General features: G+C 31.4%; 14 protein-coding genes and 1 non-coding gene across 29 annotated transcripts in view; 9 read left to right on the forward strand and 6 right to left on the reverse strand.

Moving 5' to 3' along the window:
* Window positions 1-6,491, reverse strand: part of LOC137814477 (phosphoadenosine phosphosulfate (PAPS) reductase family protein) — an 8,937-nt gene extending 2,446 nt beyond the window's left edge. Inside the window, exons 1-11 of one of the 4 annotated variants that reach the window (XR_016522922.1) lie at window positions 6,068-6,491; window positions 5,853-5,963; window positions 5,058-5,103; window positions 4,823-4,980; window positions 4,549-4,666; window positions 3,346-3,428; window positions 1,699-1,758; window positions 1,154-1,396; window positions 594-695; window positions 363-413; window positions 192-272 (exon numbers count right to left, since the gene is read on the reverse strand). Coding sequence is in view for 1 of the 4 variants with exons in the window: in XM_068617247.1 (XP_068473348.1) it covers window positions 192-272; window positions 363-413; window positions 594-690; window positions 1,154-1,396; window positions 1,699-1,758; window positions 3,346-3,428; window positions 4,549-4,666; window positions 4,823-4,980; window positions 5,058-5,103; window positions 5,853-5,953 (1,038 nt within the window). In the remaining 3 variants the exon portion in view is untranslated. The remainder of the gene's footprint in view (window positions 1-191; window positions 273-362; window positions 414-593; window positions 696-1,153; window positions 1,397-1,698; window positions 1,759-3,345; window positions 3,429-4,548; window positions 4,667-4,822; window positions 4,981-5,057; window positions 5,104-5,852; window positions 5,964-6,067) is intronic. The other 3 variants (XR_016522923.1, XR_016522921.1, XM_068617247.1) reach the window with 3 other exon arrangements.
* A 1,250-nt stretch (window positions 6,492-7,741) lies between these two features.
* On the reverse strand, window positions 7,742-12,982 carry LOC137814478 (Pentatricopeptide repeat (PPR-like) superfamily protein). Of its 5 annotated transcripts, XM_068617251.2 has the most exons (4): window positions 10,951-12,905; window positions 9,901-10,064; window positions 8,921-8,987; window positions 7,742-8,557 (listed from the first exon to the last, which is right to left on the reverse strand). In XM_068617251.2, exon 1 carries the CDS (start codon window positions 12,835-12,837, stop codon window positions 11,179-11,181), a length of 1,659 nt encoding a protein of 552 aa, XP_068473352.1. In that variant the 5' UTR covers window positions 12,838-12,905; the 3' UTR covers window positions 7,742-8,557; window positions 8,921-8,987; window positions 9,901-10,064; window positions 10,951-11,178. The 5 variants fall into 5 exon arrangements, with proteins under 5 accessions (XP_068473352.1, XP_068473353.1, XP_068473349.1 ...); XM_068617252.2 differs by lacking the exon at window positions 9,901-10,064; XM_068617248.2 differs by having other exon boundaries at window positions 7,742-8,987.
* Window positions 12,983-24,185: 11,203 nt separating this feature from the next.
* LOC137814479 (putative xyloglucan endotransglucosylase/hydrolase protein 32) lies at window positions 24,186-26,589 on the forward strand. The gene is made up of 4 exons (XM_068617253.2): window positions 24,186-24,478; window positions 24,573-24,673; window positions 24,814-25,031; window positions 25,732-26,589. Exons 1-4 carry the CDS (start codon window positions 24,283-24,285, stop codon window positions 26,096-26,098), a joined length of 882 nt encoding a protein of 293 aa, XP_068473354.1. The 5' UTR covers window positions 24,186-24,282; the 3' UTR covers window positions 26,099-26,589.
* A 3,931-nt stretch (window positions 26,590-30,520) lies between these two features.
* LOC137814480 (Transducin/WD40 repeat-like superfamily protein) lies at window positions 30,521-36,059 on the reverse strand. 6 transcript variants are annotated; one of them, XR_016522930.1, is made up of 14 exons: window positions 35,553-36,036; window positions 35,324-35,399; window positions 35,131-35,220; window positions 34,998-35,042; window positions 34,780-34,860; window positions 33,984-34,080; window positions 33,711-33,769; window positions 33,210-33,320; window positions 32,967-33,106; window positions 32,848-32,887; window positions 32,659-32,755; window positions 32,169-32,231; window positions 31,906-32,096; window positions 30,521-31,307 (listed from the first exon to the last, which is right to left on the reverse strand). XR_016522930.1 is itself a non-coding variant. In XM_068617254.2 (13 exons), exons 1-13 carry the CDS (start codon window positions 35,969-35,971, stop codon window positions 30,821-30,823), a joined length of 1,899 nt encoding a protein of 632 aa, XP_068473355.1. In that variant the 5' UTR covers window positions 35,972-36,059; the 3' UTR covers window positions 30,521-30,820. The 6 variants fall into 6 exon arrangements, 5 of the variants coding, with proteins under 5 accessions (XP_068473355.1, XP_090160450.1, XP_090160457.1 ...); XM_068617254.2 differs by lacking the exon at window positions 32,659-32,755 and having other exon boundaries at window positions 35,553-36,059; XM_090304324.1 differs by lacking the exon at window positions 32,659-32,755 and having other exon boundaries at window positions 35,003-35,042; window positions 35,553-36,032.
* A 2,515-nt stretch (window positions 36,060-38,574) lies between these two features.
* On the forward strand, window positions 38,575-41,092 carry CDC25 (Rhodanese/Cell cycle control phosphatase superfamily protein). The gene is made up of 3 exons (XM_068617255.1): window positions 38,575-38,796; window positions 38,893-39,031; window positions 40,670-41,092. Exons 1-3 carry the CDS (start codon window positions 38,684-38,686, stop codon window positions 40,832-40,834), a joined length of 417 nt encoding a protein of 138 aa, XP_068473356.1. The 5' UTR covers window positions 38,575-38,683; the 3' UTR covers window positions 40,835-41,092.
* A 1,155-nt stretch (window positions 41,093-42,247) lies between these two features.
* On the forward strand, window positions 42,248-42,321 carry TRNAI-AAU (transfer RNA isoleucine (anticodon AAU)). Its single transcript has one exon. It is a non-coding gene; the product is annotated as a tRNA-Ile (tRNA).
* An 8,040-nt stretch (window positions 42,322-50,361) lies between these two features.
* Window positions 50,362-53,617, forward strand: LOC137814482 (ACT domain-containing protein ACR10). Its single transcript, XM_068617256.2, has 6 exons — window positions 50,362-50,787; window positions 50,872-51,090; window positions 51,517-51,622; window positions 52,032-52,368; window positions 52,622-52,906; window positions 53,110-53,617. Exons 1-6 carry the CDS (start codon window positions 50,634-50,636, stop codon window positions 53,245-53,247), a joined length of 1,239 nt encoding a protein of 412 aa, XP_068473357.2. The 5' UTR covers window positions 50,362-50,633; the 3' UTR covers window positions 53,248-53,617.
* Window positions 53,618-55,621: 2,004 nt separating this feature from the next.
* LOC137815388 (uncharacterized) lies at window positions 55,622-59,138 on the reverse strand. Its single transcript, XM_068618530.2, has 13 exons — window positions 58,846-59,138; window positions 58,529-58,666; window positions 58,132-58,213; window positions 57,904-57,980; window positions 57,711-57,826; window positions 57,454-57,565; window positions 57,262-57,378; window positions 57,002-57,093; window positions 56,648-56,714; window positions 56,488-56,569; window positions 56,324-56,415; window positions 56,049-56,192; window positions 55,622-55,883 (listed from the first exon to the last, which is right to left on the reverse strand). The coding sequence occupies exons 1-13, from the start codon at window positions 59,089-59,091 to the stop codon at window positions 55,737-55,739; spliced, it is 1,512 nt and encodes a 503-aa protein (XP_068474631.2). The 5' UTR covers window positions 59,092-59,138; the 3' UTR covers window positions 55,622-55,736.
* Window positions 59,139-67,185: 8,047 nt separating this feature from the next.
* LOC137815390 (protein NUCLEAR FUSION DEFECTIVE 4-like) lies at window positions 67,186-69,375 on the forward strand. Its single transcript, XM_068618532.2, has one exon. It carries the CDS (start codon window positions 67,421-67,423, stop codon window positions 69,176-69,178), a length of 1,758 nt encoding a protein of 585 aa, XP_068474633.2. The 5' UTR covers window positions 67,186-67,420; the 3' UTR covers window positions 69,179-69,375.
* A 3,444-nt stretch (window positions 69,376-72,819) lies between these two features.
* LOC137815389 (protein NUCLEAR FUSION DEFECTIVE 4) lies at window positions 72,820-75,896 on the forward strand. The gene has a single exon (XM_068618531.2). The coding sequence runs from the start codon at window positions 73,887-73,889 to the stop codon at window positions 75,606-75,608; it is 1,722 nt and encodes a 573-aa protein (XP_068474632.1). The 5' UTR covers window positions 72,820-73,886; the 3' UTR covers window positions 75,609-75,896.
* Window positions 75,897-84,286: 8,390 nt separating this feature from the next.
* On the forward strand, window positions 84,287-91,005 carry LOC137814483 (serine/threonine protein phosphatase 2A 57 kDa regulatory subunit B' beta isoform). Its single transcript, XM_068617257.2, has 2 exons — window positions 84,287-85,884; window positions 90,370-91,005. The coding sequence occupies exons 1-2, from the start codon at window positions 84,799-84,801 to the stop codon at window positions 90,688-90,690; spliced, it is 1,407 nt and encodes a 468-aa protein (XP_068473358.1). The 5' UTR covers window positions 84,287-84,798; the 3' UTR covers window positions 90,691-91,005.
* A 1,308-nt stretch (window positions 91,006-92,313) lies between these two features.
* On the forward strand, window positions 92,314-95,534 carry LOC137814485 (uncharacterized). Of its 3 annotated transcripts, XM_090304367.1 has the most exons (5): window positions 92,351-92,627; window positions 92,725-92,835; window positions 93,860-93,931; window positions 94,344-94,412; window positions 95,281-95,534. In XM_090304367.1, exons 1-5 carry the CDS (start codon window positions 92,472-92,474, stop codon window positions 95,329-95,331), a joined length of 459 nt encoding a protein of 152 aa, XP_090160493.1. In that variant the 5' UTR covers window positions 92,351-92,471; the 3' UTR covers window positions 95,332-95,534. The 3 variants fall into 3 exon arrangements, 2 of the variants coding, with proteins under 2 accessions (XP_068473360.1, XP_090160493.1); XM_068617259.2 differs by lacking the exon at window positions 93,860-93,931 and having other exon boundaries at window positions 92,314-92,627; XR_016522980.1 differs by lacking the exons at window positions 93,860-93,931; window positions 95,281-95,534 and adding an exon at window positions 94,092-94,225 and having other exon boundaries at window positions 92,356-92,627; window positions 94,344-94,411.
* A 112-nt stretch (window positions 95,535-95,646) lies between these two features.
* LOC137814484 (putative pectate lyase 12) lies at window positions 95,647-98,186 on the reverse strand. Its single transcript, XM_068617258.2, has 4 exons — window positions 97,822-98,186; window positions 97,168-97,628; window positions 96,017-96,665; window positions 95,647-95,914 (listed from the first exon to the last, which is right to left on the reverse strand). The coding sequence occupies exons 1-4, from the start codon at window positions 97,950-97,952 to the stop codon at window positions 95,755-95,757; spliced, it is 1,401 nt and encodes a 466-aa protein (XP_068473359.1). The 5' UTR covers window positions 97,953-98,186; the 3' UTR covers window positions 95,647-95,754.
* Window positions 98,187-105,184: 6,998 nt separating this feature from the next.
* On the reverse strand, window positions 105,185-107,385 carry LOC137815391 (alpha carbonic anhydrase 7). The gene is made up of 7 exons (XM_068618533.2): window positions 107,241-107,385; window positions 106,838-107,046; window positions 106,503-106,609; window positions 106,063-106,177; window positions 105,815-105,979; window positions 105,532-105,588; window positions 105,185-105,412 (listed from the first exon to the last, which is right to left on the reverse strand). The coding sequence occupies exons 1-7, from the start codon at window positions 107,317-107,319 to the stop codon at window positions 105,338-105,340; spliced, it is 807 nt and encodes a 268-aa protein (XP_068474634.2). The 5' UTR covers window positions 107,320-107,385; the 3' UTR covers window positions 105,185-105,337.
* Window positions 107,386-114,522: 7,137 nt separating this feature from the next.
* TIM (triosephosphate isomerase) lies at window positions 114,523-118,652 on the forward strand. The gene is made up of 9 exons (XM_068617260.2): window positions 114,523-114,925; window positions 115,242-115,268; window positions 116,067-116,136; window positions 116,786-116,909; window positions 117,146-117,230; window positions 117,343-117,475; window positions 117,585-117,758; window positions 118,197-118,279; window positions 118,376-118,652. Exons 1-9 carry the CDS (start codon window positions 114,749-114,751, stop codon window positions 118,430-118,432), a joined length of 930 nt encoding a protein of 309 aa, XP_068473361.2. The 5' UTR covers window positions 114,523-114,748; the 3' UTR covers window positions 118,433-118,652.
* The last annotated feature ends 6,626 nt before the right edge of the window (window positions 118,653-125,278 follow it).

Genomic DNA, 125,278 nt, shown 5'->3' on the forward strand with positions numbered 1-125,278 from the left:
TACAACGACAGTTACAATATAACAGAACCCATAACCAAATCCTGTTTACAGCAATATGATGGGCAGTTTCTACTACTTCTAGCAAAAGAAGTATTAACAACTCTAATAGATATTGATGCACATGGCATATTTAGGGAATGATTATAGTTGCCTCAAATTTAAAAGTACAGCAATTGCAGGAAGTAACGCACCAAACGAACACCAAAAGCTTTTGCAATGCCTGCTATGGTAACATCAGAATGCAGTGGACCTACACCTCCATATATAAATACCTACAACAAGTAGGACAGATAAATATGCTGCATCATCATTTATCATCAAGAAATTTCACGCATATAACTTTCTAAGTGTGCGTATTGTACCATATCACTTTTAGATTTTTGTCGCTCAACTTCTTCAGCTACAGAATCTATCTGGTACAGAAGACACAAGTCAAACACCATGAAATTATAATATTAGGTGAAGAATGCCGACTTAGAGTTTGCATGTGGGTCATCATTATCAACAGACTCATAATAACACCTTTAAGTGCTGATGTCTGCAAAGAAAAATTCATACAAACATGTGTAGGACTTCTGCAGAAATGAACTCACATTGTTGTGCACGACAGAAAGTTTAAACACAGACCAACCAATTGAATGCAGCTTCCTACACAAATAGGGGCCCAACTGATCCTCAACAATGCCAAACCTGAGCTATGGAACAGAGTAAAGAAAAAGAGAACATCACCAATACAGTTAAAGGATCTTAAAAAAATTCACTACACAGCATGACATGATATATATTAAAAATTTAAATATATTTAATCCTTTCTTTCCCCAAATGATCATTGAAATTTTGAAATTAACTTTCTTCACATAAAGAGAAAGAATACTGTTTGTCCAAGTTTAAAAGAAAAGCTAATATTTCAGGATATAGAAAGCTCAGCAAGACGACAACAAATCATCCAGCACACAATCAACAGATTCAATAGTAGGTTAAACGCTTGCAAATCCATTCACCAAAGCTTGAAAACAGGCTAAATAGTCTGATAGAATTAAGAAATCTCCCAGTCAAAATTGTAAAGCAGGGCATACAAACTCATACAATACAAGACAGAGTTTCCAATATATTCCACAAAATCCAATTATCCAAGTGATATCGAGGTACTTACAGAATCTCATCTCCCACAACAATTATTGATGCTGTGAGCATGCTATTTTTATGTGAATCCAGGCTAGTCAAACCATTGCTATCCACAGGAAGTTGTCCACCAGTAGATGGCCTTTTAGCCCTCCCAGCCCTCTCTAATCTTCCATCAGCAAGTAAATATGCAGGTTTGAATTTGTAGGAAGAATTGCTAACGCACAGTAATGAGTTGGGAACTGTGTCGTGTATACTCCCAATTGAAGTATAACTGCACAAATAATAAAGAAAAAACTGCACACCTAAATTCTCTGAATAATCACAAACAACTACAACTTAATGTCAACCATGACGGACCAATTATTGAATTCAACAATAGAATGTCTCTGTCAGGTTAATTAGTGAAGCCTTTTAAATAGTTGGCAAATGATGAAAAAAAAAATTGATCAGATATTCATCAAATTATTTCCCATTCTCCCCTATTTTGAGGGAAATGTTAAAACACAAGAAAAATATAGCAGTGAGACATAATAAAATCCAACAATAAGGTTCATGATATTTATTGAGTATTACCCTTGATCATAAAGGCTGCAATAGTTCACCTTGCAAGTTAAAAGGAAGGCCCACACATCTCTGTATAGAAATATAGCCACCATAAGTAAATGAAGCAATTAACATTATCACATTCCAAAAGCACCAACATGTTAAACATGGAAAAAAAACAAACAATACATTTTCCAAGCAATATGGCTATTAAATTAATATGTCAATAGAGGGAAGGAAACCAAATAATGTCCAAGTTATTTAGCTACTTGCCAAGAAAATTACCCTTAGAAAAAGTCAGATTACAGCAAAATGAAAATTATATTTCAAGTTACAAAGTATAAAAACAACAAATTATTGTCCCATTAGATGGGATTGATTACAAGGATCAAACAATGTCCTTGAGCTATATCAAGAAAATAAGGGTTCGTTTACTTGGGTTTTTGTTTCATGTTTTCTTCTTCTGTTTTGCCTTTTCAAGTACAAAATTGTCATCTTGTTTTCAATTTATTACCTATTTTTACACACGAAACATTGACAAAAATTATTTTTGTCTTGTTAGCTTCTACAAATACATGAAAATAGACAACAAATTGAAAAAAGGCGGTAGTTTTGCTATTAAAAAGTGAAAACAGAAAAGAAAACAAAAGTAAAAGGGTACTAAATTTTCAAAAAAAATCTATTTAGAGTGAAGTTTTTTTTTTTGTTTTTAACAAGCTACCCTCAGGTTTTACAAAAGGCTTTCTAGTTTTCTCTAACTATTCATCTACATGGCTAATAACCAAATATGTGTATTTCCAAAAGGTTATAAATCTAAGAGATGTTGTACTAAGGACAATACTGATATGGATGTATTCAGAAGGGGTGAGTTTAGATATATAAGCGAGGAAAAAATGTGCCAAAAGAATAAATAAATATGGTAACGAGGCAGTGCATCTATTAGTGCTACTGCTCACACAACTAATAAACACTATTTTTTGTTCTCTAAATGTTTAAGGGAAAATAAACATTACATCCAACACTAACAAATTTGTGACAGCAGACCTTGTGAACATGAATGGAGATAAAAAAAAAAAACAATAACACATCATTCGGAGGAGGATAACTAGGAGCGTGACAAGGGAAGATATTCTTGCTCTAAAAATATTTTATTAGTTTCTTTATTTTGTATTTCTTGGACTCATTAATGGTATGACTTTTCCTTTATTTTTCTTTATAAAACAGATGCAAATAGTAATTTTAGCCCAGGTTGTACTTGAGCCTATCAAGCCCAATGGATCGAGGAGGTGCAACCAATGAATTGAAATGAAGCAAGGAGCATGAGGCAACCATTAGAGCCCAACAAAAGCCCGTGCTAAGTTCAGCCATATGAAAGACAAGGCAAGATCAATGTGAGCCAAGCATGGGAAGTGTGACAGAAGCATGGATAACATGGAGATGATCTTGATCCTAGATCTAGTCACCTTGTGAGTGTGAAATTTATCACAAAATGAAATAATTTATAACGAAGTTGGCTCCAACCAATAATGTCTTTACAAGAGAATTCTATTCTTCAGATCGTTATATTGCTTCAACATTCAGGTAAGAGTATAGAAAAGCACCAAGCATAAGCACTGCTTTTAATTTTACTTCATTAAAAACATGAAGAAGAAACTGCAAAAGAAAAAAGAATCAAACCTGTATGACCAATCTAAAATGGGATTCACCCTCATGAAAGGTGGCCACCCAGGTGAACTTGGTGAGAATTGTTCTTGACCAACCTGTAAGGACACATGTAAGAATAGAATTGTTCCCGTTTTTGTAAAACCATGGTAATAAAAAATTGGTTTAAATCAAGCATACATATTAAGCTTTTACTTTTTACTAAGCCATACACTTGATATTTTGTTCAAAATAGTTTCTGAATGGACGTGTTTAAGAATAGCCTTGAGGAAGTAAAAGTGGTAAATCAAGATTCTGGTAAGTAATTTGACGCATATTTATATATTGTATTGAATAGAAATTTGAGTAATTTTTACAGAAATGTGTTTGTGTTAGGCTTTTGAAAACATCTTCAGGTTTGGGCCAATATGTGAAAAGAAATATTTTGAAAGAACTAATAATACAAAACAATGTATACTGCCGAACTTCTTGATTAATTTCAATATTCACATGCATTAGACGATCTTCAAAACGAGATGATTTTGCACATGTGCCCAATTATCCTCTCCTCAACAGCTTAGAGTGATCTTTTTATCCATATTCTGATTACTATTAGGTAGAATTCTGGTGATTTTCAAACTAAAAGCAAGATTATACAGAAATTGAGGAACCTAAATTTAGGTTGAATTTGCTCTATGAGCAATTCCAGTGATTCTGAGCTCACTATAGCATAGAAAATTGAAGGTTTATATTTAAGATATTTAATGCATGCTAAAATTGTTCCATGATTGCAGTATTGGCACATCATAAAGTAAACGTAATATGTATGATGCTCATTTATAATGAGATTAATGACAATGCTGAGGTATTCTTGGAACATTCGAAGTTATGAGCTATGCATTTGCCACTTCATGGTATAATAAGTATTGTTCTTGTGATGGTTTAAGCCATTTTAACTTTATTAGATAGCAACTGATTGAGTAATGAGTATGTAGCTTAGCTTTTTCCTTTATAACATCTATATAATAATAATTATATACATGTGCAGTTTTACGAAAGATGTTCATATATTGTGTAATGCTTTTAAATGTGGATTCTAACACAGCCTCAAGCACATTCAAATAAAATCTCTCCTCAAACAAGTTTGCAGAAAACAACATTTAGGTTTGGACAAATAGGAGATCAGAGCATATGTAATTTAAAACAAAAAATTGTCTCATGGATAAGAAATAAGGATACCGCTGTAGGGTCTCCAATTCGAACTCCAAGGAAGATAGCACGAATAGGCTTTTCCTTTAGCAAAGCCTCCAAACCAGATTTGAAATCTAAGCTAATGGTGTCAATTTGCAATCCATATCTGCTCAAGAAAAAAACCATTAATTGTTCCACCTTTAAAGGACTACAAGTCTCCAAGTTAGAAAATTACAAACATAGGATAATATCACTTCAGCATATTATCTAAACTGCAGTGACAAATTAAAAAAACTAGTTTTTAAAAAGAAGTTTCACTCACGTAGCGGCAGTATCATAGGTAAATGAGTTTATTTCTGGGAATGCACAAGGGCTCTCAAAATATATTGTTCGAATTGGAAAATCTTTTAAGTCCCCATTGACACTATTTTGCCCCTTTTTATGCAAGAAATAGCCAGCCCTGAGTATGTGCAACAAAACCTGCATGCCAAAACTCATTGTCAACATTAATTAGCCCATAGCATGGGTAATAAAAGATAACAAATATTAAAACATACTGTTGAATCCTTTCCTCCATTGAAGCTGAATGCAACCTCCTCAATACTGTAGGAAGAAATAGATTACATGCACAGACATCAGACTATCAGCATGTAAAAGATAGATAGTCATCAACATCTTTTTTTTTTACATTCATAATTTAAAACAGGTATGACTTAAAGCAAATGAAGTAGCAAAAAGACCAAAATGTAGGGGGCATCACTCTATGATGTGTGCACTCATCCTTAAAAATCAAATTTCAAATCCCAAATTCTGACATCATCCAATGCAATGTTCTTCCTATAAAGCTACAAGAGTCATTAGGTTGTTTAGAATATCAGCGACCGTCCTTTTTTCATAATCTTATATACAGTTACAAATATAAAAAAATATATATATTTCTAGTTTTCTATCCTCAGTATTCACAGGTAACTTAGACCAAATCGGCATGACTGTCACTCGTTACACCATTCTTTCCAGATAACACATTTCGAGCAACATTTTCAGGTTAACAGACTTATAAACCTTTTTCAAAACAGTTTTCCCCTAAGACAATAATAATCAAGGAAGGAAATTCAATACACCCATACTCCTTAAATAGATCAAACATGAATCAACAATCCAGCAATGAGCACCTAACAACAAAAATCAAGTCAACAGCACATAACACTCTTCTCCTCTTCTGATTTATACTAACCAACAGAAAGGGGGCAAAGGAATCCAATCCCTCACACATGAAATCCAAACCCATCTCAAGCAAAGGTTTAAGATACCAACCCCAGAAATTGAATGTCCCTTTTCAGAGGAGAACTTACGAATATAAAGTCAAAGCTCTCTGAACAACATAGGTGGCGTTCTTGTACTTGGTCTGAAGTCTTCGATCGTCACACTCTCTGATTGCTCTATCGATCTCCATATTGAAAAAACTGAGAATAAGAAAAGGCAGAATCAGAGGAAAAGGGGTTCGAAAAAATAGGAAAATAGACATGTCTTCCAAGAAGCAAACGTGGGGTTGTTGTCAAAACTATACCTTGAAGCGAATTGGAGAAGGGGTGGAGCGAGAATGAAGAAAGTTGAAAAGGGTGAGAAGTGATTGAAGGAATGATTGTGGCGTTCTCAAAGGGGATTGGATTGGAGTGAAAGATTAGATATTTGGGAGGAATTGAACATGCAGAACAGAATGCGGTTAGTTGGTTGGTTATGTGATATGTGGGAATGAGATAACAGGCTGCACAATCCGAACAAAACAAGACAACAAAACAGAAACAATGATGGATGGAGTCTTTCTTATCTACGTTGTGTGTTGTCGGAGCGCAGCGCAGGGAAAAGTTTGTGGCTGCTCCAATAGAAATTTAAGAACTGGATCCAGAGTCACACTCTTTAGCCAAAAGGAAAAAAAACGCACAAGATATTACCCAACTATACCCCAAGGTAATTGTTTCATTTTTTTTTTCAAATGAAAAAATTATTTTAGAAGTGAATCAACTATACATTAATTTGTAATTAAATATTAATATAAAAAATATATTATTGATGGAGATTGTTTCCTCTTATATTACTTTATACTTTACATGTGTTTCACCTACTTAAAATTAATTAATTATAAGTACTAATTTAACAAGTATTTAATGCCTTTGTGTAGAAAAGACGTGTCTATGGATAATATCTTACTATACCACTAAGATTTGCAAATATTTTTTTGTCAACCCATTTAAGTAAGCGAGTCTGAAATATAGAAAGAGATTTGTTAGGATTAGCCAAAAATTGGAAATATTTTCTTTATTTATTTTTCTTTCTATTCTCATACTGATTCCTTTTTATAAAATATTGTTTTGGTATTTATACGGACTGTTGTTGTTTCTTCTTCGTTTATATTGATACAAATATTCGCAATTAATAATGAAGTAAATAAAATATCAACATATATATGTATGGAAGGAAGATAAGATAACACCAGGTAAAATATTTGATACATTAAAGTGAATCTTTGAAGTAAAAAAATATCAAATGAATCAATTATTTTAGCTCAGATATATGTCGTTTTATCTTATAATTTTTATATCTTTCAATTAATTGTCTTATTAATTTATTATTGTGTTTTTAACTTCTGAAATACATTGTTGAACAAACTTTTTGAGAGCAAATTTTTTAAAACAAATTTTCCTAAACGTATATAATACTTTCCGAAATATTTTTCCATAATGATTTTTTTTTAATAAGCTTTCTAAAACAAAATTTTATTTCTTCTAACTATAACGTTCTCCCTCTCTTCTTCTTATGCAATGATGGTGCAGCGAGAAAGAAGTAGTCAGGACAATTCATCATTTCACCCAATTGTAGGGGTGCACGTGCAGGTTAAAAAATAGGCAGTGCAGAAAGTAAAAGCCTAGTTATTATTCCATATATTAGTGTTTTTCTTCCTGCACCCGTGGTTTAATCTTGCACCCATGGGGTGCTGAAATTACCAATTTATTCTTAATAAATAAATAAACTCGACAAACACCCTATTTCTCGTCAAATTGAATCTCTCAATAACTTCCTCTCATCCAAGAAAAAATCAATGTGTCACAGCCAGTACCAATATTATTATATTTTAAATTATATAATTCAAAATACAATATAAAATTTATATGTCAATTTGTACAATCCCAAACGTATTTCTAAATTTATACAAAATTTATATTTCGAATTACACAATCCCAAATGCATAAAATCCAAATTTTTGTATTCCAAATTCCACAATCTGGAATTGAAAAAAAAGCATGGACTATTGGGACTTACATAATTATGGAGGTGTAGGAAGAAATTTTCATTAGATTAAAGACATTTTGGTATTTCTAAAGCCCAAAATTGCCGTTTCTAAAGCCCAAAATTGCAGATGGTCAGACAATTGTACAGGATCCTATAACACTACACGGTCAAGACTGTTTCTTACTGCACCTCCTCCACATGTTCTTCTGCCACCCCATATTAGTGAAAATGCATTTCTATCTTTCTTGTGTCACCCAATACAGTAACTTTCGGATTATGTAATCCGAACATGTATTTTTGAAAAAAAAATTACAGATTACATAATCCGAAAGCTAAAAAAGACTTCCAGATTACATAATCCAAAAACTAATTATGTATATGAAAAAAAACTTCCAAATTATGTAATTCAGAAGCTAATTACGAATTTGAAAAAAAAACTTCCGAATTACGTAATCTGAAATATTACAGAAGAATATTTTTAGAAATACAAAAATTTATGAGGTAAGAGAATACGGTGTTGCAGGAAGAAACAGTCCACGTCCAAGTGTTGGTATCAACTACTAGTAAGTATATTACACAGAATTAACCACCCAAAGTCTTGAGACAAATTCTCCCTGCACCCCCATGGTTTCATCCTGCACCCCTATGCGGTAGTGAAATTACCATTTACCTTTAATAAAACAAAATAAATAAATCCTACAACACTCCGTCTACTTCTTCTTCATCTTCTCAGCTGCACCGCACACCTTATGAAAACACTGCCGTACACCTTATGAGCCAGAAGATTTTGGTAGTACAAGTATAATGCTTAGATCTAATAAGACTTGCCTTTCGTTTTCTAAAACGAAGAATAAATTAGGTGTTCAATAAATTTGTCCAAAGCAATGGTGATTGTGCTTATACTTATTTGGCTCCTATTTATGTTAGTTTCATAAACAACTTACATGATTCAGTCACTTTTCATAATGTAGTTGTATAGCAAATTTGGAGTCTAAGCTGATTAAATAATATGAGAAATTTTCTTTTCTAAACGAAGGAAAAAGTATAACTACAACATTGACTGAGCATGCCCCACTTCTTTTTAAATCATAATAGCAAGAATGTGAGAATATTGGTATTATGTATATATTACCTTATAGCTGAAACTGTAGGTGGCCTCTCCAACCCATTCTATCTTCATTTGATACCAGCTAACTCAGCTACACGAGAAAATTAATATACGTGAATTATTGCAAAAAGAGGCACACAAGTAGACTGCATTTGATACTGGAAAATCGATCATTAAAAGAGTATCATGGCAGTCAATATTAAAGGATAAAATTGTATTAATATATTTTGTATTTTCTGAGAGGCTTCAAGGAACTGAAAGGGATTAACATCAGATTTTTTTCTATAATAGATGCTTACATGCATGTATTTGTAAATTTGCAATTGTGTTTGTCTGTCATATTGACTAAAGTGTAACAAAACAACTAATATAACCATACACCAAACCATGTAACTCCATTTTTAAATTCTTTACCTTTTCCTACACGAATACCACAGGGCATGAACTATATGCAAGTTGTCTCATAACTTACCTAGGAAACAAAGAAACAAAATAATAACGGATTCTAACATATTAGTGAAGAAATTTACAACTTTGGGAGGAAATCAAAACCACTCAAAGTTTAAAACAAATACATTAATCTTGTTGCACAACCTATTAATTTGATGTTTAATCTGCTGAGTAATACAGACATATATAGGAGTATTACTCAGCACACCTACTTAGCCACATGCTTACTGGATACGTGAGAAGCGTAAAACCATTCCCAGGCCACCACCAAATATATTGAGCTAGAGTTTTTGTACCCATGCCCAATGGCCTCTAATTAAGCAATTGAAAATGCAGATTTAGGCCTTAAAAACTAATATGTGCACTAACTGGAGGCCAAATGAAATCAAACTTTTTTTTAAATTTGAAGTTTATTACCAAACCTTTTCAGGAATAAACAAGGTATCATCGAGTGACAACCATAGGTTACTTATATTAGGAAATTGCACTAGTCAACCAACAAAGCAAAGTTCCAATGTACCAACTGTTTGTGCTTCATGCAAAGCATCCCTTACCTCTTGGGGAAAAATGATAACTATGAATGAAATCAGAACTCAAATGTTGGGTCACAAATTTTGCCCGATTTATGACATTACAAAACACATGCTCCTGCCAACAATACATTGCTGATGAAGTGCTGTGTCTAAAGCTCCTTTAAGTTACCCCATATCAACTTTCCCTAATTTACAAGAACAACACAACACGTCAAACCAAACCCACTAAATCAGAAAAGAATAAATGAATTAATAAACCCTTCCCTCTGTTCTTCCATTTCAATTGTGTTTTTGATAGAAACAATTCCTCCCAGTGGAATAAGCCCATTTTTCTGTTTGAGTTTGATTAGTAAAGAACGGGTGTTTGGGGAATGGCTGATTCTTTTATAGGGAAGTGGGGTTGGCTATATTTTCCCTTTGTAACTGATTCTGTTAGAAGGGAGTGAGGTTGGTTACATATTTTCCATTTGTAAGAATGTGGGGATCATCCTGTGAATCACTGGAGTGGATATTTGGGGTAGAGAGATTCCTCTCTTGTTTGGAGAGCTCTGCTCTCTGGAAACTTACCCTCTTGTCTTTAAATTCTGTTATTTTGGTTATCTGATTGGAGGCACACACTGTATTAGTTTTCCAGTTTTCATTTGACTGTTGTATTACTGTCAACAACACCAACTCGCATTTAGCACAGAACCTTGCCATCAAGATCAAACAACACAGCAACACTAATTTGATCACACTAAATTAGCACTCCAATAAATCACTTTGGCTTCTCAATTCACAAGAATATTTTAGTTTTTAGTACACTTAAGACAAAGTAAGTTTCTACACAGAGCACCATTCCAATGAAGCAGTAACAGTGAGAAATATTTACTTTAATCACGACAAAATAAAGAACCTTAAATATTGATAATCAACTAAATTAAACAACAAAAACTGCATCAAGAAAATAACTGATTACCAAAGGAATTCAGGATTTACAGTGAAGACAAAACTTATCTATGAAAATAATCGTGTTATTTACAGCAAAAAAAAAATCAAAGGGAAAATGCACAGCACAGAAAGAAGGAAAACCTTTAGAATGCAGGGAAGTGCAGGGAGGAGAGAAAGTAGTATATGGTTTGGTGCTTAGCGTGTGAAGAAAGAAGGATAAATTCATATTTCTCCATTGACTGTTTAACAACCATGGAGCAACTGCTAAAGCTTCCAGACCAGCTGAAAATTAATTCATATTGGCTTCCATGTTCTGCAACCAAATTTCCCAATTCAGAACTTCATATACCAGAACAACTCGGCCCTGGACTAAATTTTACTGTAACCAGGTATCTTCCGCACTCTCCTTTCTCTCATCTTACTTCTCACAAGGGAAACATCAATCCATCGCTCTGCTGCTGCATAGATGTCAGACAACAACACATAGTTAGCTGCATTTAGAGGCTCAAACTGAAAAAGTCGACTAGCAACAATCTCTCCCAGCTCTGAATCACCATATAGTTTACATGCCCCAAGAAGTGCACCCCAGGCACCAGCATGAGGCTCAGGCATTAATTTTATAAGTTCATAAGCATCCCTTGTGTGTCCTGACCGGCTTAGAAGATCAACCATACACGCATAGTGATCAGGCGAAGGACTAACGTAGTATTTTTGCTTCATGGATTGGAAGTATTTCCAGCCCTCATCAACAAGCCCAGCATGACTACAGGCTGTGAGGATGACTGTGAAGGCCACCTCATCCGGAGATAGCCCTTCAATCAGCATTCTGTTAAACAGATTCACGGCCTCTTCCCCACGCCCATGGATTGACAACCCTTGTATCATCGAACAATACAAGACTAGATCTCGTTTAGGTCTTTCCTCAAACAATTTCGATGCTCTCTCCATGTTTCCACACTTTGCATTCATATCCAGAAGCGCTGCAAGTACATGGTCCTGCTGAACATCGATACAGCTCTTCATTACATAAGAATCAACCCATTGAGCGAGTTCTAAATGCCCCAACTGCGCTGACGCCGACATCAAGCTAACCAGTATGAACTCATCAGGCTTCACATTCATCGATTCCATCTCATGAAACACTTTCAACGCCTGGTTAGGCTGCCCATTCTGAACATAACCCGATATCAAAGCAGACCAAGCAACAACATCCTTTCCTGGAGCACGATCAAACAAGAACCTCGCGGCCACCATGTCACCCACCTTGGCATACCCATCAATCATGGTGGTGAAAGAAATAGCATTCTTCTCCGGCATAGCGTCAAACACATCCCTAGCACTACCCAAATCCCCCACCTTGACAAAACCCTGCAACATCGCATTCCAAGAAGCCACATTTCTCTGCGGCATCTCATCAAACAGCTTCTCGGCCTCCACAACATCCCTAACAGCAACATACCCAACAAGCATAGCAGTCCAGGAAACGACACTCCTATTAGACATTCCATCAAACAGCCTGCGAGCATCAGCAATCTGCCCGCATTTGCCATACATGTCGATCAAACTGGTGGCCACGTAGAGATCCCGGTGGAGTCCACACCTGAACGCGGACCCATGAAGCGATTTTCCTTCCCGCGGTTTGCACGTGGTGGAACAGGCCTTAATGACAGGAGGGTAGGTGAAGGTGTCGGGAAGGGCGCCGTGCGCCTTCATGCGAGCGAAGGCCGAGAAGGTGTGGGAGAAGAAGCTGTTTTGGCAATGGGATTTGATGAGAGTGTTCCAGAGGAAGGTGGAAGGGGTGAGGACACGGAGGAAGACTGAGGAGGAGTAGGAGAGAGTGGAGAGGGTGTGGGATAGGGGAATGAAAAGGGAGATGAGGAAGTGGTCTTGCTCGAGGCCTCGGTAGATGATGGAAGCGTGCACTTGCTCCAGCTGTTCACTGCTCTTGCACGCCTGCAGAAGGGTGGTGATGCTCGCGCCTGAACCAAGACCACCAGAAGAAGACCAGTTATGAGAGATTGAACGCATGGAACTGCAATTAGGATTATGTAATAATTTCTTGAATGAATAAGAACTTTCTTTACTTTTATCTTGATATGATAAGTAATTTGTTGCTTAAACATGTTTATATATTTCTTGTGTAACCAGTTATGATAAGTGATTTCGTTAAAGTAATAATTCTGATGCCGAACAAGGCATATATAAATCCGATAAATTCTGATGCCGAACGAGGCATAAATAATACCGATTACGTTAAAGTAATAAGTCTGATGCCGAACGAGGCATATATAATTCTGACTACGTTAAAAGTAATAATTCTGATGCCGAACGAGGCATATATACTTCTGACTACGTTAAAAGTAATAATTCTGATGCCGAGCGAGGCATATATAATTCTGACTACGTTAAAAGTAATAATTCTGATGCCGAACGAAATAAGTCTGATGCCGAACGAGGCATATATAAATCCGATAAATTCTGATGCCGAGCGAGGCATATATAATTCTGACTACGTTAAAAGTAATAATTCTGATGCCGAACGAGGCATAAATACTTCTGACTACGTTAAAAGTAATAATTCTGATGCCTTGCGAGGCATATATAATTCTGACTACGTTAAAAGTAATAATTCTGATGCCGAACGAGGCATAAATAATTCCGATTACGTTAAAGTAATAATTCTGATGCCGAACGAGGCATCTATAAATCCGATAAATTCTGATGCCGAACGAGGCATAAATAATACCGATTACGTTAAAAGTAATAATTCTGATGCCGAGCGAGGCATATATAATTCTGACTACGTTAAAAGTAATAATTCTGATGCCGAACGAGGCATATATACTTCTGACTAAGTTAAAAGTAATAATTCTGATGCCAAGCGAGGCATATATAATTCTGACTACGTTAAAAGTAATAATTCTGATGCCGAACGAAATAAGTCTGATGCCGGACGAGGCATATATAAATCCGATAAATTCTTATGCCGAACGAGGCATAAATAATTCCGATTACGTTAAAAGTAATAATTCTGATGCCGAGCGAAGCATATATAATTCTGACTACGTTAAAAGTAATAATTCTGATGCCGAACGAGGCATAAATAATTCCGATTACGTTAAAGTAATAATTCTGATGCCGAACGAGGCATATTTAAATCCGATAAATTCTGATGCCGAACGAGGCATAAATAATTCCGATTACGTTCAAGTAATAAGTCTGATGCCGAACGAGGCATATATAATTCTGACTACGTTAAAATTAATAATTCTGATGCCGAACGAGGAATATATACTTCTGACTACGTTAAAAGTAATAATTCTGATGCCGAACGAGGCATATATACTTCTGACTACGTTAAAAGTAATAATTCTGATGCCGAGCGAGGCATATTTAATTCTGACTACGTTAAAAGTAATAATTCTGATGCCGAACGAGGCATAAATACTTCTGACTACGTTAAAAGTAATAATTCTGATGCAAAGCGAGGTATATATAATTCTGACTACGTTAAAAGTAATAATTCTGATGCCGAACGAGGCATAAATAATTCCGATTTCGTTAAAGTAATAAGTCTGATGCCGAACGAGGCATATATAATTCTGACTACGTTAAAATTAATAATTCTGATGCCGAACGAGGCATATATAATTCTGACTACGTTAAAAGTAATAATTCTGATGCCGAACGAGGCATATATACTTCTGACTACGTTAAAAGTAATAATTCTGATGCCGAGCGAGGCATATATAATTCTGACTACGTTAAAAGTAATAATTCTGATGCCGAACGAAATAAGTCTGATGCCGAACGAGGCATATATAAATCCGATAAATTCTTATGCCGAACGAGGCATAAATAATTCCGATTACGTTAAAAGTAATAATTCTGATGCCGAGCGAGGCATATATAATTCTGACTACGTTAAAAGTAATAATTCTGATGCCGAACGAGGCATAAATACTTCTGACTACGTTAAAAGTAATAATTCTGATGCCTTGCGAGGCATATATAATTCTGACTACGTTAAAAGTAATAATTCTGATGCCGAACGAGGCATAAATAATTCCGATTACGTTAAAGTAATAATTCTGATGCCGAACGAGGCATCTATAAATCCGATAAATTCTGATGCCGAACGAGGCATAAATAATACCGATTACGTTAAAAGTAATAATTCTGATGCCGAGCGAGGCATATATAATTCTGACTACGTTAAAAGTAATAATTCTGATGCCGAACGAGGCATATATACTTCTGACTAAGTTAAAAGTAATAATTCTGATGCCAAGCGAGGCATATATAATTCTGACTACGTTAAAAGTAATAATTCTGATGCCGAACGAAATAAGTCTGATGCCGAACGAGGCATATATAAATCCGATAAATTCTTATGCCGAACGAGGCATAAATAATTCCGATTACGTTAAAAGTAATAATTCTGATGCCGAGCGAAGCATATATAATTCTGACTACGTTAAAAGTAATAATTCGGATGCCGAACGAGGCATAAATAATTCCGATTACGTTAAAGTAATAATTCTGATGCCGAACGAGGCATATTTAAATCCGATAAATTCTGATGCCGAACGAGGCATAAATAATTCCGATTACGTTCAAGTAATAAGTCTGATGCCGAACGAGGCATAAATAATTCCGATTACGTTAAAGTAATAATTCTGATGCCGAACGAGGCATCTATAAATCCGATAAATTCTGATGCCGAACGAGGCATAAATAATACCGATTACGTTAAAAGTAATAATTCTGATGCCGAGCGAGGCATATATAATTCTGACTACGTTAAAAGTAATAATTCTGATGCCGAACGAGGCATATATACTTCTGACTAAGTTAAAAGTAATAATTCTGATGCCAAGCGAGGCATATATAATTCTGACTACGTTAAAAGTAATAATTCTGATGCCGAACGAAATAAGTCTGATGCCGAACGAGGCATATATAAATCCGATAAATTCTTATGCCGAAAAAGTTTTAAAAATGTGCCACCCACACTCATTTAGGTTTTGAACATTTGTATTTAACAGCTGAATCATTTAACAATTACAATTTTTTTTATAGTGGAAATGTATAATAACGAGTTTATAATAATTTTTTAATTAAAAAATTCAATTATAAAGTGATTTTAAATATTATCATTACTCTTAACCTTTTGCATAAATTTATAACACAAACCCTTCACAATGCATTAACCTATAGGTTCTAGATTTCATGTAATGGTTCATGCTAGATACAGGCCCAATAACTGACAACGGCTATCAAATGAATGCCATTTGGAAGATGAAATATATTTATTTTGGATAAAATTTTAAAACAAACCAGAAAGATATTTCCAATTTTATTTACCTTCTAAAATAAAAATTAAATCGAATACATACTGTTCAAAATTAGTAACTTGTAATAATCAAATTTAGTGATTTGTGACACTAATTAAAGTTCATAGAAAAGTATAAAATATTATTGGAATACACATTTGTTTATATTGAAAAGAAGCAATGTGTGGATTAACTCTATTTACCATGATAGAATACATATGTTTATGTACACAAGAAGGCACAAAACTAACTTGAAAAAAAATTATAATTAAACTTATTTTATTAAAATTTTTGATCAAATAGTTTTATTTTATTTATTGTTAGAAATTTAAAGACGATTTATTATTGTGAATTTGATGGTCAAGATGAATGATGAAGTTAAATTTTTAAAAATTAAAATAAAGAAAAAAATATATTTATAAAAAAACATGATTATTTTAAAATAAAACTTAAATAATTGAATTTTTATTTATATAAAATTTTCATTTTAATAAAATATTCATATACTTTTAATTATATGAGTACAACTCTAAATTTATTTTCTAGGTTAACTTATATTCATAATATTTTAAAATAATTTCTCGTACTCAATACTTGTTTAACAAATAAAAATCTTATTTTAAATTGTTTTTACGAATACTTTAAAATGAGCAGATATACTGGAGGCTTTCGCGTTGGTCCAATTAAAGATTTGAGTTTCATCCAAGTCGCAGTCTGCGTTTTTTTTTCTTTTCTAATTGGTTCATAGACCTAATGGTTTGTATTGGAATGATCTTATGAGTTTTTTACTTAGTATGTCATGTAGTTTTCTCTGGATTAAGTTAGAATGTCTTGTTTAGCAATTGGATACCTAATTGGAATGGTGGATATGCATGAAGACATCATAGTACCTATGAGAAAAATTAATATATTTCATAAATGATGTTTTGCTTAGCATAAAACTAAATTATTTATGACCCCTCCTTGTGTTTTTCAAGAACGTTAGATTTTTTTAGGGTTTGGTCAGAAATGTATAAGCATAATTTGACACAGCAATTGGTTTACGCAAGACCCGTTTTCGCATGAGGAAGGCATTTGATGGTCTGTCTTTTACGATGAATGTGAGATCAACTCATAAAGTAACAACAACCACATCTCAGGGTATTAATAGTTAGGTGGCCTGTCTTGGGCCAAAACAAAAAATCAAAACTGCCAATGTTTTCTCATAACCTAATTTCGATATCAATTTTGGTTGTTATGAAAAAGTAGGTTTCTTTTCTTAAATATTGTAATTTTATTTGATATTTTCTAAATTAATAAAAAAATTATTTTAAAATTAGACAATTCATACAAACATTTCAGTCAAATTTGATATAAGTCTTAAGAACTTCAGTTTAATATAAAGATTGAAATCTTAGATTACAGGTACAACTTGTACAATTTTAAAATAATTTTTTTCCATTTCAAAAAATATCAAATAAAATTATACTATTTAGAAAAAATACAGAAATAAATAAATTATAAGGAAATACCATTCTTTTAATACACAATTATATTAAAAAAATTATACTTTAAATTTAACTTAAAATTATAAAACTGATTTATAAGATAAGTTTTACACTTATTTATCTTTAGTCTGTAGTATGTGGGAAAAGGTTAAAAATAAAGTTAAAAATAGTTTATTAATTATTTTTACTTTTTAATATAATGCAGTTAAAAAATAATCAATGTGTACAATCAAAATATTATATTCCAGTGACTTTTAAATAATAATATTTTTTTCTGCTAATAAATTTATTTTAAATTAACAGAATGACTATTTTGACTTCTTTTAGAAAAACGTAAATAATGAAATTAAACTTTAAAAAAATCATATCGATCTAACCCGTATAATAAAGGACAATTTAATAATTTAGCCTTCTAAAAAACTCAAAACTACAAGTCTAACACCTCAAAATAATGTACTCCACACATCAACACATTTAAAAAAAATCTGTTTCAATATTTAAATTAAAAAAGTTAAAGTGTAATTATTCAACAACATATTTACAATATAGATATTTATAAGAAAAGAAAAAAACTAATATAACAAACTAAACTTCTATACTTACTTTAGTTTATTTTCTCGAGCTAACATACTTTTTTTTTTTATCATATACTAATTACAATAACAAAAGAAATTAAACAATAACACAAAAACCCTAAACTACTATAATACAATATAGTCATATTCATAATAAGATTAGACAAAGTTTGATTGTACTAATCATAAATGAATACAATAGAGGTAATATAATATTTTTACTAAAGATTAATATCCAAAGCACATTTGGTATATAATTATTGATTTGGTAGATTATGATGAATTTATTACATCAAATTATACATTGATGTTTGTTTTAGTATGTGCAAAAATCCTTTCTCACTACACATATATAGAAGATATTAGGTAATATTTTAAATAAATCATCATGTAATTGGAGACTATTAGAAATGACATATCTATTATTTCAAGTATAATTATCATATCAGATAATATTATTTATAATCAACAAGCATAATCATGATAAATTTAAAACTAGGTAAATAAATTAAATTAAATGTGTATTTACAATCAGATCATATACTAATATTACAATTATAATATAAAATTAAACAATAACATTAAAAGGTGAGCTATTATAATATAATAAAAACATATTTATAATAAAATTAAACAAATTCCATGATGAATTATAAATAGATATAAAATAGAAAACACACAAACAGTTTTTTGAAAGACTTCTATTAAATATGTCTAACCATATAGTAATTCAATCTACAATTCTTCATTCCACAAATTCATATATCGATGTTGTCCCGGTATATACAAGATCATTTTCCTCAAATTCTCAACATATCTTAATCTATATGGCTTACCATAGTTAAAATAAAATATATAATTTTTTCAAAATTAATATTTTAAATAAAATATTATTATCATTCAAATTAAACACATTACATAGTAGAACCAACAAATACTAATATGTCACAATATCATTATTATACATAAATTATACAACCATTTCTAATTCACTTAACAAGTCTTGCTCAATCCAAATTTATTTTACTCCAACCTACATCTATCTCAACTCAACTAAAATACGACTTCCCATTCTCAAATTCCAATTAAAACTTAATATCCAATTTTTATTCAAAACGAATTAAAAACTCAATTAGCTAACTCTTAACTTTTATTTTTATTAAACGATTTATTTTTTATAATTTTATAATTACATTAGACGCAGGACCACGTGTATTTTTATTAGTATTAATAATACGATTAATTTTATTGAGTTATTACTTTCTTTCGTTTATTTATCATTTTCCTTTTCTTCGTAAAAGAAACTTCACAGGTATTATGACGTCCAATGAAAAAATCATTAAAAATATTGATTGTAAGAGTATTATTCAATATTTTTTTTCAAACAACTAAAAACTTTAATAGAATATCTTAATCGTTCAAACATTATTTATGAGTGTGAATGTGTTATTCTTATGGAATTATTGAATCTAAAATATTAATATTTTTCGGTTTGCCCATTCGGAATGGTTGTTGATTGGCTGCATGGAGAAAATATTCGCTTTGTGAATTACTTTGAGATGCGTGTTTTTTTTATTTGAGACTATATATATATATATATATATAAATTCATATTCCACTAAGTTTCACTTAAAAGTATTTTTAATATTTTATTAATCTTTTGTGTAAAATTTATTTAATTAAGAATGAAAACGAGAACTTACAATATTATCAAGTTAAATAAATTATATTATTTCAAAAGGTTAATCTCATATCAAATACTTCCAAGCATCTATATATTTTTAATATGTAGATACAACAGCATAAACGTATCTACACATATAATATCATATACATCATATAATACACTTATACAATTTACAACATACTTAATAATGATGGATACATGGTTTGTATATGCATTTGATTATAAAAATGCCACTTGAGCAAATCATTTTTATTTTGAACGAAATTATAATAATTTTTGTTGAATTTATGATTTAGGATTTAAACGAAAAGAATTTTTTTTTAACTCATTCTAGTTTTTACTTGAATAATCAAGTTATCATTTAAGTCAAAATACCATAATACAAAATAATTATGCAGCAATATAAATAGGTATCAAACATGCACAAACCATACAAACCTTTATATTGCCTCCAAATACTTTAAATAAAACATTTTTTTAATACTAACATGAAAATCAGCTCATTTAAAATCAAATCACAAACTCTCAATTTCAACTTAACACTAGTAAAAATCAAATATCAATTATCATTTTCATATGCTTCTAATATATAGGAATTTACTTCAATTTATTACAATACAATTCTTCCATCTTAATCCATACACATGAATAAATGTAATCAACTCAACTAATCAAACCTAAGAGACAATTTAAAAAAATAAACCAAATTATTTATTCATCATATTCTAATTAATTCAAACTTTATTTCCAATTCTCACCATCAAACTAATTCACAGATCTAAGTCACCCTAATTGACTGGTTACAGTTAATTAATTCTCATGGTCTCTATTTTGTGCAAAAAGAGTCGTCTTTTCTGTTGTTAACTTCGTTTAACACCATATAATTTTGTGTGTTCGTGCAACAATTTTTTTTTTTTATCTAACTTTAGTTTACTTTTATATTGTACAATAAATCCATTATCTTTTTAGTCTGTGTTAGGTAAAGTAATTAAAAGGATAAACTTATTGTGTTTTACAAGGTAAACTGACCTAAATAAAAATAAAAATACAGAATTTATACGCTTATAAAATTATTAAATTAAAATCAATTTTATAGATAATAAATAATTAATAATTATATTGATTAAATTAAATATTATTTTAAAAATTAAAAAAAAAAATTATTATTATAATTAATTTATAAATATCTAATTAATCGTTGATAAAGAATATTGATAATTAATTAAATAGTCATTTAAATATTATTTATCAATAATAAAAATTAATTTAAATATTATTTATCAGTAATAAAAATTAATTTAAATATTATTAATTTTTGTTTAAATTTTAAAATAATATTTAATTTAATTAATTGTAAATAATTAATTTTAGTTTTAAAATTAATTTTTATTTCAAATAATAAATGTACAGAAAGAAATTAATCTTGCCAAATAATTTCACTAGTGTATTACATAATTATTACTGGAAGTTTATCATGGTGTTCCTTATAAAATAAGAGTGTTCAATGTTTAGCTTGAATATTCCATATCTTAGCTTGAATATTCAGTAGTACTGTAATCAATCAATGTCCCACCTAGATCAACTACAATTTACCATTTTAAAGTTAAATTAACAAAATAATTGTGAGTTCAGTGCATCAATTATCTGTAAATCCAATTAACATTTCGATTTTTCAAGAAGAATATTTTATTGTAATGTAAAAGCCTGAAGATGATGCATTAAAATTGAAAAAAAAAAGATTATGTATTAAAACCCACTTGAAAAGAACTTTGAGGATACCAAGTGTAAAGTAGGCATTGTTACAGTTATTGTTCAGAATATATAGTTTTAAAAACTCAGGTGATTATGCTATTCATGTGAGCCTATATATACAAGCACAAAATTCATACAAATTGATCATTCGGGAAGTGTAACAAAATGAAAGGTTAAACTACAAGAATGTGTGTGACACGAGAATTAGAAGGGTTTCGTCTTCTTTCTTTCTCCCTTCAGTCAGGTTGTTAGAGTTTCATCGTGATTCTTCTCGTTTCGATGCTATTCCTTCGGGTATCGATTTCTCAAGGTCAGGTAGATGCCGAATGGGGTACCTGCAGAAGGCATTCCGACACTTAAGTGTAAAAAATGTATTCGGAACTCAGGGGTGTACAACGGTAACAATGTACCTTTCTTCTTGAAATGTGTGCTATTTATATTATTTTAATGAGTTTAGGACCGGATTAGTGAAATGGATCACGTTTAGGAGCGTACTATCTAATTCTTAATGGCGGTTTAGCTTTACTGACCTTGATTTGAGTTAATGAATTAAGTGTGTCGGTCGGCCTACACGTCCGTACAGGTCTCGATCAGGGAGACCAAGTCGTGATAATGACCGTCGGTCCATACGGTACAAAATCTATCTTAACGTCTTTTCTTTTTACATTTATTTATATACTATAAGATGTTTTTGAAGAGAATGCAAAATATGATTAAACCCAAAGCATCCACATTGAGCCTACAATGACTAGCACAAGTGATTCATCCCTAACATGTGTAATGCAAGATGAAGGCATAGAAATAGAAGGTTAATTTGATATGACAGAGGTTTTACAGGAAGTGAAGTATTGAAGCCTTTTGTGAGGTCTTTTACTTGTAGGCCAAAGTGACCCTACTGGCCACCATCTTGCAACCTTTCTCCATTCCTCTTCCTCCGTGTGTGACCGACAAAATAGTGCTTGCCTCAATCTTGTAAAATTTGTTTACACATACAGATCAAGAAAGAAGCTCTTGCAAGTTGTAATTGAAAATTGAGGGTGCACAAGTCCCCATTAAGCAGCACATTAATTATTTGCTTCACTTGAGGCTACACTACGTGTGTTACTTTCGAATCTGTTTTGTGGGGTTATTATTTCTACGAATTGCTGAAGCCGTGTGTGTAGCAAGACTTGAGCTCAATAATAGTGCCTCCGTGTCTTGTGATTTTGTGGTTTGCTTCCAGGGAACCATGCCTCAAGTTCATGTACTTCGACACCTCATACTTAAATTGTAGTTGGATTCATGGGGCACTGATCCACAAGATCAATTTGAAAAGAGGTTCGAACCTTCTGCTTCCATTAGCAGACAAAATTGAACATCAAATTATTGGCTCAGCACAAAGTTCTTTAATATGCATTTTGTTTTGATTATCCAAATTCACTCATAAATCATAATCTTCCTCTCAGACCAGTTATCTGCATATTTGGGGTTATAATGGCACAGTTAACAAATTCTGAGTTATTAGCAGAACAGTGAGTGTACCTGCTTTTTTTTTTTTGTTTATCAAAGAGAGAAAACAAACATTGAGGGGAATTGAAGTTAGATTCACAATGGTTAGTATTTGTCCCTATTCAACGTTTTATTCTGAAGGTTTGTTTATACTAAAAGTGTGCATTGTTAGCAATCTATATGTACTCATTTTCTTGATTGATCAACATATTGAAATATAAGCTATAGTATTCTACCATCACTAAGAAGGATTACTATACGTGTCAATCAATCATTCATGTGCCCCCATTTTCAATCAAATAAAGCTTTGGGGTCCATTAATGGATAGCTACTGACCCACCACTCCATTGATGAAATTCACAGGCTATAACACACCGTTACTCACTTTGATTCATGAGAATTGACTAAATCAGAATCTGCCCCACATTGCCTTTCGTTTTAACTTTTATCTGTTTTATCATTTATTCATTGGCTCATTTTGGCCCTTATATAGACATTTTATGCTTGACTGAATGGTAAGTGACACAACGGGAAGGGAAATTGTGTGGTGAAAAGCACCTAACGATGGGGTTAATCCAGCTATTGCTTTCACAGCTCAGACAAAAATACCTGTAGCCTTCAATGAAAAGGGAAAAGCCTACAGACACAAGCCTAGGTTCTAGTTTGAATGTGAAAGCCATGCAACACAAAATAAAGAGCCACATTTAAGGCACATCCATCTACCCCTTCTGGATCCCATCATCTGTTTTAAGCTTTCCAACCTAGCTTACAGATTTTGTGTCATAAATAGAGGAGGGGGGAAAAAGTAGTTCCTATGGGAAAACAAAAAAGTTACACTAACCTAAGTGCCTAAAGCTATAAAAATGCAAGGCATTATTGAATCAATGATATCCAACTATTAAAGACCTCCATTTTGTCTGTAATGATGTATGAATAATTATTACTGATATGCTTAATTCATCCAGTCCCTCCATAATCCCATCATGTAATCTCAAATGGGACCCACTAGTTTTCTTATTTATATCAAACTGACTACCACACTATTCTTCCATATGCACCTTACCTTGAGCAGTTTCTCTCTCACACCCTTCATTTATACAAAACAGCATCATTCTCCTTTCTGCTAACACTTTAACTAGCTTTTCTTCATGGCTCTCTTTCTCTTTGCTATTTTAATCTTCATGGTCCCTTCAAGCAATGCCTATTGGCCACCTTCACCTGGCTACTGGCCAAGTTCCAAATTCAGGTCTATGAGTTTTTACGAAGGGTTTCGAAACCTCTGGGGCCCTCAGCACCAAAGTCTAGACCAAAATGCATTAACAATCTGGCTTGATAGAACCTCAGGTCTGAATCTCATCACTTTCGATGCTCTCTCTTTCTGTTGCATGATATCATTGAAATTTTAATCCACCTTCACTTCTTTGTTTCTGGTAAACAGGAAGTGGCTTCAAGTCTGTAAAGCCATTTCGATCCGGGTACTTTGGGGCTTCCATTAAGGTCCAACCTGGCTATACTGCAGGAGTTATAACAGCTTTCTATGTAAGATATGGCCTCAAGAGATTATATAGTAAAGTGTTATTGGTCGAAACTAACTTGAAGGCTTACACAGTTTGCGTGGTGTAGCTAGTTAATTAATTACTAATATTAGTGAAATATAATGAATATTTGATTAATGGCAGCTCTCAAACAACGAAGCACATCCTGGTTTCCATGATGAAGTGGACATCGAGTTTCTTGGGACTACATTTGGAAAGCCTTACACATTGCAGACCAATGTTTATATAAGAGGGAGTGGAGATGGGAGAATTATAGGCAGAGAGATGAAGTTCCATCTCTGGTTTGATCCTACCCAAGATTTTCATCACTATGCTATATTGTGGAGTCCCAAGGAAATAATGTAAGTCACTGTATACATAATACACTGTAACTGTATTTCTGAATGTATGCCTCTATGTGAAATTAAATGCATAGATTTTCAGTCCTAATCCAAAAGAAAAGGATAGATAAGGTAGGAACCACTTCGTTTTCTCCTGAAGTAGATAGGTAGGAGTGAAGATTAAAGGAACTTAATAAGCTTGGATTCGGTGTATGTGGCATGAGATGGACTGGTTCTTATCATCAGGTGTCACACTCTTAGCCAAAACTGATTGGCTTGGCATTTTCTATTCCGAATACTTTTTTCTTATAATTATTTCTGCACCTAGAAAAGGACTAAAAATAAGTGAGATTAGATAAGTGATATGTAATCGAAAATCTGTATAACTGGAGTGATATTTTGTAAGATGGAAGGGCAAGTAGGGATTTGACAGGAATAGTGAATCATGTAGAAAAATTGTAAAATCAAGGTCACATGAGTGGCACAAAAACCCCAAGCATCAAAGTGTGGGGTAAGCAAAATCTCCTGACTCCCAACTAATGAAAAGCTAAAAGTAAGATTTAATTAATTGATCTACTAGTTCCTTAGAGGCCACTTACACAATTGTAATTATAAAATGAGTTCAAGTGTTCAATGATGTATACTGTAAATCTTAGAAAATGGTGTTTAATTTGTATTACCTGGTTAACATTGCTTTCACTGACATTGAATTGCGTGTCAGATTCCTAGTGGATGATGTGCCAATAAGAAGGTACCCGAGGAAGAGTAGTGCAACATTTCCTCTGAGGCCAATGTGGCTTTATGGTTCAATATGGGATGCATCATCATGGGCAACTGAAGATGGAAAGTACAAAGCTGATTACAAATACCAACCATTCGTGGCAAAGTATTCGAGGTTCAAAGCTAGTGGTTGCTCAGCCTATGCACCACGTTGGTGCCATCCAGTTTCAGCCTCACCATATAGGTCTGGTGGGTTGACTAGACAACAATACAGGACCATGAGATGGGTGCAGAGATATCTCATGGTTTATAACTATTGTCAAGACCCCAAGAGAGATCACAGTCTAACACCTGAGTGTTGGGGTTGAACTTTGAAGTATTCAAGAATTGCACACTTGGTTGGTTGATTACTTGGGGGGGGTGAAAATAATGTTACTTTTTGGTCCCCAAAACTAAAATACTGTTCTCTTGTGATTTGTTTTGTTTTTTGTTTGAGAAAGTTGCTTTTTACTCGATGTGGGTCTCTTGTGATGGGGCCCCCAGCTTGGCAGCTGCATAATGCAAGTGTACGGGGTTGTGCGTCCAAGGCTCTCAAGACACGAGAATATTTGGAAGATTGTGTGTTTGTTTTTGTTTTAGACAAAGAAAAAAAGAAAAGAAAGTAAGAGAAAAGGAATAATAATATGAATGTCCAAGTCCAATGGCTAATGTGTATGGGTCAGTGATTGTGGCACCATTGAGTGCGAATACTAAAAAACCACACACTTCATTTAATAATGTTATTGTCATTTCAATGATGAAAACCAGAACCTCTCTCTCTGGGTTATGGGGAGAGGGGTAAGTGTGTTTTGTTCCATGACTTTTTGGTGCATCTGAAACTTTATTACTACCATGGAAAAGTTTGTTGCATGAAAAAATATAGCATGATTGTGGACCTTTGGTTTCATTGGAAAGCAATTGAAAAGGAAATGGGAATATTTAAAAGAGCATGTAAATCATATGGAAAACTTTTTTATTAATAAACAATTGCATTATAAGTGTTGGGTATTAATAATTGGTTTTAAAATTTCTTAAACAAGCAATGTTTATAGATATTTATATTCAATAATAAGATACTTAAGAGAACATAAAAACCATGCTAAAAATATATTTCATTTTAAAAGTTATTAACATGTCCTTCCGATTTTTAGAATATGTTGTCTCTTTCAACATGTACTTTCTTCACTCTTTTATCTATTGCAATGTATGTTTAGCTTCCCTCTGGTCTTTGCTGAATATGGTAAAATGGACTAAAATTATACCAACTCGTGCTTGCTATATAGAATATAAGACTTAATTCTAAATTTTGAGGACTAATTAAATTTGTATCGTTTTAATAGGTAGAATTCAACCTTATTCCAATTCTAATTAAGTTTGAGTCCTATTTTAGAAGTATAGATTAAATATAAACTTTCATTGAATCTATTATTGTATGCAACAGTAGGTTATAGCAAAGATTAAACTAAACCAAATTGGTCCTGAATTGAACTATACATTACAAACTTAAATTATTTGAAAAAAAAAAACTAAACTGAAATGTTATTTTAAATTATTTTTTTTAAAATAAATTATTCTTAAATTTAACCGATTATTAAGCTGAACTTTCATTTATTATATGGGAAAAATATGTTTTAAAATAGGATATGAAGTAATAATAGTTTAAATAATTCAGATAGTTCTAACACTTCAATAGTAATTCAAAATAGTTTATCTTAATTCCGTTTACTTAAACTGGAATATAATTCAGTTTATTTAAATAAATCATTATAAAATTCAGTTCTCTTAACCTGTTTTTTAAATTTAATTCAATTCACTTTTATAATAATTCAGTTTTATTTAGATATTTTGTCATTCTCTAATTACTTATTCATCTCAAAATAAACCTAACCTAAAATTACTTAATGGATTGTAAAATTTACCTTTAAACTTTAGTATACATTAAATTTGTATAATCTCAAATTATGATTAGTTAGTAAAACCATACAAATTGAGCTTGGAAGTCTAAATTAATTGGGCAGTATTATAGTTTTATTTCAGCTCATCTTAAACCTAGGCAATGAAATTTTAGGTGATTTAGGCAATGGAAGAAGTTTAGGTTGGAAGTGTAGGTGATGAAATTATGGACACAAATTAAATCTAGACAAGGTTCACAACAAACAACAATCAAGTAAGAAAACACAATAACAAGATTAATATGAAATAATTTTTTTTATTAATACTTGTTAACTTTGTTGAAATGTAGGGCTTAATATTTTCACTAGACCTACATCTCATTTCAGAAGCTCAAATGGGATAAGTTTTTTCTCAAATGAATGTGAGAGAACTTATCTTCTTTTTTCTTTCACTTCAAATCTTCTCATCACACCCTCATATGAAAAATCCTACATAATTTTAATGAACTTTGTATTATAAAAAAAGAGTTAGAAAAATACAACTTACTAAAGTTTTAAGTAAAATTAATTTCACAAATGAAGATAATCGAATATAATATTTACAAATGTTCTTACAAAATATAACACTCGCTTCTTTTTTATACAACTAAAAGAATAAGAAAAAAATTTCATGTTTTTCCATCTGTTAAAGTTATAAACATAATTAGTTGGCAAACTTGGATGGTACTAATTGATTTATTCGATAGGATTCAATGAATGAAACAAATACACCAGTTACTGATTCATGAACATAAATCCCAGATTCAGCAAATTCTCTTAAAAAGGTTCTGTTTTGCTCTGATGTCTGCAATTATTAACAATTACTAATTCTATCCATGTGTTGTACGGTGCTTTATACCGTGTGTAGATGTCAGATGAATATTATTATAATAGAATCTGAAACTCGTTTAATTTAAAATATAACCATTATGCGACTTGATTTTGTTGTTTATGGTAATGACATGATCTTGATTTTTTCTACAAAGACAGACATCACGTACTGTGCAATATCTTTATTTACTATCTAATCTTTATAAATATTAGTCTCTGTAAATTAAAATATAATCGTAAATATCTTAATGAGAAATTGCAAGACAATAAAAGTCATAAATTTACAAAAGAGTAGTAATTACAGAGTATTTTTGCTAATGTATGTTTTTTTTTGTTTTTCTGTATTTAAAATTAATGTATGCAATAAATATGTATTTTTCTTTACAGACTACTGATATTGTTCCTATCATGCTTGTGTGATGTGGTTGTCAAAGCAATTCAAGCCATAAACCAATAAATAAAGAATGAAAGAAAAGCAAACATAGAAAATGGTAATCTACATGACAACCTAAAAATTATGAAAATAGAACTCTTCGCCTGAACAACCTAGAATGATTGATGGTTGAAGGTGGTCGAAGTCGATAATAATGCATAAAGCAGAGGGCCATAATGCCAGGATCAAACAAAAAATGGTCGTTGGTGGATAGCTTTTAAACCATTAATGGAGTGACAATGATTGAATGTTTTCCAAAAGCGATATATGGTTAAGCATTGCTTAATGATTGAATCTCTTCTACAGTTCTGTCCTACTAACCCCACCCCATTTCTCTTCATTTGGCATATTTTAAGGATTAGTTATTTGACCGATATGAGATGTTTTATTTGAAAATTTACGTTGATGATATTGGCCAATGCATGCCCACCTACTTGGCAAGAAATTGGAAATAGTAAATTCTTTCATTCTTAACACATTTTAATGTAAAAACTATAATTGAAATTAATTATTTAATCATGCATTCCAATTACATTTAACAATTCAAAATTAATACCTTCCATTTGAGTTAACTTTAATGTAATTAAGTACGGACCTATAATTAGATAAGGACAAGAAAGAAAACCACTTTCTTGGCATCGTGTAGGCTAGGGCATTATGTCCGTTTTTTATCACTTGAGAACATTTAAGGAAAATGTTATTCATTTTTTTGTGGAAAATGGATGTTACTGTGATTTCTACCTTCAATCAAACGTCTTACCAAAACTTCGAAGGTATTATTCATGCATGATTTGAAGAACCAAACGATATTATCAAACATTTCATTATTTCTTCAACGCAAAAAAAAAAAAAAAAAAAAAAAAAAACTTGCAGGAGGAATAGCCCAAGAAAATACTCACAGTATTAGGACATCATAGAAATTACTTTTTTTTATTTGGATTATGCAAACCATTTATCTAAAAACATTGAGTAAATGTATTAAATAGAATAAGGACAATTCTAAATTTTAAATGTAATTTAGTTATGTGAACAACTAATTTAATGTGAAGGCCACATGATGAAATTTTGAATCACAAGTTAGCAAGCAACTAAACAATGATACAAAATACAATCAGAAACTCACAATTAACATAATCACAATTCACAACTTACACATCAAAATTCCAAGCATCAAAATAAGAAAATCTTAATCTTCAAACTCTTTCAAAACTCTTACCTTTCAATCTCACGACAAACCGTGTATACAATAAAGACGCGTGGCAACAACGACAAATTTCGATCTTAAAAAGTTTTCAAGTGAATTGTAGTTTTATATATAAAAAAAAATCAAACTTATTTTCTTTAATTTTCTCTATTTTTATAAAAAAAAAAAAAAACTTATTTTCTAACTAGTTTATACCACCAAAAAACTTATAGCACCCTATAGCTGCAACAAAATATCTCAAACCAATATTTTACAATGTTGCAACAGAAAGTAATCCATATTGCAAACCGCATAACTAATTTTACTCAGAAACTAAAAGTAAAATTTGTAAAATATATGGAGATGAAAAACATAATTAACACAATATTTTTTATTACATCGAAGACCAGTAACTTTTAGTAATCATAGTTAGTAATCATAGTCACAGAATAGCAATATCAACATTAGTACATTACTGCTCTAATACAGAAATTGTTACCAAAAAAAACCTACAGAAAAATGAAGGCTCAGGGCAGAGAAATAACTATTCCAACTACTTAAGGACAGCTAAATTCTAATATAGAATAATTTAGAACAAAAAGATATCAAAGCCAATATCCTTTTTTTTTTCTTGAAAGGATTGTAGTGATAAGAGCAATTGCGAAACATAAAATTACCTTACCGACGAGTGTTTGGAATAGAAAAGCTGCAACGTGTTCTCACTTAAACAACCAAGTATACCGTGGCTAGGTGAGTACCTAAGATCACGGGCCTGAGCGGGCATTTTGAATTGCTGAAGAACTCTAAAAGATGGCAACTCATGCAAGAGCAAATCACATGTAACTTCATCCCAAGATGCAAACAATCTGCTCTGATTCTCTATGTCCATAATTACACATTTTGGTAGTCGAATTTTACTCACATTGGCATATGAGGAACCCACCTTTTGGAAATGATGACCACCCATTCTATTGAACAAGACATGAGTGCCCTGTACTCCTTGTCCAGCACTAAGAGGAGTGGCCAATGGTTGAGATAGAGGCACATCCATGGACATACTGAATATCGGTCTGTAAGAAGCAACAATGTCATCACTGCTAGGGCAATAGGCAAGGGATATGCAGACTCCTTGATTGTCAGTTTCAGGAACCACAAGCGGCCTTCATATTTAAAAAAGGTGAAGTATTAGGAGAGCTATTTACAGCAATAAAAAATAGAGGATGATGACACTCTGTAAATGATTGCTTGTGGAACCAAGTTGAAATTATGCACAAGAAAATAGGAAGATCCATCATATACTATCTTATAAATGCAGGAAAGTATTCCAAAGTCGAGAGCTGATTTAATCAAATTTATAAAAATAATGTAAATTTCCAAAATGCAAAAGAAATACGACTATAACACAAGAAAATAATGTAAAATAATTGACAATACAAGCTAGGGACATAGCATGTATATCAAACAAACTGAAAGATAATAGGAGCAAAAGGAGTAAAGGGAAAGGTACAAAGTTGGACCAAACATTGGAAATGTACAATTCGTAATGTTCGCATACTTTGGAAAACACAACCAATTATACCCAATAGCCCCACATAAATCCAAAAAGAAAATGGGTAAAGCAAGGCGTTTGTCTGTCATGATTGAATGATTGTAGAGTTAACTGGATAGTGCCAACATATCAAAGTTTAGTATAATATTTATAAGGCGATGATAATAAATATACATAAAGCAGCTATCCATAAAATGCAAGCAGCCTACCGTTCTTCAGAATCAATGTTCCACTGACAAAGGCCAAAGGCAGATGCCGATAGGATGGTTTTAACACCAGAAGAAAGACTTGAAGTTTGTGCAAGAGAATTGACGGTATGCACAGGGTTGTTAGTCAAACCAACTAAAGATTTCACGGGGCCTACAGTTTGACGCATGTCAAACACTAAGACAGAACCATTCTGCAGGAAATTAATCTGAAGATTAGAATTTGAAGCTCCCACATCCAATAAATATAAAACCAAATTGCTGACCTGTAGCCCAGCATATATGTTATGCGAATTGTTGAGATCCCACGAACAAGACCATGCAGGATCCTGTACCAGAATTCAAGGTTAAAAAAAACAAAGAGTGACTACTAAACTCTGATGTGAGATAAATTGCAATCTCTGAGCAACAAATTAGTAAATTAGTACACAACACGAAGGTGCATGAAAAACTATTTTAAAAATCTATTTCTATAAGTAGTTGTAGTTTGGAGAATTCCCTCATATATACGTCATTTCCAAGGATTTAGAATCACGGGAACTAAAAAGGGTTGCCTTGCCCTTGTTCTTAGAATCACTGATAATTATTATTTGGTGCCTGAGGTTGGAGAAAAAAAGCTAGACTTTCTGGGATAGCTACTTACAACACTGCATCCTTTATGGGATTCAGTAAATTTTTTTTATCTTCAATATGATGTTCGGTTGATGGTTACTATAAAAGAGTATCTATAGAAAACTTTCAAAAGTGATTGGAAACCTTTAAATAGATAGCTTGCTGTCTTTTCGGGCTCCTTATGGTTCTCGGTTACTTAATTCAAGGAGGATAACAAGTTAACTATTCAAGCAATACCAATCTGAAAAACCACAAAGCATAGCAATTATACACTATTGCCAACAGCTTTATTGCTACTAGTTTACCAAATGAAAATATTGAATCACACTTCACCTGTAGATCATAATTGATAACAAGATTGCCACTGTCCAAGCTGTAGCACAGGAAAATACACCAATTAACCAAAGTTTACTATGTCAGATACAATGAATTAGTATTTAATGCAACTATACCTGAGCACTGATAGTTTCTTTCCTAATGAAGAAAAGAGAGCCAGACTACTATTAGAAGGAGAAATATGCAGGTCTTTAACACCAAATGTATCAGAAGGCAGCAAGATATCTTGCGTCTCAAATGGAGACAACAAGCTCATCTACAAAGCCAAGTTTCCATGAAGGTTAAATCGAAATCCTTCTTTGCATAAGAGAAACGAAAGCCACACACAATACACAAATACTCAAATTGAAGAATCTTACTTTAGTTAGCAAGTGCATTCCACCTACTTCCTTTGGCTTTTGTGCGATTAATAAAATTTGATTAGAGATGTCCATATCAAAAACGCGCCCACCATCCAGATGAAACTCTTTCTAAAACAGGTAAACACTAGGTAAATAAAATTCAAGTCATCAACACAAGATAAAAAAATTCTAACAAAATAAGCCTATTATGAGAGGAAATGTGATTAACACGTAACCTCTTTATGGTTCCACATACTCCCAGCCTACCATCCTAAACTTTTTCTTTTAAATCACTTAACCTCCTTGATGTTTGGTTTAAAGGGAACTGCCAATTGAAAAAATTCCATTGAAGTTCTAGGTTTCATAGCCACAGCTTTAACCATGCATATAGTATTTTTCACTTTAAAACAAACTTTGGGGGCTAATACGAAAAAGTTTAGGAGGTAAATTGAGAAAGGGTGAGACTAAAAGAGAATAAAGTGTAATATTCCAAAGTGGCGAAATGATAAAATGGCATACCTGCAATTCAAAATTACAAATGGATCCCTTTCCACAGTACTTTGGGCCGATGTTGTGCTCTACAAGTTACATTCAGTTAAAGTTGATATGACCAAGACCACAAATTAGCAGGGAAAAAAACTTGAGCTATCAGTGAAACCAGCAGCAACTTTTTCTTGAAAAGAGTTTGTTGTTTTAGAAAGGAAGTGGGAGTGGGTGCTGGGTGAGCAAAAGGAGACAACTTTTATTAGGCAAAGATCAGTCATCTCATCTGAACGCTGAAAGAATTATTACCAGATTCACTTCTCCACTGAGAGTTTCCATTGCCACTTATCGATGCAGATTGCCTGCTCTGCATACCTAGTAGCAGCTGCTCCAAATAAGTGTTTCTCTACACGCCAAATGTACATAATAGTTTAAACCATGCATACAAAGATCCAAAAGGATCGAAAAGGGTTTTATGATTCGGACCAAATCTTTAAACCAGTTCACACTGCATAAATTTATGTCCCCTATGCTCCAATTTTCAACATCATATTGTTGAAACTAAGAAAATGGTTTTTAATGCAACAAGGTTCCTGTTACAAACTAAAAATTGAAATGAGAAGATAGAATTTAATGGAATAGGGTGAGAAGAACAATGAATAGGAGAGCAAATTACCCTCCAAGGTTTCCCCTTCACTAAGAGAAATTAATGATCAATACAATGACAACAAAGCTCCCTCTCTCCTATTCCCTCTTCCCCTATTAATATCCTAACTATTAACTAACTCCCCCGTTTCCTTATATCCTAATAGGCTCAGACAAAGTAACCAAAAAGTGAAAGATGTTAAATTACTGGTTATAAAGGAAGAAAATAGGAAAACCAAAACAGCAGGAGTGTTAATGGTCTAATAAAGTGGGGGACTACGGGTAGATGATGCAACCGTGTGGCAAACATGACATGACATCCACATATATTTCATATAAATAAAATATTCAGGTAATAAGAGTGTCTCCAACCATAGTCTGTAAAAGATTTTCAAATTTGGAAAACTGCAGATTTACCGACAAATTGATTGTATATTCTATAGTAATGCATAAGAGATACCTCTGTAAGACTCTGAACTTCAACATGCAAGGCGGCTTCTCGATACTTCCATCCATCTTCTTTCTTGCACCAATCACTGGCCTACGAACATATTTGATAGATATATTGTTTTAACCAAGAATATAGCTTCATATTCCAGCATAATAAAAGTTCATAAACCACACAAAGCCAGGAAGTAAAAATAGCATGTAAAAAAATATTGCATAGCATCCTACTACCTTACTTTCAAGGGCAGCACATTTGGCCTCAAGTGACTGAATTCTCTGCCAACAGAGAAAAAGTAATCAATCAGGTAAACCATCTTAAAAGTTTTTTTTTTCACATAGAATACGCACAAAAACATGGCCCAACCTTCTGAGACTCTTCCTCGACGGCAACTACTCGGGAAGCAAAGAGTTTCCTCACGTCCTTCAACTTACATTTCCTATTACATTGTGGACACTGGGACGAAAAAACACACAAAAGATAAATGTCAAGCAACTTTTGGTTGCACAAATTTCAGAAAGCACCTCTCAAGTCTCAACCAAACACAGTGAGTATTTACCTTGCTGGAATTTTTGCGCTGTTGAAACCATTTTTTGATGCAAGACATGCCATATATGTGTCCACAAGGAAGACAACTGAACTCATGCCCCCAAAAATTCAAAAAAATCACCACAATGTTCGCAAATATTCAACAATTTCACCACGACAAACACGTCGAATTAAGAAACAGTCATTGTGAGTGCATGTGTGTGAGAGTATAATTTAGGGCAAAGGAAATGCGGTTGCACCAGATATGATGTTCGCCGTTATTGGTCCAAACATCCATGCAAATAGGGCAAAAGAGACCATCAATGTCGGTGTGGACGTTTCCTTGGCTACCGTTGCTGCTCCCAATCGCGAAGGAACAGGAAGTCTCGCCTCCTTCGTACCTGCGGCGTTTATTTCCTTCCTCTTCAACGCAATCCTGTGATTCGTCGGGGATAACGATTAAGTTATTGGATGAAACGATACGAGGAGTGTCGTGCGAAGCCCTAGGGGAGGCCACACCGGGAACGTACTCTTCGTCTTCTTCGTCTTCGTCTTCGTCTTCGCCTGCGTCGTCGGTGTCTTCATCGTCGGTGAATACGTAATGTGCGGGTCCTCGTATGAGTGGTCGCGTTGCGATTAGGTTTTCGTCGTGGTCCGTGAATTCAAACGGAGACGCCATTACGAGAGAAGAGAGGCTAAGCGAGTTCGGAGAGTGGCTTCAAACCATCAACGTTTACTTCTCTAAATAAACCATTTCTTTAAGTCTTGAATGTAATTTTTGTTTCTTTATTTTCTTTAACATATCATTTTGGATTTTCTATTTAAAAATTAAATTTATTAAAATATATACAAATTTAATATTTTTACAATTTTATTATTTTTATGAATAATTAACTTAAAAATGATGCATATATAAAAATATATAATTTTGTAGAAATATATTAAAAAATTATATATTTCTTATTTAAAATGAAAAAAAAATTATTAAATAAATAAATAAGATATGACTCACCAGATCTTAACATGAATAGTGATTTACACATTATTTAGATAAAAAAAAGTTAATATACTGCAAAAAAGATGTCTCTTCCATGGCTACTAACAGTTTATAAGCAGTTTTATATTAGTTTATTGGAATATACATTTATTCCCCACAGAAAGAGATGCCTCTTCCATGGCTACTAACAATTTATAAGCAGTTTTATATTAATTTATTGGAATATACATTTATTCCCCACAGAAAGAGATGCCTCTTCATGGCTACTAACAATTTATAAGCAGTTTTATATTAATTTATTGGAATATACATTTATTCCCCACAAGTTATCTTGAATATGACTCACCAGATCTTAACATGAATAATAATTTACACATTATTTAGATTAAAAAAAGTTAATATACTGCAAAAGAGATGCCTCTTCCATGGTTACTAACAATTTATAAGCAGTTTTATATTAATTTATTGGAATATACATTTATTCCCCACAAGTTGTAGAGTGACATTATTAAATTGATTCCAGCGCAAAAAAAAAAAAAACGCCACTCAGCAGTAATTTTGTACCTTGCATTTCAATAAGTTACTTTTTAATTTCCTAATAAATTGTAGATTTTATTTTTAAATTATTACTGAGAACTTTAAACGCGAGTTAAAACTGCTATGTGATAAAAATGGATAAAATGAATAATATATATATATATATATATAAAAATATAGGTAATATTTTTACTTTCTATATGAATTCTTTAGATCTTCTTTAAATAATACAACACTTCCATTTTTAAATATAACCACGTGGAATCTTGTTCTTGTTAGGGAGATGGGACCTAGAAAACTATTGAAGTCTTTTTCTCCTTCCTGTCAGGTTGATCAGGCCCCGGTCAGGTTGATTAGGTCTCAGCCTCGCCCATACCGGTACAAATCTATTCCACATTTATTTTTTAATGTGCTAATGCTTTACGTATTTGGAGTTGGGTTCGACACATTTTTCTCACTTATCATTTCTCTAATAAGGATGATCTTCTTTCTTTTATTAAGAGTGATGGTAGTTCATTGGTTAAATTGGTTAAGCTAGCTGTGATAACTTTTTCTATTTGGATAATATGGTGTATGAGGAATTATGCTAGTTTTTAGGATAAGATTGAGGTTTCTATAGCTATTTTGATTATTAAATATTTGACTTATATATTGGGTAATTTGTCTAAAGTTTCAATGAAGAATGATATGTTCGATTTTTCAATGTGATCAAGTTTTTTTGTATTAACCCTTGTATTGATAAAGTTCTACGTCCTTTTCTTGTTAGGTGGAAGTTTCCTTCACCAGGATCGGTTAAAATTAACACTGATGGGGCTGCTAGGGGTTATTCAGGTCTTGCTGCTTGTGGAAGTATTTTTCGTGGGAGTATTGGGGAGTTTATTGGAGTTTTCTCTGCGTTTTTTGACGTTAAAACTGCTTTAGTTGCTAAATTTTATGGAGTTATACATGCTTTGGAGGAAGCTCAAAAATTGAGACTTACTAATGTCTGGCTGGAATGTGACTCTGTCTTGGTTTGTGTTGCGTTTACTATTAGGACAAATGTTTCTTGGATGCTTCGATGAAATATTTGTCTTAATTATTATGGAAAAATCAGGTTTAGGGTTACTCATATTTTTTGTGAAGGGAATGCGTGTGCTGATAAATTGACTAATTTATGATTTATTCATAGAGAATCCTTTCATTGGTATAATAGACTTCCATGTAGTTTGTTTTTAGAATTCTTTATTAATAGGTATAGTCTACCTATATATCGTTTTTGTTAATATATGGATTTTGATCTAGTCTCCCATATTTTTGTATTTTTTTTAATAATATTTTTTTTCATGTGATGACAAATGATTTATGTTACTTGAAGTGTCAGATGTCAAGTAGCATAGTAATACATAACATGAAATTTTTTTATAAAAAAAATAGTAACTAAAAAATAACATCATAACTAATTTTTTAGATGTAATAAATTATGCTAAATATTAAAAAAAACATAAATTAATGTCTCAGTATAAGAACTTAAAAATTTTAAAAAATAAAACTATACCAACTTAAAATCCAAGCGAAAATATTTATATAATTTTATTACTTGAAAGATTATTTCACGGAGAAGGTAATATTGAGATTAACCACTTTTTTTTTTTTTTTTGCGCTTGTTAATTTGAGAAGAGGTAAAAGATTAAACCATTAATAACTGTGTTGGGTTGTTTGTTATTTTTTTTCATTCAATTCAACTTTAACATTAATTTAACTCTTTTACTATCTTCTTGGAAAGTAATACAGAATTAGTTTTTCAGACAAACCCTAAAAAAATGAAAGATGTGGAAATTGAATTGGTTGGTGCGTGTCGAAATTTGAGTTAAATTAGAAATGAGAAGAGTGGGGAGTCGATACGAGATAATGGCTCGCGGTATATCGTACATTACGGGCACACAGCTTCTCTCTCTCAGAAGCCATCCAAGCATCGCCATCGTCGATGTCAGGTACCATTGTCACTGCTTTACTCTCTGCTAATTGCTTCATCTTCTCTGCAATTGATGACTCTGTTGAAAACTCATTATTTACTCGTTATTGTGAAGGGACGATGAGAGGGGTTACGACGGACACATATCAGGCTCTCTTCATTACGCAAGCGATACTTTCTCAGATAACGTATCAAACCTCGTTCAGGCTGTTAAAGGCAAAGACACCGTCGTCTTCCACTGCGCTCTAAGCCAGGTTCTTTTTTCTTAAAATATTTATTATACATGTGTTTTCTGCCTTTTCGATCTGTGTTATTCCAATTCCGATCCTTGTGTCCATTGAGTGTATTAGTGTGATGACGTGACTGTGAAATTTTTAGGAGTCTGATTTTTTTTTTCTTTTTGATTTAGCATAGGAGTTGAATTTTGCTCAAGTTAGGTAGGGCAATTAACTGTAGATGCGTCAAACCCAAAGGGCTCTTTCTTGTGCGAGGAGTGTGTAAAGCCTTAATGGATCGTGCGTCTAACAATCTTAAACTTCTGGGAAAGTTGGTTTTGTGAGACGTTTTATTGCATTGATCATGTGCTGAACATTGTCATCTGTCATAATTTAGCCCAAACCTGATGTTTTGACAGTCATGATGTGAGGGAAATTTTTTCTCAGTGGGAAGTTCGGAGGTGGTGGAATATGGCTGTCATTATCTCATGGCAGTGTTTTTCCCTGCTTTTCACTGGTTCTCTCTACACACAAATCATGACGATATGAATTTCTGTAGTGTGCATCTCCGATCAGTGGGAGGCATTGTTCTTCATTTTGGAGTTTGTTTTGTCAGGTTTGTAACTGCTGTGTCCTTAAATGTCAACTTGTATTTTAGATGGCTTTGCAATCCTTAGTTTATAAGTGAATGCTCTTATTATATGGTCAATAAACGCGGTCAAATATATGTTAGGGACCAAGGTCCGTGCATGGATCAGTTGATAGATGACATGAAGGATTTGGCCCAGAGTACGGAAAGTGTATTCCAAGAAAAAGAAGAAATATTAGAAATTTGGTTAGTTAGTCATTTATAATAGTAGATAGTAGTTGTTAGTAGTTAGTGGAAATTGTTGAGGGATCTCTGAGCAAATAAAAATAGCTGTAAACAGAAGAGGGGGAGAAAAACTTTTGCAAGGCAGAGAGACCATCTCCAAAGGACCTCTTGGCTCTGATTCTTTGTAATGGTTGTTGATAGGGTTAGTGAATGATACTCCTCTCTTCTTTCAATTCTTTTGGGTTTGTGTCAATATTCTGTTCTTTTCGTTTTGTTGGTTGGTTCCTGTTTCCTAACAAAGTAGTTTGATGCAAAATAAGTGTTTAAAATAGGAAAGGGAGTTGGCTAAAAGAAATCCAATATCGAGTAAGGCAACAGTTTGAGATGAAAAACCTGCAGCTATTTGAGGGGATAAAATCCCCTTTCTTAGAAAGAAAAATAAGGAATCGAATTTGACAATATTGTCTTTTGACTCCATGCCAAAGTGTGACATTGAATATTCTGTAACTGAATCATTCTCTCAGGATGATCTTTTCATTTAGAATTGCAATCCACATGATTGATTGATCAGCTTCTTATAAGCATATGCTGATTTACTCGGATATTTAACTTTTGTTTCAAAGCAAATTCTTCATTTCAGTAGGTTCCGAGTTACAATAGATAAGCCAGGCATTACCTTTTTATATATAACTTTGTAGTTACATCGTAAAAACTAAAAATGAAACTTGACATATCAGAAACAAGTTTCTTCAGATCATAGAATTTGACAATTTTTTTTGCAAGGGGACGTTCTTCCTATACCCTTTTTATATAATACTAGAATGTTTCTCTCTAGACTGAAAGTGTCGCAAGCTATTTTGCAGGTTCGTGGCCCAACTTGTGCTAGGAGGCTTGTCAATTATCTTGAGGAGAACAAGGAAGAAACTGGGATAAAGAACATTATGGTGTTGGAACGTGGCTTCAATGGGTGGGAAGCTTCTGGTAGACCAGTTTGCCGCTGCACTAATATTCCTTGCAAAGGAGAGTGAGAGCCTTAATCAAAGACGTTTTTGCGTGGAATCAAGGAGGCATATGATATTTCTTGTGATATATGTGCACGCATTTGTATACAAAATGTCAAAAATAGTCGGATGACCACTATGATTACATCATTATATCTTTGGAAAACCCTATAAATCATAGGTAAACTGAATACCATGTTTCTGTTTTGTCCACTAGTTAATGTGTAACTAAATCCTTCGATGGAAATTGTTAAGAATAACAAAGGTACTCCTTTTCTTTCTGAACTTCCTTAATGCATTGCATAACATAATTTGATCAATGACTGAGGGATTCTGCTTTGGCAAGTTTCATGAACTAGTCGTAGGGAAGACTCTGGAGTTCCGTGAAACTCAATTAAAGTTGTCCGTAACAACTTCGCTAAAAATCCCAAGGTTGTGGCGTTGTGGCACAACAAATTTAACCTTCGACATGATTCATAATTTTGCTTGTGTTCCACGTGACTGAAGAAAAAGGAATTCTCAGAACTACCTATAATCCTAAGCTACTTTTGTTACCTCTTGAAATACCTCTCACTATCGTCAAGATTAAGTTTGCAAAACGATATTATTAGTTATGCTATAAATTGCATAAGTTTTGTTTTTTGGAACGATATCGATAGGAACGAATCCGATATTGTTTGTTTTTTGGAATGAAAGCCATCAAAATCCTTAACATCCTCATCCTCCTTTGATGGTCCTTGTCTCATGCTATCTTGGAGGTGCTAATGAAATTATTGTCTGTAATGCTGATACACAAAACGAAAATCCAAGCGACCTAAACAAGCTGTAAAACATATTCCAAGAGTCATTATGGTCATATATGATTTATCATAGCTTATATCTGATCTTTATCGTGATCGAAATAAATTTTCATAGATGTTGCAGCGGCAGAAATAACAAGTTGAACGTGTTTGCTGTTGGGGCGCATAAAAGCCGTAATATGTAAGAACAAACAAAACTGTTTTTACATTGGAAGCTCGAATCTTAGGACCCATTTTTTGATCTTCTTCTCAGTATTTCACGCAATGATTTAATGCAATTGTTTCCTCCCTGTTTTTTTTACTGATTTTTTTTTTTAGAATTAGATATGTCATACAAGATTGTTTGGTATGCAACACTTACTCTAGAAATTTTAAAGTTTTTCCATCCGAAAATGTCCAGGAACATCTTGCAGTATCCCTTGCGTTATGGCTGACAATACGTGTTTGGCTTTTGAACCAAGTTAATTTATAAATGGGGTATTTCATCATCAAAGATATTTTAATGTTTGGTTCTATACTTTTTAATTAATATGGTGATCGATTGAGTTTTGTATGCCGCAAATACGTTTGCCCCTCCATGAATTTGTTCAGATTACAATGTAAACAGATTTATAAAAACAAGTTTCTGATAATATCACATGGCCTATTAGCTCAGCTGGTTAGAGCGTCGTGCTAATAACGCGAAGGTCGCAGGTTCGAGACCTGCATGGGCCAAATTTTTTTAAGTTCAGAGCCCTTATCTGATTTTCCACACCATAAATTTTATATTTTTTAACTTTTTTACAGAAAAATATTTTTAGAATATAAGAACTTACGAGGGTGGCACCATAATATATGGAGGTGCAGGAAGAAGCGGCAACTTCTTGAAGGCCTAAAGGTGCTAACAAATAAATAAAGTAATATAGGGTCAAATGATGAGGTTACTATACTCACCACAAACACTATGAGTGCACTGCATAACTTTATAAATTAACATTAGATTAAGTTTTTGTTCTTGATTGCTTTACTTGGCTACTAAGGAACATTGAGATTCTAGAAACATTGAAGTTAGTAGCGGCGCAAATTATCAGATTTCATATTTGATTGTTTATTTAGTATCTGACATCTTATCTGCATGAAGTCAATATTATATACAATTATTTATTCTGTATCCTACATTCTGCACCAACTCAGGCTTTGTTTAATACATGTTTGATTTTTATTTTGAATTATTCATTATCTCCACCAGCTTCAACATTTATAAAGTCACCATTGTTATTACAAGTCAAACAAAAATTGTTGAAATGTATCACATACATGTGCTACAAACACAGCTAACAATGCTGTAAATTAATTACTTTACTTTAATAAAATAATAAATAACACATGCATAGATTACATAAGAATCTATTAGAATATTATTGAACCATAAACTATCTTATTTTACGTTAACAATGTATACACGTTTAAATTTATCCTTTTTTATACTGTTATTAAGATTCCACACATGAATAGGATTCAACCTTTTGATTATATGTTTTCCACTTTCCAGAAAGAAAGGTTTTGAAAATTGTCAAATTTCGGGGCTGGTGCTTATGTTTGTCCTAAAGTTTGAATATGGAAATATCATAATAATAGGGTGCAAGAAACATAAAACAGACACTAAGAAAATGAATTGAAAAAAGTGATATCCTTGGTTCTTCCCAGAAAATAATTTACTCAGACCGAACAATTTGACTGAAACAGCTTGAAAGAAGAGACAACCAACCGTAAAGATCACGTTACATTAGATACTAGATACTGTCTGTCACTGAATTTGGCAGCAAAAAGAAACGAGGGAAAATAAAATATGTAGAATAATGGGAAAGTTCTGGCATATACCATAGAACATGTTTTAAGAGAGACACTCACCATCACATATGAGAATATATTGAAAAAAACTCAGTATTTTTAAATAATATAAAAATAAGTTAAATATATTTTTCATTATAAAATTAGTTTTTTTTCTAATATAAATTTTAAACTTTCTAAATATTTGTAATAAATAAACTATTAAAAGGAATTGTTATAAGCATTTATTTAACATAAAAAACTAATTTTCAACATAAATTAAATTATAATTTTATAAAATGAATCACATGAAACAGCATCAAGTATTTTTTTTTTTATCTATTTACACTGAAAATTCATTTATTATTTAAAAAGTTAACAAAAAAATCATTTTAATAATTTTTTTATTAAAAAATTTAAAATATTAATATTAATTTCACATTAAATTACACACGAAACATATTTAATCATATAAAATTTAAGTATATAAGTTGGGATGATTTTCATGTTAAAAGTTTTATATTATATATGCTTTTATCTCATATAATTTGTATATCTTTAAGTATTCATATTTCCTACGTTCATTCACACTGATTGAAATCCTTGCCTTATTTTATTTTATTCATATGTATAGTTTAGGGATGCTACTTTTCCTTAGGAGAAAATCTATTTATATAAATTATATATTACTGTTATATAAATATAATTTCTCTCTACATATAGTATAATTAATGCAATCAATATAGATAGAGTTTCTTTAGAGTTAAAATTATTTATTGTAAGTGGACTAAAATGGAGCATGAAGACGACAAAGCATGTTATTTCTGGTAAGTTTCTTTTGAAAGAGAAAGTGGACAGATACTTTGTGCCCTTATCCACAGTAGATACATACGACATTGATCACACAGAAGAATCTATTCTTTTTTTTTTGGTACCTAATAGAATCTACTATTAATAATTATTTAATTTATTGTATACTTTTCCTACTTCAATAATATCATATTTTATTATTCATATGGTACACTAGTTAATAGTGGTTCAAATAGTTGGACTTTATGTTAAATTTTATTTAAAGTTGATGTTGATGGAATGGTAGCACAAAATTGTCTACATACAATGGTGGAGGGACTAAAGTTAAAAAAAAAAAGCTAAATACAATGTTTTTTAAAGTACTATTTTTGTAAGTCATTTTAGTAATACTATTTAAATATAAAACATTATTGAGTGATTTCTTCTAATTTATTAGTTTCTTTTCATTTTGATTGCGACGGTAAAAATCAAATATAAGAAGATGTTTATCATTCACTACTTTTTCTATATTTTAACCCCGTTCTCTCTATATAAAAAAACAATTAAGTGCATTAAATCATACGAACATTTTAATGTTTTTTTCTTATAAAACAATAAATACATGTTATAAAAATGAAAAAAATTAATTAAAGTTAAATATCTAGAAAAAAATATATTTAAATAAAGTAAAAGTAATTAAATTTGTTTAGATTTTAAAATAATAAAAGATATTTTATTTATTTATAGATGAGAATGGAAATAATAGATACTTAGAATCTTAATAAGGTTGAACTCTAACCCCATTAACTCCATATTATATACTTTCATTGCACTTTATTGCTTTTCTCCAATTATTTTTCCACTAAGCAACCACTTGAGTGAGAGTTTTATATTTTTTAAATTCTTTTTTCTTCTATCCTTCGTAAGTTATTTATGAATTAATAATCTCAAGTGGAGTCAAAATATTTTAGTAATTTCAACCTACAGTGTATCAATTCTAATTTTAACTGGTGTTTTATCAGTTCTAATCTCCAAAATAAAATGCAACCTTTTCAACAGTAAAAACCATGATATAAATAGTAATTTATATAATTTTAATAAGTTCGAGAGTTTGATAGGAGGAGTAACTTATATGATGAAAAATATCTTAAAAATTATCATTTAAACTATAAGAAGACAAAATAAATATAAAATTTTTCTTAAAAAGTAAGAAGTATAACTGTCAATATAAATGGATGGTTTCAAAAAGTTTGCAAAACATATTAGAAAGTAAAAAAAAAAATGTGATATAAATTAAATTCAACTATATTTTTCCTAAGTCAAACCGGTTTATAAGATTATAAACCGTTTCTTAACATAATATTTGTATGAAAGAAAATACCATGTTGAGATTGTTATTAAGGTATATTGATTTGTGTTTGTGAATGAGATGATCCTTACTCTAATGATATAATAGAATATAGAATTACATAAAGTTATTCAATTGGTGGTGAGAGTCAAAGGAAATCACATTAGAATTTTCAAACCTCAGACTCAACCTCACACTTTCAACTCATTACATACATCATTTAACACATCAATGCACCATTCAATCACATCATATTTTAAATTTTCTAAACAATCCAAATATATCTCAAAATTTACTTAAACACATAACTAAGTTCCACATATATATGCACTCTAAATCAATCATCATCTAAAATCAAACAAACATTTCTAATCAAACATCTCATTTAAGTAATTCAATAAAATATTCAAAAACAGTTAAACTCATTTATATTATCATTTAAACACTTTCAACAACTTATTCACCTTTAAATCAATATAAAATATTCAAAATCAACCATTTTAGACAATATATTACTTCACTCTTCAAACGAGACAATCCTGCAAGAAAAATCTGGAATTAGTGACCACATCACCTCCCAATCCAGATCTTCTAACCTAGGGTTCTATTGAAAAGAATAAGACTAGTTTCCCTTACTTGAACTTGAGTTGAGGCTCCTTAAGAACTCCAAACTACCAAAAGCTCGTGGGTAGCAGAGTCTTGATTAAAAATCTAACTATATCACTATGACTCTGAAGTATTTGTTCTGCGGAGTCTAATGGCGTACTCTGATAGTCCAACGGATGAGCGAAGAGTTTAAAATCTTAGAGAGAAAGCAAAAGAAAAAATGAGTTTTTAGATAGATGATGGTTATTTTTTAAAATAAACCTAAATAACTGAATTTTTATTTATATATTTTTTAAATTTAATAATAAAATATTATTTTACTCTAAAACTATTTTTCTTGTTCATTATGAGTTTTAAAACCTCTTTTCTGAATAATATCTCTGCTTCCATTTTCTATCTCTTCTCTAACGCTATAAAATTACGTAAACCAAAAATAAATTTAAATCATTGGTATACAAATAACTTTTATGATGCTGAAAAATACAAATATAACAAGGAAATGGAGTGATTTAAAATTGTATGTTTTGTATGCCTTGAAAAAAATACAATACTTTTTGTTGAAGGGAAGAAGAAGGAAAAGAAAGATAGTATATTCTTTTTAGAAGGGCATATAAAATCTAGCCTCATGATTGTGTCTTCCTTTTTGTAGAAGAAACAAAACGTGGAAATTTGGAAATGTGAGTGTAATTGCTCTAAGACCCAAAACAATAAAATAAATAATAATAATAATAATAATAATAATAATTTTAACTTAATCCATGAAATAAATAGTATTTATCTATGGGACCCAATGTCACACTCCCTCTCCCACCACATCCCACCAAGTCAAGGGAGCTTATTTAGTTTAACTTAGTTGTACTTTTTTTATAAAATAATTTTAGTGACTTTGTTATAAATAATGATCTTTAAATATTTTTTAATCATAGTCAAATAATTAAAACTGTTATTGTTTCTTACAAATTAACTTTGAAATTTTCTTATTCCACCCTTTTATAATTTAAATTTATTCATTATGTATGTTTTAATTAATACTTTAAAGGACGTAGTTGTTTTGTCGGATTTCTTTTGATTCCACTTAATTGGAAAGAAAGGGAAAGCCCTCCATGCAGCAAGTTGTCTCCACTGGCAGCCTCTTAGATAAATAATAAATAAATAAATAAAATAAACAGCAAAAAGAGGAGTTTGACTAAAGGAAAAAGTTTGACAAATAAAAAATTATATTCAAAATCTAGAAAGTGAAAGTAAACAGAAAAAATAAGAAATATAAAAATAATAAGTTCATAAAATAAATCGAGCACTTGCATATATTTCTAAAACGTGATGTCATGCCTCAACGTAGCTATGACGATGTTGGTGCATCCTGATTAGTGAGTCCACAATTTCAACTTTCCTCTTTTCTTTTATGTTTTCTTTGGATTTCAACTTTACTTTTTTTTTTTTTTATGTTTTTTTTGGATTGAGAAGGAATTTATGAGTATTAGAGAGGATGTGTGAGAATTTGTCAAATTGTTTGGATTAATTGATGATAGTGTGAATTTGTGAGGATGGTTTATCATAAATTTACAAATTTATTCTTGTTGCTAACATATATTTAAATAATGAATTATAATTTTTTTAGGAATTAAATGTTTTTAATATGTAATATTCATAATTATTTATATTTTTTAATAAAAAATTGAAAAATATAATAAAATTTATTTTTGTGTTAAATTGAAATAAATTTATTAAATACATTTAAATTTATGAAAATAATATTTATTATTATATTCATTTATTAATTTATATAACTATATATTGTTGATATTATAATTTTATTTTTTTATTTTTTATTTATTTTTATTATTTATAATTATATGTTGTTATTAATGATGTAATTAAATATTTTTAAAATTATAAATAATAAATAAATTTATATAGTATTTAATTTTGTATATTATAATAAAATACATGCATAAGGATATTTTGATAAAATACAATAATCTTACATAATCCGACAAATATCTTCATTTTGTGAAGAATGAAAAAATCCATTTACCCTATTCTCCATCTACTCTTCCACCCTCAAAACCCTTGAAACAAATACAAAAAGTACCTTCTCCCCTCCCTCATGGAAATAAACACACCATAATGTCTCGTTCAAAATAATGAAGATTAATTAGCTAAAAAGGATTTTAGAGAATATAATAAAAAATATTAGAATTTATTTTTAATATTTAATTTTTTTAAATAAGATCATAATATTTGTAGGATCATTATTTAGGAAATGGTGTTTTTAGTAGAGGTGTGAAAATGAATTTGATCCGTTTTTACTGGATTTGATTTGATTTTATATTTTACGGGTTAATAGGTTATTTTGATTATTTTAAAATGATAAAAAAAGTTTAGAAAAAATAAGAAACTTTCAAAAGAAATTTTAAGAAAAATATAATTTATACCAATAAAAACAATTTAATTTCAGATATATAAGTTATAATAAGTTATTGTAGAGGGTGTAACAGTATCATTTTTGTTCCAACTTATTTTTGGGAACATTTTAAACCCGCTTGCATAAAAGTCACGTTTCTGAAGTTGGTTTGTTGGAGAAGACACGTGATGTGACTTCTTTTGTTTAATGTTAAAAAATATTTTTATATTCTAACGCTTTCTGCGCGTGCACGAGATGGCTCCTTCCAACTCCGCACACCCTTGCAACTTCCCACCATTTTATGAAACTACCAGGAACCCACGTCTTTTCTCTTTTTATTACTCAATTAGTTTTTAATACAAAATTTCAAGAAGATAATCAAATTTTAAATAATTTTAGTAAAGGTAATGATATTTTAACGTCACACACAATAAAACACATTCATTCTACATATCAATAAATTATTATTTTAATTATATTCATTTTATTTTTTAATTTAAAATATTATTTTATTATTATAATTGGATGTCAATTGTATTGTTTAAGAAAAAAACTTTTCCTTCTAGTAAGTGTAATATACAGCTCATAAAGAAAAGGTTTTTAAATAAAGTACGAACATACTATTGCCAAGAAATACTAAATAAAACTAAGAAATATCATTCTTTACAAAAACTCTTATCATGAAGTACCACTTTTCAACAAGTATCAATTTTATTAAGAAGTATCAAGTAATTACTAAACAAAGATGCAAAAGTATCAATATATAGTCGAGAAGCACGAAACTTAATGAGAAGTTAATCAATAGTTAAAAGTATTAGATAAGGTTAAGAAACAACAGTCTTATCGAGAGAAATATTAAATAATAGTTAGAAGTTTCAGGTAAATAAAGTATCATTCTTATGGAGAAATACAAATTAAAACTGAGAAATACCAATACAATACCTAAAACACCTCAACAGATTCATAAAATGTGTACGTAATCCAAAAACAATGATAAGTAAACAACGACTAAATTAATAACTAAATTGAAGATTAAAAATAATATAAACTCCTCTCTCCCAAACATGTTCGATAAAGATTCATTAAAAATAAAACAAATAGATAACCACATGCAAGATATTAAATATCGAAGACATTAAATATGAATATTATTGTCTATCACATGACTGCATCAGAGTAGCTTAATCTTCAAATATCTTTAGATGCACTCTCATCTCCAAGACTGAGATAAAAAAACAATTTAGATACAGAATTTAATATGAAGGGAATACATGGTCTTATAAAATTCATCTCAGCTTTGTAAGAAAAGTACAATACTAGGTTAAAACATTTGTTTAAGCCTCACTTTTAATAATTTTAAGGGAGATGAATCATAATAATAATAATAATAATAATATTATTATTTCTGAAAATAATAGTATAAATAAATCTTAAGAGTAGTAGAAGTGACCGTTGAAGATGAACTTAGTTAGTAGTGTTGAGTATGAAACTATGACCAATTGGGTTGGACTGACTGACATAGGTTTAGTGAGTGAGCTTAATCATTATGTTTCTTTTATAATCTCTATTTAAAGAGATCATTGTACTTGTAATTAATGTACGACCAGATAGAATGAAAACCTAATAATTGTTCATGTGGATGTAAGTAAATCATGTGTTATTTATTTTTTTATAGTTGATTTGTGATTGTGTATTTTTTCCACGTGAGTTTTTCCTATCAACTAGAATCTAATAGCACAAAACAGTGGCAAAGGTTGCGTAGTAAACAAACACGTCCTTGTCTCCTAAGGTGCGTGCAAAATGTATTCTTAAACATGTTTAGTCGGCACTTGCTGTCTGTTAACGAGCGTGCGTAATTTAAGAGAGTGCGAAGGCCATGAGTGTAATTTCATTCTCTTTTTCCATCCAATTCATTAGTCACAATCCACTACCTCTCAACGAGGAGAAAGAGAAGCATTCACAATCCAATTTCCCTCTCTCTCTCTGTAGAGTAGTAGTAGTAGAACCGAAGTAGAGAAAGAAGTTGTGTGAAGAAGACGAACCCTTCTGAAGCAAAAGAAGAAAAATATTATGGGGATACTGCACGACGACGTAGTGATTATCAGGGAGGCTGAGAAAGAAGGTGAAACCACCGTCATAACTGTAAACTGCCCTGACAAGACCGGTCTGGGTTGTGATTTGTGTCGTATAATTCTCTTCTTCGGTCTTAGCATTGTACGAGGAGGTAATCCACTTATCTTCAGTTTCAGTTAACTGTGTGGTGTCTGTTAAACGCTGAGACTGATTCGTTTGTTTGTTTGCAATGAAGATGTGTCCACTGACGGAAAATGGTGCTACATAGTTTTCTGGGTGGCGGGAAAGCAAAGGACCAGGTGGAGTTTGTTGAAGAAGAGGCTAATTGAGGCGTGTCCTTCTTGTTCCTCAGCTTCTGGGATTTCATATTACCGTTCAGAATTGAAGCCTCCTAAACCTTCTGATGTGTTCCTCTTGAAATTTTGTTGTCATGATAGAAAAGGCCTTTTACATGGTAATTTTGGAATTCTACTGCTTGTACTTGTTTGTTGTCTTGAATTTTCTGTCAGAGATTTGGGGTTTCTAGTTTTCTGATGTGCTGTTGCTTTTCGCTTTTATAGCTTTGCATCTTGGTGTTATTTTTCTCCACCCTTATGTTTGTTGGTTGGAGTGGTAAATGGTCTTATGGTTCTGTTTGCTGCTTAAGAAAACCATGCCAATAGTAAGATGAGCTGATAGTTTTGCAGTGTGAAATACTTTCAAACTCTAAAGTTCTACTTTTGTATTATTACTGGATTCTTTGCCTGCCTTGGGTTTTGCCATGTTTTTAGATATTTACTGATTGTTAATTTGTTACAAGTTATCTGGTTGACGCCTTGTTGTGTATTATTTATGAGTTGAAAAAATAACTTAATGCTTTTATTATTGGATTTTGGGACAGATATTACAGAGGTTCTTAGTGAGCTAGAGCTCATCATACACAAAGTGAAGATTTCTACTACACCTGATGGCAGAGTGGTGGATCTGTTTTTCATCACGGATACCAGGTTGAACATTTCTAGAAATTCAGTTTTCGTAGCGTACTTGTGATGTAATTTTGTACTGTTTTATTGCCAGTCCATTTCAATCGAACTGCATTTTTCTATTTACCAAGGCAGTGGATATGTTGAGCTGAATTGCCAAGTGTTCTCTTAAAAATAATGAAAAAAGGAACTAATAATAAGATAGGTATATCGTATCCGGTTGCAGGAAAATATATATTTTTTGGTTAGCTGAAGCATATGTTACTAATGTTCCCAACTTTCTTCTGAAAGTACTCTTTTGCTAGAGAATGTTAACTTCATTTGATGAGAGTGGAGATTAATTTGCTGATGTATAATGCGCATTTGATTGCAATTCCTTGTATCTTCACTAAACTAACTAACATACTGCTTAATCTTATATACATACAATCAGGGAACTTCTACATACAAAGAAGAGAAGGGACGACACAATTGAACAGTTGTTAGTTATTTTGGGGGATCCCTCAATTACCATTGACATTGAATTGGTTGGTCCGGAAATTACTGCTTGTTCTCAATCATCTTCGTTCCTTCCAAGTGCAATCACAGAAGATATCTATGATTTGGAATTACCTGATTCATTACAAAGCGGGACTTCCACATCTGATTCTGTTTCTATTGCAATAGACAATTCGTTGAGTCCTGCTCATACGCTTGTCCAAATTATATGTCAAGATCACAAAGGTCTTCTTTATGACATCATGAGAACTCTGAAGGATTACAATATTCAGGTATAGTAATTAAAGAGCTGGCTAATACAATATTTTTTAGTCATACTTTTATACTGCCATGAACTGGATAGTGTTGTCGGCAGAGAAAATTGATAAGCCCATGCACTTCTATTTCATAGTATATGTGAAGTTTTTTGTATGTGAACAATGTGCTGTGAAATTTCATATTCTTTCCACATGAGCAGTTCTCTTTGTTGTGTTAACTGTCAAGTAATTTGAAACAATCACTAGACCTTATTTGTCATTTGAACAGATTTCTTACGGGAGATTCTCAACAAAACCCAGAGGAAAATGTGAGCTTGACTTGTTCATAGTGCAAGCAGACGGGAAAAAAATAGTTGACCCCAGCAAGCAGAAGTCTTTGTCATCACGCCTTAGGATTGAACTACTCCGTCCCTTCAGAGTAACTGTTGTAAGCAGGGGCCCTGATACGGAGCTGTTGGTTGCAAACCCTGTGGAGTTATCTGGCAAAGGACGACCCCTTGTTTTTTATGATATTACTCTTGCTCTCAAAATGCTTGGCCCCTCAATCTTTTCGGTACTTACGATCTAATCACTATGTTACTTCCTACTGTTCATTTTCATGTTCTCCTCTAGGAGACTGGCTCAACATGAATGAATTTTCACACTGTTCCCATTCCCAATTTCTAGAATTATGTTCACAAAATTAGAGTCAAGCAGAGAGGTTGACTGAGAATGATCATTTACATCATGTCAATTTTTCTTTTTTTGTTTCAACAGGCTGAAGTTGGAAGACACGTGATTGGAGATCGGGAGTGGGAAGTTTATAGAATCTTGCTTGATGAGGGGGAGGGCTTATCTGTTCCGAGAAACAAGATTGAGAAAGGAGTTTGGAAGATGTTGATGGGTTGGGTGTGATTCTTGGTTGGTTGCATTGTTCATCAAGGATGAACGTGTTCCTTTGTACAGAAAACGTGGTTATCATGTAGTTATGATATGTAACTTAATGTAACGAAGAAATGTATATTGTGCAAGTAGTGGTCGTGTTCACGCTGTATTTTTGGAGCTTTTGTAATTTTAACTCAGTGTAGAAAGAAGGGCTGTAGCAACTAGCAAGTATAGGGGAAAAAAGGAGAAATAAAGGGGGATTCTTTAGAGTATTTTATAATTGAAAGTGAATTATTGTAAAGTGGTTATAATTAGTTGCATAAAGTTTTAATTGGTTGCATAATGAATTTTTTTGAAGAAGCAATGACACGTTTGAAGGAATTCAAATAAGTTGACAAAAGTTTGTCTGTGATTTATGGACTTGTGTGCTTTGCTGCAATCTTTACTCTGTATATGTTGCAACCCTGAATTGGTAGTTGGTTTCCTCACCTAACTGCTGGTTGTTCCTTATGCTTAGTCATTTTTTATCATGTCATTTTCCTAAGATACAGTTTCAATTGTACGAGCTACTTGTCCCCTATTGTGATATTTTATCTTATATTCTAATTTAATAGGTTAGTTCAACAAGGACTTCACCAGATGTCACCTACATGAATATCACAGGGAGCATCATGTCACATCAACATATGGAAAACCCTGATTCTGTCAATTGATTCATGAGTTTGTAAGCACATGTTCAGCGGTCTTTGGCCATTTTTTGCCGCTGCATTTTTTTAAGGACACGTTCCAGTCATTGACATAGACATAGCTTGATCACTGATCTTGTGAAATATGGGGATTCCATGATCATTGCAAATGGAGAAGCACTAGCACAGGCTTTTGTCTCGTCTTTTGCAGCTAAATAAAATATCTATAGATCTCATTTTTCTAATACTGTTTTCACTAAACAAGTTAACATCAAGAAAAGACCCCATTTGTTGCTATGCCGTAAAAATTCCTCCCATACATGTCACAAACCGATATTTTAAGATTTTTGATTGCTGTTATTCCCATTTGTCGGCATCTTATATAGACTCCGTGAGGAACAAGAATCTTGATAGACTTGACAAAAAAATGTTGTGTTATATTTTATCTTGTGCCACTTACACTAAATAAATGTTTTTTTCTTTGTTTCATTTTAAATAAGATAGAATGTGGTTGCCTTTCACTTGTCCTTATCTGTGTCGTTTTGAAATGGTGGCGAGGGAAAAAATATAGAAAGCTTCCTTTGGGGACTCAGTATGGAACTTTTGTTTATTCATTCAAATGTTTTGGACATTTTATAGTATCAATAATAAGAACAATATATACTGATTAAAAAATGCATATCAAAATAAAAATAGTATAAATTAGACAAATAATTATAGTCCTCAGTTTATATGCTATTAATATAAAAAATATTGAAAAAAAGGAAATAGTAAATTATATTTTGTTGAAACTGTTATAGGTTTTTATCAGAAAGCAACAAGTATGGTTTCGTTTTAAATTATGTAATAAATTAAATAAGAAATATTTTGCCATATGTCACAAATCCATCAATTTTGCTTATATATATATATAAATATTAATAATAATAATAATAATAATAAATAAATAAATAAATAATTTTAATTAACTTTTAGGACTATCATAAGTTTAGATAATTTTAACTGAGTTTCACTTAAAAAATAATGTTTTATGAAGTGTTCAAAATACTTTTTTTATTTAAGTAATTTTTCATTTGATTTTTATCATTCATAGGATAAGTTACTCATGTTTTCTCTTATGTATCTAATCTATCAACTCCTCATTTTCTCTCTAATCTTCTTAAACTTGTCTATCAACTCGCTTATTTTCTCACTAATCTCCAAAATTTGTCGGTCAACTCATTTTTTCTTATCTTAAGAAAAAGTTTATTAACAAATTAAAGAAAAAAAATAAAGTTAATCGAGGAATTTGAGATAAAAAGATGAAAATAACCATAATTTCATTTCATTAATGGTAAAATTAAACAAATATGATACCCAGATAAAAATAAATTCTTTTAATACTCAATAAATAAACTTTTTTTAATAGAAACTCAACTAAAAATAGTCAAATTTATCATATACTTATAACTTGATCAAAAGAAGTATGAGTAAATTACATGGATAGAAATGAAAAGGAAATAAAGGTACAAATATCCTTAAATATATTTTAATTAATTATCTTATTTTTTGTGAAGTATATGATTTAGCTTAAATTCCAATGCAATGATGTGTTGGGCAATACTACTTTGAAATGTGAATGCTATACCTTTTCTTCCCTCATGGGTTATATAGTGGCATTGCACCAAGTAGTGTCAACTATGTGTGTTTTTCTTTTTATTCTTTTGGGACCATCACAAGGAAATTTTGGAGTGCTACCCACTCTCTTTTGGCAAATTGAAGAGAAAGTGATTAACAAAAAGAAGAATATAATTAAAGAGGAAGAACAATTGCAGGTTACATATAGCTTACTAATTATAGTTTCCAATATATTCCTAATTTGTGCAAGACGCCAGCAACCACACTCCAGAATGTGATTTCTGCAAAGATGACATACAAGATGGTTCCCACCCTCTCTGAGTGCCAAACATTGACAAACACATGCTTCTCGATCCAGTGTACCTGGTTTATTACATGCAACAATATTGGTTAGAACCTTAATAGAGACAAAATCTAAACAATATTTGGTATATTAGTGTTGTTTGTCTGAAGTTTCATTTTGAATAACTTATCTGAGTATTGAATGCAATTTTTTATACAATATAAATCATAAACGTTGGTTCTTACTAGAGAGTTACGTGGATCTTCATAATACCATCCATTTACAAAAGCTGCAAAGATGCCCTCAGCTGCCATCACAAACACTAGCATAGCATTCATTCCTATCCATTCCAAGAACAAAAATGGAGTCCGGAGCCCCCAAACATCAATCTGTTTAATTTTCAAGATATTTAAATAAGAATCACAACGAGAGATAGAATCAAAGAGAGCATATTATTATTAACTTAATAGAACAAAATTGTGTACTTGAGTTAAAGCATTCTACGGACACTTGTACCTACCAGTATGTAGAACCCAGAGAAAACAATTCCAGCTGCCCCAGCTGTGAAACAAACATAGCTGAAACTGTAGAGTTGCTTGTTAATTGGGATAGCTGCAATATACCACAAAACATTGTTAAGATGCAACTTTTACTAATTAGATGGATTTTATTTGACTAGCTTACCATCTGTGAAGTGAAGGATGATGGCTATTATGAGCAACACAAACCCCATTGAGACCCATTGTTTTAGCCTCTCCGAATGACCCTGTCAAATCTCATACACTTTTAACTAAATTTTAGATATATAAGAGATGTTTGCATAACACGGGTGAAGTTCTGTAACCTTGAAGTGAATCAAGACGTGTCCATAGTGGATCCCGATAGTGCCAGAGAGAATAGCTGATATAGAACTAATCAAACAAAAACTATTTGTTACATATTTCTGATTCATAAATTGAGACTATATATAGCTAGAAACAAAACTAGAAACAAAGAATACAAGTCAGTTAATGAAGTTCTTAACAAGTATGTCTTAAACTTATCCATATAAATTCATCTTTGCAAATCAACTTTTGCCTTACTATAACCTCTAAAAATACTAAACACTGCAATTTGATTTTAGAGAGAAATTTGATTGATTTTATCTTTTATTTATTCTCTTACAAGTATTTATTTAAACAAATGGAGATAACTAAACCTCAACAAGCCTTCAGGTTCAAAAGGAGCACGACACCAACTTGGAGCATCTTCACGTAAAGTACCATCTCCAGGAGAACTGAGTGTACACGCCTATAAACGTCACAGAAAAAAATTAGAAAAACAATAGCAGAATAAATACATATTTAGAATATATAATAGCAAAATATTGTTCGTTGGAAATGAAAAGAAAAAAAGAAGTATTGGACAATTTTAGTAGGAAAATCATGCAACAGTGCTGAATAGTCAACACTCACTCACCTTCAGTCGTCTCCACACAGGTTGAGAATAAAGATGGTTGACCCCCCAAACCTGTCGGTCCACGTGTCCAACAGCGTTGCATGCAGGCCCTAGGTGTCCTCTCATCCCACAAATGACCTAAAAATGGAAGAAAAATAGGTTTAAGATTTTTGAAGATAGAACAAAAATATTTGCACCATTTTGATTATGTACCGTGTATCTCTTCGGTTCATCGCCGTTAAAACGATCCACGAAACTCCAATCAGGAACATAGAGGGTGAAGGTTGTGATCATATAAATGAGAAATGCCACAAACCCTCCAAGCCTAAGCCACACGTGTATAAAATATGTAATGTTTATCAAAGCTAGTTCAATAATCAATTTCAGTTGAATTCCTCTTCATCTATTTTTATTATCGCTCTAGCAATCAAGCAGCATATTTGAAGTTTGAAGTTTTTGTATTTTCTCACCATTGCCATTTATAAGCAGTAAAAATGGATAGGTATCCAGAACCCAACGTTGTGGGTTTAAGCTTGGTGGTAAATGTCTCTATTAGAGCTACAACACAGTATACAAGAGCTATTCTCTGCATAAGAATTCAGAAATGGGGTTATTTTGCATCATAACCCTATATGCATTTACTTTAATTTCAACAATATATACCTGGAGAATACCAAACCATCGGATAAATTTCATGTTAACTCCATATTCGAGATCATTAGGAGCATGAGAGTAACCCCCTGTAATGTTATATATATCAAATCACTCCATCAGGATTTATACATATATATATATATATATATATATATATATATATATATATATTTGTTCAAAATGTTTTTATATTTTTATTTTTTTGATACATCAGAAAATGCAACAATTTGGGTTTACCTTGCAAAATTACACCCCAGAAGAGAAGCTTCATTGTCCTAAGGATTATCTTCTTTACAGCATTCCTGATCTTGGGGATTCTCTGCATCATTATAATCAAATTTTATCAATAAAATTTAAGCCACTCTTAACGTTAATTTTATTGATAGGAGTAACTTTAAAAAAATAGAAAAAGTGAAGCATAACTTGCTTATTAAATTATTCAGATAAATCCATTGTCTCAATCAATAATATATATACATGAAAGGACATTGAGAAACCTAATCTAGTAGGAGATGAAGAAGACCATCTTCATGATTGTATTATCTTGCATGAACCATTATTATAAGTTATTTGACTAAGTTATTGGAAAAGCAAGTGAAAATTGCACGCAGAACATGGTGGCATGTAATCATACCTTGAGTGCAAGGGCTATGGCAACCCCAACAATGAAAAGAAAGAAAGGCATAACGAAATCGGCCAAAGTACATCCATTCCATGGGGAGTGATCAATGCGTGGATAAGCTTCACCAGCGTCGTCTACCAGTATCATCAACTGCATAAATTAAGAGTGAAAAATATTTAACAGTTTTTTTTATGAAAGAAAACGTTTCAATATAAATATGTGACTACATATTTCAAATATGATAAAGTGTTCTATCAACAATAACTTTAAAATAAATGCATGAAAAACTAGTTTTGCCATGCAGAGAAAAGGGTTTGGAGAGGACTAACCACTATGGTTAGACCCCTAAATGCATCCAGGGTTGCAACCCTCTTGGTCTTCTTCTTAACCAGTGGTTGCTCCTCTAACTCATCCACAGCCACAGGCTTAGCCATTGTGTCTTTGTCACGCTCAACTGTAGAACCTCCTTTACTGCTTCTAATGGTTACCTGCTTCTTCAAGCCATCCTTATTATCACCCTCATCATTTAATGGTGAATTGAGGCCTTCTTCCATTCTCTTAGTTCCTTCATCCATGGCTGAATAGTGAATAGTATTCAACAATGTTCAAATGTATCCTTGTCTCTTCCTCTTGCAGTGGAATTTAACAATTATAGAAAGAGTACATGTTAGAGATAGAAATAAAGAATTAATGTGACAGAGAGGTCCAAATGAATGAAGTAGAAGGCCGGCTTTGTTGGCCTCATCTTCAAGGTCGAAATGTTTAATATTACATTACAAATAGAAGAGACAGATGAAGGACTTTGGATATTTTTTTCAAAAGAAAGAAATCTAAACAAATAAAGACATTGGAGAGAAAGACAGGGAAGAGGTTAACACTCTCATTTGATAGATTAATTAGCATTAGCACAGGCTGGTGCTTTTTATAATTACTCTAAACTTAGAATTATTTCTTTGGATGTTTGCACAGTGGTAATTGTCCGGCTAAATAAAGTAAAATATAAAACAAAGATAATAAACAAAAAAGAGCTTTTAAAAAGTAGTTAATTACTCATTTTTTTAATGCGTGTCAAAAGATGATGTCGTATCTTGAGTGATTATAGCCTCGTTTAAAGACAGATATGCGAATTTGCAGCAGCAAAAAAATAGTGAAGTTTACTCCCATGGATGCTATTTGATACGTCACATGCAGTGGATAAGCTGTGCCATGTTTATCTCAGCCTCAACGAAGTAGCCTTAAAAACTCTGCTATTATTGTCCCATGTACACCTTAGTGGTAAGTTTTGCTGCAAACAGAGCTACTCTGCATCAAGTGGTACTGCTACGCACCTTTCCACGCTTCTTGCCTGCAAAACACAACAACAAAAACCTCCCTTGCCCTTAGGTATAAGCAAGCCATTGGTATAGCTTAAATCATCACCGATTACACAGAAAAGTAACCTATAAGAATTGCAAATAAGCAACCCATCCAACAGGATATTATGGTAAAAAAGCACTTATAAATAATAATATTTCATATTAAAATATAGACACTTATACATATTAATTGATAAAATAACTATAATATAACTCATAATTTATGAATTTATACCTTTTTATATATCTTGTGATTATAATTTGAATAAAAGCGATTTATTTTCAAATTTGAGTTAATTTGAGAATTTTAGAGAATAATGGAGATAAAAAAAGGCAAAGGAGAATGTACAAAACTAAAAAGGAAAAGTTAGAATGCACCACCATTCATCCAAGCGAGTTTTATCTCGCCCAAACGAGATTACTCCAGTAATGTTGGGTCTTTTTTCGTGCAACTCGTTTAGGCAAGCCTAGTAACACCCAACCAGAAGTCACATAGCTCAAGCCTAACTAGTTTAAATATGAGTCTTGAGACACGACCCTAAAGGATCATGGAGTAGATTGAAATTCAATTGGAAGGATAAAAGGTGTTATAATGTTTAACATATTTGAATGCTATAAATTTGAAATGTTAATTGTTATCAACATCTAATCGTAATGATAAGAAGTTACGTCTAATCATAATGATAAGAAATTTTTATAAATATGCGAGGAGAAATCGATATTTAAGATATTGTCTTAATAATTTTATGTGAGAATTCGATATAAGTGATTTTTATATGGACATCAATGTAAATCAAATGATAGAATATTATCATGTTATTCCAAATACAAAAGAATAAGAAAGATGAATTCCAATCACAATTTTTCCAATTAAACCAACAAACTTTTTGACTTATTTTCTTTTTAATCATCACAATCATAACAAACTCTCAACAAACTTTATTATTCTGTTTTCTATTTAGTAAATCTTTTACTTTTATTAAATTGTTGTGGGTTCTGTATCCATTCTTAAAAATAAATTATTACTTCTCTAGCAACACGATATACTTGCCATTAGACATAGCAAGTAACTATTTTTGAGGTAAACTTTCCAACGCTGAAGCAAAATAAAACCTTAGAGTTTGTTTGGAATTTCTTTGGATTACAAGGATTCCTCAAAGTGTCCATGATTCCAGCAGCTACTGATTTTTGTGTTAATGTGCAATTGGTTTAAGTGCAGGTGAAAAGTAAAGTGAACTCATTTCCCAGTAGAAGCAGTAAGAGTGGTGATAATGATCAACAATAAGGAGTGGAAATTAACAGCACTTTTCTAAATTTCCAACCTAATGATTCCAGCAGCTACAGATTTTTGTGTTAATGTGCAATTGGTTTAAGTGTAGGTGAAAAGTAAATTGAACTCATTTCCCAGTAGAAGCAGTGAGAGTGGTGAAATCTAAAAGGTCTTGTAATAAAGATACAGTAAGGAGCGAAAAACATTGGTTTGGTTAGTAATTATATACTAATTTAGAAATTATTTAATAATAATATAAATTAATTTAAAAATCAATGTTTTTTATAAATTTTTATAATTTAATTAATTATTTTACGATAAAAAAAAAGTTTGAAAAAAAAAATCAATAAAACTAAAGTCGTACATTATTCATTATCATGATATACTACTTCTTCACTAAATCTTTTGTGCTAAATCTTTTTTATGATCAGAAGAACTCCAAGACAACTTAACTTCTTCTGTTTGATTCGTGCTGGAGCAAGATTTACCTATTATAAAAAATGCATATCAAGTAAAAATAGTTTAAACAAGACAAATAATTATAATTCTCAGTTTATATGCTATTAATATAAAAATTATTGGGAAAGAGTAAATTATATTTGTTGAAACTGTTATAGGTTTTTACCAGAAAAACAAGTGTGTTTCGTTTAAAGTTATGTAATAAATTAAAGAAGCAATGTTTTGTCATATGTCACAAATCCTTCAATTTTGCTTATATATATAAATATAAATAATAATAATAATAATAATAGTAACAAGTAAATAAATAAATTTAATTAACTTTTAGATACATCGTAAATTTAGATATTTTTTAATTAAGTTCGACTTTTTTTTTTGTTTTATAGTGTTCAAAATATTTTTTTTATTTAAGTAATTTTTTATTTGATTTTTAATAAGATGATGTAAGTTACTTTTGTTTTCTTATATGTAATTTATATAATTGACTTCAGTGTAATTATAGTGTAATTTGTTTTTTATTAATCAAGTTTCCTCTAATTCTTCAAAACTTGTCAATTAACTCGTCTTTTTTTTTTTTTCTCTAAGACAGGTTGATTAGCAAATTAAAGAGAGAGAAATACAAATTGATCTACGAGTTGAGATGAAAAGATGAAAGTAACTATTATTAACGATAAGATCATCTTAATGAAAAAATTAAATGAAAAAAATTAAACAACATGATATTTAGATAAAAAAAATATTGAGTACTCAATAAAATATTTTTTTTAATAGAAATTCAATTAAAAATAGTTAAGTTTATTATGTACTTAAAATTTAAGTGCCAAAAATATTAGTAAATTACACTAATTGAAATGAAAAGGAAATAAAGGTAGAAATATCTTATATTTTAATTAATTATGTTAATTTTTGTGAAGTATATGATTTAGCTTAAATTCCAATGCAATGATGTGTTGGGCAATACTACTTTTGAAATGTCAAAGCTATACCTTTTCTTTCCTCATGGGTTATATAGTGGCATTGCACCGAGTAGTGTCAACTATGTGTTTTCCTTTTCATTAATGCGGCTGATTGTGTTAATTGGAAGATATGTCATACTGAAAATGATGATTATTTAACTTATTAGCTCAATCATATGTGCATTATGAAACTAAGATTATTGTATTTGATAAAAAAAAAGTGACATTATTATGAGTAACAGTGAAGAGATTAAATGATGTTATATATTTATTATTTTACAATAAAGGTAGAATCTTTTGAAATGTCTTTTTTTTAATTGATACTTTTTGTTTAATATTATTTATGAAAACACATTATTCTATGTGTCCTTCCACACATATGTTTATAAAAACATATAAAGGTGGAGAAAAAAAAGTGAAGAAAGGGTGAAGAAGATGGACACATATTAAAAATAATTATCAATATACTATTTTTACAACAATTTTATAAAATAATATATGAATTATGATATGTATATTTATTCATGTTTTCATGAAAATGTTTAACACCTTCTACCTTATTTCTATAAAGTAAAATGACATGTCGAGTTCTTTTTCTCTCTCACATCACACATGTTGTGTTTGTATCCAACAAGAGAAAGTTAAGAGTTGAAATAAGCTGAAAGTTTGTAAATCAAGAAATAAAATAATAATAAAATATAGAAATCGAGGTAAAATACTTCCAGCTTTCTTTCTTGAAAAAATATGCGAAAGATTTTGATTAATGTATATATATATATATATATATTATCAATATAAATAACAATAATAATTATTAAAATGTTAATAAATATATAAAATGATAATTAAAATAAAAATATTAATAATAAATTTATGAAATAATAACTATAATTAAAAAATTATAAATAATAATTAATGTTGATAAGAATAAATAATAATAAAATTAATTTATAATATATATTTTATAATTATTAAAAATTTACATAATACCACTAAAATATCAAAATTTCCACACAACCATCTCATCATTCATCAAATTTAATAAACTTTCCTCACAAATCTACTCTAATATATCTCTAATCCAAACAATCTCAATTTCTTCTCAAATTACTTCAAATTCACTCCCTCAAATCTCCTCCTCAATCCAAACACACCATAACATCCACATGTTATTTAATTTAAAAAAAAATTGTAAACAGAATGTCATAAAGAAATAAAATTAAAGTTTTAAAATATAAAAACTTAAAACATTTATGAACAAAAAAATTAAACAATTTAATTATGTCAACTATATCCATCTTTACACTACAAGAAAATAATGAAATAGAAACCAATTTGTAGAAACCAAAATAATTAGTTGCAATAGTAACTAAATTAGAGACCATTTTAGAAACTAAAAAAAAATTTGGTTTCTAAATTAATTTCTATTATTTTCTATTAGTGTTAAATAGTTTCTAAATTGATATCTAATTCGCAACCAAGGTTTTTTAGATCAAATTTAGAAACTAAATAATTGGTAGTTAAAACCTTAGTTGCTAATTAGATACCAATTTATAAACTATTTAACAATAATAGAAACTAATAGAAACTAATTTAGAAACCAATTTTTTTTAGTTTCTAAAATGGTCTCTATTTTAGTTTCTATTGTAATTAATTATTTTAGTCTCTAAAAATTGGTTTTTATTTCATGATTTTCTTGTAGTAGTGTATTATATCCTTCTTAAGATGTTTTTTTGTAAATACTTTCTTGGAAGTAAATTATTTATACAAACTATTTTTTTTTAAATAATAATTTGCTTAATATTTAAATTTCCAAATACATTTGTCGAATATTTTTTTAAAATATACATAACCAGCAGATTTTTGTCAATTTGTAATTTATATCTAAGTTATTTATATAGATTAATCCGTGGACAAATTTTTTTATGGACATATTCCCTATAACCTTGCTAATATTTGTATCACTTAAAAATCATTATGCGTTTATGATTCAAAATATTTGAAAATAAAAACTAATTAAAAATAATTATTGTGGAATTATTTGTGAAAAATTAGAAAATTAATCTAAATAAAATGTATGAATGTGAACTCATTTAGTAAATTTTTAAAAATTATTAGAGGAAAGAGAAATATCTCTTAAATTATTAAAAAAGAAAAAAAAAATAGAAATGCACAATAAAATATTGAATAAAGTTTCTTTCACATGACAAATATAAAAAAAAAACTACTTTACAAATATATTTTGAAATAAAATATTATATTATAATAAAATAATAATTTATTTAAGTGTAATATGAATGTAACCACTATCAAATATCACTACTAAAAATACAGTGGTGCACTGTTTTATCGCAACTGAATTATCTCAATTCCCACAACTTTCATCTATCTCACCCACTATCTCAATTTCCACAACTTTCATTTTTATTGCCCACTCCACTTTCGAAATAATAATAGGGGAATATATATTTACATTTCATTTTTTTATATATTACTACTCCTAATATTATTATTTTAATATTTTTTTAAGTTATATCCAAATCTCTTTCAAAGCATCATTTCCCATAATCATATATCTAGTTTTCAAATGAATGGAATTTTGTCAAATATTCATAATATCAATATAAGTCAATATAAAGGTTGTAAAACTAGGTTTTATGACCATTATGGAGTTTTTTTTTTTTTACCAAAATAGAGTTGTTTTAAAAAAAATTATAAATACTGGCAAGTCGTGCCAACTTAGCACGACTTTATATGCAAAAGTCGTGCTAAGTTGGCACGACTTTGTCAATACGACCTATTATGGGACATATAATGCATTACAGACGTATAATCATTACGCTTCAACCGGGCTATTCTATTCCACCTCTTAGAAAGAAAAGAACTTAAATCAAAATACTTAATAGCATGGCGATACATTTATACAAAACTTCTACCCCAAGCACACGCAATGGAGCCGTAGACAGTAAAGTAAAATCCAATCCACGAAATCATTTGATCTATGGACAACATCGTTGTGGTAAAGGCCGTAATGCCAGAGGAATAATTACCGCAGGGCATAGAGGGGGAGGTCATAAGCGTCTATACCGTCAAATTGATTTTCGATGGAATGAAAAAAACATATATGGTAGAATCGTAACCATAGAATATGACCCTAATCGAAATGCATCCATTTGTCTCATACACTATGGGGATGGTGAGAAAAAATATATTTTACACCCCAGAGGGGCTATAATTGGAGATACCATTGTTTCTGGTACAGAAGTTCCAATAAAAATGGGAAATGCCCTACCTTTGAGTGCGGTTTGAACTATTGATTTACGTAATTGGAAGTAACCAACTAGGTTTACGGCGAAACCTAGAAATCGATCACTGATCCAATTGGAGTACCTCTACAGGATAGACCTCAACAGAAAACTGAAGAGTAACGGCAGCAAGTGATTGAGTTCAGTAGTTCCTCATATCAAATTATTGACTCTCGAGATATAGTAATATGGAGAAGACAAAATTGTTTCAAGCACTGACAGAACCGGAAGCACCCTTTGTTTCAAACAGGGGAGGGCGGGTTATTCACATTTCATTTGATGGTCAGAGGCGAATTGAAAGCTAAGCTGTGGTAATTCTAAGGATTCCCCCTGGGAAAAAGAGAGATGTCTCCTACGTTACCCGTACCATGTGGAAGTAGCGACGTAATTTCATAGAGTCATTCAGTCTGAATGCTACATGAAGAACATAAGCCAGATGAAGGAATGGGAAGACCTAGGATGTAGAAGATCATAACATGAGCGGCAGATTTGAATTCCTATATACCCACTCGTGCGGTACTTCATTGTGCGATATATAGAAGATCCATCTGTATAGATATCATCATCTACATCCAGACAAAGTCGTGCCAACTTAGCACGACTTTGTCCACGTCATATATATATATATATATATATATTTATTTATTTATTTTTAATTTTCTTGTAAAATTTTCTTATTTAGATATTGACTAGTAAGTTATGTAATGTTTAAAATTAATTTGATACATAATTTTCTAAGGGTGTTAGTTTTAAGCAATAAAAAATGAATAATTGTGTATGGATCATGTTTGACGATAATATAATATATTAATTTGGTTATTAGATTAATAAAAAATATTAAAAACAAAAAAAATATTCATATTGCAAAATCGAAGGTCACAATAAAAGTAATTATCCGCACAAACAAGCTTGATAATAAAATTCAATTTCAAGTTTGATTATTAATTTTCTCATTTTCTTTACCTAAGTATTTATACCTTCATAAAAAATTTATTTATCAAATTAATTTCAAATATTACATAACTTATAATTTTAATTATAATTAAATAATTATAATATATATTTATTTAAAAACAAAAAAAAAATTAAAAAAATATGATGTGGACGAAGTCATGCCAACTTGGGATTGACGTGGTAAAGTCGTACTAAATTGACACGAGTTACCCCATATTTATAATTTTTTTTGAAAACAACCCATTTTGGTAAAAAAAATAAAAAAATCCTATGATGGTCATAACACCGGTAAAAGAATCATTTCCCAAATGAATGTGAAAAAGAAAATACCGGTGTCAAGCTACCATCATTGGCTTCTTCTTTTATGGAAATAATCATCACCCTTTCAATTCTCCATTTTTTTCAAAATAAAACCATAATAAATATTAATATTTATAATAAAAAAAATGTAAATAAACATTAATTTTTTTTTCAACTCTCCATGAATATCCCCCACCCATATATATGCATGGTTCTTCACAAGAAAGAGTGCTTAACCCCATAATCGAACATCATCAGTGAAAAACGGTGGTGGAGAGTTTGCAGGTGCTGGTGGTTGGAGAGAAATGAAGAGCTTGATCTACCATGTTATCGCGGGGCGTTGGTTCATGCTCTATGCATCTATGCTTATCATGGCTGCTGCAGGGGCAGTTTATATGTTTGGCATGTACTCTAACGAGGTTAAAACCTCTTTTGGGTATGACCAAACCACTGTTAACTTGCTCAGCTTCTTCAAAGACATGGGTGCCACATTTGGAATCATATCAGGGTTGATCAACGAGGTAACACCACCCTGGGTGGTACTCTCAATGGGGGTTCTTATGAACTTCTTTGGCTACTTCATGATATGGCTTGCAGTCTCTGACCGAATTGCCAAACCCCAAGTTTGGCAAATGTGTCTCTACACTTTCATTGGTGGAAATTCTCAGACCTATGCCACCACTGGTGCTTTAGTCACATGTGTCAAGAACTTCCCAGGAAGCCGTGGTAGTCTTTTAGGCCTACTCAAAGGTTACGTTGGTCTAAGTGGGGCCATCATGGCTCAGTTCTACCATGCCTTTTATGGTGATCACAACCCTAAGGCCCTTATCTTACTCATTGCTTGGTTCCCTGCTGCTGTCTCCTTCCTTTTCCTTCCAACAATTCGGATATTCAACAACGTTTTCTATCACCATCGCAACGTGAACAGGGTTTTTTATCACCTTCTATACATTTCACTTGCCCTTGCAGGGCTTCTCATGGTTTTGATCATAATGCAAAACAAGCTCACTTTTACAAGGCACGAATTCGTAGCCGATGGGGTTGTGGTTTTCTTCCTTCTTCTTCTCCCACTTGTTGTTGTATTTAGAGAGGAAATAAACCAACTGAAAGCCAAAACGGAAGGTGTAACCGATTCAACATCCCAGTTGAAAGTAGTCACTGAAATTATTCCACCTCCAAACGCGGAGCAAGAAGTACCAGCAACAATAAGTTCGAACGAGACAAGTTCTTGTTTCAGGAACATACTGAACCCCCCAAAGAGAGGAGAAGACTACACCATTTTGCAAGCACTTTTCAGTATTGACATGCTGATTCTGTTCGTTGCAACAATATTTGGTGCTGGCGGAGCATTAACAGCCGTAGACAATCTAGGACAGATTGGAAGGTCATTGGGATACCCGAGGAAGAGCATCACAGCATGCGTGTCCTTATTAAGCATATGGAACTATTTGGGACGGGTAGTTGCAGGTTTTTCCTCTGAAACCTTGTTGACCAAATACAAAGTCCCTCGTCCCTTGGTTTTCACTCTTGTTATGCTTCTGAGTTGTGTTGGCCATATTCTGATTGCCCTTGGTGCCCCAAACGCCCTCTACTTCGCTTCCATGATTATAGGGTTCTCTTTGGGAGCTCAGTGGCCGCTAATCTATGCGATCATATCAGAAATATTTGGCCTTAAACATTACTCCACGCTGTACAACTTTGGAGCCGTGTCAAGCCCTGTTGGATCTTACATTCTAAACGTGAGACTCACAGGTGTTTTGTATGATAAAGAGGCTTTGAAACAGTTGAAGGCCAAAGGACTCTCGAGACAAGCGGGGAAGGAGCTTAACTGCGTTGGAGTGCAGTGCTACAGAATGGCGTTTATCATAATGACGGTGGCAACGCTCTTTGCCTGCTTTATTGCATTTGTTTTGGTGCTGAGAACTAGAAAATTTTACAAGGGGGATATCTATAGAAACTTCAAAGTGGAACACGTAGCCGAAGAGAATGAGATCACCAAAACTGGTATCACAGAAGCACACGCAACTGCCTTAGGAGAAGAGGATAAGAAAAATGGAAAATGAAGTGTTTGGGTTTAGTTACTGTTATTATTATGTCTTTTTTTTTATAAACTTAATGCACTACATTATCTTAAAGATACCTTGTTCATAAGCTGAATTGTAAAACATAGTTATCCAAAACGTAGGAAAGGATTCAGTCATGGAAAGTGATCCACCCACTTACAAAAGAGAAGGTATATTAATGGATTTCTTCATCACCACGATGACTCACTTGTGTCGTCATATCCTACTCATACTCTTCCTTTCACACACTCTTTTACTTTCCAACTTTTTCCCTTTTGTCACAAAGGAAAGTAATAAGCAAGATATTAAATAAATAAATAAAAACACTTTTTTTATTCATATGGATAAAAATAAAATAATAGTGGAAAATAAGAGATTTTTTTCTGATTTATATGAGTAGAAATAAGTAATTAGAATAATTTAAAAGTATTTATTTACTTTTTGTATTTTTCTTGGTATTAATTACCCATTAGTGTTTTAAAAAATATTTAAATTTTTAAGAAATTAAAAAAAGATATTTCCTCTCATTTTATGTTAATTTAATGAAAAGTATTTTTCTCTCCTTACTTCTTCTAAATAAAAAATTATTTTAATTATATTTTTTCATTTTTAAAATAATCAATGGGTACTCCAACAAAATCTAAAACATAAACATCCATTTTCATTTGCAAAGTACAGTTTCATTAAAGTTTTGTACATCTCTAATATTCAATACTCTTAATTCTTTAGTCATGCTATTTTATTTTGTTTTAAATCCTCTCTAGGAATTGTCTTTATAATTTCCTTATTTCATTAACTACCAATCTTGAAACTTCGAAAAAAGATTACTTATTTAATTTATTACCAATTTTGGAACTTTGAAAAAGAAGAGCAAGAATAGAGAAAAAGTTTAAATAAAAATCTAATTAAGTAAGCGTTTATTAAAAATATTTTTTTTTCAACAATAAATAGAATAATTAACACTATTTTATTTTTCCTTTTTTCTTCTTCTATTAAAATTTTCCCCTAACTTGAAAACACCACAAATATGCGTGTTGAATCGCAGAAAGGTATGGAGAGAAATTTTGAGACCAATTTTACACGACAATTGTACATTTGAATGGTATTGCAACATCATACTATTTGTTAGCATAGAACTTTCATACCCTCATAACAACTTAAAGAATTTTGAGGATTTTCAAGCAAAAATTGATGAAGAAATGGCCTATTTTTGTTACCTGTTAAATCAATGTCTCATTAGTGTACAATTTCACTTATTGCTTTATCATAGAACTCGCCATAGACCCAAATAATACATTTTAAAAAATTACACTTTTATAAAAGTAGCAGAAGAAAAGCAACCATAGCTCAAACAAGTGAATTCACATGGGCCGACCAAAAAAAACTGAATTCACATGAGCCTCGGCTAAAATTGGGCTTACCAATATAGTGTCTTACTAGTTTTTTACAGCATGCTTCGTTAGATACAAGGATGGCTTATTCTTCCTGCACCCCTACGTTTTTCTTCCTTCACCCCCATAATTTTCTAAATCCCGAAACTGACCTTGACCTTTTATTTGAAAAAGGACACTGTGATTACCGGAAATCAGGATCTGGAAGTGTACTACGGATTCATCAATCCGGAACTGAATCATTTTTTTCTGGGAAGCCTAATTCTGTTATGGATTGGTGGATCCAGAATGCTTTTTTTTTTAATTATGAATTTCTAAATCCAGAATGAATATTTTTGTTACATATTGATGGATCTGGAGTGTTTTTTTTAATGTGAAATGCATATTTTGAATTACGGAATGGTGGATCTGAATTTGTACTGGAAGTGTCAATCCAAAATTTTTTCAGATTCCATAATCCAGAATGTAAAAAAATAAATACAATTCAAATACATTTTAGAATTTTTAGGACATTTTAGTCTTTACATAACATTGTTTACATAACATTGTGGAGGTGGTGGAAGAAAAATGTAGGGGAGTAGAGAGAAACTGCCTACAAATATACTTTTTTACAGCATGCTTAGTTAGATACAAGGATATGGATAATATTATTATTTTAATATCTTTTTATATCATTTAATTTTAAATTTATTTTTAAACATAAAAAATCATATAAATTATAAGAGTTCAACTATTATTTTTTTATACACAATCAAATATAGAGATACCAACGAGGTCCATCAATTGACTTTTTTCCGTGAATAGTATGGAAATTGAAAAAAAAAAATCCCTAGCTACACCACTCTTCATTTTATTTCTCAGTATTAAACCGTTTACTGTTCATAGGTGAGAATTTGATCCTCGAAATTCACATATATATTTTTTTGTTTCCGGCACAAAAATCCTCCTGGTGGAATTTGGTTATCCGAAACCGAATTTTGGATGCAATTTTGAATTTTATTTTATTTTTGGAGCGGAAGAGACGTGGATTTTTTGTGAGAGATCGGAATTTGATTTTTAAGAGCCAACTTTTCAACTATATTGTGCATTTTCAAAGATAAAAATCATTTCAAAATTTGGTTACAAGTGGTGTGGTGTATTAAGTGACCATAATTTCGATATTATTTTTTAATTTTGACATCTAAAACTTCATCCATAATAAATTCATCAAATGATGAATGGTTCTGTGTTTTTTTATACTTAACAGTGAGTGTGGGAGAAATAAGAAAAATAAATAAATGTTAATAATTTAATTAAAAATATTTTTCTCAATTTTTGCGTCTGAAACTGTAGAGGTTTTCATTTATTTATTTTTTTCACTGTAGGGAGTGAGTGGGGAAGAAGAAAGAAAAAAATAAAATAAATCAAAATTTTAAAATAGGTAAAAAAGATGTTGTGAAAAAGATAATTAAAAATAGAGAAAATAAATTTTAAGTGATTTGTAAAAGGAACAAATTATTAAAGTAAGTTAGGTTAAATATAATTTGGTTAAATTTTTAAAAATATAAGAAAATATTAAACTTTTTTGGATGTTTATTGTTATTGGTAAATTAATTTTTTTTGCTATGATTTAAAAAAATGTAGTTAAAATGTTAAATCAAACTAAACGTAATATTATTTATTAATTTTAAAATAGGAAAAAATAAATTAAAATTTTTATCCAAAATTAGGCGACGTCGAAATTTATTTCAAGAGAAATTTAGTGTCAGAAACAAAAAAATATAGGTGAGAATTTGATGGTTATATGTTAGGGAAATAAAATTAACAGTGGGCAATTTTTTTCAATTTCCGTACTATTCACTGAAAAAGTCTCATCAATTCCATCTTTCCCCTCTTTCCTTGGGTGGATAAGAAATTGTTTTCTTTACAATTTTGGTGTATTGTAAATAAAAATATTTGTAAACAAAATTTATTACAAGATTAAGTAAGTCATGTGTGACCATTTTAGTGTTAATTGAAAATATAAGTGAAGTTGTGTGTTATTAATATTGATGTTGTCTTCATTGATAACCATTTTTTCTCATCGAAACGTAATTTATCTAAATTTATAATAATTTTTTTTACCCATCTTATAGTTATGAAGTAAATTGCATCATTATGAAAAACCAGATAAACTATGGTATGATCTAAAATTATCATGGGACATTTATGTTCATCCAATTTGCATGTAATGAATAACTCTATTTTGTAGATACCAAAAGTAAGGAATGGTTCAGGTGACGTACCAAAATCAAATTATCTCACTATTTTGTTCCGCATATGTTGCATTCGACCGGACCAGAATTTAGGTACAGAATTTAGGCATATTAACAAATAAAGCTCATCAATTCCATACTCTTCTGTCTTCTCTTTGGACAGTGCAGTGGGTAGAGTTTGGAGATGATACCCATCATGCGAAGAAAAAAAAAAGAAGACAACATTAACACAACGATTCAGGTGATATTAGAAAGAAAACTGGGCGAAAAAAAAAGAATAAGATGAAAATATACAAGTTAGAGATAGAGAGTAAACAAATCACGTAAAATAAAGCAAGAAGCTAGAGATTTGAAGCTGGTGATAACGTCGAGTAACCAAACATGATTAATTATTTGAGTGATCACTTCAACTTTGGCCCGAAATCAATCTTATATACTGTGTCAGGCTAAAACCTTGTAGAGTTTAAAAATTAACTTGGACAACTAGTTGTGTTCAAATTTGTCTTACCAATACTTAAAATAAGCGTGGATTGCACATTTCTGGTATAAAGTGGTGGTGGCCACCTCCAGTTTACCATTGATTCCAGGCTCTTCTAAAATGGTGGCTGCTTAGGACCACCACATATAGTGCTCGTCACTTTCTCAATTCATATAATTGTACTTACCACAAAATTATTATCACACCTTTTTCTTTTCCTAAAATACCTTACAAGATCCTTCCCCTGATACCACCGGCCTTTATTTCCAAAAACCACCGCGTCAAACTACAATCATTTGTTCCGTGTGCAACTTTTTTTTCCTCACACAGGGAAACAATCTTCCCACACCCCACTCAATCCATATACATTCACTCCTATACTAAGAATTATTTAAAGGTTTGGAACACGTGGCTCATGTTAATCTCTGATACATCATTAACATTGATTACCTGACTGGCCGAAACTGCGATATTTTCTCTATATATTCGTGATTCTGGATAGCCTCAGCTCACTTCATTCAACCTCTTTTATCTCACGCCACCAAGATAGTGTTTGTTTGATCCATAAATAAAAGATCAGTGTAAAGTGGTGGGGGTTTGAGGGAATGAAAAGTCTCAGCTACCATGTTATCACCGGGCGTTGGTTCATGCTATTTGCATCTTTACTTATCATGTCCGTCGCTGGGGCAACCTATATGTTTGCAATATACTCTAACGAGGTCAAAACCTCTTTGGGGTACGACCAGTCCACTCTCAACTTGCTCAGCTTCTTCAAAGACCTAGGTGCCAACGTTGGAGTCATATCTGGGTTGGTCAACGAGATAACACCACCCTGGGTGGTACTCTCAATAGGGGTCCTTATGAACTTCTTTGGCTACTTCATGATATGGCTTGCAGTCTCTGGCCGCATTGCCAAACCCCAAGTTTGGCAAATGTGTCTCTACATTTGCATTGGTGCAAATTCTCAGACCTTTGCCAACACTGGTGCTTTAGTCACATGTGTCAAGAACTTCCCAGAGAGCCGTGGCAGTCTTTTAGGCCTACTCAAAGGTTACGTTGGTCTAAGTGGTGCCATCATCACACAGCTCTACCATGCCTTCTATGGTGATCACAACCCTCAGGCCCTTATCTTACTCATTGCTTGGCTCCCTGCTGCTGTTTCCTTCCTTTTCCTTCCAACAATTCGAATATTCAACACAGTCCACCAACCTAAGAACAACAGAGTTTTCTACCACCTTCTATACATTTCACTTTGCCTTGCAGGGCTTCTCATGGTTTTGATACTTGTACAAAACAAGCTTAGTTTTTCCAGGATTGAGTACACAGTTGATGGCCTTGTTGTCTTCTCCTTTCTTCTTCTCCCACTCGCTGTGGTATTCCGAGAGGAGGTAAACCATTTAAAAGCCAAAACGCAAGGTTTGACCGATTCAGCACCCGAGTTGAAAGTAGTCACTGAAGTTACTCCACCTCCTATCGTGGAGCAAGAAGTACTATCAACTAGCACAAGTTCACCCGAGAAAATTTCTTGTTTCAGGAACGTACTCAATCCCCCGAAGAGGGGAGAAGACTACACCATTTTACAAGCACTTTTCAGTATGGACATGCTGACTTTGTTCGTTGCAACAACCTTTGGGGCTGGCGGAACATTAACTGCCATAGACAACCTAGGACAGATTGGGAATTCATTGGGCTACCCGAGTAAGAGCACGACAACCTTTGTGTCCTTGGTGAGCATATGGAACTACTTAGGAAGAGTAGCTGCAGGTTATGGCTCTGAAGTCCTCTTAGCCAAATACAAAGTTCCTCGTCCTTACATGGTCACTCTAGTTTTGCTTCTCTCTTGTGTTGGCCATATTCTCATAGCCCTTGGCATCCCAAACTCTCTCTACTTGTCTTCGGTGATTATTGGGTTTTGTTTTGGAGCTCAGTGGCCACTGATGTTTGCAATCATATCAGAAATATTTGGCCTTAAATACTACTCCACGTTATACAACTTAGGAGGCGCAGCAAGCCCTGTTGGATCTTACATTCTAAACGTGAAAGTGGCAGGTATTTTGTATGATAAAGAGGCTTTGAAACAATTGAAGGCCAAAGGACTGATGAGAGAAGCAGGGAAGGACCTAACTTGTGTAGGAGTGCAATGCTACAGAATGGCTTTTATCATAATCACAGCTTCAACGTTGGTTGGGTGTTTAGCCTCGTTCATTTTGGCGCTGAGGACTAGAAAATTTTACAAAGGGGATATCTATAGAAAGTTTAGAACGGAACATGAAACAACAGAGAATGAGATGGAGATTACAAAGACCGGTGTTAGATGTTCTGGTTGAAATAAGGACACTCAAGGAACCAGACAAAAACTATAGAAGAGTGTGTTTAAATTTTAGTCGCAGTAAATGCATGGCTTCTTGTTGTACATTAATAAGTTTGGTTCTGTAGAATTGGTGAATTGTGAATGGCAGAAGAAGTGCTAGCTATACTAGAGCATTTTTATCTAAGCAAAGAACTGCATGTTATAATATTTTTCTCTCAAGTCAAATTTACATGGCTGAAAAGGGAGAAGTTATTGTAAGATTTAATAACAAAAATTATCATATGAAACTTACCTTTTTCTCTTACATCTACTTCATAACTTTTTAATAATAAAATATTATATGATTGTTAAATGGTAGTATACAATATAATAGGTATCAAACTACCGTATTCCTCAGGATAATGACATATTTAAAATTCCCTTCAATATTTACTTTCACAAGTTTCACAAGAATAAATAATAAAATTTGGTAGAAACTGGATTAATTTTGAATCATAAACAATAGTTTTTTATTATATATAAAGACAAGCATAAGGAATCAAAAGAATTAATTTGGATCATATAATTACAAAATATTAATATTATTTTAATTAATTTTAGTCGTCAATTCAAACTATATGATTGAAATTTATTCACCTCAGACTTTCCGTTCTCACCTATAAGAGAAGTTACCATTTAGTTTCATTAGGGATCATATGATCTCAGCCAATCTAAACATGGCATTGTTTATTTCTGCCATAAATTTAAAAATAATTACAGTCATAAAATTCTATTTTATTTATTGTGTTCCTCATAAAAGGAGACCTACAAGTGGACCACTTCATAATTACATCACATTCTTTATCATTCTTTATATGAGCAAGACAGAGGTCAGATATTTTTTTTATTACTAGAAAATTATTAAAAAAATAATTTTAAAGATAGAAAATATTAGTTTATATAACGACTAAATTTGATATTATTTTAAAAAGTAAAAAATTATTGATATTTAAATTAGTTTTTATTATTAATAAATAGTTTTTAAAATTATATCTAATTAGCTACCTAAATTTTAGCTACCTAAATTTTAGCTACCTAAATTTTAGTTACCAATTATTTAAATTTTATAGTTAATATCTAAAATCTTGGTATCTAATTAAATATAATTTAAAAATTATTTATCAATAATAAAAACTAATTTAGATATTAATAATTTTTTAGTCTCTAAAATAATATCTAATTTTATTAATATAGTAATTATTTATTTTTAAACTCTAAAATTAATTTCTAATGAATGATTTTTTTTAATATTCACTTTTGCTTTTCCATTTCATACATGTTTTATTATGTTTCATCTTAGTAATTTAAACATGTGATAGTTATTTAAATTCACTTAGTAATTCACTTTTGCTTTTGTATAGTTATTTAAATTTAATTAATTGCTGGCGCAAAAGCTTACCTCGTGAAGAAATGCATCGAAATTGATTTGGTATTGGTTGAATCCGGATATTAGTTAAAGAAATTGATTTGTTTTAAGATGTGGTTTGAGGATAATAATGAAATACAGCAGTGAAAGAGAACCACATACGTATCCCTATGAGCGTGACAGTGGAAAAGATGATGAAGAGAGAGTGGAATGGCCTAGCCACCTTGATTCACAGCCACGTGAACACTCCCCGGAGCTAGACTTGTACGTGCCAAACATTGATATTGATCCACAAACATAACGTGGGTGGGACCAAACTCCCTTTTTCTCACTCCTCACAGTGTTCACCACAATTCTTCATTCATGTCAACCCGTGTGCCGCAAACCAGAATGTTTCTAAACAATAAAAACATTACGTGTGTATCATGACATTGCTTTTGGTAATTCAGTAACAAGCCATGAGGAAGGGAAAGGAAACAAAGAAGCCAAAATGAAGAAAAACCTATGTAACTTCTCTTGTCAAGGGATATCTAGGTTGCTTCGTTTAAAACTTTAATACTTCAATTGATTAAGCAAAACGGTACGATACTAAATTTCTTTATTCAATAAAATAGATGATTGATAAATTAAATAAAATTATTACGTGTTCGTATGCTTAAATAGAATTGTCAATTTTTAGAGAAATTATTGGTGACATTGTTACATGTTTGATCAATGGTGTCTGTAGGGTATAAATCACTGAGGGGATGCCTTGGCTATAATTGTTCTTTATATATCATTGTGCAAAAATGTGCCTAAAAAAGAATATAAATTTTTGGAACAAAATGTGTTTGGAAATGTTAAAAGAAAGATGTGTTTGGAAATGTTAACCAAAGGTCGGAAGAAATAAGGAGAAAAAAATCTTAAAGGTTGGAAGAAAAGGATGATGATGACAATATGAACACTATAAGAAAAATAACATATTAGAGTAGTTAAAAAGTCATAAGAAAAAAAAAACACTAATATATTATTTGCATCATAAAAGTGTCGGTCAAAAAATTCACTTTGAAAGACTAGTTATGTAATTAGTGTCGATCATAAAAGAGATACTACATAGTGTCAACTAAACCGACGTAAAACAAACAAATAATATTTAATTATAAATTGTTCGCATGGGTTCGATGGAGACTAAACTAGAATGTCTAAGATAAGATTATACGTCATCACCAACTAGAATAAGAAAGTAAAAGAACTTGTAAAAAAAATAAAACCATTAGTAAAAGAAATATGAAAGTTGTTGGGTATGAAGCCAGGATCAATTGGGTTTGGCTGACTAAGTACCATGTTTAGTGAGTGAGCTTAGTCACTGTGTCCCTTTTATAATCTCTATTTAAATATATCATTGTACTTGTAATTGGTGTGTGCATAATGAAAACTTAATAGTTGCCCGTGTGGATGTAGGTTGCAATTGGCGACCGAACCACATCAAATCTTGTGTTGTTTATTTTTCTGCAGTTGATTCGTGATTGTGTGTTACTTCCGCGTGTGTTTTTCCCAGCAAAAGCAAACTTTCTTATGTGTATAAATTATAGGAAGCATCTCACTCTAATACAACTGTGTATGAGAGACTTTGAGGTTTTGAAAGAGTATAATATACACAAAACACAAAATGAATTTTGAACAAAGATAACATGTGTGTTACTATTATAGTTATTGAAATATCTTAAAAAATAGATAGTGGTCAAAGAAAATAGGGAGGGAAGAAGGTTTGAATAAGTGAAATTTAAAGATATTTAATTTTGATTTCTTCTATTTAAGTTATTCTATTATTGAAAGGTGTGATATTTTTTTCATTTCAAGTAGTTCACATAACTCTTATATAAAGAAGACGATGTTAAATTTATATATATAAATTTTAACATTTCTGTTACTTTTAATATATTTTTTTTTCTTTTATTTTGTAAGGAGTTTCTTGTTGAAAAGAAAAAACTATTTTTCCACATTTTTATATTTTTTTTATTAATAACTATAAAACAATATCAGTATTAAAATATAGTCACAACAGTAACTATTGTCGTTTTGATCCAAAATCACAACTTCCAATTGAACATTATGTCGCAAATTTCATATAAATCACAAACTTTATATGGATAACAGAAATTTCTAACCTTTACACAAGGATGTTACAATTAGTTTACTTAAGTTTTACGATTGTACTGATATAATATCGATGACTAAGATATTCGAATATTGTATACCTACAACAAAAATATTATAATAAAATATAAGAGATGACTTATCTTTTTATGAAACCAACTTTTATGAATTATAGTAATCTAAATATTTCGCACAAATATTTAAATAATAGAAAAATTGATTATTTAATTTTCCATATCACAAGCTATCGAATTTTTCTTATGACGTGATACTGGGGTACTTTTTACTAAATATGTATCTAAAATATTTTACATTATCAACATATGTCAATTAATAATTTAGATATAAAAAAAGGGAAAGAGAATTATTTTTTTTGCAAGCATGATTAATAATTAAGTACAAAAGACAATGTGATATCGAAATTACCATATAAGAAGTATAGTAAGATAGAATATGGAAATTGCAATTATGGCGATGCAATGTGGTAGGGGCATACAATACTATGAATGAATGAATAAAGTTGCAATTCCAATTTGCAAAGAATAGCAGTAAACCAATTATACCTATTTCGGTCGGCATTTCTCCCAACCAAACGCACCTTCATTCTATCAAACTTCCTTTTCCTCTAATTTCTTTACTACATTCATTCAAATTTGGATCATTACTTGCTTTTCAATTTCCTTTATTTATTTTATTTTATGTTACTGTTCACTACTTTCTCACTTTCCATGAAATGGGGGAGCATGCAAACATTAAATATTTTTTTTTTAACAAACATAATAAATAACATTACATGAAGGAAAAATAATATAGGACAAAACATATTTTTTGGTTATATTTATTTTAATTTATATTAAAACTTTTATATAATTTGTTTTTTCTCACCTATTCTTTACTTTCTTTTTCTTTCACTTCAATTTTTCTCTCATTTCTTTCATCTCTCACTTATAATCAAAACATATTTTAAGTGGGTATTTCTTATTTCTTCTATTGGTATATTTTAATGATTAAAAATAAAAACAGCTAATTAAAATTATTTAAATGTCATTGTTATGTTCAAGTTATATGTAAAAAAGTTATACTTGGTGTGTATAACAATTTTAAATTTAATTAAAGATGTAATTAAAGATGTGAAATGTACTTCCATTTATAAATTAAAATTGTTAATTTAAAAGATGATTAAAGATGTCATAGTCATCATACAAATCATTCAAGATTGTTCCAATATTGTTTTAATATGGTTTTATACGACAACCAACAGTATCCACACTTTTTTTTAAGAAGATAAATAAGATATGCACACACCGTTCAATCACATTTTGGTGTGCAAAGTTGAATTTAGAGTTTTTTTTAACTCAAACACGTATTTGAGAGAAGTAGTATACCATGAGATTGTGTCATATTTGATAGGAAGTTTTGAGATCAATCATGTTGGTCAGCAACGAGGAGTCATGGGAGAAAGAAGCTAAGCGATTATGGCTTGATCTTGCTGATGGTGTGTCCGTGGATGAGGAAGAAGTAATGGGAGCTTGCAAAAATGATGCAAGATTGACATTATGAATGGTGGCTAACACATGCTATTTCCATAATAGGTAATTATCATGATCAAGTTTGAAATGAATAGATGTGGCAAAGATAGGTGTTCCTGCTAGGAAAATGAGACCTTCGGTCGGGCAGGTGACTGGGTGATGAGCTGAGATTCTTCTCGTCCTCCTGCTTCTCCTTCGGCACTCGGTCTTGGGTGGACACCGGATGGTGGGGGTACCTGCGAAGACACTCCGACGCTCAAGTCAGTAAAGCGGGTGATCAGCTCTCATGTAGGTGAACAGTAATAAATGACATACCTTACTCTTTGGGATGCGTGCTATTTATATTATTCTAATGAGCCTACCTTGTTGGGCCCGTTTATCGAGGTGGATATCGCTTAGGGTTGCATTACCTAATTCTTAATGATGGATTAGCTTTACTGATCTTGGTTTGAGCGTTAACGGTGGCAGGGGTCGGCCGTCGGCCAAGTTAACCTGATGTGTGTCGGCCCTCGACCAAGTTCTCATGATCTTGGCCGTCTTGGCTAGGCCTTCAAAGGCCTCGGTCAGGTAGGCAGTCAGCCCTGTCATCTCGACCAAGTCTCTCAGGTCTCGGTCGACTTTTCTTTGATTTCGGTCAGGTTGACCTGGTCTCGGGCAGGGAGGCCAGGGGATGGGAAACCTGTGATGCTGTGTTTGCACTAGAGAATGAAATGAAAATGTTGTAGTATTGGCAGATAAGGTAGAAAAATCTATAAATGACTCTTAATACCATGTAAGAAATAATATAGAGGAGAGAGTGATGTGCATGAGACAAATAAGATGTATAAGAAATAACTGAAACAAAAATATTGTATTTTCATATAACAAGAAACGAAAATACAGTGTTTTATAGAGTGCATGAAAATAAAAACATATTAAAAGATAATAGAGTTTGTTGTTAATTAATACTCGATTTTTCCCTTCAATTAAACATTCTTAGCCCTTTATTTTCTACTAATTAGAAAATACATTTGACAACTATATTTACAAATTATAATATTTAAACGGATCTACTTGTTTTATTAAACTCTAATTTTATAATATTAAATTATATTTAAATCTCACTACTTTTATATGATATTATCTAATGTAAAAAAATGTCAAAATTTTCACATAACTAAAAATATAATTAAATTATAGTATATGTATACTTACTAATCTTTTTAAATTAAGTTAAATATAAATTTCAGTACATACGTATACAAATTAAAATATTAATTATATAATTTTAACGAAACAGATATCCCTCTAACAAAAATGTAAGAACTTATCGCCAAGATTATACATTATAATATTAATGTAAAATTGCAATTTATATTTTGTGATCATGATCTTACACGTAGGTACTCATTCTTGGGCTAACTCTCACGTGGCCAAAAATTATAGATGCCTTTGCCCTTAAACTTTCAAAACAAAACAATTATCAACCATTCTTTTAACAAGAACCAACCCTCTGAAAAATCATATAAAAACATGACAATTTTACCTGATTTTAGAGAGTGAAATAATACATATTTATAATTTGTTTGAAAAAAAATGTCCATATCAATTTTTAAAAGAAAAAAACTAACTTGCATACAAATTAAAAAATGAAATTTTTAAAAAGTTTCTAAAAATATCTATATGTATAAATAATTTAATTCGTGATTTTATTAAATTATTGTAAGAAAATTGTCCAATAAAATCTCCTGTTCATTTAAGTTTTTATATATACATAAAAAAATAAATTACTTCCCATACATTTAAAAAAATTACTTTTACAGTTATAAAAATATACTATTATATCAATATTAGAATATATATATATATATACACACACACACACACACATATATATATAACCTTGTTTCAATCTTCTTAATTGTTCCTTAATTATACATTTAACACTATTATTTTTTGAATATCTATTTTATACACTAATCTTATGCCGAAAGACTTTATAAGAAACATTGTAAATTACTATATTTCATTTATGTTCCTTTTTTAGTGATTTACCTCTTTTAGCTTATTATGTTTTCTTTTTTTTATTTCTAATTTAAATTTCAATGTTGTTTTGATCAATAATTTAAAATAAAATTATATTATAATTCAAATTATTTACATGTTGTCTAAGTCCATCAAATAAAACATTGGTAATAATGATCATTCATTAAACTCAATGTGCATATATACATGAGACTCACTCAATATATCCATCATTAAGTATACTAATTAATTATTTACTTAATCTAATCAATTATTATTTATGATAATAAATTATCTATGCTTTTATGTATTAAAATAATTTTCAAAAACACAAAATAATGGACAATTGTTTTTATATTTATCATTAATATTTTTCTCAGAGATCCATAAAAGTATATTTAAAGATACATCATCCAACATTTCAAAACACTTAAATACACAAATGTTTCATATTTAATTACTAATAAGTTAACATTAGAACATTAAAGTTAACAAAAAATAAAAGGAAAATTTTCCAAGCCTTGTTTTTTTTTTAAATGATTTCAATAATCCAATGGTTGGTTGGACACAAAGTTTAGCTAATAAGTTTTTTTATTAGTTGGGTTTACAAAGGTGTAATGTGGATTAGGTTGATAATAAAGATACGATCTTTGTCATACATTAGTATTAATTACTTAAAATATTGCAAAATCTGAATTAGTTCTACACAATGTAACTTTTGCACAATGCAAAATTCCACGTAGTATCGTTCAGTGTAACATATATTTATGTAATGTAACTAAATTACATTTTTTATTGATTTTCTATATCTATTATCATCTTTATTATAGGATATCTCCATTATGTAGGTCATATATAGGATGACATGAATCTTGTAAGAAAAAAAACTAACTCAGTATGCATTCAAAACTAATACATATAATTATTAATTACAACACTAATATTTATTTAATCATAAAGTTAAAATGTCTAAATTGTTAGATGTTTAGTATTGATAAAAAATGGTATTATTTCTTAAATAAAATATTCCCAACATAGTGGGAAAAAAGGAAATTAATTTTGTGAAAATAATACATCATGAGAATAATTTTATTATTAAATTATACCTTATTTTTATAAATAAAAGTTATAAAACCGCCTTATGAAACCAAAACAAATTACAACATTTTGGTTTAGATTTGATGTCATGTTTTCTTCTGTGTGGCATTATACTCAAGTTGAATAGAATCAAACTGCATGTTAATTTTATATTTTATTTTAACTATTTTTCTTCTTTAAAAAAAAACACAAATCAAATTATATTACAAGCAATTGGAATTATGAAGACTGGTGTACTTTTAACACCATCATAATAATGGTTACTGTTGTTTTTATGGCTAACATTAGTGACTCTTGCCCTATTCTTAGTATAATGAATTAGATCACCATGCAAATATAAATAACGAGTGATCAATATATGTTGAATTTAATTTTTGAATTAAGTTCATAAAAGTGAAAATTAGAAGAAATTTAAAATAAAATCAGAAAATTGAAAAATGGTTTAATTTTAGAAAAAAAAAATCTGAAAACGAGGCGAAATTGACAACAAGGTGTTTATTGAAAAAAAAGAATGTATAGTGTAGGATGCATAGAGTGAGAAACATATATAAAGTAAAAAGGAAAGGAAACAATCCAATCCAATGGAAAAAGGTGAAGTTGAATTCAATATTTGAATTGGCATTTAGGATGATTAAAAATGTAGAAATGGCTCTAAACTCAATCTCAAAGACTCCTTTTTCTTTCTAAAATTAATGAAATCCATTATCGTAATCTACAACACAATTCTTCACTTTCCTTTCTCTAACCTTATGCAATTCTAATTCTCATTCTCATTATAAACTCACTATCTTACTCTCTCTACCTCCGTCATTCCTTCACTCGCCGGAACGCATCGCCGATCGACAAACCACAGCCATTCCGCTCATTCGCCACTTCGATCCTCCCGGAGCGCCGTTCCCCTGTCAGATCCGTCGTCCTTCGCTCTCGTTGTGATGCGCAAATCGTTGGAGGCCAAGCTGCATCAGCGGATTAGGAAGGTGCTTCTTCCGAATTCGTTAGCCTAGGGTTAGGGTTTCCTTCATCGTTCTCCAAAAATGTTTAAGCGAATCATGAAGGGAGGGCAGAAGAAGCCCTCCAAGACGGACCCGAGCGATCCATCCTCCTTCGGTCCGACGGCGACAGCCGCTGCTCCAGCGGTGGTTGTGCCGCCGCCTTCGGGGACCATAGAGCCGCTGCCTCTGTTCGTCGACGTGGCTGTGTCGGAGCGGCAGAACCTCTTTATCCGGAAGCTCCAGATATGCTGCCACGTGCTGGACTTCTCGGACACGCTGAAGAGCATTCGCGAGAAGGAAATCAAGAGACAGACGCTGATGGAGCTCGTGGATTTCATCCAATCGGGTTCGGGGAAGATAACGGAGACGTGCCAGGAGGAGATGATCAAAATGGTGTCGACCAATATCTTCCGGTGCCTCCCGCCGGCGTCGCACGAGAACACTGGCCAGGAAGCCACCGATCCGGAGGAGGAGGAGCCGTGCCTCGAGCCCGCGTGGCCGCACCTTCAGCTCGTCTACGAGCTTCTCCTCAGATACATCGTTTCATCTGATACTGACACAAAGGTTGCGAAACGGTACATTGATCATTCTTTTGTCCTCAAACTGCTTGATTTGTTTGACTCTGAGGACCCCCGTGAGCGTGAGTACTTAAAAACCATATTGCATCGCGTGTACGGGAAATTCATGGTTCATCGCCCCTTTATTAGGAAGGCCATTAACAACATATTTTTTCGGTTTATATATGAGACGGAGCGGCATAGCGGTATTGGGGAGCTTCTTGAGATTCTGGGGAGCATTATTAATGGCTTTGCTTTGCCGATGAAAGAAGAACACAAGCTGTTTCTATCGAGGGCGCTTCTGCCTCTGCATAAGCCCAAGCCGGTTTCGGTGTATCACCAGCAGTTGTCGTATTGCATTGCGCAGTTTGTGGAGAAGGATTTCAAGCTCGCGGATGCAGTTATTAGGGGCTTGTTGAAGTATTGGCCCGTGACTAATTGCCAGAAGGAGGTTCTCTTCCTTGGGGAACTGGAGGAGGTGCTGGAGGCCACGCAAGCTGCGGAATTCCAACGCTGCATGGTCCCTCTTTTTAGACAGGTTGCCCGCTGCCTCAATAGTTCTCACTTTCAGGTTCGTGTGGAATTGTTTTTCATCACCTTTGCTGGAGTTAATGCAAGCCTTTTTTAACATTTCCTTTATTTTGTGTAGCCGGGTTATGAATGTGCAATTTGTTCAACTGTTTCTTTGTTTACGAAGATACATCTAATCTGGGTCTGTATACGGTATAATTATAAGGGTAATACAAGGTTCAGCCCCTAGGTACTAGATTAGTAACTAAACTGTCGCATCCTTTAGGTCCTAAACTACGCTAATTTTTTAATCCATTTATTTCCCCTAGTTTTTTGATTATTCAGTTGTGGTTTTGCAATTTGCAGCTTAAGGATGTGTTGGTTGATGTGGAAAAGCCAAAATTATCTAGGAATGTAATCTATCTTAATTGACTTCCCCTAGCGTGTTGAAATAGTAAAATAGCTATTCATAAGTCAAGATCCCTTGTCAACTAAGAGATATGGACAGAATATTTACAGGCTTGGACAATTCTTATGTCATGAATTTGGGTTTGAATTAGCCCCAACTCTAGTTCAAGATGGTATATGTTAGAATTTCTAAGCGAGTAAAGGAAGGTAGATATGGTATGATAGGAGCTCAGAGGAAAATCTTAAATGACACCCTAGCCCTGAATTTTTAAGTGAAATCTACCTAGCCCTATAGTTTTCCTTATGCAATATAAATAACTGGCCTTGTAGCTTTCCTAGTGCAGGTAAAGAATACCAATCCTATAATCTCCATGCTCTAGATGTACAATTTGGGCATAGGGAGAGGGGGTGTATTCTATAGATATGGTAAAAGTATGGGTTATAAAGATTTAGGAAATCCTCATCTGATGAGATATGTTTCAGGGTTGAGTTAAGTCATAATCCAAATTCAAGAAGCGGCATATAATTTCTTACATACAGAGGTTATAAATTCATTTTTACTCTGCTTGTAAGCTTAAAGTTGAATTAGCAAAGTTAGTCAGAATTGCGGTTCAACTTATGATCATTTCCTAAATATTTACCTTATGAAACTGGTAAATGTATGCTGTATCTTTCAAGTGGTTAAAAGACTAGTTAAAGTCTGATATACTTGATTTCCCTAAACCAAAGTTTTGGGTTCAAGCCTTTTGTATATGTAAAAAGTTCTTTCAGGAGGGCTAGCCTCATGATATTGTGGATGTTTCTGACTTGAACAAGATTGATTTAATGGAGGATACCTCTAGTCCAGACCAAAAAAGTGGTTAAAACCTCAGATTAGGGGAAACAATGTGGTTAATGGCTTAGGATGTGATTGTATTAAATTTTCTGTTTAACAAATTTGTAGTAAGTTTGTGGTTTGATTTGTACATTATTTAAGAAATCTTGAGTTATATATTTGTTTTTTTTCCTTAATGTTACAATTATTGTTATTATTATTTTGGCAAGGTTCATGTTATGATGTATTAAGAATGGCAACAGAACCAAACGGTGACATTGAATTTTGATTTTTGTTTTACGGTCAATTGCATTTGGTCTTCTAATTTATTTAGTCAGGTGCAGTGTCTTTTATGATGTACAAATTGCATTTACCATGATCATTTGCAATGTGGCAATTCTTAGCCAAATCAAAGGTAACTTTGATAAAGTGATTGGCGCATGCAAGTCATTATTATGGCCTCTATTTCTTCCTCAAGAATAGGGAAATGGGGAATATTTCAATAGATCTTTTTTATGTGGGGATAAGCTGACTGGCATCACCTAATATCTTCATTTCTAGTACCTGCAATCCACATAAAATGCCTATATTTAGAAAGCCTGATATTTGGTGTTTCTGAGCTCTTAATATATGTGCTTCTAACGATTGCTGGCTTGACATACTTGGATCATAGTAAGCTACTCTACTTTCACTTCACCAAACTCATTTTTATTACTCGTTATGAACACTCATTTTCCTCACTACCACTTGGTGAGAATACTGTTAATCTGGCTACTGAAGATCCGCACCGGAGAAGGAAATTAAGTACCCAATTTACTGGAATTTTGAGCAAAAGAAATATAACAGAACTTCAATGATGAATTTGGTTCAAGCTTCATCTGCTAACACTGTTCAATCAGTGAATTACCATGACTTTCAAATTTTGGAAGAAAATAAAATTCTAAAACTTGAATCAGAATGCTGAAATTCTGAATCCTTGAGGAACAAAATTGATACACATAAAAGAAAATCTGTCGTGATTTGATTTATCAGATAATTTGTTTTAAAGCTAATTAGTCATATGTTCATATGATTTGTACGTGACTCCTAAACTGGCCTAATGCAATTTATGTTGTTAAGTCAAGGTAAAAAAATAGATAATTTGTTAAAACAGGAGGACTTTCCAATTGAGTCAATTAATGTGTATGCAAAGCATTAAACATCCTTCAACTAATCTTTTTCCTTCCTTTTCTTTGTTCTCAACAAGGTACTGCTAGTTGTAACAATTATTACAACCATGCATTTTCATTCGATTGAACATTATATGGAATTTTGAAACTATTGTCTCTTGTTTTCTTACAAATGCCTGGCTGGCATTTGGCAATGTTGTTATGGTTTAAGTTAAGTAACACTTGTTATAACTTCGATCCTCTGTTGCCCACTTAAAACTCTTTATATTTGCCAAATATATCCTCGAATTTTATTAATTACCGAAAATTCTACCAAGTTTCATAGTTTGACCAAAATACAATTAATCAGGCCTCTGAATCATAAATTTGAGAGAAATTTTACCTAAGGGCACTTCTTTAGTCAAAGCTCCAGCAAACTCTAGCTCTGTGACCTTCTTTATTTCCTTCCTTCCTTCCCTTGTTTTCTTCTGTTTTAGTGAAATATAGCCCTTATTTACTGGAGACGAGTTGAATCAATTCCTTTGTGTTTTAGCCATAATTTGTATTATAATTCTTTTTGACTAAACTTTAGTAGGTGTCTGTTCAGAATTATTACCTTGTATATTGATCTAACCTCTTGGCTTAAAAAGTTGTGTCCTCTTTTTCACTGAGATCACTAAGCTGCAGTATTACACGTGTTTAATGTGCAGATATACTTTTAGTGCATTACATCGTGTCTGCAGTTGAAAAGCTATTGATGTAGAATGTTGTCTCTAGGAAAAGTTTCTTAATTTTACAAGTTCCTTCATCAGTGCTACATCAATCTCTTCTCTTATATACATCTTGTCCTTTCTTGTATCACTACATATCTAAACATTTTCATTTGTGCTCCTCCCGCCATTCTCTAATGCTACCTCTTTAAAACCCAATATTTTCTAATGCTGTCTGTTTAAAACCTAACATTCATTACCATATTTTATAATTGGACATATCATAGTACAATAAAACTTAGTATTTGATGCAAATAATCCTTGATGCCTTTTTCCCATGTTACTTATCCCGCTTGTATCTTGTGTGTAACATCCTCATTAATTTCACCATCATTTATATTGTAAAGCTAATGTACACCAGTGCCAAAGACTCCTCACTTTGTGAAGGTATGGAGGAAGGAAATTCTATGAAGCTTTCCTCTTGCATGTTAAAAGAAGTTGTTTACAGATTTGAGCCCATGACCAATTGGTCTCCAAGGTACAACTTTACTGTTGTGCCAGCGCTCGGCCTCCTCATTTGTACTACAGATCCAAAATATTTAAAACAGAAACATTTGGTCTGCCTCAAAAGTTCAAGCTTAATGTTAATTACTTTCCTTGATTTCTCAATCAAGATTGTATAATCTGCACAAAGCATACAATTAGGATGATCTTTCGCATTTCTATGAATATTGTCAAGGAGAAAGAATTTGATTTAACAGCATTTCTATGGATATGTCTTTCATGCAATTTGGTATTACAGCTTGACAATGATCGAAGTTTCACTGAAAGCTATAAGAAAACCGTGGGGGTGTTTATTATTATAAACTTCGTTTTAGTTCCCTTCAATGCACTTATTTCATTCTTGGATGTAAAACTTGGGCGTTACTTTGTAAAACTGAGGACAGGGAAGGAGGAGTGACACAATTCTTCTGTTTCAAGATTCCAAGCACCATCTGTTTGTGGTCAAGATTCCAAATGCGATCTTGGTCACTAATGATAATTTGAGCTTAAGCTAATGAGAAGAGGAAGACTTGAATGTTAACAGGGTCTTGACCACGATCATCTAGTGGTTGTGGAAAGTACAATACTGTACGTTTGCCAGGATGTGGGTTTCTTACCTTAAGAATATTTAAGGTGATCTTGAAATAATTCTTCCTTTAAGGGGCTATCGTTGTGGTCTTTTGTCATTACAGGATCCAGGATGTCTTCAGGTTCATTTTTTATTTATTTTATATTTGTTTGATTTGATTCTGTGATCATCTCTTACAAATCTTATCTTTGAAGTCATAATCCAAATACGGAAGGAAGAATCCTGATTGCTTGGAATCTTTTTCGTTTTCTTTTTTATAATTCTTGGTCTATTGATGCGTTTAGCTTTATATAATCCTTCAGAACTCTATGCTTAAGCATATCTTGCAATGCAGGTTGCAGAACGAACTCTCTTTTTGTGGAATAATGAGCACATTGTCAGCTTAATTGCCCAAAACAGGACTGTAGTATTACCCATATTATTTGAAGCTTTGGAGAAAAATATCCAGAGTCATTGGAACCAGGCTGTTCACGGGCTGACCGTGAACGTTCAGAAAATGTTCCTAGAAATGGATGCAGAATTATTTGAAGAGTGTCAGAGACAGTATGCAGAGAGGCAGGCTAAAGCAAAAGATTTAGAAGAGCAGCGGGAATTGAATTGGAAAAGACTGGCAGATGCAGCTGCACAGAATGGGGTGGATATGGTCACAGCTTAGTCAAATTACTTTTCTGCCGTAACTGGGACTGTGAATTGGATCGGTGAAGGATTATATGTGCTCCTCGCCATTTTGGTGCCATTATTTATTGGTTTCTTTCTTTCCCACTTAATTTCTTTTCCCTCTCTATTTTCTTAGTTGGATGATCAGCAAGTTGAAGAAAGCAGTGATTAATGTAACTTAAAAGTGCAGTTGGATAATCAGTTAGACGTTGTTAGCAATGTCTGCAGATTAAGAATGTTTAATGAAATACTTTCTTGTATTTTTTTTTTCACTTACAGAGAGAAATACGGATAATTTTTTTCCTTCTGGAAACAGATTCTAGTGCCCTTTGTGTTTATGGCACAATAAGTAGGGTACCTAATTTGGGGAATTTTATAGTAAAACTAGGGCAGGTTTGGTTTGGCATTAAGTTTTGTGAGGAGCAGGTATGAGGCAGTTCATATAAAAGGGCTGGTGATTTAGTCATACAATAGCTTTTCCTGTTGTTAATTTAGAACGCCCATCACCACCTCAGTTTAATTGATATTGATTTTTTTTTTCTGGGGAGTTGATTTTCCTTTTGATGTAACTATTGATAGTTTCTCTTTGAAGCTGATATTCTTGTTTTAGATTGATATTTTATCCCTATTTTTCTCATGGGTTTGTGCTACAAAATTCTCTTAATCTTAAGAACTTGATTCCTGCACATTATTGCTTCAATTGTTCTCAGGGCTGGCCTACTCCAAAGTTGCACTCAAGGAAGAAATGGTTCTCCTAAAATCACATAAATAGCTCTATATGTTAACCTATTTACACGAGTTTTTTGTTTTACTTTTTTGATAAAAAAAAATGAGGAATCGGGCTAAATATGCTATTTTATAAATCTTTATAGGAAAGGAAAATTTAATTGAAGAAACTTCAATCTTTTATTTTGTTATTTTTATAGTTAAAATATTTTAAAACAAAAGGATACAAAATAGCAAATAGTTTTATTTTCAGTTAAAAGTATTTAGTAAAAACCACAATTTATAAGATTAAAAGGGTCGAATAAAACATTTTTTAAAATTTATAAGTGTGGATGACTGATATATACTAACAAATGCGTTTCTAAGTATTTTCTACAGTCAGACTTCAGACAAATGATTAAGTGGTGGATTATGTGTTATGTTTGAGTTTAGAATTAAGTTCAGCATTCGAACCTTAGAATAATAAATAAATTAGCAACGCAATTCTTAGTATTTTATTATGCACAGTTTAATTTTAAATTTAATTATATAGATAACTAAATTATAATAATCCATTTATCACCACGGTTTAAAGTGAAAATAGAAACGATTAAACTGATATAAATTTATTTTACTTTTGGTGAGTTATTATTGATATATAGATAAAAATTCAATGTTATGTTCATATGTATATATAAAATTACATTTTCTTATTTTAGAAACTAATTTATTGATTAATTTAATTTTTTTTTTTTGCATAAAATGTTATGAAAAAAAGAATTATGAAAAAATATTTTCGTTTAAGACTGGTCATCCGAAAATCTATAGTTCATTAATAAAAAAATTGTAAATAATAATTTTCTCAATAAACATAACCTAATTTAGTGAATAAGTTTATTAACGTAAAGGCTATGACGAGTTGTTTGGTTGTTTTAAGATTTAAATAGATAGAATTGAAAATCTGTGTGTGGTGGTCTAGTTTATCAGATGACGTGTGTGTGTTAAGAGTGTATCAGAAGAGAAGAGAAGAGAAGAGGAGGAAGAGAACAAAGAAGAAAGTGGTGTGGCGTGGAAATGTCGAAGAAAGGAGGAAGTGGCGCTTCGTTTCAGAAGGACGTGCCATGGCGAGCGTCTTCTTCTACTGTCAAACCCATCCCCAAAATTCACCACTCTCCACTTCTTCGCGTTTCCCAAACACCCGTTACCGATTACGCCGTCTCCGTCATGAGGGTCTCTCTCTCTCTCTCTCTCCCTGTTTTTCACTTCTCATCATTGCGTTTCAATAACCCTTTATTAATATTTTTGGGGAATTGCTGGGGTTTCTCAGCATCCAGACCCTATAGGGAGTGGATTGGGTGACGATGCCATAGTGGAAGCAGCTGGTCCTGACTGCCTCGTACCTGGCCAGAAAATGCCCATCCAATTACTTGGCCTTCAGGTTCTCTTCTTTCTCTTCTCCCTCTTCGCCTTTTCTAATCTTCTTAGTTATGCCTAATCAGCTGTTTTTTCGCCTCTTTTCACATCCAATTCTTTCCTTTTTAACCTTACTGATGGCTTTTTGCCGGATTTCCAATCACTCCTTTTATATAGAACTCTCCAAAAAGCAATTGATATAACAATGTTTCCATATAGCTCAACTCAACACATGAATGATGAGTCCTCTATGTAATTCAATTTTGCATTGTCCACTGTTAATTCATATTATACTAGGGGATTGAAAACAGGCAAATCTATTTTTGTTTTGAATACCCAATGAATATATTTCTTAACTTTGGTCACCTAGTAAGTTAAGTATTGTAGTTCAAGTCCCTTTTGTTATCCATGTTAAAATACTAGTTATATAAGTTGGATTGTTAGAAATTATATACGTTAACTCCTTTTGTTACTGACAGATGAAAACGTATAACGATGTTATGAGAAAAAAAATATAAAACTATCTCATGAATCAATTAGAAAAGTCAACATAGTAGTAGAGAAGAAATATAAATATTGTTTTTCAGATAAAAATAAATAAATTTATTAGGTACTCAAAATAAAGATCATTCATATCTTAATAAGCTGAAACTTACTTGAGCCTAAAAAAATATGTGAATTCAACATCTGGTTTTTGATTGATGGGTAATTCTAGAAAATGCTTGAGCAAGCTTCATGCTTCTATTGGGAAAACAACGAGAAGGACTGATGGATTCTAGCGCGTTGCCTAGATTGACTGTTAATATATTGATTATTAACATTTGGGGGATATGTTCAGTAAGTACTTTGGCTCCAAAATCTCAATCATTGTATATCTTCCTTCTATCAAAATAGCCACACAGTTAATGCTATTCTTTGAGTTTTTGAACTCGTTACTCTTTGATTTGGTTGTTTTCTTAATGTCATGGGGGAGTTTGACTGTTGTTTACACGGTGCTGAACTCATGAGCTACAATCACAATACTAATTAGATTGATGCATACGCCTCAGAACTTTGAAATACAGTTTACAAATATAACCATTTGTCCTCTCAAGTCCTCTATGTTGTTTGCTCCACAAATGGCATATTATTCTACATTATACATCTTAGTTTTTCTTTTCATGTCTTCAATTTTGTTATGATATATTGATCCTTACCTTTTATGTTTGAAAAAGTTTCCTAACATGACAATTCATCTTATAATTCTTACTGCATTGTATTTTGATTTCTTGTCATTCGAAGGTTCTTCACTAGTAACACAAAGAACTGGCAAGGATACTTCTGTTTCAAATCTGTCTATGAAACCAGAATGCTTCTCTTCCATTTCTTCCAAAATAACCAATTTTCTGAGCATCAGTGGAAAAATTGTGTTATCAGTTTAGTTTCCCCCGTTTAGTTTCTATTTTAAATCTTCTCTAGTATTTCTTTTTCTTTTGGGGTAATGCTCTTTAGCAAAGAGTTGCAGTTCTAACTTTTTCCTTCTTGTTTGGACAGGTCTGGCCAATCCATGTGGACCTGAAGTTTTTGGAACCAGTTGGGCGAGAACTTAAGATGCTTGGAAAGGTGAAGTCTTTTTACTTTTTTCATGCTTGCAAAGGAAACAATTGGTCCTTCCGGACGTTAATGTTAACGAGCAGCTTGCATTTGATATTTTGATGAAATGAGAAATATTTCGTATAGATTTAGTTGCATATTTCTTAATTGATATGTTGCATTCAAATAGCAAATAGGAAAATATATGGGGCCTTGTAATTCTGAAAGTTGAAATTATATTGATTTGCCTTGCATCATGTAGGATTTAGAGGGAGAGAAAAATGGGATGTTAAAGTGGGTATTTGCTTTCTTATTCATTATATCCATATATGTAAATTGTTAAAGTGGGTACTATTTCTGGAAAATTTGGCTATATGTCCTCTTTTTCTCTTGAAAAAATGTTCAAGAACTAGTTAAAATTGAATATATGTAAATAAAAGTCTACAACAAAAAAGTCTTGTTCTACTAGGCAATGGTGACCTGCTAGGTAACGAGGGTGGGCAATTACAGTTCTTCATTTCTTTATTTATCCAAAATTGCAAGAAAATATACTAAGAATGTGTAGAATCATATATTTACATTGAGTTTGCTGACCATATGATGTCATTTGGTTTGGTTAAAGACCAAAGTTTCTGATATGTTATTTACTTGAGATCCTTCTAGTCCTTAATCTCCTTATCTTAACCAGATTAACGACCATATATTCTTCTGTCTAGTGCCTTTCTTTATGCAAACTACCTTACTTTACATTGTCATGTTTGCCTAAATTTATTTGGTTGCTAATTTATAATTTGTCTGTTTATGGTTTGATTTCCGAGGTGATATGTCCAGGTGAGACATGCAATTATAAATATGCGATGAGGTGATATGATTGACGTAGTTGTTTTTATGCATGCAGTTCATGGATGATGCCGTTGAACTAATGAACAAATCATTCATCGAGCGTTGATTATACGTGCGTTGATTATACGTGCGTTGCGAAGAGATGAAATAGTTGCAATTTGAATTTTTGTAAGAAATGAGAAATATAGACAACAAGCAGAGTGACTGTAAAATTTGGCTGATTTTGTATGTAAAAGAGAATTGCAGTGAGATATTTTTGTTCGGTGATTATTCCCAGCCTATTAATGCCAATTAGAAACTATTTCTCCCCTTTCCGTTTGCATTGGTGATGATGGAATTGCAAAATTTTGGCAGCAATTTAGCTGCAAAGGATGTGAAATAAGCAAATGAAAAGTACGAAAGGTGAAGGAGAATGAATATGTACAGTCTTAATTTAGCCTGATCCATGGATAGACTTAAGGAGCAGGCAGTTTTGATTCCAGTGAAAAGAGAAATGAAAGAGCGTGCGTGACATGGTTGGTTAGTTTTGCTATAGAATAACTGTCAAGAGTATGGTGGAAGACAACAAGAGAAGAAAAAGAGACGGTAGATCGAATGGTGCGGTGGTGGACATTTCGTCGGTGTATACCATGCCGGACTCCGTAGACTCATCACCAGGTCCTCTGCTCCACATTCCGAGGTTGTTGTCCCTGTTGATGATGATGAGGAGAGGCCAAATTGAATCACAAATAGATAACACAAATAAACAAGAATTTGATAACATAGAGAGATAGAGATGCATTGATTGATACCTGGCATTTCCAAGAACACCGGAAGACATGGTGAGAAGAGAGATACGATCGGCGGACTTAGGTTCAACGCTGTAGGCCTTCTCGTACTTAACCTCGAGTCCTTCGCCAGACGCAACAAAGAAGGCACCGTTCAGTAAAATGTCACCCTCCGACCTCCAGTTCCAGCCCTTCCACTTCGACTGTTGGGTCTCCACTCGTTTGGTAACCTCCTTGGCGAAGGGGTTTTGGGGTGCCATGTACCGGTTCCCCTGGCTGTTGATGGTGGGTTCGCCGCTTCCCCCGATGGCGTACATCTCCCACTCGGTGAAGTCGTTGTTGACGACGTGGATGTAGCCCCTCCGGCAGCGAGGCATTCTCTGGACCAGCTTCTCCCCGAAGTGGTTGAAGGCGATGGTTACCTGCATGCCGGAGTCTGGGAGGTAGTCGTCGCTGTGGCCCAGGAGCATGACCTCGTTGTGGTGGGATAGGTAGTTGTTCGAGATGGTTATCCCCGTCGACCCCATCACGGCGTCTATCAGCCCGTCCTTGCACCGCGACAGCGTGCAGTGGTCGATCCATATGTCCTTCGACCCGAATATCGATATTCCATCCCCGTCCGATTCTGTCCGGAATCCGTAGTGCTCCGGGCTTGACCGAACGTTCGTGTTCCCTGCATAACCCAACCCGCTTTATCTTTTTCTTAACTCTATTTTTAAACTATCATCCTCATTAGATGTAGGAATCTAACTATGTATATAATCCAGGAAGCAACCCCTGCTACTACAAATGAGTCCCTACCAACCAATCAGTGTTGTGCAAAAATTGGTTTCTCATCCCATGAAAAATATAAAAGAATTGATTTCAATATTTACTAAAACCACTACTTTTTTAAAGCTTGTCCAAATATAAAGCAAACCAATCTTGAAATACTTTATAACTTTATACAAACACCCTCCACAAAACAAACAAACGCGGCTTTATCTATTTATCAAGCCACAACGACTTGGTCACTGAGATGGGGATTCGATTGGATTAAACCAAGAATGTCCCTCCCTACTGGAAGAAGAAAGAGAAAACATTTCATTTTTCACAACCTTCCAATTTGGTGTCCTTATAATTGTAGTTACTCATTCAATCCAAAATGTATTGTTATGTTGAGGAAAACAACAGACCTGAGGGATGACAATGATGGATGTGAATGTTGTGTATGATGACATTGCTTATATACTGCAGAGTAATGCAGCCTCCTCCCACGATGTGCACATCAGCACCGCGTCCATCAATGGTCTTGTAGCTGTTAAAAATCAGCTCCTGGGACAGCTTAATCATCATGTTACTGGGGAAGACGATCCACAGTGGCTCGTTCTGTATCACAGCGTATCTCAGCGTCCCAGGTTTTGGGTTCACAGGGTCCTTGTCAGAGGAATCAGTGACCACGTAAAACTCACCACCTTTCCCTCCCTTTGCATACTGACCAAACCCAATGACGCAGTCGGCTAGCCTCTGCCGGTTGTTGGGCCAATCTGGGTCACATTTCCAACAATCATCAATGGGGTTCCCCGTCAGGCACGAAGACTCGTCTCTCTCTGACACCGATAACATTTCCCTTCTTGCCATTGAAGCATTAACCTTCCTACGCAACAACCAAAAAAAGGGTCAATACTCAACACTCAATACAAACTACAACTGTAACGGAACGTGACCCTTTTTCCAGATCTACACTATATTTAGGTAATATTGTACTAACTAACCACATTATTGAGTTCAACTACGATGATGAGCATGGTATGTAGTATACAGTGTGTATATAGTATGAATGTATGTACCTATGAACTTCGTGGGCAACAGCTTCGGGGTCTGGATGTGCCCCTGGAAGAGTTAGGTTAAGCATTGCTGTTCCAAGTGGTGAAAAGGAACTCAGAAGTGAGAGTAGGAAAATGCAGGTTGTCTGGAGCATTGTTGATGAAGAATGGGGTTGTTGTTTTTTGTTGCGCAATGCTCTGAGTCTGAGTCTGAGTCCCTCTGGGCGTTGCTAATTACTGTAGCATGGGAAGTTGTCCAAAAGTGTTGGCTAGTGTTGGGTTAGGCGAATTAATAAGCAGGGAAAGTGAGTGACCGCAATGATAACTAACTAACGAGGTTAAGTGGGAACAGAAGCAGGGTATAAACAAACTTTTGTGTATAACTATAATAATTATACGTGGTGAGAGGTAATTAAGGTATGGTAGTATTTTACCATGTTCGGTGGTGCTGAAAAATAATGATTGTAGAGAGGTTCTTTTGATTAATTTATTGATGGAAAAAGGCAAAAAAGGGAGCAGTGAGTGAGAGAAGTAGAAGAAAGGGTGGCGCATTGTCAAGGAATCACTCTGCTCTCGAGGAAATGGTCTCTTCATTTGTTTTGCGGGACAGGGTAGCCACAGACACTGTCACTGTTCCAAACAAACTTATCATCAATATTACTCCTATCACCATATCCACAAGGCCAAAACATAAACACAAAAGACATTTTCCTTTTTCTTTTTTCATAACAAGGTTTTTCGTTTGAGAATTTTATGAATATACTACTACTACTACTGGATTTTGCTGTTAATTCTGAGCGGAAATGAGGTGATGAATGCATGGAAGAAGATGAAGTAGGCTTTTGACTTTTGGACCTATACCTACGTATGAGCAGCACAGGTTACGAGATTTTGGCATGGTTGAAAGCTCAAGCATCCATGTAACAAGGCGCTGATTTTGAATGCAGACACAAATACAAACTTATTAATAATTCTGCTTCTGTTACTTTTCAACTTATCTATTCACCTATTATCTTAAATCACCAATATTTTAGTGTTCTGCAAATATTTCTTAATTCATAGTTAAAGATTCATTTCTTTTGAGATATCAAAATTAGCGAAGACTGCTTTTTCTCCCCAGACAAAATGTTGTCAGGTTTAAATTTTAACTACTTATTTATCCTTTAAGTTGTTTTATTTTTTTATATTGAAAATGATTTCCTATAAACTTCAAAAAAAATTAAAGCAATACGTGTTAAAACATCATTTCTAATGCAGTGGTTATAGTTATGATATTAATTTTAATACTAGGATTCCAGAATGAAGAATATTTAATTATAACAAATAAATTACTTTTTAAATTTGTAACAAATGAAAAAAAAATACATATACAAAATTATAAAGGTACAAGTCTTATAAGAATGTAGCACGATTAAACATATTTAAACTAAACTAAAATCTTATCAAAGGATCTTAATATTTATGCATGTTCTAAGATTAAAAGTTATAAAAGTATTTGCATGCAACCAAATATGTTAAGAAAATATTTTTTTTTTGGATCAGTATGTTTACCCATCTCTCACCTAAATTGGTGGACAACTTCAAGTCTTGACGGTCAAGTTCACCACACTCTCGGTATGCAAACAACTAATTGCATCTTACATCGTCCATGACCCTCCTCAACATAAAACAGGAAAAGAGGACTCTTGCGGACTTTCATGGAAAGGTTCAGTAAGGTTTGTCTGAGTATCATAAATCTCATATCATAAATCTCATACCAATATACACTATTTACACAAAGTACTTACTTGATTGTCGGAATACTTTTTTCAGGTCATCTCTGATCGAGCATCAAGATTTGTGGAAGAAGACTCAAAGAAATAAATTGAAAGACCACCAACACATCAATAATTGTACAACCATTTTCATGTACTATCTAAACTCTTTTACCTTATAGATACAAATTGATTTGAACTAAGTATAGAGTGAAATATCCCACAAGCACATATTAAATTTAGTTTGAGTATGCTAAAAAAATGAAGGGGTGTCCTATGACATGGAATTATATGGGGTCCTCATGGGCAAGTAAACCTTTTTATGTTTCAAGACAAGTGTTGGACATGTCAACCTTTTATGCAATAAGTTCTTGAGTGAAAAATAACAAAAGTAATGCCCAAATTCGGGTGATTTATGCAATAGAAAATTATACTTAAAAAAGAGTAGTTTATAACAGTGTGATGTGATATATTATAATTCTAAAATTATTTTATTTTAATAAAAATATATCTCTTCAATTACAATTTGCTACAAGATTATCAACATTAATACTCTTATATAATATTAATCTTCCAAACTCGTGTAGTATTATGAACATTTTTACAATGATTTTCCCCTGGTTATGATTATATTTGTGAATAAATCCCACCCTAAAATACCCATGATTGAACCTCTCTAAATTATATAAGCCAAACTCAACATTTTCTTACAAATCCACTATAATCTATCCTCATTAACAGTAAATCAAGCAATTCGAACAACTAAGACTTAATGAAGCCAAAACTACTAATATTATAACATATCTTTGATCTGCTAATTCTATTATTGTGGGGCACATCAAACATGAACAGTGCAATTCAAATTTTACATAAACTCTTTTTTTAAACCATAAAAATTGAAAATTTGTAAACGTATTAATGATTTTTTTTAAAAGAATTTAACTTTTTGCATCAATTGGGCTAACTCCTTTCGCTCCCCATTGCCGTGCTTAAGCCGCAATAGAATCATTAGCATTATTAATGCATGCTAGTTGCTTTCTATTAATCTTTAGTTTAGTTTAATCAAACAAGGAAACTATATTAAATAATTTTTCTTAAACGGATTGGTGTGGAGAAAAAAAAAATAGTGTATATACAAATCTACTGTAACGTAGACAGTAGATTTGTTGTTGTTAAAATCTTAGTAAATAATTTTAAATATCAATTTAAAAATAATTTATAATTTTTTTAGTTTATAAAATAATATTTAACTTAATTAATACAGTAATTAATTGTCTTTTATTTTTAAAATTATTTATTTAATAATTTTTTCTTGTATAAGTGAAGATACACATAATGAGGAACCTATAGTAAAAAAAGATGACAAAAAAAAAATTACAACACAACACATTCTAGAAATTAATAACAAAATACAACAGTGAAAAAATAAAATAAAAAAATTATTGGGTAACTGTACATTAGATGTGTTGATTAATTTTGCCACTTTTCTTCTTCTAATATCTCAAGGTTATTATGCTATTGGAGTTGCCATTTAATAAGTCTAATATAACAATATAAATGGATAATTGATGAGTTAAAAGTGTTGTATATTGAAATGAAGTTGTGAAAGTATGAATTTCCATGAACTTGGTATAAATTATGGAAATGTTGATGACATGGAGTCAGTGTTAGTGTATACATATAATATCTATTCAACCTTTTCTTTTCATGGACATACTGTGGCCCCAACACTAAAGAAAAAGGTCATAATGTGCCACAAAAGAAAATTGTATTTGTAAGTTGTATCTATATAATATACGAACTACACACTAATCATACACTTGTTTCATAAAGCGTTGTCTAATTATTTATATTATCTGACAAAACCTTTATAAACTGTTGTAGTTTTGAAGGAAATATGAAATGGGTTTTATTCAACGTTGCATGTTTTTGCAAGAGCATTATGGCGCCGGAAAATCTATTGAAAGTAAAATAAATATGTGCTGCATATTCCATTCACATATATATATATATTCTTTTCGTCTCTGTGTAAAGCAAAAGAAACATCTCTTATCTGCAAGAGAGAGTTTCTTTATTTTTATATTATTTTTTTGCGACACTTTGCTACCCTCTTTAAATGTGGGCCATCCTCATTACTAAATTTCAAAATGGATGTGTTTTGGTTTTGACAATTAGGTAACTCAATTTACGTTATTGTGACGTGTAGATAATAAAATCAAAGATTTTGAGGAAATCCTTTTTTTTTTCCATCTTCATGTACACGCCATTCTATTTTTCTTAGCACATGTTTTTTTGCAGAAGTTTTGTTAGAAGTGGGTTTATTAGAAACAAAAAATGATTCATTCAGATTTGCCGAACTCTGATTTGTGGTACTTTTAGGATTTCGTCCAGCTCCATTTATTTTCAAGAGTATCATTCAAAGAGATTCATTCCATCATGGACCTCACTTTATTAATGTTGAGGACCAGAACAACACAGTAACAAGGAATGCTGTAATAGTATAGAATAGAAAAATAAAATGTAATAATGTGTTTATTCACGCCAAAAGAAGAGCGTGGTTCGTGTTTCTCTACTATGCAGCGCGAGTGTGAGTGTAGAATACTGTACTTTATATAAAAGGAAGAATCCATTTTAGATTTTAGGGTTTTGTTAATGTTAAAAATTTATTTTGATGCACTTTACACACAAGTTATTAGAATCGATTTTTTAAACTATTGTTTTTGTTGAAAATAGTTTTTTATGCACCTTATACATAAAATATAATCGATTTTAATTTTTTTTTCATGTTGGAAAATGTTATACACAGCATAAAATTAAAAAAAAAAACGCAGCATAAAATCAATCTTTTTAGTTTATTTTTTTTTACTTCTTCAGTGTTATTTAAAATTTATATTTATTTAAGATTTTAAAAATTTATATATTTCAAATTTTTATTTAAGTAGGACATAAAGAATAAATTTGTAATTTTAATTTTTATTAATTAAAAAAATTCAATAACACTAATTACATCATTCACAAACTTATTTTAATAAAAAATATTAAAAAAACTCATGTTTTTCATTTAAATAATTATTCAACAAAATAATTTAATTATCTTAAATCTACACAAATATTCACCATATTTTTGTTATCTAAAGACAAAAATAAATTTATAATCTTTCAAATCTTTAAAAAAAATTAAAATTTTCTCACAAATCACATCAGTCAAAACTTTTCTCAAATCCTCAAATATTTTCATCCTAATCCTAATCCAAATACATGAGTCAATATTCTCTGTAATGAATTATCCCGATGACTTTTACACATGTAATTTTCAACGTGAGTTCTCACTCTTGGTTTGAATTAGGGAGCCACTAAGGAATATACAGGACTTGGTTGTTGATGAACAAGATACTGACATTTGAAGCAAAGTTTATTGGTACTAAAACTCATAATTATATCCTACATTTTGTCTATCACGTTCATATAATTATCACTAATAACTACTTATAGGTTGACCCATTACTATCTAAATGATAATTTGTAAAAATGAAAGAAAAAGAAGAAGAGTTACTGGTATGATAAAAAAGTTATTAAAAATAATGAGAAAATGTTAAATAAATTATATGATTATATAAAATTTACCGTAAATATGATAATAATTGGAGTGAGCTTTGGCGAACATGCAAAACACTGCTACACACTGCCACAATTTATGTGCACCTTTTGACTTTTTTATAATCATGTGGGCTCCACTATATGTAAAATCACGTGGGGTCCACTATATGTTAGACAGTGTATAATGCTGATCCCCAATTTGAGGTAAGTGGTCCGCATTTTAACGGCTGGAATTTCGTCCGGACTAATCCATATCATATTCCAGTTAAGGTAAAATCTATTTTAAATACATATTTTTTTCTTAATTCATTAAAAAATTTATAAAAATAAATTTGTTATAAATGTTTGAGTTTTTGAAACAATATTTTTATTTGATGATTGATTTTAATAATATCGTCATTTGAGATTGAAAGATTGACCTTGTCTCAAAAATTAGAATATGAGAATTGAAATGAGTTTTTAGAGATAATAATAATATCTTGGATGTGTTATTGACTCTAATATCAATGATTTCATAAAGAAAGCTGTGTTTATTAATTCGGATTTTAATTTGGATTGGAAATTAATGAAAACGTTATGGATATAAAATAGGATTCTAGTTGTAAAATTTTTATTTATAATAAGGCTGGAGTAATGTGGGCCTTGGTGTTGTGGTGATTTTTTTATGTCCAACAAGAGAGGCGAGGACATGTTGGACTGTTTCTTTCTATCTCCACATGTTTTTCTTTCACCTTCAGAAATTTTTGGTATTTAAAAAATCTTTTTTAGTAATATTTTGGATTATGTAATTTTAATCTAAATTTTTTTAAAAAATTTGTAATTAGTTTTCATAATATAGAAGCCTTTTTCAGATGCATGATTAGTTTCAGATTACATAATCCAAAAGTTTTTTTAATATGAGATTAGTTTCTGGATTATGTAATCCATATGTATTTTTTCAAATGTATGTCTGGATTAAATAATCTGGAAACTACTCTCAAATCCAGACTTTTAGATTATATAATCCGAAATACTATTTTTTAAAATTATATTTTAAATTAAATAATTCATAAACTATTTCTAAATCTGAAATTACTTTATGGATTATATAATCTAAAATATAAAGATGATATAAAAACGTATTTTCATGTTTTATATAGGGTGGTAAAATGGAGTGTTAGAAGAAGATATGGATGATGTAGAAAGAAACAGATGTTGATGTGACTTTTTCGTTTTGCAATTTAATATACTATAGGTTAAATTGCAGTTTAATAGCATAACCACCTTAATGAAATTAATAACGAATCAAATACATAAGTATCAGTTACAAATTAATTACTTTGGGAAATTATGCACTGAAATTTATATTAAAAACTAGAAGGTTAAGAGTACTAAAGAGAAAATAATTCAAAGTAAACAGTAATTTTTTTAAAAAAAAAATTACCACCAATACCAGAAATTTTATTTTTTTAAGTTTCAGTAAAAAAAGAAATTAACATGATTCTATTTATAATAATTTGATTTGTTATTTGATAGACATTACATTGAATCAAATTAAAGTCTATCTTTATCTTAGTATATTACATTCATATCACATTCCGTAATAATTTTTTCTTCAAAAAAATGTTTTTAATAAGCTAGACATTTTCTTTTGATGATTTGACCTAATGTAGTTTTTTTAATTCTTTTAATTCTCCTATTTTTTCTAACATTTTAGGTTTGGCATCCCTTACTTTCTACTGCTCCTTTTTTTTTTCTTTACATGTTTCTGATTTCTCGAATATATTTCCGAGTTAATTGAATCTTATTAAAATTTAACAATTTTTTTTTTCTTGATCTCCTTCTACACCTTCAAAGTCTCATGTTCTCAAGACATGCTACCCAAGTATAAAACTATTAATGAAAGAAATCAAATTACTTATTTTAAAAGTTGGAGGAAATCAATTAACTCGAGAAGAGTTCAAAGACCATAATTTCATTAAATGTAAATTAGATAAGCCAAAAGATCATTTATAACTCTTCTTCTATCATCAATAAAAGTGATATACCCCAAAAATGTCAAACAATCCTTTTCGTTAATAAATAATAAATCGAGGAAATTTTTTATTTGTCTTTTATGCGCTTCCACTAGGGAAACACTTATTTTTACATAAAAGGAATGAAGCACAGCAATGTAAAATTAATAAAAAAATAGAACAATAATGCTCAAACTAATACTTTGAAACGTAGAGTTGTATCTTCCTCTCATTTAGAGGCTGTAGCGGCCTTGCAGTCCTTATAGCATACTGTGGCAGAGTACATAATCAAGATTAATTCAAGATCAAATCCAACAACAAATTTTTAAGGAATAAAATGCTTTCTTTTTTAAAATTCCACCTTAAGTACTTAGAAGAAATTTACTTACATATTCAAGTACAGTATTCTTCAGTAGCTCCACTTGTATTCTTGAAACAGTTCTTATCTAATGAAATTAGGTAAAAAAGCACAATAAAATATAGTTAGTTACTACTATCTTTCTCTATAAATTCTAATTAATATTATCTTAAAGATTATATTTTTCCAACACATTTCAAATATGACAGATCAATTATATTCTCTTCTTTTTTAAAGGAGATGAATAATATAGATGTTAAAAAACTTAATTATGAATAAGAATGATAATGTATAGAAAAGGTATCTAAGTATACCTTCTTATCAATGGTCCAAATGATGCCTTCGGTGCAAGGAGGTGCAGTGAGTGATCCTATATACCTGTAGAACATCGTGCTACCCATCATGATCTCTGAGGGATCAATCTCCCCTATACTTTTCTCTTCGTCTTCTTGGGGAATGTCCATTAGGTATTCTTCCAACTGAAAAATGTATAAATATATTATCCATGCAATATTACATATAGCTTTTGTTCTTCCTTAATAGTAAATATTATTCCATGTACCTTAGAGAGCAATGGATCAGGAGAACCGTAGTTGTACAAAATACCAACAACAGCAGTCTTGTTTGTTCCATCAGGCTGTGGGCTAACATGCACCATGTGCAACTCCAAGTCATACCTTCCCAAAGCACCAAAATTAGAACAACCATCCATCAAAATATATATATAACAACTACAGTACTACTACTAGTTTGTAACTCCAATATCATTTCAGGGTTCTTATCTCAGATGAAGACAAATTTATTCAAGTAAAACATTAATGAACTTCAAATCTTCTTAACCAAGTCTGAACTAAGCATCGTTGGTTAATTATATACTTGACCAAGTCAGTTTCTACTTCATAAAATTTAAAAAAAAAAATTGAGTTAAAAAACGAAAGATTTAGAATATTTATATTTGAGAAGAAAGAAAACGATCAGAAGTGATTGTGAAGGGAAATTAACCTTTGGCCGTCGATGGTATGTTCGGAGGGCCAGTGCCAATGGGCTTGTATGAGGAAGAAAGGTGATCCATCTATGTCTATTGAGCCTGCACCCCCTCCCCACTCCACCTGCAACAATAATGATGTTTAAGACTTCAATCAGAACGTAAAATTTTTAACTAGAAATCAAATTTAGTATAGTTGTTAAGATAATTATTGTTAAATTTAGTAAATTCATAATAGTTTCGTATTATGCTTTCTGGTTTATATACACATGCATGTAGGGATATAAGAGGGTGTGTGTATATGAGCAACCACCATTAACTGTGAGCGTTTTAGAAGAGGTTTTGTACTTACTGCAACATCATGACCTCTGTTGGAGACAGTAGCATATTGAGGGTTATAGGTCCAGTACTCCAGACTCCCTAACTCTGGGATCACTTGAACACAGTTACTTGACAAATCAATAGGAGATTGCGTTTGCCCTATTTTACAGTCTGCCCATGCTTCTTTAATATCACCCCAGTATTCAGGCCCATTTCCACTATCTTTATCGTAACCATACTCTGAGCCATATGCAAAAACATATTTACATCAACAATAATCAATCATAGTTTATATGCTTCTTTGTTTTCATTTTTCTATGTTTCTTATGGAACTTTATATACCATAATCGTTGAATAATGAAGGTACACTTTTACGTATAAACCAAACTGGGAAATTGAAAACTTGTGAGAGAGGTTATTGCAACAAAATTTACCAGGTTCGGGAAGAGCTCCAGTTAATGTGGAACAAAATAAGATGGATATTAGTGAAATTGCAATCGAAATTCGCTGCATGTTTCAGGATGGTGGAGAAATTTCTTTCTGAGAGAATGTCTAGTGCCACAGAGATTATTAGTTCTTGGATATGTTGTGCGTGTGCTTGGGTATTTATACTGTGGCAAGAGTAGAAGAAGTGGTTGTGGATTTGGTCTGGTTGTGATTAATTAAGGAGGAACCTGCTTTGAAGTTTTCTTTATATCAATGTCACCAATGTTTTTTCTTTAATTAATTAATCTTTCTCCTTTCACCTTCTCCAATTAGCCTCTCATTTTTATGCTTGTTAATTTCCTGTTCTGGGTAAAAGATGAACGGAATTATTCTCTCATCTGATTTTTGTAAGATACAACATGGAATATTTTAGCCGTCAGAGTGGGAAAACCCAGTTCAATTGTCGCTTGTGGTTGACCTAGTTCGATGTTCAACCTTACGTAGAGAGGTAGTGTAAGAGAACTAAACTTATATTTGGACATGGTCATAGTGATCGCAACCACTGCACTGACTAATAATAAGGGGTAAATCAGTTCATAAACAAATTGCCATATATATAACATGTTGAAGGTATCAGATTGTTTATTGAACGAGTAAATAGTGTTGCTTAAGCTGATAAGAGATGTAATTGACCAAATTTGATAAGTATGTTATTGAACAAAGTTTTGTTTGGTGATTCAGACATAAACCTTTTTGAAGGTGTCAGATTGTTTAACAGGTAAATAGATGAAGTGATGTAATTCACGTCTCTATATATTATTTGCAAAGGGTCTGAACATCACCAACTGGGGTAACAATTATCCACCTTTCTTCCGATCACCTTAATTAGTAATATAAAAACTAAGTTTATGATGCATGCGACTTATCAATCAATATGGAAGAAAAAAACAATACTACATTTTCCTTTTGGAAATAAGGATGAACTGATCAAACAATATATATTTATTGTACATGCTACGATGTAGATGTTCCACGAGATCATCTAAATCAATATACTATATCAATATCTTATCTGCATATGGCAGCCATGGATTTTTTCTTCTCTTGTGTATATAAATTCCTAGTTGACTTGCTAAATTCACTTGTAAAGAAAAGGACATTAAAATCCAGGAGATGCTTAAACATTTGCTATTGAGTTCTAATATTTTGACAACTATATCCACCTTAAATTAAAAAAAAAAATCCCTTTAATGAAAATACATGCAAAATATAAGAAGTTGGATTTTTTTTCAAAATTAACAAAATTATAATTTTTTCCAAGTACTATATTAGTTACTCTGTTATAACGAGTAAGAAAGTTATTTTATTTACACTCTCTTATTTAGATTCTCCTATTCTCTTATTGACGGGTGAGATGGAACTTGAAGCATTATTGTATTAATATTATTTCTGTCCTTTAGATTAATAATATTTTTGTGATATTACATATCTTAATTCAAGAGATTAAGTTTTTTTTATATGGGTTAAGATATTAGTGTCGTAAATGTTTATTAATCTCTCGTTTCATTTATTTTTATTTTTGTGTCTTTTACTTTGGTCACTCTTATAATTTCTTTAACATTTCTTTCTCCTTTGAATGAAATTTTCTTCTTCTTTTATTTGGTTGAGAGATTTTTAGAAAAAAATTATCTTTATAAATAAAATAAAATGTTTTATTATAAAATAATTTTTTTTGAATAATTTTTAATTTTTTTTACAAATATATGAGAATAATTCAATTATTTAAAATTATATAATTTTAATTTTTATTATAAATTAGGTTTTTTATATTTTCTTTTATTTCAAAATTATTTATATTTTTCTTTGGCTCGACTTTGGTTGATTATTGTCAATTCCGTTTAAGTTTAAACATTGTTAGCTAGCTTGTTAATGATGTTATGTTAAACACGATTTTTTTCTCAAGTAATATTAATTGGACTTACTTTAATCAAACTGATTTTTATGTCATTTAGAATTTTTTTTTACTGATAATAATGAGATTATTTTTCATCTAACGTGTAGTTCATAGTTTTTTAATCCGTATTAATATAGATTATTTTTTAGTTAATATTATTGAAATTATTTATTTGTTTATGTAGACCAGCACAATTTATGATTTCATATGTTTGGTAGAGTTTTCTTAACAAATATCAAAATATATATATATATATATTTATATATATATATATATATTATTAACCAATTAATAAATAACTCTTGTATTTAGGATTAAATAAAATACACTATTCAAATAAAAAAGAATTTAAAATAAAAATAATATATTTTTAATCTTTCTAAAAATTATAAAATTCTTTATCCAAACACAAATGACCACGTATGTTTGCAATTTTTAAGACGGTTCATAGTTTGGTTCAAAAGAAAATTTACCCAAAACGATATCGAACTGAAAATTATTTGGAAAATGTTTTGTTCTAGTCAACTTGAGGTCGGTCGGCATCCAGATGAGTTCTTGGTGGTCTTTTTTCAAGTTCTAATGATTCAACCTTCTGGACACAAGAGACTTCTCCTGCGATGACACTCCGACGTTCAAGTCAATAAGAGCCTAAAATATAATGAGTATAATATAAAATAAGAGTTGAAAGTACTCTCTATGTTGTTTATTAGATTATATTATATTATCATTTCTGTAGAACATAATCTGATATATATAGATTGAATTGTAACTTCTCCACCTTTAGTCATGATTCTGTCTTAATTGAGTGATTAAGGCTAGTTGATTGAGATCTATTGACTTGTGCTCCCTCATAACTTTAGATACATAGGTCGGGAAACGACCATAAATGACCAATCATCAGGTTAAGCCCATGACCTAACATGCCCCTAGCTTCAGGCGTAAGCCAATGAGGTTACGATGAGTTTGAAGGTCGAAAGATAAAGCATTTGTTATATTTCATCGAATTAGCACATGAGCTTACAAGATCGAATAATTTCAATAACTAAACTATTTATAAATTTATTGAAGTGGTCTTATATTAAAAAAAGGGAATTGTAGCAAGTTCTTGAACTTTTTATTTAAAAGTTGGCTTTGCTACAAGGCTAAACAAACAAATTTTTATAGATAAAAAATATTGTTCTATTTTTTTCTCTCTTTAATGCACACAAACCTTTTTCTTTTAATTTTGTTTAAAATCTTTTTCCAATTTTTTTTTCTATTTCAAAAGGGAAAATCATGACAAAAAAACTTTAATAACAGTACTTTTTATTTCTAATTAAAACGTTTTTTCAAAAATTAAATTTAAAATTTTCTTTGAAATTTGTAATTTCTTCTTTTTTTTAATCATTTGAAAACGTTTTCTTTACTATAATATGATAAAATATACATTTTTTTACTTGAACACAAGTATAAATAATGAATAAAAGCTTGTTATTTATTTTAAATATATTTAAAAGCAAAATATAATAGAATAATGTTTATGATTTAAAATTAAAAATGTTCATTTTTAAACACGATTTATTAATTAAAAAAAAATCTGGAAAACACTTCCTTCCAAACTAACTCAACACTCTTTTTTTCAGTTTTTATTTCCTGAGTCTCTGTATATAAGGGGTTGATCCAAGAAAAAAGGGGAGTGCGATTGTGGAAAAAAAGAGGAAAGAAGCAACAAGAGAAAAGGGATGACGGTGAAAGAGAAGAAAGAAACAAGAGAGTGAGTAAAAGAAAAAAGCGAAAGAGAGAAGAGAGAAAGAACAGAAAAGACAAAGAAGATTGCAAAGCTTTTTGAAAGGCAAAGAAGCTGAGCCAGGGATCCTCTTCAAAAACCAGACATCAAACGTTGTTCTCAACTCTCCACACTTACATTGGAAAACCAAAATTCTGAATTTTGATACAAGAGTTATCGTTTTGTTTTGCTGGTCTCGAGTTTTTCTTTCATTTGCAATGCATAAGAGTGAAGAATGCTACTCTCATATGCTTATCGTTTATCATTCATGAGACCGATGCCATGGACTTTGAAGCGTGAAGGAACATTTCTTGGAACTCATTATGAAATCACACTGTGTTGGAGATCCTACATCGACTAGAGATTAGAGCCTTTCATTGTATATAAGTGGGTGCAAACCTCACCTCATTGAGCCGGTTTTATGGGGTTGAGTTAGGCTTAAAGTTCACTTTGTAATATGGTATCAGAGCCATTTCGAGCCTATCTTAGCGAGTATTTGTTGGGCCGGGGGTGTGTTGGAGATCTCACATCGACTAGAGATTAGAGCCTTTCATTGTATATAAGTTAATATTAAAAAACTTATTATTTTATTATAATATAATCGATTTTTTTTATTTATTTTAGTATTAAAGAAACTTTAATTTTTTTAAATCCTTTATTACAGTTTTAAAATTTGAATGCTGATATTTTGATAATTCTGTAACATATTAAAATTACATAGTTTTTGTTGACATTCTTTTTTTTTCATTAATTACAATTATATATTGTTATTAATATTATAATTAAATATTTTTAAAATTGTTAATAAATTTATCTAATATTTAATTTGTATATTTTATATTGTATATATATAATTATATTAATAATTATAATAGTAATAAAATATAAAAATTGACTGATAATTTAAATAATTTATATATTTTAAAAATAATGTACAACTTAAAACAAATTCAAACCAAATATTGTTACTTTCACCACTTTCAGAAAATGCATAAAAAAAAAAATTGGATAAAATAAAATCATCCTAGGTGAAATCACTACAAATCTCTTCATTTATATGAAGAATCAAAATCTGATCTTATCCTCTCCACATTCCCTCTCTCACTCTCAAAACCACTATAAGACTTATTTTATTTTTACATTTATAAGAAATGAGTTATAGTTATAATTTTTCTTTATAGGTATGGGATATAAAAGTTAAATTTTCTGGTTTAACATTTTAATATAAATAGTTTATTAAATGTAAGTTGATTAAATTTTGCACCAATTTCTTTAATATAATTGTGTAGTTTATACTATTTATATTAAACAATCACTTTAAATATATGTATGACTATATATATTGTCTTATATATAGTTTCTATTAATTAAAATCCGTATCTATACTTTAATATGATAAAGATAACATTTTATTCATTTTACACTACTTCTATGCAATCGTTCTATAATATTGATGTATAGTTGACACTATATTTACTTATTGTAGGTCTCATAAGTGCATTAATTTAAAATTTATATATTATAAAAGACTATACTAAAATATTATTTATAGTATGTATTTTGTGTTTATAGCTACATCAGAACTAAAACATTCTACCAATCATACTTGTCACCACAAGTTTTGGAAATGACTCAATACACTCTTAATCAACTTAAGCTGGTGGCATAAAAGAGATGGACAATAATTATCTATAACTACATATAAAGAAATAAGATTTTTTTTTCTAAGTATTCTATAAATCTAATTTTAAATCTGTCATATTATTCATTTTCCACAATTTCATTATATTCTTTAAATTATTCACATATCAACACAACACTTCTATAATCAATCATTGTTTGTTTTAACCATAATATTATTATTATTTATTTTAAAAAAATAAAGATAAAAGTATCTTTCATTATTATAATACTAATAATAAAAATAAAAATTAGTAAACTTTAATAGAGATGTGGGGGGAAAGAGAGAAAAAAAAAAACAAAAAGAGATATTTGCAAAATGTGACTGGTCTTGTAACTATCAAAAGAACAAATAAAAAGGATAATTGCTAATAGAAGGTGACAGCCACCCAACAGACCACAAATAAGTCACTAAGTTTAAAGAGGGAAGAAATGTAGAAAAGGAACAAAATTAAGAAAATGCATATAAGAAAAAAAAGAAATTTTTAAAATTATTTTTAAGCATATGAATCAAAGTAAGTAAAAGTAAAAAAAAATGTTTCTTCTCTCCTCCATTTTCCACTAATAAAATATACCAAAAAAAAGTTACAAGGAAAACAAAAGCCAAAACCTGGCTCTTAGTTTGTGTCAACTTGAGTCATTCGTTTAGAATCTTGAGTTTTTGTAGTACGTGTCACCATTAAAACCACACATCCAATATCAAGTGAAAGTTCAAAACAATTTCACTTTACCAAATTAGGATAAGGTTGTATAATTTTTTTTCACAAAAATTTATAGGAGTGATGATAGTCATATAGTACTCTAAAATTATAAAAAAAATGAATTAATAAAGATTTTAATCGGAATTATGTCATTGTCAAATCCTCATGTTGATAGTTTAAAAAAATTATATCCTAAAATCATATATATGAGAGAGAGTGATAATATTTAAACTTGTATCTCTTTAAACTTGCAATGGTTTAGATTTAAGACAATGTCTTATTTTGATACTTTCAAATGAGATTGTATTTATATAAATTTTTCATAATTCTAATTAGTATCCTAATAAGATTAGTTCAGAAAATATAATTAATACAAAATTATGAAAACATGATATTTAATATCTTAATAAACTTTCTTCATTATATTGAATAAAATATATTTATTAATCAATTATAAAATCCACAATTTTAATTCAAAATATGAAGTTGTAGATACACGCGCCTTAATGACTACATAGTATTTACTATATACCAAAATAATTGCATAGTAATTTAATTACAAGTACACATTTAATATATTTTAACTACAAAAAATTACAAATAAGAAAATGATAACAAGTTACCTGTTAAAGAATTAGAAATGAAAAGTATTTATGGAAAACAATATTACTTAAATATTCAAATAATTTTCTTTATCCAGAGTCTCTATCCATGGGCTAAGAATCAAATACAAAAAGAAAAAAAAAATACTATAAGAGATTTAAGAAAGGGAAATTATTATAGTTTAAAATATAATTTACTGTGACATGTTTTTGTAAAAAATATTGTTTTTATTAATTTTTGAAAGTTGATATTTAACCTCATAAGTTACAAAAACTTTGTCAACTCATTTTATTTCTCTCTGTCCAGTATTCATTTTATAGTACTCCATATTAAGTACATTAATCACGTATTAAAGAATTATTTTTCTAGATAGTTTTTTTAATAGGCATTAATTATTTTCCTAGTTTTGTAAGAATGAAAGTTTTAATATAATAGTACATATTTATATTTTGTTAAAAAGATATTTAATTTCTTGTGGTCACATAATAAAGTTCCCTGAAAAAAATATTTGATTATATTTTTTGATCTCTTTGTGGTGCTGATTGATCTCGCGTGAATATAGTCTTATTCCTGGACCTGGTTACCCTGTTCATTTGTAGGGACCATATGGTTTAACTCAGCAATTCAACACACACATAAACCATGACATTCTTAATTTACCTTGGTGGGTGGGCATAGTAAAATAGTAAAAAGTAACACTCTCTCTCACCAACCAACACCAAACTACAAAACCAAAATCTAATCCAAACCTTAAATTTTACTACCTTCGCACTTCACACCAACTCCAACACTTCTTCTCCATCTTCTTCTTCCATGGCAGCCACCTCAACCTCACTGGCTTCTCAACTCTACATTGGCCTGCGCCGGCCCTGCCCCAAGCTCGATTCTTTTAATTCTCCATCTTTTTCTGCCTTCGACCCCAATATTCGCCTATCCCTCTCTCCTCCGAAACCCTCACGCTCCGTTGTCGCCATGGCCGGCTCTGGCAAGGTGCTTTTGCTTCTTCTTTTATTCTTTTTAAAAAATCCAACTTTATTATTCTTATCATTACCCTTGATCGTTAAATAAAACTTGTCTCTGTGATTTCGGTGGGGAATGTATTTCTCTTCAATGGGTTGGGTTGGGTTGGGTTTACGCAATTCCATCAAATCCTGTTAGCATCCCTGCATTATTAGCCACTAAGTAGCCGAGGTTTTTTTTTTTTCAATTTTTGATTTTTGGTTATATATTGCTTTATCTTTTAGTGGTTGGTTGTCCATTTGCCGTTTGGTGTATTGATCTTTTCTTCCTTTCTTCGATGTTGCAGTTCTTTGTTGGCGGCAACTGGAAGTGTGTAAGTATCTTTCCCTCAAACTGTTTTTGTATTTTTGTTAAAATGCAATGTTTATTTCTGGTGATTCAGTACTTGAGTAGTTGATTGATTTTATATTCTATTTTAGCATTAGAATGTTATAACAGCACACTATTGGAAAGTAAATTATGCGCCATGGCTCTCGGCCTATGTTTTGGTTTTGAGTAAATAACCAATGCAATCACTTTTCCTTGTAAGTATTAAACTCATTGTTTCTGGATTATGCATCTGGTTAAACTCACCACACTTTGCTACTTATGTCCTGTGACTTACCTTTTTCTTTAGCTTCCCCTAGCAAGAGCATCCTAGAGCTCGTTTTCAACCCTTTGTTCAAGCTTTCTTTTCATTTTTTATTTTTAGCACTAGTGTCCTTGGGCCATTTCTTTCCATCTGTCATACCTTGCTTATATCTAAGGAATGAACTCTACATTAAAGGACTACAACAACATTTTCGTTCCCCTTGATCACCGTGGGAGCAGCACAAACTTGGATGATTACTGTCTTAAATTAAAAATAAAGTTTTCTTGTGACTTCATTTCTGACTGTAAGAAGAATTTCTTCATACTTCATCAATTATCCTATTTGTATAAAATAATGAAATTGTTCTCTTGTAGTCCTACCTGTTACTTGAAATAAGCCCTTTTTGTATTGTTCAGTAGTTTTTGTTCTTTTGTTTGATGTGCTCAACCACTGATAATATCACGGTTCAATCAATTACTAATTCAGTGTACTCTGCACATATCTATTTCTGATTTTAATTACTTTTGTTGTTTGCTCTAGAACGGAACAAAAGATTCCATCAGTAAGCTTGTTGCTGACTTGAACAGTGCAAAATTGGAGCCCGATGTTGGTGAGATGTGTTCAATCTTTATTAATGTGTTTCTCGCTAATAGCTGTAGAAGACTACTAAAAATTATGTTATGCTTCTTCCCTACTCAGTAAACCTAAAATAATTTGTTGAGATTGAACGTGATATTTTCTCTGCATGCCAATGTCGTGACACATTTGGGGTCTGGTTACGAAGTGCTGAAAAAATTATATTATATTTTCTGGTTGTAAATGCTCAAATTATTTGTGTCAAAAGGAAATGGACATAGTTCTCTATTGGCCATTCCCAGTACCAAAAAGTGGCAAAATGCATGGAACCCCCTTCCAACTATGGGTCATTTGCAGAGAACTCCCTTGTAGTTTGAAACTCACCAACATGATTCATCGAACTTATCAAACTATACAATGACTCCTCACAGGGTGTTTTGGGCGCATGAACAATAAGGTTGATATGCATTATTTGTTTGACATGTGCTGTGTGTGTTGGTGTGTTTCAAAGAATAAGTAAATTTGCAACATATGATCCACATTTGGAGAGGTTCCTTCTTTTCTGGTCCCCCAAAAAATTATATTGAGTACTTGTTTGAAGTTCAAAAACTCTTAATTAATAACCTTGAAAGGTTATCCTTTATGTTTGGTCGTCACAACCATTTCCATTTTGAGATGTACAGATGTTGTTGTTGCACCTCCGTTTCTATACATCGATCAAGTGAAAAGCTCACTTACAGACCGGATAGAAATATCTGCCCAGAATTCTTGGGTTGGTAAAGGTGGTGCTTTCACTGGAGAAATCAGGTTAGCTTGCTCTTTCCTGTCGAGTGTTAATTAATCTAGGGTTTCATTTTGTTTTTCGAATATCATTTTTAGCAACTTGGATGATTGCCGATACTATTTCTTTTATGTTCACACTGTCCTTCTTGCTGCTTTCGATGTGATTCCAATGTTTAAACCAAATATGTAATTGTCTTCTGGTATGCTACAATTTAACAAGTTAATTCAGTTACTTTGTTATTAAAATCTGACCTTTGTAGTGTGGAGCAACTGAAAGATCTTGGATGCAAGTGGGTTGTTCTTGGACATTCTGAGCGAAGACATATTATTGGAGAAAAAGATGAGGTCAGGCAAATTTAGAAATCATTTCTACAACATTTTTGCTAGAGAATATGATCAGTATATTTGCAAGAGATGATAAATATTTTAGATATTAACTGAACATTGTCAACTCCAGTTTATAGGAAAGAAAGCTGCCTATGCTTTGAGCCAGGGTCTTGGAGTGATTGCATGCATAGGAGAATTGTTAGAAGAAAGGGAAGCAGGGAGAACTTTTGATGTTTGCTTTCAGCAATTGAAGGCTTATGCTGGTAGGTGCAAGCTATGTTTCCTGTATAATCCATTTTTTTTTGGGGGGGACAAAAGGGGGTAGGGGGGTTTCTGATCGCCTACATAAAATCCATTGTCGCTTATATGCAGATGCTGTTCCTAGTTGGGACAATATTGTTATTGCGTATGAACCTGTATGGGCCATTGGAACTGGCAAAGTGGCCACTCCCCAGCAAGCTCAGGAAGTACACGTAGCTATTCGGGATTGGCTGAAAAAGAATGTGTCCGAGGAAGTTGCATCTAAAACTCGAATTATCTATGGAGGTAAATAGTTTGTTGTACCTGTAATTGCATTGTGAACTTATGACAGTGTTATGGAAATTTAAGATATGCCATGATTTAATAAGGTTGCATGTTTTATTCAATGTCATGTATACTTCGGCCGAGAAAATAAACTTTGCAACCATCCTCATTATTTTCCATCTGACCTTTCTTATGATGCACTCTATAAGAAGAGCATAGCAAAATCATGTACTCTCACAATCAATGAACTGCTTGCCATTTAGTGATAGCTGATATACTTGATAGGTTTAAAGTTGTGCACAAAATGTCTTGTTAACATTAGATTGTTCCTGACCTTGTCTATTGCAAAATGTTAGTTTAGGTTCAGTATATTTGACCACTTGAGGATATAGTACTAATTTGAATGTAAAACTTGACCATCTCTGGAGACCCCCTTACATTAAATCTATCTGTTTTCAGGGTCTGTAAATGGAGGGAACAGTGGTGAGCTCGCAAAGCAAGAAGATATCGATGGATTTCTGGTTGGAGGTGCTTCATTGAAGGTACATACATAGTTTGTTTGACCAAAGTAATCATAGGATGAGTTAAGGAAGTGAGGTAATTATTTATACTTACAAGTTGATGTCGTTGAGGTGCAGGGTCCTGAGTTTGCTACCATTGTCAATTCAGTCACATCCAAGAAAGTTGCGGCTTGATTACTTATTGTAGATTGGGCAATATGAGAGGGCAAGTCTGAAATGTGGCAATAAATAATATATATGGCTATGTATTATAATCATAACAGTATGCTTTCAAAATTACTCACTGCATAATTTCTTTTCAATCATTAGGAGTGGCATCCTGAGTTTTCCAAAGAGCCAGTATTTTCTTTCAATTAGAGATACAGAGAGGCAATAAATTTTAAATGTTTCTGAATTATTGTTGTTTTTCATAACGTCACTGTTAAATCCTGAATTTTATTTTCTTTTGATTGTCACCCTCAGTGACGTGGTCTACATTTTGTGACTAGAAATACACCTTCATAAGTTTGTTCACTTTCTGCGTATTGTGATGCAGTCTTACATACTTTTTTTAGCTTTCACTGTTTTTGCTGATGCGTTATTTATGCCAACTCAAATGTGATGCTTTGTCTTTGTTTTTACCGATCAACTCAGATTAAAATAAAGGGGAGGAATATGTGCATAGAAGAAGACAGTAGCATATAATATACCTAATCAATTATTTTTTTCTAATTTGTTTCATAATAATTTTTATATTACGTAATAATAGATTATAATTAAAATTAAAGTAATAAATATTAATAAAATTATTTAAATAAATTAAAATTCAATATTTAATGAAAATTAATTTATACCAGCAAAAACAATTTGGTTATTTCATAAATATATCACTTTATAATTTTTTTGATTTATAATATTAATTAAATTATTTACAAAGATTATAGTTATTTACTCTTTATTTTTCATTCTTTTTTTTTTAATTTAAACAACTACACTTTTCACTCTTTTCTTTAATTTTTTTTTACTTTCTCAATTTCACTCCTCTGTCCAAGCACAAGGCTAAATTAAAAAAAAATCACATTGAGGAGAGAGTCAAATCTTAAGCTTAAATTTTGGATTACTTTCATGGATCGCTAATGCGAACGCTAGAACTGGATAGTTCATAGCCGAGTCAATCTATTAACACCCTAAAATGTTTTAACCTTTTTAGCATTATTCATAATTAATTAGCATACCATGATTGTTTTACATTAAACTAATTTTATCTTTCAATCGAACAATTCAGATAATTCAAATAAAGTATATTTAATAAGTCATTTAGTTTATAATATTTTATGAACTGCAAAGAAAAGGAAAAGAATTGCACAGGAACCTGGAGGCATCATCGAAGAGAATTAAACCAATGGGAGGGACGGGACTATCTAACATGTTCCAGTGAGGCTCAGGATTGCACAAAACATCACCATATGCGTTTATTCTTATTTACTTACTATCATACATACTATTTTAGTTGATTCATTTGTTAGTTAGTTTGTATATTTAATTACTTTATAAAAAGAGTAATATTGTAAATAATATTTAGTGTTTTTTTTTCTGAGGAATAATAGAAGTAGAAGTATTGTTTTTTCTCTTCTCTGTTTTTGTTTATTCCTTCCTCCAACAAGTGATATCTAGAGTAAAAGATTGGTGACTTTACAAAAGTTACAGTCATGGTTTCATCAAATGGAGGTCGAGATTTTCTATCTACCTTACCAATTTTTGATGGTAAAAATTATGACTATTGGGTTGTATGAATGAAAATTATTCTTGGTTTTCAATAAATACTACTAGAAATGGTGAAGGAAGGCATTTGTGAATTTAAATAAATGGAAGTGGAGAATATGCATCCCAAGAATTTAAATCCTGTTGTGTAGAATATGGCATTCAACATCATATACCCCACAGTATAATGGTATGGCAAAAAGAAGAAATAAAATTATTCTTGACATGATAAGAAGTATGCTAAAGCAAAAGAAGCTTCCACACTCATTCTGTGAGGAAGCAATTTGTACTGTAATTTATGTATTGAACAAGTTGTCTACAAAGAAGTTGAAGGAGAAAGTTTCAAAAGATGTTTGGTTTGGCGGAAAACAAACGGGGAACCATCTAAAAAAAATTGGTTCACTATGTTTGAGACATGTTCTAGATACTAAAAGGGAGAAGTTGCAAAATAAGAGAGGTTACAATCCTAGCAGAATATCATTCTAGATGAGCCTATAAACTTTATGATCCAACAACTAAAAAAATATGTATTAGTAGATATGTGGTTGTGAATGAAAAATTATGGGATTAGAGAACTCATAAAAACATTCTCACAATTAACATTGTTCCAATATTAATTGAAGATTTAGAAGAGAAGCATGGTAGTGAATTTGACAATATAGCAGCTCTCATTCAGTCATATGAATAATTTAGGTAGAAAAATTTATCAATAACAGTTGTAGATTTTGAAATATTTATTGACAATGCATTAACAAATGAAGGGATTTGGTGCATTTTTTTTTAGGCTAAACGGTTGTGTGGAATCAATGAATCAAGAATTATGGAGAGCTACAATGATAAAAGAACTACAAGCCATAGAGAAAAACTAGACATAGTTTATAACTGAACTACCATTTAACAAAAGATCAATAGATGATAAATGGATATTTAAGTTGAGGTTTAATCATGATGGATCAATTGTGGAACATAAGACAATATTGGTGGCTAATGAGTTCTTATAGAAATAAGGTCTTGATTATTTAGAAGTATTTGTTCCAGTTGCTGTAATTGATACAATAAGGCTAGTTATAACATTGGAAGTGAAAAAGGGTGACCCTTGTTTTAGTTATATGTTGAAGTCAGCCTTCTTAAATGTCCACTTGAGGGAAATGTATATGTTACACAACCACCTAGATTGGATATTGAATGCAGTGAAAACAAGGTGCATAAGTTGAAAAAAGTCTTCTATAACTTGAAATAGGCCCCTAAAACTTGGAATAAGATGATAGGTTCTTTTATGACGAAATATAATTTTCAAAAATGCATAGTGTACCATGCAAAGCTATGAAATTATGTGAATTTGCTATTGATGTACATTTAAGTGATCTCACTGAAAAATAACATTTTAAAACTTTATTGATGTCCGAATTTGATATGATAGATTTGGGAAAGATGAAATATTTCTTGAAAATGAAGTTTGTGAAAAACTGCAAAGGAATCGTGCTTCATCAGTAAAAACATATTATTGAGATATTGAGAAAAATCAATATGAAAGATTGTAATGTTGCAACAACTCCAACAAATATGAGTATAAATGTTTAAGAATTGGATGAAAAAGAAGTGGTTGGTTCATTGATATATCTTTGCGTAGGCTTGAAAGACTTATACTATTAGTTTATAACAAGTTAGCTATAAATCTAGCTAATAATCATGTATCACATGACAATTTTATAAGGAACAAGTTAACAATGAAAGGCTGAAACTATGAAACTAGTATATAATTCCATTGAATAACAGGTAGCTGATTTATTAGCTATACCTACGAAGAGAGACAAGTTTAAAAGAGTGAGAGTTTTAGGTGTAATATCTTTGAATACTTAGTTCGTACTATTAATTACTCTATAATTAGAGTAATGTTGTAATTAATTTTAAGTGTTTTTTCTAAGAAATAATAGAAGGAGAAGTATTCCTTTCTTTCTTCTTTGTTTTCTTTTCATTCTATCCTCCCATACATTTCCATCTAAGTCATAAAAGTAAAAATAACTAATTTAATTAATAATAGTAAATATATCTTAATATATATATATATATATATATATATATATAATTGTCATTGTTATTCATATGTTAAATATTATGAGTGCAATTTTCATTGATTTTAATAAAGAATTTTCAGTTTTAAAATAATCAACACATTACAAATTAGGTCTCATTAAAAGATACCGTTAAATTAGATCTAAGTAGGAGAAAAAGGTCCTGGTGAATGAAATGTTACTCACGAGAGTTTCATATACAATATACTATATCATACATTCCCTTTAGAGATAAGACCCATCTTCGTCCTTTTCTTGTTCTCTATTCAGATTCAATCAACAATTAATATGATATCTTGGTTGCCTTTGTGAGACAGTTTATCACTAAGCATGAAACTCCTAAGAACTTGCACACCATTGCTAAAATTACAAGAACAAATCTTGAAGACAATTCTAGGAAGCTTCTATAATGAAGCAACTTTACTTCCTAATTTTACACTTATTCGAGTCCATCACGAAAGACATTTCACTTTATTTATTCCTAATCAAGGCAATACCAAACAATAGAGAAGAGTTTAAGATTCGTACGACAAAACATGTTTATTTAGAGATAAACAACATATTAGCCAAATTGAAATTATAATGCCAACACTCTCATCCCACTAAAAGCCGAGGAAAAACAATAATCAAATAAGTGACCGAAGTCAAAAAAAATAATGAACCATATAAGAGAAAATTGAACCATTATGTTCCGTTAGTTACAAATCAAGCAAAGATTAATGATGAATTTTATTTAACTATATTTACACAAGTTCCATGACCATCTGCATTGAAGAAAAAAATGTAGATAAAGATATGAAAAAGTATTAATACTTATAAATAGAACACTACCGATTGATATCGGTTGTAAAATTGGAAAAGAAATGTAATACACCTTTTATTATTGATAGCTTGACTAAAAATTATAAATCAAAATTATATATGAACTAAGAAATGACAATCATAATTTTTTTTTTGTATTATTAAAAATTATAATTAATAATAAAAGAAGTGTTAGAGATAATATTACTCATATTGTTTCACAAAATATATAAGTACAATTCATAGGGCCCAATACGCTCACAATTCAATCTTGAAGTTTTTCTTCAGTTGAATTCATTTACCTCAAACTTTTCGTCTAGATTTTATGTCTGTTCGTAAATAGTGGTAGATCTCTGCCCTGGTTTACTTTTTGTATTCAAACACAGGTACGTTTAACTTTAGTGGGAAGTGAACATTATTTGAATATTTGATTACTAGAAAACTTTTAGAGAAAAAAAGTGTTTTTAATCGATAATGTGCTTGCTGAAAAGTAGAGATTCATAAAAATTACGCTTTTATGTGCTTGTGAATGCCATTTGCTAAGAAATTTAGCAGTTTTAGTTAGATACTTAAAAAATCAATATAACACTATTTGGCATTAGCTTGGGAAATGTTTTAGTGGCCCCAGTTGAGAAAGTATATGTTGTCCAAACTATTCACAGAGTATATAGTAAAATAGTGCATTATGAGTCTGAGTTGTGCAGAATGCAAAAGTCTTCAGAGTTATTCCACTGTTTGATATGCATCCAAATATGCTGTTTTGTTTTGTACTTGCAATTACAAAAATTGTCATGTGCTGTCATGTTAATGCTCTTATTGAATTGAAGAAAGGGGAACCATGCCTTCATTTTTAAACTATTATTATAAACTACACCATTTTTTTTTTAATTTTTTGTGTGCAAAAGACCAATGTTACCTACTTCCGACGAATCTTTGACAGATAAAGTTGGTTGTACATTCAGATAGTAGTTGTGGATGCAACAATTTGTGATTTTGATTAGTTGGATAAGTGTTCATAGTTGAACAGTTTGTGATTCGAATAGTACAAAATTTAGTTTTATTGCTTCAAAATTCACTGCTTGATATTAGAAACAAATTGAATAGCTGTCTTTTGGGGCACGCAGAAACAAAAGGCGATGGAACAGAAGATGGTTGGAGGGTAAAAAAATAAAGCAACCGGAAATCACGAACAGCACCGAAGAATTATTGAGATTGGTATTGTTTTTGCTTTCTAGATCTGTCTATTAAGGTTGCATGTGAAACCCGAGAATAAGGACCCCTACAGTGTATAGTGATCTACGGCTCCTGTCTTATTCATTGTAACAGAGCCAGTCACACAATTACGAGAAATGCCGAATGATTAACATTAATTAACATGGTTAGACACATGCAAAGTTTTCCCTTCACGCATCATATTCACAGGTGCTATCAGATTATTTATGACTGAATCAAAAAGAGTGCCTTGTGCTAGAATTTTAAGTGTGAATCTAGTCTTAGAAATGACAAAGTTCACTAACATAAGAAAGACTAACCCGTTCTCTTAAAATTTGGATTTTAAATGATAATTTCTGATATGGTTGGCTCATGATTCATCAGTGTTGTACCTCCCAGAGAATCCCCTTGAAAGACCCAAAAGCTATAATATGAAAATCGGTTCTAATTCATTGATTTAATTCTAATCCCAATGAATAACTTTATCCATAGAAATTAATGTTAAGTGAAATTGCTTCCTTTACCAAATCGATGAATGAGGCCTCCAAAGTCAAATGAAATAAAGCTGCAGATTATCCTAAGTCACGGGAAAGGATAGACATCAACTACTTGCTCTCTTTTCTGGACTGTGAGAGCTGTGCCTACAATGCATGTAACATCCAATAATTTATTTACACTTTGTCCGAGTTCTGTATTAGGTAGAAGGAGCAAGTGTTTATATCAGTATATAAACAGAAAAATTCAATATATCTAAGTGAAAAAGATTTTCAGGTTTATGTTTTCTTAAGATCTTAGATGAAGATGAGGTTATAATGTAATTGGTTTTTTTTTTTTTTCTTCCCTCATGTCTATCAAGAGGTATGAAAGCAAAAGATTAAATGAAAGCAAAAGATTAATTTTAGTGAAAAAATTGGAGTAGATGAATTTGAGGTTTGCAGATCTTATTAAAAAAAAGGTCTTTTTGAAAGATTGCAAGTGTCCTCATTGTGTTCACATATTACTAGGATCAATTGTATATGTGAAAAGCTATAAAATGTTTAGCAGAAATGGAAGTAAAGGATTATAGTATGGTCTAATAAATAAGAGATTTAGGTGTTTAATTGTCTGGATGGAGTGGACCATAGCCCCATTTCCATAATGAAAAAGTGTCTTGGAGGGACAATTGACAATGTGGAATGCATAAAGTGAAAGACCT

This window comes from Phaseolus vulgaris, chromosome 1, assembly GCF_051622355.1.
Source record: "Phaseolus vulgaris cultivar YP4 chromosome 1, ASM5162235v1, whole genome shotgun sequence".
Taxonomy (NCBI): domain Eukaryota; kingdom Viridiplantae; phylum Streptophyta; class Magnoliopsida; order Fabales; family Fabaceae; genus Phaseolus; species Phaseolus vulgaris.

Excerpts from the sequence above, each read along its gene's own strand:
- LOC137814478 (XM_068617249.2), bottom strand. The coding sequence starts at position 12,837 with ATGCGTTCAATCTCTCATAACTGGTCTTCTTCTGGTGGTCTTGGTTCA.
- LOC137814479 (XM_068617253.2), top strand. The coding sequence starts at position 24,283 with ATGGCTCTCTTTCTCTTTGCTATTTTAATCTTCATGGTCCCTTCAAGC. Across the intron at positions 24,674-24,813 it reads GAGTTATAACAGCTTTCTAT|CTCTCAAACAACGAAGCACA; the intron begins GTAAGATATGGC and ends GATTAATGGCAG. Across the intron at positions 25,032-25,731 it reads TGGAGTCCCAAGGAAATAAT|ATTCCTAGTGGATGATGTGC; the intron begins GTAAGTCACTGT and ends ATTGCGTGTCAG.
- LOC137814480 (XM_068617254.2), bottom strand. The coding sequence starts at position 35,971 with ATGGCGTCTCCGTTTGAATTCACGGACCACGACGAAAACCTAATCGCA. Across the intron at positions 35,221-35,323 it reads AGCGCAAAAATTCCAGCAAG|TGTCCACAATGTAATAGGAA; the intron begins GTAAATACTCAC and ends TTTTCGTCCCAG. Across the intron at positions 33,107-33,209 it reads GAATGCACTTGCTAACTAAA|ATGAGCTTGTTGTCTCCATT; the intron begins GTAAGATTCTTC and ends TTGGCTTTGTAG.
- CDC25 (XM_068617255.1), top strand. The coding sequence starts at position 38,684 with ATGAGAAGAGTGGGGAGTCGATACGAGATAATGGCTCGCGGTATATCG. Across the intron at positions 38,797-38,892 it reads ATCGCCATCGTCGATGTCAG|GGACGATGAGAGGGGTTACG; the intron begins GTACCATTGTCA and ends GTTATTGTGAAG. Across the intron at positions 39,032-40,669 it reads TCCACTGCGCTCTAAGCCAG|GTTCGTGGCCCAACTTGTGC; the intron begins GTTCTTTTTTCT and ends GCTATTTTGCAG.
- LOC137814482 (XM_068617256.2), top strand. The coding sequence starts at position 50,634 with ATGGGGATACTGCACGACGACGTAGTGATTATCAGGGAGGCTGAGAAA. Across the intron at positions 50,788-50,871 it reads TCTTAGCATTGTACGAGGAG|ATGTGTCCACTGACGGAAAA; the intron begins GTAATCCACTTA and ends TTTGCAATGAAG. Across the intron at positions 51,091-51,516 it reads TAGAAAAGGCCTTTTACATG|ATATTACAGAGGTTCTTAGT; the intron begins GTAATTTTGGAA and ends ATTTTGGGACAG.
- LOC137815388 (XM_068618530.2), bottom strand. The coding sequence starts at position 59,091 with ATGGATGAAGGAACTAAGAGAATGGAAGAAGGCCTCAATTCACCATTA. Across the intron at positions 57,827-57,903 it reads GATGGTTTGGTATTCTCCAG|AGAATAGCTCTTGTATACTG; the intron begins GTATATATTGTT and ends ATTCTTATGCAG. Across the intron at positions 57,379-57,453 it reads ATGAACCGAAGAGATACACG|GTCATTTGTGGGATGAGAGG; the intron begins GTACATAATCAA and ends TTCCATTTTTAG.
- LOC137815390 (XM_068618532.2), top strand. The coding sequence starts at position 67,421 with ATGAAGAGCTTGATCTACCATGTTATCGCGGGGCGTTGGTTCATGCTC.
- LOC137815389 (XM_068618531.2), top strand. The coding sequence starts at position 73,887 with ATGAAAAGTCTCAGCTACCATGTTATCACCGGGCGTTGGTTCATGCTA.
- LOC137814483 (XM_068617257.2), top strand. The coding sequence starts at position 84,799 with ATGTTTAAGCGAATCATGAAGGGAGGGCAGAAGAAGCCCTCCAAGACG. Across the intron at positions 85,885-90,369 it reads TCAATAGTTCTCACTTTCAG|GTTGCAGAACGAACTCTCTT; the intron begins GTTCGTGTGGAA and ends CTTGCAATGCAG.
- LOC137814485 (XM_090304367.1), top strand. The coding sequence starts at position 92,472 with ATGTCGAAGAAAGGAGGAAGTGGCGCTTCGTTTCAGAAGGACGTGCCA. Across the intron at positions 92,836-93,859 it reads TCCAATTACTTGGCCTTCAG|AACTTTGAAATACAGTTTAC; the intron begins GTTCTCTTCTTT and ends CATACGCCTCAG. Across the intron at positions 94,413-95,280 it reads AACTTAAGATGCTTGGAAAG|TTCATGGATGATGCCGTTGA; the intron begins GTGAAGTCTTTT and ends TTATGCATGCAG.
- LOC137814484 (XM_068617258.2), bottom strand. The coding sequence starts at position 97,952 with ATGCTCCAGACAACCTGCATTTTCCTACTCTCACTTCTGAGTTCCTTT. Across the intron at positions 97,629-97,821 it reads GTTGCCCACGAAGTTCATAG|GAAGGTTAATGCTTCAATGG; the intron begins GTACATACATTC and ends GTTGTTGCGTAG. Across the intron at positions 95,915-96,016 it reads GGTGTTCTTGGAAATGCCAG|GGACAACAACCTCGGAATGT; the intron begins GTATCAATCAAT and ends CATCATCAACAG.
- LOC137815391 (XM_068618533.2), bottom strand. The coding sequence starts at position 107,319 with ATGCAGCGAATTTCGATTGCAATTTCACTAATATCCATCTTATTTTGT. Across the intron at positions 107,047-107,240 it reads TGGAGCTCTTCCCGAACCTG|AGTATGGTTACGATAAAGAT; the intron begins GTAAATTTTGTT and ends CATATGGCTCAG. Across the intron at positions 105,413-105,531 it reads AGAATACTGTACTTGAATAT|TATGCTATAAGGACTGCAAG; the intron begins GTAAGTAAATTT and ends ACTCTGCCACAG.
- TIM (XM_068617260.2), top strand. The coding sequence starts at position 114,749 with ATGGCAGCCACCTCAACCTCACTGGCTTCTCAACTCTACATTGGCCTG. Across the intron at positions 117,759-118,196 it reads AACTCGAATTATCTATGGAG|GGTCTGTAAATGGAGGGAAC; the intron begins GTAAATAGTTTG and ends ATCTGTTTTCAG. Across the intron at positions 118,280-118,375 it reads TTGGAGGTGCTTCATTGAAG|GGTCCTGAGTTTGCTACCAT; the intron begins GTACATACATAG and ends GTTGAGGTGCAG.